Source organism: Castor canadensis, chromosome 9 (genome assembly GCF_047511655.1).
Source record: "Castor canadensis chromosome 9, mCasCan1.hap1v2, whole genome shotgun sequence".
Classification (NCBI taxonomy): domain Eukaryota; kingdom Metazoa; phylum Chordata; class Mammalia; order Rodentia; family Castoridae; genus Castor; species Castor canadensis.
This window is the reverse complement of record NC_133394.1, coordinates 78,138,141-78,282,319: the sequence shown is the minus strand read 5'-3', so window position 1 is coordinate 78,282,319 and position 144,179 is coordinate 78,138,141. Positions and strand designations below refer to the sequence as shown.

At 35.7% G+C, this 144,179-nt stretch overlaps 1 protein-coding gene across 4 annotated transcripts; it reads left to right on the top strand.

The window, feature by feature from the left end:
- The first annotated feature begins 39,472 nt into the window (after positions 1–39,472).
- Glrb (glycine receptor beta) lies at positions 39,473–124,066 on the top strand. Of its 4 annotated transcripts, none has more exons than XM_074041757.1 (11): positions 39,473–39,571; positions 40,938–41,088; positions 73,411–73,470; positions 80,975–81,081; positions 82,704–82,771; positions 100,160–100,389; positions 100,495–100,577; positions 102,092–102,232; positions 106,999–107,151; positions 115,700–115,992; positions 123,233–124,066. In XM_074041757.1, the coding sequence occupies exons 2-11, from the start codon at positions 40,967–40,969 to the stop codon at positions 123,527–123,529; spliced, it is 1,554 nt and encodes a 517-aa protein (XP_073897858.1). In that variant the 5' UTR covers positions 39,473–39,571; positions 40,938–40,966; the 3' UTR covers positions 123,530–124,066. The 4 variants fall into 4 exon arrangements, with proteins under 4 accessions (XP_073897858.1, XP_020042712.1, XP_073897859.1 ...); XM_074041758.1 differs by lacking the exon at positions 39,473–39,571 and adding an exon at positions 39,786–39,808; XM_020187123.2 differs by lacking the exon at positions 73,411–73,470.
- The last annotated feature ends 20,113 nt before the right edge of the window (positions 124,067–144,179 follow it).

Sequence of the window (144,179 nt, the reverse complement as noted above, 5' to 3'; positions counted from 1 at the left end):
ATAAGTATTTAAACCAAAAATCTTTACAGATTGCAAGTATCCAAATGGAGAGTTAGTTGTAGGGTTAGATGAATATGAACGATAAAACAGTGGAGTAGAGGTAATAACCTGCTTGTATATAGCAAGGTATTTACCCTTTCCTGAGTTTTCCATCAAGGTATGAGTGAGAGATAACCCAGCAACAAAATGCAGAGTTTGGATAAATAAATTCAGTTATAAAGAGTTTTACTGAAGGAAAAGACCTAATGAAGCATCCTAAATTTATTTAAATTTACTTTGCTTTTTACTTTTTTTAGAGTCCTGACAAAAGGTAGCTTCCTTGTCCTCCACTACCATTTTCCAGTCTTCAGTAATCTAACCTTTCTCTTGCCATTATGTGCTATTGTTTTGTTTTCTGTTTTGACTCCTTAGCAATCCCTTTATCATGTGAATCAAGATAATCCTTCTTAGACTTTTACCTTGAATATCTACCATTATACCTAGCAAACAAGAATACAAATGTATATCCCCATTATTGAATGATAACAGTTGAGGTTGGGGAGGGTCAGAAAGACAGACTGTACATTTACATTCTTTTTTGCCTCAATGTAAGATGTAAGTATATTGAACTAAAATGTCTAGCCCTTGAAGCTCTTATAAAGTAGAACAAGTTGAAGTAAGTTCCTTTCTTTTCCTACTTGGTTGAAATGACAAAATAATTTGTGTTCCTCATTTTTAATTTAATATAACACATTTCTATACATATTGTAAGTGCTCAGTAAATAAGCACTGAAATGAATTTTACACTATGAGATAAAAATAATGAGACTGGAAGCCAGCACAGTGTTGAGTATCTACAGTCCCAGATGCTCAGGAGGCTGAGGCAGATGGATCACCTGAATCCAGGAGTTTAGGCCAGCCTGTCAACATAACAAGACCTTGCTTCAAATAACAACAACAACAACAATAATAATACCAATAAGACAGGATATAAAATTTATGTTTAAGTCAAAATTTATCTGAATGAAATAGCTAAGGTATGCCAATGAGTTATACACATTTGTAAGTTCTAAAATGTAATACAATCTTCATGTATTATTATAGCTTCATGTCTTCTTTTGGTTTGCCCTGAAAACCATATCTTCTATTTTAGATATAACCATTATTGAAAATAGAATTAAGGATACAGAGAACAGTTGGGGCCACTTTCTTTTGAATTAATTTTGAGGCCAGAAGAAATATAGACTGTAAATAAGCTAAAGTGTATGAGAAACAAATAGAACACAGCACATTATTTTCTGCTGCAGTAAATAAAATATTAAGGGAATCGGGCTTTGTGTATAAAGCCAACTTAATACATTCACTGACACGTCAAGTTCTGGTCTCTGCTGTATGGGAGGGAGCCTGGTCAGTAAGTATAACTCAGAGCTCACAGGCAGAGCATCAGGGACCCCCTAATGTCTCAGTAGAGTCTACATCTCAAGAAGGTTAACCTTCTTGATGGTTTCATGATTGCTTCAACATTTCTCAGGTACATTTAACTACTAAAAAATTATAAGTGACTTCTAATTTCAGCACTATTGTATCTAGTGTTGTTTTTCTTAAGTTTACATGAACTGGATATCCTTCCAGTACTCCAATTCATCCTTCTTCCTTCCTTTCTCCATCCTTCCTCCTTTTCTTTTCTTCCCTTTTGGAGGTACTGGAGTTTGAACTCAGGGCCTCCTGCTTGCGAGGCAGGCACTCTACTACTTAAGCCATGCCCCCAGTGTTTTTTTTGCTTTAGATATTTTTCAAGTAGTACCTCTAGTTGTTGCTTGGGACTGGCTTTGGACCACCACCCTCCTACCTATGGCCTCTGTGCAGCTGAGAGGTGGCCCCACTATGCGCAGTCTTTATACCAAGATGGGGGCCTCACCAACTTTTCTGTCCATGCCTCAAACCATGATTCTCCCATCTCCACCTACTGCGCAGATGAGATTAGAGCAGTGAGCCACCACACCCAGCCCTTATCTTAATGAAATCAGCCCATTTTAATAATCACATTTATGGCACTTCTGACAGAGTAAAAATATATCATTTTGTAAGTGATTTGGGGAGCTGTCAAGTAAATTTGATATTCAGGTATGGTTTACCATGATACTTACCTCAGATCATCATTTCTCAAACATTTTCTATATTATCACTTGTCTAAAGAAAAAAATAAATGTACCCCCAGCACAACAAAAGATAAGAAATAAATAATAAAAATAAAATAAAATAAACATTCTTCACTAAAACATTAAAATAAATAGAATAAACTGTAAATTTTTCTAATGATAGAAACTGAGTAATAAGGAACAATGTGTAGTGAGTTAACTCTGAGCTTTGCTGTGCCACAAACTACTGTAAAATCTAAATATAAGTTTCCCTTCAAAACTCTTTTCAATTCTGTCAGGGCCAATGCCACCTCTTTTGAGAACGCAGGCCAAATGCTGGCAGTACTGTTTGGTGGGCTAAATCTAAACTTCCTTCTTCAAGTTTATCTCAAAACATTCATTGCTATCCCTGCTTTAGAAGTTCTGTTTATTGGAAAAATGATAATTATACAGAGGCATATGTACTTATTAAAACAGCTTCTTTCAGTTCACAGACTCTAATGTGAGGTCTAGGGACACTGTACTAATCTTGAGCAGTCTTAAGCAACAGGGTTCAATTAAAATAGTCACTGGGCATATATGACAATTTATATTCAAATTAATTAATTAGACTCAAGTAATACTAAAAACATTCAGTCTCACTAACACATGTGAAAGCTCAACAGTGTCTTGTGCTAATCATGTTGGAAAGCACAGCTGCTGGATACTGTCGATGTTGTCAAAAGCCCTGTTGGATGGCATTGTGTGCGAGTCTCATCACTCAAATGTGGTCAGGGATCACCAGTGTCAGCATCATACTGGAGTTTGTTAGAGAAATAAATGAATGGACTCCATCCTGGACCTTCTGTATTACAACATGCACCTTTCTCAAGCCATACGGGCTGTAAAATGAATATGCATCCTATGTGCTCATCCTAAGTGATGAAAAGAGGACATTTTTGAGCCCATTCTTAAATAATAACTTCTTTCTAGATGAAAAATGGGCCTAATTTTAAGTTGTAAAGTCCTAGAGATCAGTACTACTTATTCAGTGTCAAAACAACAAGTCCTTATGAGTTTATTTTAGTGATGATTATTATATATTTACAATTTTCCAAGTTGTCTTGCATAATTAAACAAGTTAATTATGTTATGTAACTGTTTGAAAAATCTTTCAAACTTTGAAGGCAGGTTTATCTTGTTGGGATTCTCAGAAGAAAAGGAATGCATCTGAAAACAATCACAAGCAAAGAGCTGCTTATCACAAGGTGTAATTTTTTTGAATCATGAAAATACTTACTTTGTGCAATGTGAAAAGATTAACACCTCACAGAGTTTTCTGGATGAGTAGAATACTTGTATCAAAATGTAATGAGGTAGAAGCAAAGATAACTGTATCCACCTTTATGCATACCTATCCAAAGGCATTTAATGCTATCATAAAATCTTAAAAAACAAATCAGTTTCCAGAGATGCAAAGCCACTCACTGTGGAAACCTTTGAAACTAAGAAAATTTGCTTCATTATATTATTTATGATATCTCATGATTTATTACAATAATAGTAAGTTGCATTTATAATAATGGAAATTATTAACATGTTAATATCAAAATATTACTGTGAGTTTTCTTTGGTAGATCATTTGACTATAATTATGTTGTTCATATTTTTTGGTTTTTAAGTGAAATGCTCATTTCTTTATAAAAATCCAAGATTTTGAGATAAGTAGTTCTCGTAAAGACACACAGGGCTTAGTTCAGGCTCTGAAGATAATTAAAAAGTTCCATAAATGGGCTGGCCCTGAATTCCAACTCTTGAGATAAGCCAGGGATCCAAATAAAATAAGATAATCTGGCTCAAGTTTTACAAAATCGTGCCAAAATTTCATCTTCAACTGTTTTAAAAACACAATATACTTTGTGGTGGCCAAAGAGAAAATGATGACATTATTTTCTGATGAAAGACAATGGTCCATGTCTTTCCCTGAAGTGAGATTAATTTTATTTTTCTTCTGATTTAGCTTCTTTAGTTCAAGAATCATAATCTGCAAACCTGCTCAATGTGAAGTAAAAATTTTCAAATTGTAAGTTCACAGAGCCTTGCTCACTCACCTTACTGAGGTCTTCCCTGCTCTCTGTATTCAATGCTCCTTTTCAAAGCTCAAAGGTAGGACATTAACAGATATAAGTGGGAGGAACCCCAACTCTTCTATCAGCTCTCAGATGGCCAAGTGCAGTAAGAGTGCACCATTAGGATTTTATGACCTTATCAGAAATCAAGTATTCTCCACACATCAGTGCTCAAGCTATAAAGTCCTGAGGTGTTTTCCACATCCATTCCACTGGAGGCTTCTGTTATAAGATTGCTTACCTCAGCTGTGGCAGGTTGGTGAGCTTTGAGAACTGTCATTGAGAATCAAAGGGAGATTATAGTACTACCTGTGGGTGACAGGTTTGGACAGGGCACTGGAGGACAGTCTGAGCTGCCTGCAGCTTGGGAAGGCCCTAGGTGGAAAGCAAGGTAACAGAGAAGGTAAGCAAGCAGACTCAAACTTTATCTGTTACCCAATTTGCCTGGAATTATTTTGTGGATGACTATTAGTTCCAATGACCTTTCTACATTTCCTCTTTTGTGTGTTGCTAAGGATCAAACTCAGGCTCTTACTCGAGCTGGGCAAGTGCTCTACCATTGAGGTATGATTTCAGCTCCTGTTCTAGAGCTTTGTAATCCCATCACGAGCCCGGTATTTAAAGTCTGAGAACTGGAGAATTTAACAGACAGTTCTTATTAAGCAGGTGACACCTTAATTCGAAAGATGTACCAAATGAGGTATACAAAGCAACAAAGACTTTCCATACACTAATAAGGATTATCAAATAACTATTTCTTTTTTAAAACTATTTTTGATATTCATGAGAAAATAATTATGATCTAAGTTATCTGCTCACAATTTTCTCAACATGCACTTCACTCTCACACAGTTCATAGCTAGGGTAATAGTTGGATTATAATTCAAGTATTTATAATTTTTATATAATCTTAATTATAGAAGGTATCTTGTATAATTAAATACATTCATCATTTGCCTTAGTGTTCATACTATTTGTTCAAGAAAACAGTGTTTTCTGAAGTCATAGAGGTTAAATGCATATAGCGTAACATAACTGAATACACATATGGAAAGCAGAAGACATAGTGATGTACATCCTAAGTAATAAATAAAATTGTTTATAAAATAAGATGTTAATAAGGGATTATTTGCTCAAGTCACAAGAATTAACCTACATAAAAGTTAATAACAAGAAGATTAACTTAAGAAAATATAGAAAAATTCTTGTCTATAAAGGCTTGCCTTTAAAAAAACTTTTTCTATATCTTTATGATACAATGCATTAATTTGATGATAATTACTTTCCATGAAAGGTTAATAGCAACAATGTTGAAAACAGGAGTAATATTTTGTACTGTTTGTATGTAAATGAATAGAAAATTATGAGCATTTATTTTGTGCTCAGATTCACTCTAGTTATTAAATCCTGCAAGACTCCTTACAAAATAGATGTGCCGTAGGAAATGCATTAAATCATTTCTAATTAGTATGGTACTTATGTGCTTATATCAGCATTTTGAAAGGTCTTATATTTCTAGACAACTAAAACTTGGCTAGCTAACAATATGTTTCTTGGATTCCAAAACTATATCCTAGAGAACATAATAACATTATAATTTCTGCTTTCTCTCACAAGTCTATAAATACCTGACTTATTTATACTACTTAGTGATATAATACATTGCATAAATTCACTTTTAAATTTAAACTATGAAACTTCAACTACAAATATTCAAAAAGGAGAGTTAATTTGAGTAGAATTATATAAATTATATTTTTCATAGATAATAATTAAAATATACTGTCAATTTTATAATATTTTGTCAATTTTTTCCTTTTTTAGCTTATACATAAAACAGAGAAACTGAACATATTTATAAGGTACAGTGTGATATTTTAATACATGTATACATTGTGTAATGTTCAAATCAGGATAAACATTTGTCTCCTCAAATAGTTATCATTTCTTTTACTTTTATGGTGAAAGCATTCAGAATCCTTTCTTCTAGGTTTTTCAACACATGTAGTATATTATTTTTAATCTATAATAACTCTACTGTGCAATAGAACATGGGATCTTCTTACTTTTATCTGTGATAGTAAATACATATTGATCAACCTTTCCCCCATTTCTCCTTCCCCTATATAAACTTTTCAAACACAGTATTTTACCGAAAAGTACACTGCTACATTGATGAAATATTTTCATGGATAATTTGGACTCTATTTCTGTTTTGTACACAGTATTTATTTATTTTTTGCAGGAAATTTTCCTCTTTCATATAACTAGATAAACTTTCTTACCATCATCTTGCTCCTCTTCTTTTTCCTCCTTCTCATATTAGCTTGGTCACACACTGACTTTAGAATCTAGTTCAAATGAAGGATATGTTATTTTTCATGACTAATTATATTTGGAGAATTTTAACCAAGAAAGGTAGTTTCTATTTCTTTTTCTTAAATCATAGAGCATTTTGAAATGAATTGTACAAAATTCTGAATAGTAAAGAGAATCTAAATGTCCAGTCTTCTTCCTGAGGTGGACAATTTTATGTGTCAGGGATCAACAGCTTTTAAATAGGGGGGATTTAATATAGGAAATTTGCTAACCCAGTGTTGGAAGGGTAAGGAAAAAAGGGAAGTACTAAAACAAACCACATGAGGTAAGAGTAGGAAGTAGGTACCACCACCGGGGCTGGGAATAAGAGGAAGAGATTAGGGTAACCAGATCCCAAGAGAAGACCTGTGAGTCAAGGCCACTGCCTGACTCTAGCTGATACATCTGAGCAGGAACACAAAGCGGAAAAGGCTGGATCCTGAAACCAGCTACAATGCAGGGGTGCTGATGACAGGCACAGGCACCACCAGTAAACAGGGGAGGAGAAACCCCTCCAGTGCTCCTCCTTCCTCCTAGTACCCCTCTAGCTCCTCCCACTGGCAGAATGGATTGTGACGAGGTTTGAGGACTGTAATATGTACAGTTCCCGTTCCAGCTCCACAGAGCGCACTAGTGAAGGACAGATTTGGAGCTCGGACACAACACACAGAACACAGCACAACCACAAAGCAGTAACTTTCAATGTTGACTTATTGTATTATGTGAACATGCCTATCTAAGTTTACTAGGTCTCATTACAAATTCTATTTGCAACAAACTGTTCAACACTAATACAATAATTTTTGCTTATAAAGCAACAACTCTTTGGCATTTATGTTCACAGATTTAAAACTTCTATTGTTTATATTCAACTCTATACTATTAAGTTCTTAAAATGGAAAATTCAGAGACTGTGCTGTATAGAAGAATCTTAGATCTTACATGAGAATAGCTTTTAACATAGTTTTGATCACAAAGTAATGGATTTTGGACAAGTCTCTTAAAAATTGCCTGAACTTCACCTTTCTCATTGTGGCATTTTCTTTAGTGATTTCTAATATAATGTAAAGATTCATGGATTCAGGAATCAGAGTCAATGAATTGTAGGAGAATGATCAAACACATTTTGGTTTTGGAACAGTGCAATATACCATAGAATCTACATACAGAGCTTAAGATATAATATGGCTATAAAATATATGAACAAATGTCTGCTCAACTTATTTGCTTCCAGATATGTAAGCTGCCTTTGTGTATAAAACTAAAAGAAAAGACTCTCCGTAGAATAGCACCTTGTTGAAAGACGTGCTTAATTGTAATAGAACCAGGTCTTTGTTTTGTACAAAATTGTTTCATTATTGTAAAGTAGTAGAAAGTGCATTTAATTTTCCCCAGAATCAGAAGGACATTGTGAATTATTGTCTAAATAATGCTTTTCTCCATAAGTGTTATGATATGGAAAGGAAAATACGGAGTGCTATTTTAAAACTTGGTAAATTGAAACTATTTATTGATCAATTAGCATATATAAAGATGTGGAATAACTTAGCATTTGTAAATCTTGCCATTATTCTGGAATGTTAAAATAGGAATCAAAGTGACACTAACAAAAATACTGGTTTCTGAAACAAAATACAAGTTAGTAGAGGAATAAAAATATTGGAAGTACCAACTCCACAAACATAGAAAAGAAAAACAGGGAGTCTGATGCTAACTCCGACACTATGACTCTGGAATTTATTAAATGGAACAATTTATGAAGCATTTGGAAGTAATCTTTCGCTATATTATGCTTTCGTGAGCTATTTATTAGGACATTGTGGCTACTTTTGGTCACTACACTTTTTTAAAGTTGTGGACAAACTGGAAAAGATCAGGGAAGAATGAGGAAAATGAATCAAAGGCTAGAAAATAGTGACCTGAGGGAAGGCCTCAAGAATGATTGTGCTTATCATAGAGAAGAAAAGCCTGCAGGGCAATCTGATTGTTGTAATTAAATACATGAGATCTTTCCACACGTTTATAGGTAGGTAATATTTTTTTTCTCTACTCAGTGGTAGCTACAACAAAGTAAGGTTAACAAAAGAGCATATTAGCATATTGCTGTGTATATCCCCCAAGTAAATGAGGCTAGAAAGTTGTCTCAATAATCTATAGGGGACAAGTCTCCCCTGAGGTCTCAATAGATCACCTCTCTTTCAGAGTAGACACAGCAGCCTCCTTGGTTTAGCAGAGGGCTGTACAGGCAGCTTCTTGAATGCTTTAAGTGGTGTTAGACCTGGGATATGGAGTCTGGAGAGCGTGGGTGAACTGGAAAGAAGAGGTACTCAGGTCCCTTTCCTTTTGAGAGATACAAAGGGAAACACTGAACCTGTGGGCACATAGACACTGGCTTAGCGGTGTGAAGATAGCTACTGAAAATATTTAAAACAGTACTCCTAGAGTGTGGGTGAGGCTGCCAATGGCTAAGTGAGACGAGCACATGTATCTGAACTATGGGAATCCCAGCCATAGATATTCTTACTCTTTTGTCATTTTCAGAGACTAGAATTCTCCTTGGGAGATTCATAACTTAGTCACCTCAGGGATGGTGGAGGTCCAGCTGTCAACAGAGACACCATGTGGTGGGGAGAAGCAATGACAGCAGAGAATCCAAGCCTGAGACCCACAAAGAATGGGCTGTCATGATCATGTGGCCATTTGGGACTGTCTAGAGATATGGCTGCATTTATGGTCCATAGTGGAAGAATAACTATGGAGAGGAGCATCTATATTAATAGAACATTTTTAAAGCAAAAGGAGTAATTTAAAGTTAAGTAGTGACAAATTGAAAACATAATTGTTTGTGAATTGTTCAAAAAGGTCATACCTAATACGCTTAGGTGAAATTAAAGTGTCCCATTTTCAACTCTCATGGCACTATGAACCTAAACCTAGAATTCATGAAAATTGAAATTTAATATTTATTGCTGTATTGTTGACGAGTCTGTTTCTCCTCCTCAACATGAACTCCACAAGATCAGGCACATGCATCTCTTTGTTCTTGAAAGTGGGGTCAGGTTATGCTCATTACAAGTCACCAGTCTCTCTCACAATGGTACCAAACACACATTTAATGCACCACTCAGTGCATAGCTCACACTCAATAACTATTCAGGGATTGGATGCTGTTCTTTAATAGCTTAAAAGTTAAAGTTGAATACCTTTTAAAAAATCTTCTCACAATGAAAGTTTTGGGTTCAGATGATCCTAGTGATATATCTTTCATACATGTAAGGAAGAATCCTAAATAAGAAATAACACTAAACATAAATTCTTCAAAGTGAGGGGGGGTAGGGAGGAGAAGGTAGGAAAAAAAACACACAAATTCTTCAGAAGATAGGAAAAAGCAGGAATAGTTCTTAGTTATTTTTATTAGGTTAACATTCAAATATTGATTACAAAGAAATCACAAGGAAAATTACAGGCCAATACAAATATTAAATGCAAACACCCTTCATAAAATGTTAGCATTTTGAAATCAGTATATGTTTATACATACATACACACCAATACCAGATGGGTTTTTTCCACATGCAAAGTTAGTTATTGAAAAAAAATCTATCAGTGTTTTTTAATCAAACTAAAGAAAAAGAATGGAAGAAAATGGCATGACTATTTTGATAAATTTAGAAAAATGATTTGACAAAATCCAACATTTATCCATGATAAAAACTCCAAGCACATTAAGAATAGAAGGGGAGTATATTAATCTATGGCCAAATAGATTAATGTATAATTAACTATAAGATGTATAGATGTTTATAATGCCATAAAAAAATCCTAGCACAAAAATTTTACACAATTGTGAAATAATGAAAAAATTTCCATTAAAATCAGCAATCAAAGAAGAATTCGGTTTCAATTCTTCATTCAACATTGTAATGGAAATCTAGACAGTAAAATAAGACAAAAATTGTAAGGAAAATAAATAAATAAAACCATTATTCAGGAACATAATATTAATGTGTTTACAAAATATAAAGTGCTTATAATCAGAATTATTTGGTGAATTTAGTAATTTTATTTACTGTATGTTTAATCTACAAAATCTTTTGCATTCTAGCAATGAAACAACAAAAGTGAAGGAAAATGATATTGTATTAGTACCAACAAACATCAGATATCTGGGGTGAAATCTATCAAAAGGTTATACACTAGAAATGAAAACTTTTTTAGCATTAAGGAGGACTAAATACATGGAAGGATACTGTTTGCTTTGGGGAATACCATTTGAAGACACAGTAATGTAAATATGTCAATTTTCTCCAGAGTATGAATAGTATCAATGAAATCAAACCTAAAATCCCACACGGTTTTATTTTTCTAATAAAAATTGATGGACCTATTCTAAAATGTACATAGGAAAGAGCAACAATAGCTAAGGTAATATTGCTGAAGAAAAACAATGCTAGACTCTACCAATACCAAGACCTATCCTAAAGGTCTAGTAAGCAAAACAATGTAATGGTGCACAAGGATAGCAAAGTAGAACAATGGAACAGAAGCCCTAAAAATGCCTCCACATACTGTTATTTGATTGTGGCAGATGCTCTGAGATATGTGTAGCCCGTTTCTCCCTTAAACATTGAAGAACTTATTTTCTCAGCTGCCCAAAATGCTGCTGGAAGATGGTTCTTAACTGGCTTGTTCAAGGTCACACCTACCTCCGAGTTACTCTGCATCCAGCATAGGGATATAGAAACTCAGGCCCCCCAACAACTCAGAACAACTCTGACAGGCTCAAGACCTCTACTTGGAATCCACAGAAGCTTTTATGAAGACAGCATTTCAGCTCAATTTCTTTCTCTGCCCAATCCTGCTTCTTTTCCATCTCTTCTACTGGCAAGCTCATCTTCATCTCAGAGTCTGCTTCACAGGAAAGCCAAATCGCAGCAGTTAGTGCCAGGAGTCTGCAAAAAGCAGATGCTAGTAGGTGATTCCAGAGCCAGGTCATCCGTGCCCTGGCTGGAGGAGGGCAGCAGAGTCCTACGAAGTCAACCAAGCAACAGTCCCAGCTGCAGTTGCTGGGCCAGCCTCACTGGAGTAAAACCACAGGTGCATGGTATGTGGCCATTGACTGATTAATGTGTTCTTTTCTAGTCTCAGGAAAAATTGAATCAAAAGCAATTTGAGTTTACTTGGAGTAGATAAGACATTCATTTATAGTCTTGACTCAGGATTATGCTAATAGCTCTTGTACTATTTCAAGACATAGTCCAAGGAGAGGTGTACCGCTGGGCATTCCACACAAAATTCCTCTGCTCCACTATATTGAAGCCATTATCCTAATTGGAATTGATCAAAAAGTGACACAGAATTGGAGGTCATGATAAGACTCATGTATTTCAAAGAGTGAGAAATAAAACCAACATTGACTCACGGATCCATCACATCACAAACATTTTTAGGAGTCAGTGGTTCTTTACTCTTTAAAGTACCTCCTACTACAAGGAAGTAAGGACAACCCAGGGAGGCCCATTTGTATTTAGCACTGTGTGCTTTGACTCTATACCAGGTAATACAAGAATATTTTACCTTCTCAACCAGCAAAAACCCTTGTTCCTTCCTGTTATTGCTTATACTCTCTCTACAACAAAATTAGAAATAAGGGCAAAATAGTTTCTGCTGGGTATTGAGGGGGGAGAGGGAGGAGGCGGAGTGGGTGGTAAGGGAGGGGGTGGGGGCAGGGGGGAGAAATGAACCAAGCCTTGTATGCACATACGAATAATAAAATAAAAATTAAAAAAAAAAAAAAAGAACATTTTACCTTTGAGTAGGACCCAGAGCAGAAAAGGGCTCTGCAGCAGATCCTGTGATCTTCAAGCAGACTTGGATTTTCATCCTTATGTAGTTAATGTACTAGTAATAAAAGATGCCATGAGGAGCTTCTAGAAAATCTCAAAGGGAGAGTAAACATAAAGAGCCTTAGGGTATAGTAGCAGGGCCGTAGAGTCTTAAGTGGACACTTACATGCCTTTTGCAAAGCAGCCACAAACCTGGTATGTGTCTGTGCTCCAGTAGAAAAGCAATGCTTGATTATAACAAATGACTCTGTGACCATAACTACTGCTTATGAAGTAGATTCCATCAACCCTACTGTGAGATGAGATCAGATGATTCTAGAACAATCCATTGTAAGATGGAAGTTGTGCCTCTTCCATCTTACAGTGGAAGATGGAGGACCAAGCAAGCAAACATGAGCTGATCTGAAGACACAAGTCAGTTACCCAGTTTCAGATCCCCGCTTCACCTGTCACCACTGCATAGTGCTTCTCTCAGCTGATACCTATGGCCAAATGGGAGACCCATTAGGACAGCCAAGGGAGTTTAAAAAAAGAAAGAAAAAGCCTGATTTTGGGATGGGTCAGCCTAGAATGTGAGAGGAAAGCATTGTAAAGAGCAGAGCTTTGGGCAAGTACCTGGTCATCAACTTTGTGTTAAAAGAAGAATGGCTTTAAATGAGAAATGGATGGATTCCCGGTCAGTGAGAAATGGCTTGAACAGTTAGATAGAAGTTGAAAGAGGTAAGACTAGAAGATTTGGAGGAAGTAATTCTTGAGAAGAATTTGGATGAACATATGGGAAGGGCAGAATATGTGAAAATCCCTGTACTACATGTTAATGACCACTGAAGAACACCCACCAAGAAAGAGTTTCTAAAGTAGCAAGTAGACAAAAGTACTCAGACAGTTGACATCAGCCAGCCTCTGTGGTTGTGACACTCCAGTGCTGCACAATGCATCTGTTATGAAGCAGTCATGGAGGGATAGAAGATATGCATGGCCCAGGAGTAAGGGATCCCACTGACGAGCCACTCTTTTTATCAAATGTCTAGTCTTCCACAAACAGCAACCAGTACTCATTCCCCCACATAGCATCTTTCTTTGAGGAAAATCTACCAGTCACTAGGGGACAAATAAGGTCCTTCTTATAAGCGGCAATGAATAATTCTGACAGGAAAAGACACATATTGTGAGAAAGAATTTGCCTTTTCTACATGCAGGATCTCAGTAAACACCACTGATTGGGATTTACAAATCATTGGTCCACCACCATGTGATCTACTGCCTCAGGTCATGTGACCCACTTTATAACAGAGGTAATACAGATGCGGGTCTGTAATCAAAGACCATCTGATCAAACACTATGGTTGAGCAGACTATTCGTAGAGTTAGAAGACTATGACTACCTGCTACAAACCTGAGGCCTGCAGCGGACTCCAGGGAGGGAGTTTGTCCTATCGATAGTCCATTTCTGTTTCCCTTCTGTTTCTCCTCAGAACCTGGGGAGCTGCCTCCAGTATGAAGTAGATCAGAGTGGTACAGACATGCTGTGGGGAACATTTCCCTTCAGAAATAAAGGACTTATTCTCCCTCACTTGGTGGAAGTACTGCTGGAGAATGGCTTTTGGTTGCCTACCCTTTTTGGGGCATTGCCTCAGCTACACAAGGCCATGCTTCTTTTTAGAAGCAGAACACATTCAATAACTAACCTGCACCAGGGTACAAAGCTGTCCCACCTCAAGACACGCTGGTAGCCATCTCAGCTCCAGAGGCCCCTGTGAGATTTGCAGATGCCTTTGTTGGCATTGCATTGCAGCTCGACTTCTCCCTCTGGCCAGTCCCACTTCTTCTTTCCCCTCTTGCACAGAAGAGTGATCCTAGAAGCATTTCACATAAACAGTTGGCATGCTATATTTCACCCAATGGTCTGCTTCCCAGGAAACCCAGCCTACACAAATGAAAAGGATAAAACTAGTTCTGTTGGAATGGGTGACATTTTCAATGAATGGTGCTGGCTTAAATGACTATGCATCTGGGAAAGTGTTTGGACCCCTAACACAACCAGAAACAATAATTAATGTCAGATGATTTCAGATCAAAAGGCCAAGGATAAATCAAAAGTGTTTTTAGAGGAAAACATGAGAGAATATTTTTTTATCCTTGAAGTAGGCACTTTTCTTAAATAGGACCTTGGAGGTACTAATGATACTGGGAGAAAAATTTAAAAGTGGGCTATTTGAATTTAAGAACTTCTGGTCCTTGAATACACCTTTAAAACAGTTAAAAGGCAAGCCACTAGTGGAAGAAGATACTGGTAAATATGTATCTTACAACAGACTCTACAATTCAATAAGAAGAATGATAATCCAAAAGAGGAATGGGAAATCCAAATGTACTCAAGTTCATTAGTCATCAGAGAAATACAAATCGAAATGCAATGCATTAGTACTGCACGTCAACTGTAATAGTTCAACTGAAAGTGGTGGAAATGTATATCAAATACTGACACCTGTAGTGAGCAAATGAAATTCTCATATACTTTGATATTCATGTAAATTTGTCAGCTCTTTGGAAAATATTTACTGTAGTAGCATGTATGCCCCAAAGAAATAACACAATTATATGTGCTGACACACAGAAGTACTATAATACTCATTTAAGTTCTATCCCTAGTATTCTGAATGTAAACTACCTAGATGCTCATCACCATTATAGAATGATTAAGTAAATTGTGATCTATGCAGACAGTAAAACACTAATAATTGCTTAGAATCAATAATTAGATTCACCAATATCAATAAATGCCCCAAACACAATGTTGATGAAAAGAAGGCACACACAAGTGTATATACTTTATGATTCCATTTAGATTAATAACAAATAGCATATAGCATATACCATGTGATTCCAATTATATAAGTGTACTTAGTAGAGTATAATTATTTTATGTATTTATTTTTAAATTTTATTTTTTGGTGGTACTGGGGTTTGAACTCAGAACCTTGCATTTGTTAGGCAGGTGCTCTATCACATGAGCCAAAATAGAGTTACTTTCCAAAATAGGGTACTGCATTTGTGCTTGGGGCCAGTCTCAGACTATATTCCTCCTACCTATAGTCTCCCTCATACCTGGGATTACAGAGAAATGCCACAACATATGGCTTGTCAGTTGAGAAGGGACTTTGTTAACTTTCTGCCAGGGCTATCCTCAAATCACAATCCTCCCAAGTTGCATGAAGCACTGGGCTCAGCTACTTTCTAGTTTTACCTGCCAGGAAAGTGATTTTTCTGGGGATGAACTGTACCTAGTAGAGGTGGAAGGAGGGCTGCTGATCAGCTGATTCTTGGTGTCATGCTTAAACCATCTGTGTGTTCCATTTGTGAGCAGTCATCCACCTGTACAGGACCTTTTTGTCTGTATGTTAAGCTTCAATTAACAATTTAGAATCTTTTCAAATCCATACTAAATACAACAGCATAGTATTGCTGCAAAATCTGAAAGTCTGACCAATGGACCAGATTAAAAATAAATCTAAGAGAGGTCTTTTGTGGCAAAGCTGCCCCCATGAACACATCCATCCTCATTCATTCCTTATATCTGTACCCAAGTAACCAAAAACTGTTTACTAATTTAAGACCAAAACAAGAAATTTGGACGCACCCATCCTGATCTGATATTCAAAACTGCCATGCATAATCTTACCACAATAGGGGCAAAGGATTTGGGTCTTTCCTTATAATTATCTGCTGTACTCCCTATATGGCTATGAAGGCCTTTTCTCCTATACAAATAGGGAAAATAATATTACCCACCAAAAATCATTGCTGTACATTAAGTATGAACATCAACAGAGTCCACGGCTCACTGTGGGATGCATCCTGAGTTTTCAATACATCAACCATTATTATTCCTCTTGTTGCCATCATCTGTGCTTGAAAACTACTACATATAAGTGTAGGTATCACTTTTGGGGGGAGTGCATCCCTTCTAGGAGTCAACGTTCTTCATAGAAAGAACCAACATGAATATGGTTGCTTAGGGATTGGCTCCCATCATTATGGAGTCCAGAAGTCTTACCATGTGCCATCTGCAAGATGGAGATCAGGAAAGCCAGGGCTGTAATTCAGCTTGAGTCTAAAGTGCCCAGACCAGGAACACTGCCATGGGAGGAAAGAAGATGAAATTCCCAACTCACATAGAGAGAGAAATTTTGCACTTTCTCCACCCCTCTATTCAGGCCCTTAAGGGACTGGATACTACCCACAGAGTTGAAACACATACCCTTTAGCCAGGTCAAGCTGACATTTAAAATTAACAACCATGCCCCTCAACTTCCAAGGCTGATTTTGATGTTACCTTATATACTCTTAGCCTCAATTCTCATCTGTCCTACAGGTCATGTTTTAAATTACAGGTATGTATGAAATATTCATATATATTACAAATAGTCTAAAGTTATAAATCCTTAGTCTATTGTAAGTTTTTGCACTAAATCTTAATTTAGCACTGATGTTGGTGTGTAGATAAATAAGTCTGTGTCCTACTCCAAAGTCACTCTATATTGTACACAACAGTGGCTTTCAGGCTGCACTTTTTCCTGAGTGACTCCATTTTATAAAATAACTGTTTGCTCCATTTTGAGTACAAATGTTGAGGCAGAATGACTCTATGTCTTGTTCGTGCAAGTAAACAACCACCATCTGTACAACAAGAACCATGGGACAGATTGATACATAAATTACTTACATATATGAAAGATTACTACCATGCATTTACCAAATTAAATCAAGAACACATAGACATGTGGGTGTATTAAATCCATGTTAGAAAAACCAGGCCCACAACCTTATCAAACATATCAAACCCAGGACTAATGCAGCCTCCTCACTTGGATCATATAAAAAGAGGGGCACCTAACACCGGTATAGCAACACGCACCAACCATCCAGAACATGTGACAGATGACAGGTGATGAGCTCCTGGATCTGTCCCTGGGGCTTCAGCTCAGCTCAATCACCCTGCTTGAGGTGACCCTCTTGGATTCCTTGTGTGTATGAATCCAGAAAGCCTGGAATCAGCTCTGCACCTGGAATCACCTCTGTGCCTGGAATCACCTCTGTGCCTTCAGTTTGAACTAGCATTGTCCCTTGAACTAGCTCTGTGTTTTTATACTACTGAGCCTCAACAGCTTTGCAAATGGGCTCCTTACTGGAATCCCTTTGTATCTAGCTCTTGCTCTTGTCTTCAGCAAGTCCCCTTTGAATCTTCTGTCTGCTTTAGCCCTTTCTTAGCTTTCTGTAGTCTGCACATTATTGTAAAATGTAATGTGTGGTCGAGAATTAATATTAGTAATTAAGATTGGAATAGAACCCATGTTGCCAATTGGCTCACAGCTCTCAAGCAAAATCAGTAGTAGTTGGCAAATTAATGCCAACAAAATTGACATGGCTTAATAAATTTACTTTTATAGTCATTCATTGAATTCTGAGAAGCATGTCTAGATTCTGTCTCCTGAAACTTTTACCACCTCCAAATAATAGCAGGATCTGGGTTTTCAGCCTTTAACATATGGGCCTTAAGAGGACACCCTCAAACCATAGCCATTTGATATCACTGTTTTATATTTACTCTGGTCAACTAGTCCATCTACAGTGATTTTATCCATTTCCCAATTTTCAAAATCCCACTTTCCTTCTTCCATTTTCCTACCTTAGCGATAACCTTGCTCATAGCACTAGAGAACTGTGCTGATGATTCCCTGACTCTGCTCACTGGATAGACTTCCTTGGTCACCGAACTTTGTGGTTCCTGATGGGACTGGCTGAAAGTTATTCTTTGTATATTATTCTCCATGATTGCTTTATTTATTTATTTAGGTGGAACCAGTAGTGAACTCATGGGACCAAGCTTGGTAGGCAAGTGATCTACCACTTTAGCCATGCCTCTAGCCCATTTTGATGTGGCTATTTTTGAGAGAGGGTTTTTGTTTTATGCCCTGGCCAACCTAGACTATAGTCTTTTTATTTACACTTCCCATGTAGCTGGGATGACAGGGTTTGCCATCATACCCAGCTTTTATTGGTTGAGATGGGTCTCACTAACTTTTTTACTTTTTAGCGTACTATAGTTGTACAGGGGGTACATTGTGACATTTACATAAGTGCCTACAATATATCTTAATTAAATTCACTGCCTCCATCTTTCTCTTCTATCCCCCCACTTCTTAGAACAATTTCAACAGGTTTTATTGTTCCATTTTCATACATGAATACAAACTACTTCCACCATATTTGCCCCCCTTTACTCTTTTCTTATATTCTCCCCACCGCTCCCACTGGTAGCAATCCCTGGACAGGACCTGTTTTACCATATGTACTTCATTTAATAGGACATTTTTGTTAGTTTATCATAGTTATTCAGGGGGTTTCATTGTGACATTTTCATATATACCCCAAATTGGTTCATCCTCTCCATTATTCTTCCTCCTACCTCATCCTCCTTCATGTGGTGATTTCAACAGGTTTCAATGTCCCATATTCAGAATTGTACAGAAATTACATCCATCATGTTCACCCTCTTTACTCTTTCACTTTATCCTCCCCTTCCAAATAATGCCCTCACCTTATCAGGACCTATTTTACGTCTTTGTCCTTCATTACTTAGGTATCTGGTCCTTGTTCAATCAGGGGAGATTCTTTCTGCTGCACCTCAGAAGAGTTTGCAATACCTAGAGATATTTTTATATTTTGTTTGTTATTAGTCAATGAGATTCTCACTTTTTAATTAGCTAAAGTGAAGAAATATATTGATATCTTGCATGAGAAGAGCTCTTCAATTAGTCTTTTGCATCTGGCCTAGCTAAAGATCTCAGATAATAATGCCCTAACTGCTAACAGAATAATATTATCCTAATAAATTGTGAAAACGAAGAAACCTACTTATTGAAGTGTATTTCCACCCGTCAGTATGGAGATAGTGAAATATATTACTTCAAAACAATGGAAGTAAGATTCAATCTGCTGTATTTTATTCATGCACTAACATTCCAGTTTCTGTTGACCTTAAATTTTGGCCTACTTCTTCTCTCTTGGCTTTTTTCATTTACCTCTACAACGATTTCCATTTGGAATTACAAGTTTGTTAATAGCAGAGCTTAAGTATGCATGATGAAATCAGTGAAACTTTCCCAAATGTCATTCATTGTAAATTTTAAAACATGCTTTTTCACTAGCTAATATAGCCAGTTTTAATTTTAGCCATTTCATGAATTACTCTGGACCTGATTTGGCATCTGCTTGAGACATCCTGTCTTGGTTTTCAAATGGAAACAATTAACCCAATCAATTGCACATATTTTCTCGAGGAATTACACTAACAAAAATGGAATGGAGACAAATGATTCTTTTTCTGGAAATTCCTGTATTTCTTTTGATAACATGCCAAAACAAACATGAAAATAAAAATCTAACTTTCTATGGAACATAGACTCAAATCTCTTTTGGAACATTTATTTTCTTATATTCTATAGTAAAAAAAAGATAGTAAATGTGTTGTCTGTGACACTTAAATATATGACTCATCTGGTGATTTCCTAGATTCCATGGATAGAGATTTATGTTAAATAGCCAGGATTTTTCACTTTATTGTGTTGCAGGTATTTTCTAAAGTTAAGTAGATGAAATCACTTTGGCTCATTAATCAAGTGGAAAAGATTCCTTATGGGTGCTCCATCTTTTTCTCCTCTGTATATATGCCCAACACAATCTTGTTTACTATATGTGAGTAAATCTTTAAACTTCTTCTTTGCAAATACCTGCCCCCTGTTTTTATAGGTTTCTGGTAGCTCAAAGATTCCAGGTTAGAGTGGTAAGTTCGGATCTGACATGTCCCCCAAAAGCCCCTGTGCTAAGGGTTTGTTTGCTAGCCTGAGGGCTCCTGGGAAGTGGTGGGATCTTTAAGATGGAGCCTACTTAGAGGCAATTAAGCCATGGAGGTTGTGCCCTTGAAAGGGACATTGGAATGCTGGCCCCTTCCTCTCTTTCTCTCTCTTTGCTTCCTGGCCATGACGAGGTGAATAGTCCTGCTCCAAAGCATGAGCCTGCCATGATGGACTGTGCTGCTGCAGCCCAAAGCAACAGGGGGAAGTGATCACATCTGAAGCCTCTAAAACCGTCAGCCAAAATAAGCCTTCCTCCTTATAAACTGTTTACCTCAGGGCTTTTGTTACAGTAATCAAAAGTGGCTACCACATGTGTTCAAACTAGTAGAAGCAGAAGTTTCCTGGGAAACACTGCTTTCTGATGGATCAGATAATCTTGTCAGTGCTATTTTTTACTTTTTATTTTTTTAGGTACAGAAATATTTAACAAATGCCATCAGTATAGAGGCAGTTATCTACTGAGGAGTTACAAATTGATTGGCACTCCAGTTTTGTACAGCTTCCATTAATGGAATTAATTTTTTTAAATTGGGAATTAAAAAAATTCCATAATAACTCCTTAAGTCAGTTTCTGTAGTTATTTTAATAGGGATAACAGAAAGGAAATATTATAGGATAAAAGTGATTGACAATGGCATATTATTTTTGAATCCCAATGTTTCTTTGAGATTTACTCTTGGTGAAAATTCATTACATTATTTGCTTAATCTAGTTTAATGAAATTCTTTAACATTTGGAAACAATTCAAAGTCAACATGTTCCTTTGTTAATCATACCTCTTAAAGGTAAATTTGGCTGTGTTTTATCTTCTACTTAAAATTCATCAGTGGTCTCATAGTCTTCAGAATAAAGTCAACATAAACTCTTTACTGTGGAGTCCAGTGCTCCTCAGTGCTTAATCTTACTCACCACACTGGCCTTATCTTTTCTGATGTTCTCTGATGCTCAGACATACTGATGTTGTGAATAACCATTTGGCTCGTGCCAAAGATCTCTGAACCAAAAGAACTTTGATCTAGCTCACTTCTGCTTATGTTATGAGGTTCATCCACACCATCTCCTTGAAAAATCTTTCAGAGTCCCCAGATTGGTCCTTGTGCTCCTAGAGTATGTGGACTCACTTATGTGACAGTGACAATTCTTATCACACTATTGTGTAAAAATCAGGTTTTTTTCCCTCCTATTTGTATTACTCTACTATAGGTTCCACTTTTGTTTGCTTTATGTTATAGCTGCCTACATAGGGTTTGATCCATAGTAGGTATCAAAAATGCTTTTATTAAAATAAAATTAAATGTAAATGAGCTACTTGGTATTCTTTCTCTCTCTCTCTCTCCCTCTCCCTTTGGTAGTACTGAATTTTGAGCTCAAGCCTTCATGCTTGTTAAGCAAGTGCTTTGCCACTCGAACCATGGCTCAGCCCATTTGCTCCAGTTAATTTTCAGATAGAGTCTCACAATTACGCCTTGTGTGATCGTGAACTGAAATCCTTCTTCCTCTGCTTCCACACAACTTGAATTACAGGCATGTGCCTCTGCACCTGACCCTAATATCCCTTCAATGTTAATGTGTAATTTTCTTACATAAAAAAAATATTGCTACTCCAGCATCACAAAAAAATACTGCTATCTGATATATTATTCTATCTCTCTTTCATTTCTATTCTTATCAATGTTCTACAGCTAGCTCCTAGGTTTCATAAATTTATGAAGGAAAGTAGCAGAAACTACTTGAGTTTAATTAATTAGAACTAACAAAAAAGATACATGGAATACAATAATAAAAGTTGGATATTTATCAAAAGTGCAATTAAGAATATTGTCTGGAGATAAAAAGTTTAAATAATGAACTCTATGAATACTTATGGAAATTTCCTCTTTTTGGTACTGAGATGACCTACATATGATGTTGAAAAATGTCAGCCTTTGCTTTTTATTAGTGTTTTTCCAGTAGGTAGATCTATCTATCTATCTAATCATTTTTCCAATTCTATCTTCTCTTCAGTGCTGAATTTTGTCTTCCATATAATTCTCTTAAAATTCTAGAAAGATAATTTATTATGTGCAACTTACTTTGATTGGATGTGAAAATGAAAAGGCCTAGAATTCAATTCTGACCCTAATACATATAAAATACGAGATATGACATCTACCTTCAATGCCATTGGTACAAGGTACAGATCTATCCTTGCTTTTAGTCCTTTAACCCATCCTCACCCATTTTCTTTATTTTCTCCCATAATGCTTATCACAGACTATAGTCTTCTGCTCTTGCAAATACCCTTTCAATAAATTTATTAAAATACTTTATAAAGTTCTCATTATGTGTCAGGAACAGTGGTGAGTGCCAAGGCTATAATGATGAATAGGACAGAAATAATCTCTCAGCGACCTTACATTTTAGCAGAAGTAAGCAAATAAACAAGAAAATGGCAGACTATGAAAAGGGTTACACAAAGGATGTGAATGACCTCTACAAGGAGAACTACAAACCCCTGAAGAAAGAGACTGAGGAAGACTACAGAAAGTGGAGAGATCTCCCATGCTCTAGATTGGTAGAATCAACATAGTAAAAAATGGCTATACTACCAAAAGCAGTCTACATGGTTTTTTTTTTATTGTTTTATTATTCATATGTGCATACAATCTTTGGGTCATTTCTCCCCCTTGCCCCCCCACTCTTACCACCCACTCTGCCCCCTTCCTCTCCCCCCAACCCCCTCCATACCCAGAAGAAACTATTTTGCCCTTATTTCTAATTTTGTTGAAGAGAGAGTATAAGCAATATAGGAAGGAACAAGGGTTTTTGCTAGTTGAGATAAGGATAGCTATACAGAGAGTTGACTTGCATTGCTTTCCTGTACATGTGTGTTACCTTCTAAGTTAATTCTTCTTGATCTAACCTTTTCTCTAGTTCCTGGTCCCCTTTTCCTATTGGCCTCAGTTGCTTTTAAGGTATCTGCTTTAGTTTCTCTGTGTTAAGGGCAACAAATGCTAGCTAATTTTTTAGGTGTCTTACCTATCTTCACCCCTCCCCTCCCTTGTGTGCTCTTGCTTTTATCATGTGCTCAAAGTCCAATCCCCTTGTTGTGTTTGCCCTTAATCTAATGTCCACATATGAGGGAGAACATACGATTTTTGGTCTTTTGGGCCAGGCTAACCTCACTCAGAACGTTCTCCAATTCCATCCATTTACCAGCAAATGATAACATTTTGCTCTTCTTCATGGCTGCATAAAGTTCCATTGTGTATAGATATCACATTTTCTTAATTCACTCATCAGTAGTGGGGCATCTTGGCTGTTTCTATAACTTGGCTATTGCAAATAGTGCTGCAATAAACATGGGTGTGCAGGTGCCACTGGAGTAACCTGTATCACAGTCTTTTGGGTATATCCCCAAGAGTGGTATTGCTGGATCAAATGGTAGACAAATGTTTAGCTTTTTAAGTAGCCTCCAAATTTTTTTCCAGAGTGGTTGTACTAGTTTACATTCCCACCAACAGTGTAAGAGGGTTCCTTTTTCCCTGAATCCTCATCAACACCTGTTGGTGGTGGTGTTGCCAATGATGACTATTCTAACAGGGGTGAAGTAGAATCTTAGTGTGGTTTTAATTAGCATTTCCTTTATTGCTAGAGATGGTGAGCATTTTTTCATGTGTTTTTTGGCCATTTGAATTTCTTCTTTTGAGAATGTTCTGCTTAGTTCACTTGCCCATTTCTTTATTGATTCATTAGTTTTAGGAGAATTTAGTTTTTTAAGTTCCCTATATATTCTGGTTATCAGTCCTTTGTCTGATGTGTAGCTGGCAAATATTTTCTCCCTCTCTGTGGGTGTTCTCTTCGGTTTAGAGACCATTTCTTTTGATTAACAGAAGCTTTTTAGTTTTATGAAGTCCCATTTATCTATGCTATCTCTTAGTTGCTGTGCTGCTGGGGTTCCATTGAGAAAGTTCTTGCCTATACCTACTAACTCCAGAGTATTTCCTACTCTTTCCTGTATCAACTTTAGAGTTTGTGGTCTGATATTAAGATCCTTGATCCATTTTGAGTTAATATTGGTATAGGCTGACATACATGGATCTAATTTCAGTTTTTTGCAGACTGCTAGCCAGTTTTCGCAGCAGTTTTTGTTGAAGAGGCTGCTTTTTCTCCATCGTTTATTTTTAGCTCCTTTGTCAAAGACAAGTTGGTTATAGTTGTGTGGCTTCATATCTGGGTCCTCTATTCTGTTCCACTGGTCTTCATGTCTGCTTTTGTGCTAGTACCATGCTGTTTTTATTGTTATTGCTTTGTAATATAGTTGGAAGTCAGGTATCGTGATGCCTCCAGCATTGTTCATTTCACTGAGAATTGCCTTGGCTATTCGTGTCCTCTTGTGTTTCCATATAAATTTAACGGTAGATTTTTCAATCTCTTTAATGAATGTCATTGGAATTTTGATGGGAATTGCATTAAACATGTAGATTACTTCTGGGAGTATAGACATTTTTACTATGTTGATTCTACCAATCCATGAGCATGGGAGATCTCTCCACTTTCTATAGTCTTCCTCAATCTCATTCTTCAGAAGTGTATAGTTTTCCTTGTAGAAGTCGTTGATTTTTTTTGAGGCTATTGTAAATGGAATTGTTTTCATATATTCTTTATTAGTCTTTTCAGTTTGTTGCTAATGATTTTTCTATGTTGATTTTATATCCTGCTACCTTACTGTAGCTATTGATGATGTCTAGAAGCTTCTGAGTAGAGTTTTTTGGGTCTTTAAGGTATAGGATCATGTCATCTGCAAATAGGGATATTTTGACAGTTTCTTTACCTATTCCTTCTTCTTGCCTAATTGTTCTGGCTAGGAATTCCAGGACTATGTTGACTAGGAGTGGAGGTGGTGGGCATCCTTGTCTAGTTCCTGATTTTAGAGGGAATGGTTTTAGTTTTTCTCTGTTAAGTATAATGTTGGCTGTAGGTTTGTCATATATAGCTTTTATAATGTTGAGGTACTTTCCTTCTATTCCTAGTTTTCTTAGAGCTTTTATCATGAAATGGTGTTGGATCTTATCAAAGGTTTTTCTGTATCTATTGAGATGATCAAGTGATTTTTGTTTTTGCCTCTGTTAATGTGGTTTATTATGTTTATTGATTTTCCAATGTTGAACCACCCCTGTATTCCTAGGATAAAGTCTACTTGGTTGTGGTGAATAATCTTTTTGATGTGTTGTTGATTTTGGTTTGCCATTATTTTATCGAGGATTTTTGCATCAATGTTTATTAAGGAGATTGGCCTACAGTTCTCCTTTTTGGAGGTGTCTTTGCCTGGTTTTGGGATAAGTGTAATACTGGCTTCATAAAATGTGTTAGGCAGTTTTCTTTCCCTTTCTATTTCATGGAACAGTTTAAGGAGGGTTGGTATCAGTTCTTCTTTAAAGGACTGATAGAATTCAGCACAGAACCCATCAGGTCCTGGAATTTTCTTTTTGGGGAGACTGTTGATTCATGCTTCAATTTCATTTTGTGTTATGGATCTATACAGGTGATTAATTTCCTCTTGGTTCAGTTTTGGATGATCATATGTATCTAGAAATCTGTCCATTTCTTTAAGATTTTCAAATTTATTTGAATATAGGTTCTTGAAGTAGTCTCTGATGATTTCTTGGACTTCCATGGTGTTTGTTGCTATCTCCCCTTTAGCATTCCTGATTCTACTAATTTGGGTTTTTTCTCTCCTTATTTTAGTCGGTTTGCCAGGGGTCTGTCAATGTTGTTTATTTTTTCAAAGAACCAACTTTTTGTTTCATTAACTCTTTGTATGGCTTTTTTGGTTTCTATTTCGTTGATTTCAGCTCTTATTTTTGTTATTTCTCTCTTTCTATTTGTTTTGGGATTTGCTTGTTCTTGTTTTTCTAGGAGTTTGAGATGTATGGTTAGGTCATTGATTTGGGATTTTTCAGTCTTTTTAATATATGCACTCATGGCTATAAACTTTCCTGTCACGACTGTCTTTGCTCTGTCCCATAGGTTCCAGTAGGTTGTGTTTTCATTTTCATTGACTTCCAGGAACTTTATAATTTCCTCTTTTATTTCATCAATGACCCATTGTTCATTAAGTAATGAGTTATTTAGTTTCCAGCTGTTTGCATGTCTTTTGTCTTTACTTTTGTTGTTGAGTTCCAGTTTTATTGCATTGTGATCAGATAGTATGCACGGTATAATTTCTATTTTCTTATATTTGCTGAGGCTTGCTTTGTGCACTAGGATATGATCTATTTTGGAGAAGGTTCCTTGGGCTGCTGTGAAGAATGTGTATTGTGTAGAAGTTGGATGAAATGTTCTGTAGACATCAAGTAGGTCCATTTGATCTACTGTATATTTTAGATCTTGGATTTCTTTATTGATTTTTTGTTTGGATGACCTATCTATTAATGATAATGGGGTGATAAAGTCTCCCACAATCACTACGTTGGAGTTAATATATGCTTTTAGGTCTTTCAGGGTATGTTTGATGAAATTGGGTGCGTTGACATTGGGTGCATATAGGTTGATAATTATTATTTCCTTTTGGTCTATTTCCCCTTTTATTAGTATGGAATATCCTTCTTTATCTTGTTTGATCAATGTAGGTTTGAAGTCTACTTTGTCAGAGATAAGTGTTGCTACTCTTGCCTGTTTTCGGGGGCCATTGGTTTGGTAAATCTTCTTCCAGCCTTTCATCCTAAGCCTATGCTTATTTCTGTCGGTGAGATGGGTCTCCTGTAAGCAAGAAATTGTTGGATCTTCCTTTTTAATCCATTTCATCAAGTGGTGCCTTTTGATGGGTGAATTAAGTCCGTTAACATTAATTGTTAGTACTGATAGGTATGTGGTGATTCCTGTTATTTAGTTGTCTTAGTTGTTTGAAGGTTTGATTGTGTGTACCTAAGTTGAGGTTACTCTCTACTTTCTTAATTGTGTTCTCTGTTTCACTTTGGTGTCTATACAGTGCTTGTATGGTTTCCTTTATTCGTTCTTTCTCTTTTTCAAATTCTCTATTTTTGTTGTCTTGGAATTTCTTGAGTGTCTCCTGTACATTTTGCTTGACCATATCCATTATCATCTCTATAAAATTCTCAATGAGTACCTGCAGTATGTCTTCTTTTAAATTATTCTTGTGGGCTTCATTGGGTTCTTTGGCATAGTTAATCTTCATTTTGTTGGAGTCTGGACCTGAGTATGTGTTTTCTTCATTTCCCTCTCATTCCTGTACTAAATTTTTGCTGTGGAGAAACTGGTTTCACTGTTTTTTCTGTCTTCCCATCATTGCCCTTAGTGTTGTTATTGTCCCTGTACTGTGTGCAATTAAGTATTTTCTGGCTTGTAATAATAGCACTGGTGATATTTAGAATGTAAGGGTGAGAAGGGATGGAAAGCAAAGAAGTTAAAGGAAAAGGGAAAAACAAATAATCAAGTAGAAAAAAAAACAAAACAAAGAAACAAACAAAAAAATTTCTAAGATATAAACAGTGAGAGACAGTGTACTAATCAATCATAAGCTGAAAAGGCATTAGAGAGACAGAGAGAGGATTGAAAATAAAAAATAAAAAGAGTGAAGATAAGAATGAAAATAAAAAATAAGTAAATGAAAGAAAAAATGTATATAAAATAAAATAAAATAAAACAAAATAAAAAATAAAAACCTCCAAGTTGAAATGCAATAAAGTTTCAGTCTTAATAATTTTGGTGTTTGTCCCTCAGCCTCCAATCCTGGAGATGGTGCCTCAGATGTTGTTCTGTAGTTGTCTCATCATAGCGGAGACATAAAGTAGAACAAAACTGCACACACACAAAAAAACCCACTAAGTGTTCCAAGTTCAAATGCAATACCGTTTCAGTAAGTTTTTCAGCATGCAGGTGTAGTTCAGTTGTTTTCTCATCAAAGGCAGGGAGAGAGAAAAAAAAAAAAAGTCTGGAGACAGGTCTGTGAATGGCTATCTGTGGCTGTGGCTTGCCTGCCTGCTGCTGTCAGCCTGCTGTTGCCAGCTGCATTATTTATGCCGATCTCTGGGGTGAGCTTAGCACTCACCTGGCCCCGCAGGCTTTGTTTACACAGAGTTCTCTTGTGCACAAGCCGCTGCTACAAGCTTTCCCCATTCCAAGCACACTGGGGGAGGTGACACTGCACCTGCTTTCTCAGGCCTGTGTGTTTATTTACAGTTCATGTGGGAAGTGGGTCTTCCCCCCTTTCCTGTGGAGTTTTCCTCCCTCCTCCACTCTCACAAGCTTTCCTGCTCCTGGTTGCTGGGCATGCGCCCCTGCTCCTGCCAGAGCCTCCCTGGCCAGGCATGGCTTGTTTATTTACAGTTCCAGGAAGGATTCCCCTCTCCCCCTCTTCAGAGCTTAGGGTGCCCCACCCTCTTTGCCACGTGTCTTTATTGTTCTTATTGCTTATTACTCAGTTTCTCTTTTTTCCCCAAGTGGGGGGGGGTCAGTCTGTCCAGGGGGCTATGCTGATCTGGCCCAGGGTTGTCTATGGGAGTACCACATACTGCTTAGTTCACCTTTGCCACGTCTTCCCAAGCTGTCTGGGCACGGGCATCTGGTGGCCCGGGGGCCCTCCTGGTTTCTCCATTTAATGTGAAGTGGAGATGCTCTGCGCCAGCTGGAGATGTGGAGGGGCCAAAGTTTTGCCTTTTCTCAGTGGCCTTGCCTGCCAGGTGTATCTCCAGCATTTCTCCAAGATTTCACTGTAGGAGGCACGCTTTCTGCTTCCTCCCTCTAGCCATCCCTTGGAATCCCTCAGTCTACATGTTTAATGCAATTCCCATCAAAGTCCCAATGATATTCATCACACAGAGTGAAAAATCTACCCTAAAATTCATTTGGAAACACAAGAGACCGCAAATAGTCAAGGCAATATTGAGCAGTAAGAGCAATTGATGGAGGTATCAGAATACCCGACTTCAAACTATATTATAAAGCAATAGCAATAAAAACTGCATGGTACTGGCACAAACACAGACATGAAGACCAGTGGAACAGAATAGAGAACCCAGATATGAATCCACACAGCTATGCCCACCTCATTTTTGACAACGGCTCCAAAAACACACGATGGAGAAAAGGCAGCCTCTTCAAAAAATGTTGATGGGAAAAGTGGCTATCAGTCTGCAAAAAACTGAAACTAGATCCATGTTTATCACCTACACTAGTATCAGCTCAAAGTGGATCAAGGACCTTAATATCAGACCCAAAACTCTGAAGCTAGTAAAGAAAGGAGCTAGTAAAGAAAATAATAGGTATAGGCAACGACTTTCTCAATAGAACCCTAGCAGCTCAGCAACTAAGAGAAAGGCTGGACAAATGGGACTTATAAAATTAAAAAGCTTTTGCACAACAAAAGAAATGGTCTCTAAACTGAAGAGACCACCCACAGAGAGGGAGAAAATATTTTCCAGCTATACAAAAGACAAAGGACTGATAACCAGAATATACAGGGAACTTAAAAAACTAACCTCTCCCAAAATCAATGAACTAATAAATAAATGGGCAACTGAACTATACAGAACTTTCTGAAAAGAAGAAATTCACATGGACAAAAAACACATGAAAAAATGCTCACCATCTCTAGCCATAAAGGAAATGCAAATCAAAACCATACTAAGTTTCCACCTCACCCCTGTTAGAATAGCTGTCATCAAAAACACCACCAACAACGGGTGTTGGCAAGGACGTGTGGAAAAAGGAACCCTGTACACTGCTGGCGGAAATGAAAGCTAGTGCAACCACTCTGGAGAAAAATATGGAGGCTTCTTAAAAATCTAAACATAGATCTGTTATATGATCCAGCAATCCCACTCCTGGGGATATACCCAAAGAAATGCAACTCAGTTTACTCCAGAGGCACCTGCACACCCATGTTTATTACAGCGCTATTCACAATAGCCAAGTTATGGAAACAGCCAAGATGCCCTACTACTGATGAATGGATTAAGAAAATGTGGTATTTATACACAATGGAATTTTACTCAGCCATGAAGAAGAATGAAATCTTATCATTCAGAAGTAAATGGATGGAACTGGAGAACATCATTTTGACTGAGGTTAGCCAGAAGACCAAAAATCATATGTTCTCCCTCATATACAGACTTTAGATCTAGGGCAAATGCAGCAATGTGGTTGGACTTGGGTCACATGCCAAGGGGGAGCACATACTAAAGGTATGGGGATAGGTAGGAAACCCAAAACATGAAAGTGTTTGATGTCACCACTGCAGAGGAGCTAATAAAGAAACTTTAAAGTGACAGAGGTCAATATGGGAAGGAGATCAGGAACTAGTGAAAAGGTCAGAGATGAATCAATTTGGGTTGTAACACATTTGTACATGGAAGCAATGCTAGGAATCTCTCTGTACAGCTATCCTTATCTCAACTATCAAAAACACTTTGTCTTTCTTATTATTGCTTATGTCTTCTCTTCAACAAAATTGGAGACAAGGGCAGAACAGGTTCTGCCTGGAAGTGAGGGGGTTGTAGGGGAGAGAGAGAGGGGGCATGGGGCAGGGGGGAGAAATGGCCCAAACAACGTGTGCACATATGAATAAATGAATAAAAAAGAAAAAAAGAAAAATTCCCACCAGAAAAAAATAAAAGGGTTACAAAGACACCAGACTGCATAATGAAATGGAAAATGACGTGTGATTCTAATGTAGATAGGGAAGCAGAAAATGTTCCAGGTAAAGATAACATTCTACTGTGGGAAGAACTGGTAAAGTGGCATTCTTCCTGAGATTCACAGTTACAAAGAACAATAGGTGAAGATAGGTTTAGTTTGTTGCAGAAGGATAAAGAGGCCAGGGGACTGAAATATAATGTGTGAAGTAGTAAATGGTACATAATGATTTGGGAAATGGGGTAGATAATGGTGCTTTCATTGAAATACTAAAACTTGGAGCATTAGAATTTTCAAAAAATCTGGGCAGTATTACATACTCCTGCTTTGGGTTCATTCCTTGCAAGATCTACAACCAGAGATGGGTAAGATGTGGTTGGTATACAGTTCTGGATCTCTCAAAGAATTTTGTGCTAGAAGAGATATTGAGACCATGGACTACTGTCTTTAATGCTAACATGAGACGCAAAGCAATGATCATTTGAAGGGATAATCATTTGAAGAGGTCATATCCCCCCAAACTCATATGCTGGAATTCTAACCACCAATGTAGACAGTGGGGCTTTTGGGAGGTAATTAGGTCATGACAGTAAAACCCTCACAAATAGAATTATGTCCTTATAAGAAGAGGTATCAGAAATGTTTCTATTTTAGTCATGGTAAGATATAATCATAAGAGAGTGTCTACACACTAGAAAGTGAGCCCTCACCAAATACCACATCAGCTGGCACCTTGAAGCCTTACAACTGTGAAAAAGAAATGTTTGCTATTTAAGCCACCCAGTGCATGGTGTTCTATCAGCCTGAACCAAGACATCCACTTACAGAGGTGGTGACTGAAGTAATGGAAGTAGATGAAATGAAAATAAAGATTATGCAGAGTGAGAAGAAGCAGATGGTCAAAGAAAGGAATTGGCAGTGCTTAAGTGGTGGGCTGAGTTGAAGTGAGTTGAAGAAATAGCCAAAGAAGGCTGAGTAGATAAAGTCAAAGAAGAAAAATTTAGAGTGATAAAAAAACCAACTTACCACATCAAGAAATGAAGAGAAGTCAAACAAGGTAGAATGAGCAAGTACTTGGTGGTGCTATATGAGCAGTTTGAAGTGGAAGGTACCAGACCACAAAAAACTCAAGGGATGAGTAAGAGAATGAGGTCAGATAAATAAACACTTGAAGGTTTAGCTGCTGAACATCAGGGAAGGAACTTGAAAGTTCAGACTAGGGCAGAACAAAGTTTTGAAAAAGAGTTTTGGAATGCCATGGTATGTGAATTATGGAGTCAGTAGAATGGATGAAGATGAAAGCAAAGGCAGGGGAGAGAAGAAGTAAGTGATGTTTCACAGTGTTCAATATAGGAGAGGTGATGAGAGTCAATGAGGAATTGATCTTGGACAGTTATATTTTAGTTGAACAGAAAGTAAACAAGAAAAGCTCATACCATAGGAGGGTTATTGAATGGATTCAAAGGATTTATGTTCTTTTGGGTTTGTTTTCTCATCTGTTGAGACTGATAGGAAGGGGGATGTCTGGAGATTTGAGGAGAGTGAAGAATGTATGAACTGTCCATGGAAAATAAAAGCAAACATATTAAGATCTTTGGGCACATAAAGAAAGGGCTCATTGGTTATAATATCATTTGAACTATTTTGTTTATCTCAGCTTTGGAAAAAAGAGGTAGCTTGCTTCATTCGGGATTGGGGGTTTGTCAAGTAAATATAGCAGAAGGACAATAAGGCAATGCAGTTCAGAAAGTTATTGCTTGAATTGCCTAGCCACAATTTATATTCGCTTCAGCGCCACTGAATTGAAACAAACAAAACAAAAGAAAGTAAAATAAGCAAGCCAAAACCACCTACCTTGCTCTTCCTCTGTCTTTGATTATCCATACATTGGTTCTGCCATTCTTATCCTGCCACTTTCTGCATTCTTGGACATCTACTTATCACCTGCCCTGGGAAACCATTTTTATTTATATAAAATATTATATATATATATATATATATATATATATATATATATATATGTTATTTGCCTTTACTTCCCAACAGTCTACCTACTCTAAGGCCTGCATTATTTTGTGACGACTTCAACTTTTTCAATGTTCTTGTTCTTTGTTTTGTTTCTTCTGCTAGCATCCCCAAATGGCTGTATAAGTGATTATTCTATAAAATGAATCTAATTATCTCTTCTGAAGATCCATCACTGCTTTATTACAAGCTAGAAAACACCATTGTAAATTAGGACCTTTGTGATATGATCCTTGCCAACTCCTCTGTCTTCATTTTGTGTCAATCTCTCACTTCCTCCTGAAAATAATTCTTTATTTTCTAGCAAAATAAAACTCTTTAGAGAAATATGAACAAACCATGTATTCTATATCTACATCTTCACACATGATTTTCTACCTGTTAGGATTTCTTTTTTTTCCTTTCAGTCAATCTGGAAAATTAATTTTACAACACTTGACTCAAGTTTCATCCCAGTGAACAATGGTAATCCTTCCTTTTCTGTCCCAAGCCAGTTAATAATTCACTCAAGCCACAAATGCCTCATACATAAGTCTTTTCTTGCAACTACCATTATAGTTAGTAGTATCTAACAGTTTTACCTTGCTAGAGAATGAGGTACTCAAGAAAGAGGAGAGTATTTTTTGCTAATTCATTTTAGCATTAACTGATGGTTATGCAATTAATTGGAGATGGCCCCTAGCATCCATTCTTGCTTATTGCTAATGTTGTTTTCTGATTTTAAGGCTCAAGTCTTGGAATCTTTGTGAAAATACTCCTCCTTGCCATCCTGTACTAAGTCCTCATTCTAGTCATTGTTATGAATGCTGAAGGGGGGTAAGGGAGATAAAGGGAAGAACTACAAAGAGTGAATTTGACTGGGTTATCTTGTATGTATATATGGAAGTATTACAATGAAACTCCTTTGTACAATTACTATATGGTAATAAAAATATTTTTTAAAAAATCCAGAATTTTCCATCCGGCTGAGAGTATTACTCAGTGGTAGAGCAGTTCACAAAGCTTGCACAAAGCTCTGTGTGTTTTACATGTGTGCACATGCACACACACACACACACACACACACACACAAACACCAAACCCAAACAATAACAAGAAGCCTCCTTTTATTCTGTTTTTTTCTTTGGCCAACCCTTTAGACATAACAGCTACCACCCATGTGAAGCTTTTCTTACTAATTCCTCTTGAGTTGATCATCCACTCATTTTACCATTCAGAGTTGAAGATTTAATGCTAAATGTAGAACCTTCTCTGTTGTTTGCAGTTCTTTTATGTCTGTGGTTTGCTATTGGAACTTCAAAGTCATTAAATAAGTTACCCCATTTATACTTTCCAGCACATGGTAGTAGTTGCTATTAAATAGTTAATTTCTCTAGATTATCTAGCAGATTTGATTATGTCTATTTATTTCCATATCCCTTATTTGACCTAGTTCTTCCCCTCCTGCCATAGGTGTTATAAAAATGAGGCCAGGCCCTGTAGCACAAGTCTCTTACTTGACCTGATGTTCTACTCCCGAATAAAGCATGAAAAGTGCTGTTTTAGTGTTCTCATCATTCCTTTGACCTATCTGCAACCCATTATTACACTTCTTTTTAGATAGAGCATCCTTTTCTTCAATTATATTTCTTGGAACCCTAGTTTTATGGAATATTTCTATATGAAACTTTAAAAGCAATTTGTTGGCTCAACACGTTTTCAAGACCCTGGGTGTCTTAGTCTGCCTGGGCTGTTGTAACAAAAATACCATAGACTGAGTGGCTTAAACAATAAACATTTATCTCTTACAGTTCTGGAGGCAGAGAAATATTAATAAAATATGTGCATTACTGTATAAAATTTAAGAAATAGGAGACTGGAGAATATTTTAAGGATAATATTCTGTGTCAGGTGTTGGCAATAATGGCGCCAATAGGTTTCAGTTCTTACTGTACCCTTAAACTTCTGTTTTCCAGGGTCACAGTCCTGCCTCAAGTCTAGCTTGAATCCTCCTTCTGCCCCAACCTCCAATCAGCATGAACCACAAGATCCTAACCAATCAGATCATGCTGAGTCTCACTGAGGGGTATTTAAGCCCCTGCCCCTCTCTCCCTCCCTCCCTCCCCCCCCTCTCTCTCTCTCTCTCTCTCTCTCTCTCTCTCTCTCTCTCTCTCTCTCTCTCTCTCTCGGCTCTCTCTGCTCTCTCCCTCTCCCACCCGGCAATAAAGAATCTCTTGGCCAGATCACTCCTCTCCACGTGGTCATTTTGGGGCCTATATTTCCTTACATCAGGAAATACAGAAGTTAACTTGCATCATTCAATGTTGTTTTCATTATTTTATTGAGATTGGCTACTCACCATTTCCTAATGCAAGTTTTGTTACCTTTTAAAATTCATGAATAGTGCAGAACAGAGACTGAATGGCAGACCCATTATCTTCTGTGGCAAGCTTCTTTTTATATTTATACTCCTATTAGCTATTTTGAGAAAAACTTAAAGATTTGGGGAAAATATAAAAACAGCTGCTACTGTGTTTCTTGCAAATATCTGATAGTTATAATGCCAAATGGAATGAAGTTTGTTGAAAAATCTTATGATTACTACAATTCAGGTCATCAATGAAGAATAACTATAATCCATATAGATAGAAAGTAAAAAGAAATTTATATTAAGACCTGTTTTAAGGCTATTTAAAGCAACGATGAGTGATAAGTACTTATGTCATATAAACATATGATTTTATATGAGCAATCTCTTTTCTTCCATATTTTATTTCTTAATCTAATATAAGATATTGATGGCTATATTTAGATTTCATGATGAAGTAAAATAAAACTAATCTATTTTAGGGCAAGTTGGTATACCTAGCAAGTAGGGTTCCTATTAAGTATTTTGAGATAGGCTGACAAAATATTTCCATCATAGATGTAAAGAAAAAAATCTGAAAAAAAGCAGAAAGAAATATATAACTGTGTCCTGTAAATAATTTAAAAAAAAGTCTATCATTACACAAAGCGAACAGAAAAAACAGAAATGGGGAAGGAGCAATTACTTGGTGCCTGTCTCTTCTGTATCAGATATTTAGCTTTCCTTAACCTGTTCAGTCTCTAGAATAATTCTGCCAAATATGTATTCTGATTTTAATTTTTTTATAATGAAATATGAAATATAAAGAGATGAAGTAACTAGGCTAAGATTTACTTATTCATTCAACACTAGTCTAGTGCTTGAAGAATATCAGTAAATGAAGAGACAAAAATGTCTGCCTTCACTGAGCTTACATTTAAACAAAGGAAAGACTTACAACAAACATAAAATAAATACTTCCTATGATATAGTAAAAAAAAATAAACACCAAGAAAAAGAAAAGCAGGTAAAAAGGGACCAGAAATCCTTGCATGGAGGAGACTTTGTACTTCTAAGTAACATTCAAGAAATCTCTGTGAAAGGGTGACTGAGAAAGAATACTGACTGAGAAAGAATACTGAAGATATTAGGGAGTTAGAAGAGTGTCTGGGGAAAGAGCATTTTAGACAGAAGGAACATCTGGAGCCAGTAACCTAAGATGAGACCACACCTGGTAAGATCAGAGTAGCTGGAGCCAAGAGAGCAAGAATAAGAGGTAAGTCAGCCTTACAGGGGCAGGGGGTAGATAAATAACAATGGAGGGTGGTTTTTTTTTTTTGCAGTACAGGGGCTTGAAATCAGGTCACACACCTTTGAGCAACTCCAACAGCCCTTTTGTTGTGATGGGTTTCTTTTGAGAAAATAGTCTTGCAAACTATTTGCCCAGGCTAGCTTCAAACTGTGACCCTCCTGATCTCTGCCTCCTGAGTAGCTAGGATCATAGGCATGAGCCACAGGTGCCTGGCACAGTGGAATTTTGAAGACCATTGTACACATTTTGGTTTATAAACTCGTGGGGAAATTCATTGCTGGGTTTTTAGCTGAGGAATGAGCTAATATGACATGTGACATAGTTATGCTCTGGCAGCTGGGTTGAGAAAGTACAGCAAGAAGGAGTGCTGTAAAGAGTCAGGAACAGTAACTAGGATGCTACTGCAATAATATAATTCACAAATGATGGTGGCTCGGTCCAGGGTGGTTGCAGTAAAAACAGAACTAGCTAGCTTCTGGATATACTTTGAGAGTGATCAGGGTTTCCTCACCCTTTAAATGTGGATATGAAAAAAGAGACAAATCAACAGATTCATAATTTTCGTACTGAAAGACGAGATTGCCATTAATGGAGAAGAAGGCTGCATATGGAGCAATTGTAGGGAGATCCATAGTTTAGTTTTGGATGTGTTGAGATTGACATATTTATTAAATATGAAAGTTGAAATGTTGAGAAGGCCATTTAGACATAGAGTGCCAGAGGTCTGGTGGGGGGTCTCTTCTGGAGAAGTAAATTAAGGAGTCATCAATATGGTATTTAAAATATGTTAGTGGATGAAATTACCAAGAGAATGAATGGAGATAGAAAAAAAATTAACAAAAGCAGGTCAACAGTTGACAGAATTGGGGAAAATAGATCACTTCATGCCATTATTTTAGAAGCTTCCCCTTTCATTTTAAAAGATAAAACAACTATAGAAATATAAGTAAGCACATCACTTTGTAAAATATGAAAACCATGAATGTGACTGCTTCACAGGCCTAGAAGAGTTCCTTTCAGGTCATCAACAGTATATCCTAAACCCATCCAAACACCTGGATATACTTCTTGTTTGAATAAGCTTACTCTTCAATATAATACACTTACGTTGCATAATTAGAGACAATACTAGAGGAACAAGTCAATTATAGTGATTTCCAGCATAGAAAGTCTTCAACGATTTTGTAAATAAAAGATAGGTGTGTTCCATTACAAGAATCTCCTGTCATTTTAACGCTTAATAATTTCTTGATTACTTGAAAATTAGATTTAAACTGTTTTTTCACTTGCTAAACTTGTTTGGTTACATAAAAATGAATTATCCTTTCTTATATGACATGTTCTCCAGAAGATACATCATATAAAATTTGTTACCACTGTTCTCCTTTATGAACCTGTGAAACCCAAAGTCATGTTCTGATCCAATTTGGGAGATTACAAGTAGTACAGCTCTTTAAATAAAGTAATATAGCTTAGTAATGTAAATAATGATCACTTATTAATGATCACTACTCATAGCAGAATGTATTGTGAAGCTTATGGGACATGGCAATTTGTAGGGACTATTCCTCTCCCACATATGTTATGGGTCATAACATGATGTGATGTGATGCTCATTTGAGATGATATTCCTTTAATAAAGACATCAGTTAGGCATACATTCAGAGTTAATAGAAGCTTGATGTGCTGGTGCACCCAGTACTTGCAATCCCAGCACTCAGCAGGCTAAGTGATGAAGATTACAAGTTAGAGGCCAGGCTGGGGTACATGGTCTGTCCCAACATAGACTGGGCTAAACATCAAGACCCTATCACAAGAAACAAACCAGTAAACCAAAACAAGAGTTAGAGAAAGAGGAAAGGGACCGGGGCGAGAAAGAGTAATGGGGTGTATGTGAATGTGATCAAAGTAATATGCATGTATAAACGAAATCAGTTATTTTGCACAATTACCAAATGCTAATAAAAATGGCATACTGAAAAGAGTTAATAGGAAAAGCAGGTCATCCAAGAGTTGTATATTCAAATAAAAGGTTACTTCTTAAACAACCATGAAGATAACAATGACAATAATATTTTGCTATCAGAAGGCAGATTCAGATGGGTAAAAATCACTTACTGCTAGTCTCTGATAAATTCCTGTCAAGATCTGTAACCCTAAATAAATCTCCTGGGATCTCTGAGCTTCAGTTTCGTCATCTGTAAAACGCAAAGAGTGACATGAAAGTTGTTCAGGCAGTGTGAGTGAAGGGCATTCTTTACTCGGGACAAGTTCTGTACACATGTTAATTATGGAACAAATGTTACAAATTAGTATCACCTGTGCGCTACACCGTTTTAGTAATTTTGACCAATTTAAGCTTGCTTACAAGGACCAGGCTTTTAGAAATTGGAACTATTACTGAGATTTAGATAGATGCCAGGATTTCAAGCAAAGGATGAAATCACAAAAACTATTCTGTCTGCTTTGGCCCAGGAAGGTCATTTGTTCTACTAACTTTTGTTGCTAGCGGTCAAAAGGTGACCCCCAAGGAATCCCAGCCCTGTGAAAGATGATTTTGTGTTTTTCCTTTTGTACCAACGCTGTCCTCTAAAACCACCCTATGGTCCCCCAAAGCAGGGGACAACTCTCAGGCTGTGCTGAACACCCCACCGCTGCGCGGAGAGACAGTGTCGTGACGTCCTTCCTCACCCTCTTCATTCCCGGGCCGCCGTCGGGCCCCGCGTCCGCGGGTCCCCGCAGAGCCGGACCGCGGCGCGCACGGCGCACGCTCCGCGGCCCGAGCAGGCGCGTCAGGCGCGCTCGGCGGTCGCGCGGGCGGCGGGGACGCAGCTGCCCCCGCTGCACCCGAGCGCCGCCGCCACCTGGGCCGGAGCCGCCGCGGTATCGCGTGGCGGCTGCGGGCGCAGGCGCGGGCGCGTCCGGGTAAGCGCGGGGGGCTGCGCTTGGGAGACCGGGCGGGAGAGACGGGCGCGACGGCGCGGGGTCTGGGGACTGAGCCCGGCGTGGCGGGGCGCGGGAGCACTGCGGCGTGCCGGCGAGGCCGGGCTGCCCTCCGGGGAGCAGGCGCGGGCCCTGCGGCGCAACGCGTCACCGCTGCGGGCCGTGGGGTCTGCGGGGTGCGGGGGAGCCCGGGCTCGGGTGCGGCTGAGCGTGGACGGTGTGAGTGCGTACAAGTACCTGCTGCTGCTGCGGGCCGGGGTCGGGAGCAGGTGTGAGAGGGTGGGGGAAGGGGCGTCCAAGGCTGTAAGTTCAGAGGAGAACCTGCAGTTGTGGCCTTGGGTCTCTTCGTGAAGGACCTAGCGAGGTGCTCTTCTGGGGATGCACAGCCTTGCAATGTAGAGGATAAAGCTGGGGACGTTCCTTGGGAGAAAGCGAGAGGAATATATGACACAAATGTGAGAAGGGAATGAAGTAGTGTGAGGAATACGACAGCTCATACTCTGCAGAAAGCAATGCCAGAGAAGCAATTTCTGGTGTGCAAATGAACAAGGCAGATGAGGTTGAACTAGTCCAGTGTTATTAGATGCTTAAAGTTTCTTTTTCTTTCTTTCTTTCTTTTTTGGATGCATCAGACCCTGGCAAGAATATAATTCTTACTTGAGTTTGAACAATGTTAGTAAAATGTAGCTAAGAAGATTATATGAAAGAATGTGACATTTGCGGCTTTGTTTCATGTAATATTGTCTGGAATTTCTAGAGTAATCTTTTGATAAAAAGCTAACAAATGAATTTGTGCCTTTGAAGGTAAAAAGTAGTCTGCAAATTCAATGTGTATAAATAAAAACAATGGATTTAGAGTGTTAAACTCTGATACTGTTTTTTTAGTCTGTCAGTTAATACTGAGAAGTAAATACTTTTTTTGGAAAAACATAGAATTCAAGCAATATAGATAGTGAAAAAGAAAACAATTACTTCAAATGTATTAGTCAGAGATAACCATATTAACCCTGTGTTAAACATCTTTTCAGGGATCTTTCTAACTGATTCACTGTCCAATTCAATATCAATTTACAATTTTATGTTACCCGAGAGTCAGAAATGTTATATAGTAACATATTATACCTCAGTTCAAGTCTTGTTTTCTGTGTACCATAATTTAAAGTGACTTTTACTACTATAGTAAAAGCCTTTACTACTATATAAAAGACACTTTAATTATTTAGGGCTGAGCAGAGAGGATTGCATCTATGAATGTGTTTGCCCCTTGTGTAGTAATGACAGTGCTCCTTAACATGACAGGCATGTATTTATCATTTGCTTCATAAACATTCTTTGTTCTCTCTTGTAGATTGATCTGCTGAAATTTAACTTTTCAAGATGAAGTTTTTCTTGACAATCATCTTTTTTATTTTAATTTCCTCTTGGGTTGAAGAAGCCTGTTCTAAAGAAAAGTCTTCGAAGAAAGGGAAGGGGAAAAAGAAGCAGTATCTGTGCCCATCGTATGTTCTCCATGTCTCATATCCTTATATAGAGAAATGTTACTGCATTTTGTTATAAAAGCAAGGTGGTTTATTAAAATACATGTCCACAAAACTTTTCATATCAAATGATGTACCTTTTATGTTTCATGTGTAGAAAATTACAGAGTGGGAAGAGGTTTGGAATGTGATAGTTATTTTCTTTTGCTAAAGATAAAATTCTGTCAAGTTTTGTTCATGCCCTGGGTTTATGTAATTTTTACACATCATTTGCAAAGGTAGGGAAAAGTTATTATTACTTTCTTATGCTAAATGTGAAATGTGAGATTCTATGTATTGAGCAAATACCAGTTCAAAAATGTTGATTTAAAAATAATTGAAAAATGAATATTAAATATCAGATAAACTATTATCTCAAAGTTTATTTAGTTCATATTGATACATGGAAGAAAGAAATTCATATGTTTTCTAACATTTCTGCTTGTATATTTATAAAGGACTGATATTAGGAAATTAGAGTTTCTCATAAAGCATGTCATTAAATGTGAAATTACTTATAAAAACTTATATACAAATATATTCCCCCCAAAAGGTAAAATTTAGCAGCTTGAACACTTTTTTAATAGGAAGGGCTAATATTACTAATAAAAACAGGTAATACCCAATCATAAAGGATAATGTGCTTTAGATAATAATACAACATACTCAGTCATCTGTAATAAAAATTAATTTTCAGTTACAGGTCATTTTTCAGTTAAGAGTTCTGAAATGTCATATTGATCATGGATAGCATTTTACTCTGGCGTCACCATAACTTAGACATAGACTATTAAAATTTTACAGCTGTTATGTAAGAAACATAAAGATGTATTTTGGGAAGTATATTGTTGCGATTGGTATTTGAAAGGGTATGTGAGACTAAAAGCCTGGAGACAGTACCATTGAGACATAAAGTCTAGTATTAAATTATACTCCAAATGGGTATCTCCCAGTTTTCACCTTTCACAGTCCTGCTTATTTAAGTGATGTCAAGGCTATATTCCTGGATGTCTTACACAATGGCCTTGAATTTCATTGTGTCCTTCTTTGGCCATAGGTCCAGTTAGGTACCAACTGGGGGCCAGGGCAGGTTCAGGAGAATGCACAATGTGTAGCCATACCTACTCTTCATTGTCACAGTTTTTGTGTCATAATCAGGACATTAGCACTGAAAGATCCTGGACATTGTTGAGCCTTACTCTTTGCAAGTGACAGGACACATTTTAAAGTTTTATTTGATAAATATATATGCACACTTTTATTTGATAAGTGTGCATATGTTGACACACATATGTTTTATTGTTAAGATGGGTCTGTGAGGTCAGACTTTCAGTCAGATTTCCACATATGAGGAATCAGATAGAGCTTTTATTTTCTCTCTCACCTCTGCCACACCCCCATCAAAAGTTATAAGCAAAGCATTATGAAGATCACAACAGCAAATCTGATATGTACCACATATCCTACAAGGCTCACAGCTGCACTATTAAGTTGCCTTACATATGTAAATGGGCTATATGTATGTATGGTGTCTATAGTTATTTAAGACAGATTCTAAAAGTTAAATTTACTAGATAAAGAATGAAATGATACAGTGTCTCATGGTGAATATGAAAATCATCAAATGGAAGGTGCACATATCATAATACTTTATATGTATTAATTGAAAATTTGTTTTTGGAAATTTTATAGTTTAAAAATTATTTTGCTTTATTTTTATAATTATGAGACTTGATAAAGTTTAATTATAGTTGCAGTGGTGATGCTGCCAAAAATTTGACTTTTTAAAAAGTAGATAAGTCTTGGAGGATTAGAGTTGTTTATATATTTTTTTTGTATGAGCGTCTCATTAAGAAATCTCATTGGGTGGTGTGGTGCATGCCTGTAATTCCAAGACTTGAGATTGAGACTGATGAGTTCAAAGCTAGTTTGGACTGTTTAGTGAGGTCTGTCTCAAAAGGAAGAAAAAAGAAGAAGAAAAATCTGTCTGAATTATCACTGATTTATAAACTTCAGAAGATAAGAGTTTTCTTTGCCTATTGGATCCATTATTTCAAATTTTTGGGAACTCAGATTTAGAATCTCAGCTACAATAATGGTCTGTGAAAGAATATATAAATGTATACTCTAGAAAATGCTTCTATCTGACCATTTTGTGTATATTGATTAGGTATTAAACACCTTGATTAAGAGGAATATTTGAGATTACAAACCAGATTATGAAGGTATTTCCCACTATGGTGATAGTCTTGCCTTATGATATTTTGATGTACTTCAACTTTTTTTTGAGTAGCTGTGGTGAAGCAACTATTACAGACATTTGTAGTTAATGTGCAGCAAACAAGAGTAAAATCTTCCTGTCTCCTAACAGTCATTTTCCCCAAAGGTGGTAAATAGAAGATACATGTTTTATTGCTGTTGTTTTGTAGAAAAAGTGTTTTCTTTACTTGTAAAGAATTAGGGATATCGAGCTACAAGAATTCTGTTTCAGTGAGGAAAGGCTGATCTGCTTTTCCTACTGCACAATTCTCAAAATAACATAAACAAAGATCATTTTTAAAAATGGCAAACAGCCATGTTCACAAGCATACTTTGTTTCCTCCTGTTTCCACTTTGGTAACTTGCTTATTGGTCCTCAGGTTCAACATATTAAAACCAAATTGACTGAGGAAATTTAGAATAAATTTCACAAATTCTGAAAGTCTTCCTGTGTAATGTTTCAAGACTTTTCAAATATATCACTCAGAAAGTTAGCCTAGAGGGGTTACAACTGGTGGTACATGTCTGTAATCCCAGCCATTCAGGAGGCAGAGATGTAGAGGGTCAAAGGCCAACTTGGGAAAAAACTGTGAGACCCCAGCTGAAAACTGACTGAAACAAAAAGAGCTGGAGGTGTGGCTGCCTAAAGTACATGAGACCCTGAGTTCAAAACCCAGTGCTGCCTAAAAAGAAAAAGATAAAAAGAAAGTTAATGTGAGAGGAGATTCTGGTAGTTTGAAGAAGGCTTTCACTTTTGGAAGATACATGTTTTAAAACAGGGATAAATAAAGGACTTGGGCTCCTTAATATTGTAGTGTCTAATTTTGATGTTGAGTTTGACTCAGCTAAGAAAATTACCTAGCCTCTTCCTTTTTCTTAACTCATATTGTTTTGAAATGCTAGGAAATCATAGATTGATGCATAAGTGAAGCTGTAATTCAAGTTTGACAAAGTAGCTGACAAATTTGCTTTCCAAAATTTTAGAAAATTAATATGGATTAAGTAGAAATACATTTTAAATTAGTAAAAATATTTTAGATAAATCCTTTGACACTTTTCTTTTTTGTTCAAAACTTGAATTTGGCATTGATTTTAATACATTAGTCTTTCCTCCAATTTTCTTTTCTGGCTGAGTGATTTCATCCAAGTCCATGACTGTAACTGCCATCTTTCACTGTTAACTCCCAAGTCTCTATGTCCAGCTTGGACATCTCGAGAGTGCCACACTCCGTATCTGCCAGTCCCATTGTGACCTTACACTCACCTCAAAACCATACAACTGGAACTCAGGACCTCTCCCATAACTCCTGCTAGTGTTCCCTTTCCCAGAAAAAGACCACTCCTTTGCCACCAAACTAAAATACTGGGGATCACCTTGTACCTTATTTTTCTACATTAGCTTCTCAAAGTCAACAGTCATCTAGACTTGTCAGTTCAGATCTTTACATCTCTTAACTCTCGTCTTTCATTTTCATTCCCATGTGGACACTGCTTAGTTACTCCTCTCTGCCCTCTTTGATGGACGCTATTTTAGTCTCCCTGCTTCTTTTCTTCCACCAGTTTATATTTCATACTGACCCGAGAGTGTATTTTCCAAATCTTCAGTCTAGTCAGGTCATTCCAATATTGAGAGCCCTTTACAGGACTCCTTACCTTTCTGAATAAGACTCTAATTTCTTGACTCCACTCACAAGGCTCTTCATAAACTGGCCTCTGCCATCTCCAGAAGTACCTTGTCCATGTTGGCTCCTTCACAACCTCAACATACACATGAAACATGGTTCATCCATACTTGCTTTTTTTTAATCTCTGTGTTCTTCCTTTTACCTGAAATACCAGTTCTTTCCCCCATTTTTAGTTAACACCTGACCACATGGTTTTGCCCAAATTCATGGCTATTAATATAATTTATTCATTACTGATTCCTCAGGCTGTGTGTCTAACCTAGAGCTCCCTGAATACCACCAGAGCTATCCAGCCTATCTCATAATGACCTCAAACTCAACTCAAATGTAAGCCCTATTACCCATTTTGGAAAACCTTTCCTGATGTTTTATGAGGTGCTGGTGATTGAGCTCAGGGTGCCACACAGCTAGGCAAGTGCTCTAGTCTGGAGTTATACCTCCAGCTCCCTTTCCTAGTCTTTGGCTGGCTGATTTGGATAATCACATTCTGTACCTCCATGGTTTTCTACTTGCTTCTCATGTTCATGATACCTTATGGTATCTATCAGTTGTAACTGAGTGCTTTCCCACTAAAAAGTAAACTCCTTAAGAGAAGTGTCTTATTTGACCCAATCACCAGAGAACAACAGTTCCTGGCACAAAATATACATCTTATAAAAACTTAAAAGAGTGAACAAAACCCTAAATATCTTCGTTTAACTCTTTTTGGGCCATTATATCAGATTTTTCTAAGTTACTTGAAAATGACACATATTCCTATAGATAGTATTTAGAAATATGGCTTCAATATCAGGAAAACTAGATATGTTAACAATTAGGTAATTGGTGGGACATTTTCCTCCTGGATTCTGTTTCCTCATGGAATTTTGGCCTCATTGTATTCAGTATGTCATCAAGGGCTAAAATCAAACCATAAAGAGGAAATACCCAAACTGAGGATGTATGATGTTGAGACCTGTAGTGAATGTGTGAGACAGAATAGGCTCCAATATGACCCTAAAGGGATCAAGTGAGGGACTTGGTGTGACACGACTGAGGAGTAAATTATACTTTACTATGATATCACTTGTGCAAGTATAGAGTAGATGAAAACATAGCTAGCTTGGCAGGGAATATTTGGAAAGAATATTACATAATATAACCACACAAATTAGTATGCATATATATGTAGTGTTTAAAAACAAACTTTACTAATTCAGTGTTAAATTCATTGCTTTGCTTAGTAAAATTATTTAGAGCAAAGTTTATAGGGAATTTTTGTACTGTTCTAGTTAATATTTTCAGGACAGGAATAATAGAAACAATTAAGTCATTTATTAGGAAGAGTTTAAGGAACTGAGATAATTGAAAGTTGTTTTCAAATTTTTGAAAAACTAGGATGTTACTGAGAAAGGAGACTTTCTGGTGTGGCACCAATAGTTAAAAATCAGGACAAACGAGTAGAAAGTTTAGGAAGTGATATTTTGGCTCCAAATTAAGAAGACATTTCTAATAGAGGTCTGCTGAGATATAATTGGCTGGAAAGGGAGGTAGCAATGCCTATTTGTACAGGCACTCAGGCTTGTGGGATAATTACTTGGCAGACACATTTTAGAAAAAAGTTTCAGTATTAGATGGGTGGTTAGACCAGGTGCTGGTATTTACAATCATTTCAATTTGTGGGATTTTTAAGATTCTGTGATTCTAACATGCTTTGTTTGAATAGCATATGATTATCCATTAGATAAATGGTATGGAGAGAATCCTGGTTGTTACAAATCTTACCTTGATCCATTTATTTTTATAGATGTGCCTTTACTTGTGGTGCATCGGCTTGGAAAGCTCTAGTATATAAATTAAATATGTCTTGCTCTGTGTTACTAATAAGGATTTAAAAATCTCAACAGAATTTCTCCTTGAAATTTCATGAATAATCACATTTTAAAATTATTCCTTTCATAACCTAAAATTTCTTTCTCTTTTCTTACATAAGCCAGTTGGAAAAAATATGCCAAGCTGCTATACCTCTTATGAAGTAATGATTGCTTGATGACAAATATAAATTGTCAGATCAGTGCCTACCATAATTTGTAAGAAGGCATAGGAATATGGATTTGTATTTGTGTGTGTATTATACTAGAGCAACTAGACCAAATTAAAATAATACCTTCAGAATCTTTTTAAAAAATTTTTTATTCATTTATTCATATGTGCATACATTATTTGAGCCATTCCTCCTGAATCTTGATTTAATAAAAGTCATAAAAACACAAGACAATCTCAACCACAACAACATTAAAAAAAACCCAAAAATAACATTGTTTGTCATTTCTGTTTTCACTCATAGCAGATGTAACACTTCAGTACTGAACTTGGCTAGGCTGTGTGTTGTCTGGGCAAATACACTGCCAATTTTGCCATCACTGAGCTTCAGAAGCATCTTTTCTTGAGGACTGTGAGGACTGTCTGAATTTTAGGCATCTGGTAGCTTATAATAAATGCAACTAATATGTTTACAAATTGAGTTTGAAATCTTTTTTTCTATTTTTGGCTGACACTTTATCTTAGGTTGGAGAAACTTACAAACAAGCCTTGTTAAGTGAGGAAAGCTGCTGTTATTTATGTTAGTATGTGGTCACGTTAGCATATATTTATTCTGTCTTCTAAAGTAGTTTTCCTCCAAACTGTTGGCATTCTGATTTTAAAATTTTGACGTAAATAGTTGAGTTTTTATTCTGGTTCTGTATACATATTTGGAAAGTATGTGATTTATTTCTCCTTGCTTGTTCATAAACTAAAAATATTGTGGGTAAATATAAATGTTTTTGGTATCTGTTGTGAGAAGATTTTTGTCTCCATCATGGATGTATGTCAGCATTTATTTCCTGGTAGCCTGTATGCAGTATGTGTTAAGAGGGTAAAGGTCACTATGAATAATGAAAGTCAATATGTGTTATTACAGTATCATAGTGGTCATCTTCCGAGTCTGAATCTTTTATCTAGTATTCACTAACAGACTAGATTGATTTTAGTTTAATTCTAGTTTCTTGCTTTCTTGTGAAAATCTTCAAGGTAAATACAATGCCCAAAAGCCAAAAAATGATGACTGGAAATGGATATGGATAATCTATAAAATGGATATACTGGAAATTGCCCATATTGTTACCAGTTCATATCTAGATCAAAAGTTTTAGCTGATGTTTGACTATGTATTTTCTTACTATCTGTTTGTTCAATTCCACTTGAATGGTATATTATTATTTGCAATCACTTGAATTAATGATCTTCCCATTCAAAATAATTTCCCAGTTTTTAAAATTGGCATCCTCATTATTCCAGTTACTCAGGCATGAAACTTAAATAGAACTTGCCCTTCTTTGTCTTAAAATGCTGTCCTTTGTCATCAGGCTCAAGGTTTTCTTCAGTGCATCTCCTCTTACCATCATTTTCAACATATCCATTACAGTATTTCCCAGTTGCTCACCCTGTATTTTCCTTAGTTTTATCCTTCTTAACATACTGTTTTCATTTTCTTCTTCTTAGTCTTGTGTTCAGTAACCCACAATATCTTTTTATTGCCCAATAATCCAGTAAGTACCTTTTCCCCTGATTTTTCAGGGCCTCCTTAATTTATATTCCAAACTTTACTTTAGAAAGGCTGATCTGCACTTTTGCCTAACTTTCTCTTGCTATTATTTATGCTTGGAATGACAACTTTATGTTTACTTTATCCAAATTTTAGTAGTTCTTTTGGGCTTATTGTAAATTTTCCTTGTTTTGCCAGACTTCTTAAATAGTTAGGAATTTTAATTGCGAATATGAGCAATGTGAATTGATAGTGTGCTGTGCCAGTTAAATCCTTTGATGTCTGGGATGTTGGTAGAAATATGATGTTTACAGAGACAAAAGTATAAATCTCATATATATATATATATATATATCTTTATCAACTTTCTTACATGTACAGTTTGATGTCAGTAGTCTCCTAATGCCTCTCATTCATACACCATTCATTCCTTTGTAACAAGCATATCTTCATGATTGTTCTGGAATCTTTTTATTCAGGGCTAAGGCAATTTTTTGTTTCTCAAATTTTAACCAGTCAAGCCCGAAAAAGAACACACAAAGTTCTGTTTCTTAACCAAAGAGATCTAATTTTAGAGTTGATTTATCAAAATGTAGGGATTTAAAATACTGTAAAGTAGAATAATGTATGGGAGATTTGAAATGTCTACATCCTCAGCCTTTCTTATTCTCACAAAGTAAGGTCTTTGGCTTACAGACACGTGCTCTTTTATCTTTCCTTTGGAGGTGAATAATTTCTGCATTAGAATAGAGTATATTTACAAAAGTCTCCTGTGTTCTCCTGGTGCTACTACCTGACAGGAGTATGTCACTGCTCTGCTGTGGAGAGCTGAAAAGCCTTCATAAATGAATTCCTTTATGATAAACATTTTATGGAAATTTGCACTTAGGCTTCATGAAGCAAATTATTCAAATTGATGTACATACAAATAGCTCTTCTGAGAAAAGATGTAAATGTGAAGTAGTAATTGTAGAGCTCTGATTAGAATAACAGTAAGAAACATATTAAATTGCTAATAGAATGTGTTGGATAACTTGAAACATCTGACCTTTATTACTCTTCATGTAAAGAAAGAACAGTAGGAATCCATGACTATTCAGAAAGTTTGATTCTTTCTTAGCAGAAAGGGCTGAACTGTTTGGGAGTAGATGGATGGGGTTCTTTGTGTCAGTGTTTAACCCTTAGGGACACCATGGGCTTGGCTTATGGTCTGAAGGTTTTACTGCAGCACTCTTTGATTTCATCTATAATTTCTATTTTCATTTGCTTGGAACAGCTATAATATTTTTGGCTTATTTCTAAAAATATAAATGTTCTCAGTTATGAAGTTTCTTTGTTGATTCATCATATGTGTTGAACTGGTCTTGGTTCTATGGTCTTCTTCCTTGCCCTCTTAGCAGCTCTATTTTTCTCAGTCCACGATGTTTTAGTCCTTTTTCCTACCCATTTCAGTCTTAGCATAAAATTATTTTACTTTAGAGAAAATTAATGAAGACTGTTGGGAAGAAACTCACCCATTGTCTCTTTTCATTCTAAGGCTGCCTGTAGCTTCTTTTCCTCTGCTTTTGCCTTAGAAGTAAAGAAACCACTGTTCCTCGAATCCTTGAATCCTATCTCTCTACTGGTTGAAGACATCTCTCTTAGCAGACTACCTCTGCTTGCCCATGTGTTTACTTTTCATTGGTTCATTTTTTCTGATGGCTTACAATACTACTGAAGGGTCTCTTGCCTGTAAAGGAAAACAGTTTTTGTATTCCTGTTTCATTATCTTTTTTTCCTCTGTATTGTTATATTTGTTTAACTAAAATGGTCTAGCTTTCTGAGTTCCACTTCACTATTTATTTCCTTCAGTTGCCTTCAATTATGAAAGTGATACATGTTGTTGTAACAAATGAAACAGTATGTACTGTTTAATCACTTTTCTATTAATATTGACACCTGTCACTACTTCACTTTTTGATAAAGATTTTTATTCTTTTAAAATAAATCTAGTGACTTTCTTTTAAATCTTTCTTATACCTCATAAGGATTATTCAGTAGCTTCTACATACTGAAACAATCCCCTATTTCATCTACCCTACCTTTGCTTCCAGAATGTCACTAATTTCTGAGCCTTGGTTTTTTTTCTACATGTCTTACTACAACTGATAAGCCACCTTCTAGGCTATTCCTTTTGTTCTGTTATTGTCCTTGCATATTGAATTTTACCTGATATTCATCCTCCTTGGTTCTTTTAGTTTCTTACTTATTGATTTTTGCTTCTAGTAACTTGTTTATGTTTGTGCTTATGTATTATCTTTATCTCTGGATGTATCTACTTTTGTGATTTCCAGGCCACTATTTTCAACTTCCTACTGGACTTTAAGATTACTGATTAAGGGATGCGGCTCAGTGGTAGAGCCCTTACCCAGCATGCATGAGGCCCTGAGTTCCATTCCCAAAACTGCAAAAAAATAAGCAAAATTTAAAATAACTATTGCCATTAAGTAGTAACATGAATCATTTATTTTATGAAATTAGCTGTATTTTCAAAAAACAAAGGGGTCATTTTACATTGTTAACTTTCAGTTTAATAGTTTGCTCCATGGAGGACAGCAAGATTGTCATATCTGCTTCTGCATTAAGTTCATTATGAAATATTGTTTTGGCTAAAGTATGTGAAGAAAGCATGACCTCATGCAGACATATAATTGGAAAAGGGAAGAATGTTTTAGTAGCCTTTTCATAATTGTGAATGTTCTTCTTTAATGTCATGCCAAAAGTTAATAAGTGATAGTCCCTTAAAAGATAAATTCAATGTGAAATCTGAAGTCAGATCAGTGAACATTTTGTTCTCTGTTTCATTAAAATTCACTGCTCTGTCTTACACATTGAATAGACTCTTTTATCCAAAGTGATTTTATAACATCAAGAATTGGACATTTGGAAAACAGTGGTTTGTTGGGTTTTGCAAATCTTCCAAATGTTGACAACATCAAAACTACCTCATTGGAGACAGTAATAATGAGACGCTCTTAAACTCATGGTGGCTAATATTTTTTCTGTGACTCTGATGTTTGTTTGAAAGTTCACATTGTCATTGGCAATGAACACTGGACTCATTTTTCTCAATGTTATGGGGCTCTTTTTTTCAAGTATTCCCTTCTACTTACTATAGCTTTTCTCTGGTTCCATGCAAGAGGTCTTCCATGAAGAGTATCTTATCTAGTCCAGCAAATAAGTCAAGCAATCACCCAAGTGCTTTTATTTCTGAACAAGAATGATCATAGCTGGTGTGCAGCAGACATATAGTGTGGATACTTCCTATTGTGTCACTCAGAGTAATGAAAAGATGTTGATTTAAGTTTTAAATTCAATAAAGTTAGTATTTCCTGCAAAACATCACTTATGCACACTATCTTTTAACTTTTTAGTTTTGTTATATTGTTGCTATGGTGGGAAGGAATACATTGACACTTAGTATATGTATTTCTTTTTTGCTTTGTGCTGATACACACATAGTATACTTTGTGCTTTTGTACCATCAGTGCAAATGCCAACATATAAAAATGCAAACAGTATTTTGTGATCATGAAGAAGGTTTTGACCATGTGAACTCCCTGAAAAAGTCATGAGTACTTCAGTGATTGGTTGTCCACACTTTACTATTACCTTCAACGTCAACTCATGATGCTTTACATATCCTAATCATTGACTTCTCTGCTTCTGACCAGCCTTTTCTCTTTTCAATTCTGCTCTGTTTTTACCGTGTCTTCTCTTGCCACGAGTACTTCAGTGCTCCAGGACAGCCAGGTCTTTGTTCTGCTGTCTGTTCTGCGACTTCTTCCTAGCATTAGCCCTTTGCCTTCCCCTTAACTTGTTGCATCCATTCATATCCTTTTAATATTGGCTAAAAGGCACTCAGGAAATCCCTGACACTTAATCTATACAAAATTAGGTGCTAGAAAAGTAAAATTAATAATGATATATTTCACATAAAATTAGCTAAATTAATACTGAGGGGAAAGGATTGACCTCAAATTCAGGAAAAATGAATTCTAGATTACTCTGTTGCTGACTCATTGTGTGGCCCTAACTGTCCAGATCTGTTAAACAAAGGCAGTAATAGTATGATTAAATGAATTTCTCAGCATAAGTGGGGGAACAGTTTGTTCTGGAATTTTAATATGTGGAAACAGTGTTTTTGTCAGTCAGAAAATCTTGTTTCTGTTTTAGAATAGATCATTTAATATACTTGTGACCCTGAATAAGCAATCACTTTGCCTCTCCAGACTTATATATCCTTATCTCTAAAGTGGAAATAATAATCTTTGTCTATTTCTTAGAGTTTTTTTGATAACATAATTTATAACTATATGTGAAAGTGTTTTCTAGACTACAAATTCTACATAGTGGATTACCTATGTTGTTGATAGTAGAGCTTCTTTTAGAGAATTCACAACAGTTTTTTCATTTGCAGTGTTATTCTTGGTTTCATTCTTTTCCTATTAACTTAATTTTTTAAAGGTGAGCCATGTAGTCATGGGGAAGACACCAAGTCACCTTACTACACATAGCTTTCTTCATAAGCTCAGTGTTAGGACTGAGTGCATGCTCAATTTGTGGCAAGTCTTTTTATGCAAGGTGGGTACCCAGTGAGACAACATTGGGTCTGCACAATGAATCCATGAAGATATAGCTTCCTTACCCTTTCCATGAGAAAATTAGGGTACAGGGTGTTTATGCAGTTTTCTGAAGGTTACTGTCTGAGCAAGGTCTGGTGTGTATCTTTGGCTAATTCTTTGGTGACAGTGTACTTATCAGAGTCCATCCTACTTATTTGGAAGGCAAAGAAAGTAAGATCACAAGTGATAAGGCACACCTCTTTCCTATGGCACTCCCCCAGCTAGTTACAGATCTGGCAGGTCTTCTGGTCCCCAGTCCAAGTTTTTCCATTATTATTATTGGTGGTGGTACTGGGGATTGAACTCAGGGCATTGTGCTTCTACCGCTTGAGTCATGCTCCCTGTGCTTTTGCTTTTAGTTTTTCAGGGTCTTGTGCTAATTTTTTCTGGCCAGTCTTGGACTGTAGTCCTCCTAGTTCTGCCTCCTACATAGCTGGAATTGCAAGCACGCACCACCATGCCTGGCTTCATTAATGTGCTTGCTGCTATGTTTATGTTTTTTTAGTATTAACTTCACCAAAGGCAACACACTCATCTTCATTGTTACTTAGCCTTTGTTTATTTTTATCTTTTTCAAGCAACAAATTACGCTTACTTGCAGTGTTAGTGAAATTTAGTTTGTCCATGTTCTTTCTAAATAGCAGGATGTTACTTTCTGAGCACACAGTCTTACAAGCTTCCTCTTTATGAATTATGTTCCACCACATAAAAACAGATCATTAGTTTGATTAATAATTTTTAATTTGGAAGTTAGCTGCTGATGGGAGTTTTGTAAATACAAACTCATTTTGAACTGCTATAGTTAGGAAGCTGTATCAAATTCATTTCCTCTTCATACTGTGTGGATGCAGGTAAAAAGGCCTACAAAGGCAAACCTAAAAAAAGGAAGTGAAGTATGATGTCTCTTGCAGTAAGAATGGGTAGGTGATGAGGGGAGTCTAGAAGTTTAGTTTGGGGTATGTTACATTTGAAGCATCCGTTTCATATCCAAGGAGAAATGTCAATGAGCTGTTGAATGCACAGCCAGAAATTCTGAGAAACGATACAGATGTAAACTTGAAAGTTAAGCATTATGAGACGGCATGAGTTTATGTATAATGTAACATAGCTAGCCGGGCATTGTAATCTCTGCTTTTTGGGAGGTAGAGACAGGAGCATTTTGAGTTCAAGGCCAGCCTGGACAAAGTGAACAAGACCTTATCTCAAAAACAAAACCAAAAAAGGCTGGGCATAGCTTCAATGGTAGAGCACTTGTGTAGAGGCCTTGGGTTCAATTCTTAGTAAAACACCACACACACACACACACACACACACACACACACACACACACACAGAATAGCTTATTTAGAAATGATTGCTTGGAAATTAGGTTGAAGAAATGAAGGGCAGGCAAAAGAGAATGAGGAGGAGCAGCCAGTGAAGTAAGATCAGAATTAAGTGTAATGTCTTTTCCTTGGTACTCAAGTGAAGTTGAAAAGCCTTTTGTGAAGGGTGTAGTTTAGGGATCAACAGTATCAAGTGCTATTGTTAGGAAAGAGAAATGAAGGTTGGGAATTGGCCACTGAGTTTGACAACATTATTCATCTTGTCCAGACTTGTTTGTAAAGATGGTGATTACAAGCCTTAACAGATTAGAATCAAGACACATTGCAAAGAGAGGAAATAGTTTGTGAGTATTAAAATTGGCTTGAGGAATTTTGATGTAAAAGAACGCATTGCTGTGGTTGGAAGGGGAAAGTTTTTATAGTTGGTAGGTAATGAAGGATATTTGTAAGCTGATGGAGGTGTTCTAGAGAGAGCGTGTTTATTATGAAGAGGACAGCTGCTGGAGTGAATCCACAATGGCAAAGACTCTTAGACAAGTGCTAAGTGTGACCTTGAGTAGAATTTTCCTTTCTTTTTCTAACTAACCTATTAGGTTCAAAATGATAGATAAAGGAAATTAGATTAGTTTTTTTCTATTGCAAGCCATGTTGAGAGATACAGTGAGAGTTTGTAATGATTTCGTAGGACTCAGAGTCAAAGCAGAATACCTTACTCTTAAGAGTTGTCAGAGTCAAAATCTACTGATAAATAACAGAGTATCAGCTGTATTCCTTTGAAGTCTGAATTATCTAGGAATTGAGGGTCTGCAAAGCCAGTGTAGGTTTTAATTTACTGACTATGTAACATGGGCTCCAGAAGATTAGCGTAGAGACTTTCAGGATTTTTTTCTTTTTTCTTTTTTTTTGTCTGTCATATTACCTTTTAGTAATTGTGTGAAATTTTAAGAAAAAAAATTCTCACCTGAATAGGAATATTGTCTTAACACCTCCCTACAAAAAGCCAGGTGTAGTTGTATACAGTTGTAATCTCAGTGCTTGGGAGACTGAGGCAAGAGAATTGTAAATTGCCTGGGCTACACAGCAAGACCCTCTCTACCAAAAAAAAAAAAAAAAAACCAGACACAATTCTTACAGTGACCTTGCAGGGATAGAAACAGAATTTCTAAGAAACGATCTCCTATATTTTACATGTTATTCTGAACTCCTCATGTCAGAAAGGAAAGCAATTTCTTTAAAAATTAATTTTACAAATATATTGGGTATCATGTGTATAGTATGTAATGATCAAATCTCCTAAAATATTTTTGAACTTTTTGATTGACAGATAATAATTGTACATATTTGGTGATGATTAAACATATTCACAGGGTGCAGTGTGATGCTGTGATAAATGTGTAAGATCTGTTTAAGTAAATCAGAGTTACAGGTTTCCATGTTTTGTCAAGACTTTGTGTTTGGCGCCTTTAAACACTCTCTTCTAATAGTTGATTGTGAATTGTAGATCCCCCAGGAGATCACCAGCAATCAGTTCTGTTATCTAACCTCCACAATGTCCCCTTCTTCCCAGCCTCTTAGAATCACCAGTGTACATTTCAGTGACATCTTTTTAAACATTCAGATATAAGATAGAACATGTGAAATTTGTCTTTTTGTGTCAGACTTATTTCACTTAGTAAATAATGTTTGCCAGTCATGTCTATTTTTGGCAAATGTTAGGATATCAATCTTTTCTTGGCTGAATAATATTCAGTTGTGTGTAATACACACCACATTTTCTTTCTTAGTTTGCCCACTGATGGGCATCTGTGTTGATTCCATATCATAGCTGTTGTGAAAAGGATTTGCCATACAGGGTTTTTTGGAGCTCCCTATAGAAATGACCAATCTGTGGTTGAACTATTAGGACAAAGAACTTTAATTTAAAAACAAGTTATTGTAATTAGTAAGTTCATAACTCTTAAATATTAGCTCATGTGAAAATTCTTAAATTCCTACTTTAAGAGCTCTGCCTGAGTATGTTCATTATGACCTATTGCATTTGGAAATCTTTTGCCCTTTGTTATGCCCTGCAAGAGTCTAAAATATAGGCATGATAACTTATTATTTGATTTTAAGGAGGATCTTCATTCCTTCTGTCATTAAGATATTTTTGAAGGCACCCCAAGAGTGTAGGTGCTGGAAGCTTGGTCCCTGGTGTGGTGCTGCTGAGATGTGCTAAGTTTAGAGCTGTGACTTAGTGGAAGGGATTCGGCCTGATGTCAGCCTCCTTGGCAGGAAGAGTACTGGTCTCGCAAATTAGTTCTTGTGAGAATAAGTTACAAAGAGAGACCACCACACCTATGTCTGAGCCTCTTTCATTTGTGGTTGGCTCCTTTTCTGCTTCTCAGCTATGTTTTAATGTAGCCAGGAGGCTCCTTTACAAGACATTGGCACCATACTCTTGAACACATAAAGATTTAATACAATTACTTGTAATTCATTTAAAATTAAATATTGATACTTATATAACACAATATAATTACGTAACTGATTTTGATATTGATACTTATGTTAATATAAATTATGTAATCAATATTTGTGTTTAATTTATAATCTCTGTATATTTAATATAGAAATAACATTTGTATTTTAAGTCAGGCATTACCTCTAAGGACAGTTAAAAGTTACCTTAGTATCAAAAAAATGAAGTGGGACTCTTTCTGTCTCAGTTATGCCGGAAACCCGAAGAGCCAAGTACAAAACAGTAGATAGCCTGAACCCCTGCATATGAAAGTCAGGAATCAGATCTATCTGCAAATCTTGCAAATATGCCTGAAAATTGACTTCATGACCTTTACTCAGCATCTACCTCAGTGGCCTAAGAAGGGTAATATTGAGACCACAAGGTCCAACCCAAACCCAGTGAGAGGGACATGAAAGCAAGATGCTCTCTGTGCCCTATATTTTGGGGGACTCATGTGGATTGGTATCTGACTCATATTAGAGAAGTCAGGCAGACTGTAACTAGAAGCTAGAGACAATGGAACTGAGAGATGAGAGCTGCCATGGGAAGGGAGTGCGTTCTGTCCAGGAAAGAATACTGAGCTTGTACCATGACTCAGACATGGATCACGTGAGGGAGAGAGTAAGAGATTAGGAGAAAGCAAGTACCAGGAGCTGAGGGATTCCTCAGTGCCAACCTGTGACGGTCGACTGCAGAATGTCTGGGCTAAGGGTAGAGCCAGGAGTTGCAGCTGGGGAAAAGCCATGATTTTGTTGGGTCATTGGAATCCAGAATCTAAGGTTGTCAAAGAGGGGATTAAAGGAAGCCACAGAGTCAGTGCAAACGATCAGGGCAGGGAAAGAGTGAACCCCAGCCAAACCCCAGTGCAGCTTCCTTGTCTCAGGGTAGTGTGGTGCTAACTAAAAGTTTCAGTTTTGAATCATCTCAGAGTTTTATTATGAGGTGTGGGTATAGTACTGATGAAGTGACAATTTTGAGTGGTACTGAATGTTCCATGAGGGATATTTTATTATCCAAGAGTGATTGAAAATGTTGTGACATGGGCTGGAGATTTCACCCAGTTATACTGGGAAATACTTGGATAGGTCTGAGGAGAAATAGAAGTCTTTATAATGGAGTCCTGTAGATTCTCGTGATTAAATCAACAGTGACATTGGTTTCTAAGCAATGGTTGATAGGGACAAAAAGGGGTTGACCTTTCATGATCTCTAATCCGAGGATGCAGCTCATCACTCAGTAACACGATGTTTATTGTCTCTGTATCTTGTGATGGGGTTTTTGCCCAAGACTCATATCACTGTTCATATACGTGAGTCCATGTTTAGGATAATAAAGGTAATAATTCAAAGGAGATAGTCTTTTGCATTTTTACAAATAATTTATGCTTAAGTGGTTTTATAAAAAGAAGCTTCAGAGAGAACTGGAGGCAGAACAGGTTGAGTTAGCGTTGGCCTTGGAGGCCTTTTCCCCTGCTTCCCTTCAGTTCTCTGTCAGGAACAAAAGCCTCTTTGTTTAGAGGCTCTGCAGAGTCCTTTGGAGTGGTTTTTACTCAAAGGGCTCTAAATTTAAATTATTCATTTTAGTTCTCAATTTCTGCTCTTGACCTCTCTCTGCCTAGTTTCTTAATTTTGAGTTGTAATAACAAGGAAAATACTTCTTTTTTAAATTTGGTCCCATCAGTTTCTAGAAAAGAACAGAATTGAGTGAGGAGTTGGGAAATGAGGCACATGAATGTATAATATGTATTTATGTAGGAAATCAGAATATTATGTGTATTTGCCTAACCAAAACACATATTGGTAATTTTAAACTACTTGGAACTCAATTGTATTTTTAGTTGTTTTCATTCCTGAGCTGTTATCTTACTTTTGGAACAAAATATTCTCTTCCTCTTCACATGACACTAACTTGTTTATCACACGAATGTTATTTATATTGCTGAACTTAATTCTGGAAACAGGTCTTTTGTAAAGAAGTCATCTTCTAAGATTTTTCTCCCTACTTACAAAGGGGCTAACTGAGGCACAGCTTTAAGTGTCAAAGCCACACTGCTGGTCAGTGGTGGCCAGGATCAAATTCTTCCAATCTATCTCCAGAATTGGCATGCTGAACCCTCAAGTCAAGGGAAGGATGTTTTTGTTGTCATTGTTGATGTTTTGCTTTTTGAGACAGGGTCTCACTGTGAAGTCCAGGCTGTGTTGTTTAGTTGTTACAAATGTATAGTGTAAACTTGGGGAAGGAGACTGTTTGAAAAGACAGTTGCAATAGGGACAATGCTCTGACTGTAAGGTCTGTAACCTCCTAAGTCAGGCAGGCAGAAGAGCTTCTCCTTTGTAGGAATGCATGAGGCTGGAAGGAACTGGGGTATGGGGAAGTGTGAGGAGCAGTTGAGTTTTTTCTTTGCTGTAAGTAGATTCCTGGGAGGGTCTGTTAAGGAGAATTTGCTCTACTACCTCAGTGGCAAGAGAAAATTGAGAGGCATGTGGGGAGAAAGCCTAACTAAAGTTCAGCACAAGAAGATAGTTCAGATTAGTTAGTGGGGGCAAAGAGTTCAGCTACTCAATTCTGGCACAAAGAAGGGCAGTTTGGAAGACCTGGGTCACAAGAGACACAGGGCCATCAGCACATCTTGTCTAGGTCATGTGAAGAAGGATGGTTTTGTGTAGTAAGGTATGGGTATTTCTTACCTTACAGGTATACCTGGAGCTCAGGTAAAGTTCAGCTATCACTATTAATACTACTGGTGAATATTCACTTGTTTTCAATTTGGGGTCCATTATGATTAAAGGTATTATGAATATTATTATACTTGTACTTTGCTGCACATAAGCATTTGTTTCTGTTAGGGATATACCCCAGGGTAAAATTTTTGTATCCTAGGGTATATAACTTCAGAGGATATGGGCAATTATCCAAATGTATTCCCATCATCCATGGAGGGAGTCCCCTTTGCTCTACATACTCATCAAAACTCAATGTTACTGGCAGACATTTTAATGTTAGCCATTTGGTATGAGTGTAATACTAGCTCACTTGGTTTTAATTTGTATTTTCTCAATGATTAATGTCGATCACCAGTGTTTGCCCACTTAAAATATTAATTTTCTTTTTGTTATGTAGGAGTTTTCTCATGCATGCCAGAGAAGATATTTTGTCAAATATATGTCCAGTTATGTGTTGCTTGATGACAGGGATATGTCCTGAGAAATGCATTGTTAACAGATTCCTTCTTGTGAGAACACACAGTGTACTTACACAAACCCAGATGGCACAGCCTACTGCACCTTAGGCATAGCCTGTTGCTCTTAGGGTACAAATCTGTAACCTCCCACACCTGTGCCCTTCCCAGTCTCTTAGTAACCAAAATTCCACTCTGTTCTATAAGATAGGCTTTGTACTTTCCACAAATGAGATACTTTGATGCTTGTCTTTCTGTGCCTATCTTTTTTCACTTAACATAGTAACCTCCATCCACTTCTATCCAAGTTGCCGCATACAGCAGGATTTCATTCTTTTTATGGGTAAATAATACTCCATTGTGTATGCACATGTGATTTTCTTTATCCATTCATCCATTGATGGATACCTTGGTTGATACCATATATTGTATACTGTGAGTAGTGCTGCAGTAAATACAGGAGTGCATGTGTGTCTTTCACACAATGATTTTACTTCTTTTGGATATATCCTGGGGTTTTGGATCATAGGGTAGATCTGTTTTTATGTTTAAGGAATCTCCATACTGTCTGTGTTAAATTACATTCCCACAGTATATGAGCTTACCTTTTGCAACATCCCCTTGAATATTTGTTATTTTTTGCCTTTTGATAATATCCATTGAAGAACTTACTTAATGAAATCTGATTTGATTTCGTTTATTGTTAATGCTTTTGTATCTTGCTTAAGAATTGTCTTCCTCTACTGAAAGGTTGTGAAGATAAATCTGCTTGTTTTATTTCCTAGAAGCTTTGTTACTGTTTCACATTGGAATCCATTTCAGTTTATTTTTTTTACATATCATGTGGTATAGTATCATAACTTGTTTTTATAATATCCAATTAATATGGCACATTTATTTAAGAGTCCATCCCTATACTATATACTATACTATAGTATATAGTAGTATACCTATATACTACTATATCCCTATACTGAGTTACAGTTGTGCTTTTATTGAAATCAGGTACTTGGCTTTTCTTTTCTGGTTCACCTTGTGCATGTAAGGCAATCGGTCATTACTGTGGATGAATGCCTGGTAAGGTGTGTTGTAGTTTCATTTTGCTCTTCTTTAACATTATCTTGGCCATTCTAGGTCCTTTGTGTTTTAGAATTAGCTTTTCCATTTTCACACACACAGACACAGAATGTTGGGATTTTTACTCACATAATATGGACTCAATTTGTTTTCAATTTGTATTCCAACATTAAATTAAAAGGTAAATAAAAACCACACATGTAAAAAAAGGCAAAGCAAACATAAACATACGACATTTTTCTTAACATAAGAGTAACCAAACTTTCCATAAACATGGTAAAACCTAGGATAATGGTTATTTGAACCATGTCAAATAGAAAACAGAGCACTTCCACTGTAGAATAGGAACGTGGAACCTTTGATTCCCACCCGTGTCCAAATATGAGTCAGTGCGTGAGTTTAAGAGGACAGATGGTTTTGTATTTTGTTTTTTTGCTGGTAGTTTTCTAGGGCCTCCACAAAAGACTGGCCATAGCAGGCACTCCCCAAACCTTTGTCCAATATCTGGTTGAATCCACTTGGCAGTATTCAGAATGTGTAGTTTTACTTAACCATGAGTTTTGGGAGTAACAAATAGTTTCCTCTGTGGAAATTTTACATTCAAGGAACATTTCTTCCATTGTGTTAACAATCCTTGCTATATGTGATAAATGGTGTTAATCATGTTTGCAGTCATAGAAAGCAGTACTGAATATAGTCAGTCCTCTGTGTTCTTGGGTTCTGCAGTGATAGGTTCTTCAACTATGGAAGGAAACTATTCAGAAAAAAAAGTGTTTGTATGGAAGATGTGTAGCCTTTTCTCCTGTCATTATTCTCTAAACAGCAGAGGACTGTTTCCTGCATGGCATTTGTGTTGTATTGGGTATTATAAGTAATCTACAGATGATATGGGGCATTGTGAAGGCTCATGGTTTTACAGAAGGCGCTTGAGCATCTGAGGATGTTGGTATCCACAGGGTCCTGGAGCCTTTCCCCACACACACCAAGGGATACCCTTACTGTTTGCTAATACCTGTAAAACATATATTTCAAAGACTGTACGTTGACTTAGTTATCTTTGGAGTTCTGAATTGTTTAAAAATAAAATCAGCATATTTCAGTTTTTTACGTTTTAGGTGCTTATTTAAGAGCTCTTGACTTGGAACAGATGCACACGAAATGTGTTCTCAAATTATTGGCTTTTTAGGAGGAAACTAAGTCTATGTAACTCAGACTCCCAGTAGCAGGCAGCCTTCCAGCTTCTATGGCCATTGTATTCTGCTCCTTATCTTGGAGAAATCTCCATCCTCCTAGGGAAGGCTCACACTAACGAGATTTACATATCCTTGCCTCCTGATTTTGGAAGGACATGAAATTGGGGTTAACTTTTGCAAGTTTTGCCCCCAACTTGATCTCTATAAATATCTTCCGGTTTTTCCATTATAGACCAAGGAAAAGAAAGATGTCAGCACATTTCTTAACTCAACATCCATTGATAGTTGTTACTCTATATTTTTGAGTATAAAATGTCAAACTTTACATGGGGGGTGTATTAGAAAGTAGATTTATTTTAATTTTCATAGGTGATGTAGTTAAGAACTATATTCAGTGATATTTCATCCTGGTAGGGTTTACTATTTATCTTTTTGTGTGCCAGATTCTCCTCAGAAGAAAGCCAGGCATTTAAATTTTGTTTCAGAGTATTAACTATGTAAATAGTTCAAACAATAATAAGCCAATTGTTTTAGTGAAATGAAAGCAAGCTCATTTTTGACTGATTTTTTTCCTGCACTAATTTGAGCAATAACTCAATTAAAAGGTCACAGTGTACATTGTTTTGAGGGAGAATTGTCCACTAGGAATTTTTAAAATTTTTATTAGTGTAAGAATACTTAGCAGGGAACCTACTCTCAGCAAATTTTAAATGTACAACACAGTATTGTTAAATATAAGGTTGAGCAGCAGACCTGAAGAACTTACTTATCTTACATAAATTTCATGCCTCATATAAGTGAAATTTTATACCTCTTCAACAGCAATTCCCCATTTACCCTCCTCCCAGCTTGTACAATTACCTTTTTACTCTCTGCTTGCATGAGTTTGACTATTTAATTACTTCATATAATTGGAATCATATAGTATTTGTCCTTCTGTGATTAACTTATTTCTCTTAAGATAATGTCCTCAAGGTTAACTCACCTTGCCACATATGGTGGGAATTTCTTTTTTAAGGTTAAATAATATTCCACTATGTGTATGCCACATTTTATTTTTTGAGGAAGCTCCCTGCTGTTTTCTGTAGTGTTTTCTGCAACATTTTCCACTCATATCAACAGTGTACTAGGGTCCTAATTCCTCCACATTCTTGGAAACAGTTGTCTTTTGAAAAACTGTTTTTAATAACAGCCACTGTAATAGCTAGAAGGTGATACCCATATCCCTGCCTGGTGACATTGACCATCTTTTAATAGATGTGTTTTCCTCCATATGTCTTCTTTTGAGAAATGACTGTTCAAATCTTTAACTCATTTATTAAACAGGTTATTAACTAGTTGCGATTGAGTTGTAGGAGTTCCTTATATTTTTTGGACATTAATCTCTCAGCAGGCATAAGATTTGCAGTTATTTTCTTCCATCCATACATTGTCTTTCACTGCAGTGTTTCCTTTACCGTGCAGAAACTGTTTCGTTTGATCTAGTCCCACTTGATTACTTTGCCTTTTGTTGCCTATACTTTTGATTTTAGATCTCTGAAGTCATCACCAAGATCATTAAGATCACCAAGATCAATGCCATGAAAACTTTCAGCTGTTTCCTTGCAAGAGATTTATAGTCCTAGTGCGTAATTTAAGCCTTCAGTGCATTTTGAGTTGACTTCTATATATGGTGTATGATAAATATGCAGTTTTTCCCAGTACCACTTATTAAAGAGTATTCTTTCCCCATTGTATACTCTTGGCCCACTCTGTGAATATCAGATGCCATACATGCTGGATTGATTCCTGGATGCAGTATTCTGTTCCTTTGGTCTACATGTATGTCTTTATGCCAGTGCCATATTGTTTTAACTACTGTATCTTTGTAATATGTTTTAAAATCAAGAAATGTAATGCCACCAGCTTCTTTCCTTCTTAAAATTGTGTTGGCTGTTTGGGTCTGTGATTTTGTTTGTTTGTTCACATGATTGGATTGAGGAGCACCTAGGATATTAGTAAAGTGGGGTGTATCTGTCAGTGTTTTCAGAGTGGATGAACTCAGAGGGGTACACTTACTCTGAATGTATGTGGCACCATCCCATAGGATTGGGGCCCAGATGGAATAAAAGTGGAAAATGGAGGAATCCTATGAGCACACTCTCTGCTTCCTAGCTGCCATGCTGTGAACTGCTGTGCCTATGCTTTGCCACACCCTCCCCATCATGATGGACTGAAACCTCTCACATTATGAACCAAAATAAATCTTTCCTTCCTTATACTGTTTCTCTCATGTGTTTCTCACAGCAGAACAAAAAAGTGGCTAACATAGGGTCTTTTGTGATTCCATGTGAGTTCTAGAATTTTTTGTCCTATTGCTGTATTAATTGCCGTTGAGATGTTGTTAGGGATTTCATTGAAACTGGATTTGGGTAGTATGAGTAGTAAAGATACTTTGACAATATTAAGTCTTCCTGTCTACAAATGTGCAATGACTTTTATTTCCATTCATATCTTTGATTTCTTTTATCGTTCTTTGCAGTACTGAGGATTGAACTCAGGGTGTCATGCTTGCTAGGCAAGTGCTGTGTTACTTGAGCCACACCTGTGGCCCGTTTTTGCTTTCAGTTTAGTTTTTGTTTTCTGTATACAGTCTCAAATTTTTGCCTGAGGCTGGCCTCAAACTGCTATCTTCCCACTTATGGCTTCCCATGTAGCTTGGACCAGGGGCATGCTGGCTTGTTAGTTGAGATAGGGTCTCATTAACTCTTTATCTGGGTTAGCCTCAATCTGTGATGGTCCTGATCTCTGCCTTCCAAGTACCTGGTTGATAGCTTTCATCAGTATCTTATAGTTTTTAGTGCATAAGACTTTCATCACATTACGTAATGTTACTCCTAAATATTTTATTCTTTTTGATGCTATTGTAAATGGGATTACTTTCCAAATTTTCATTTTTGACAGATCATAATTGGTATGTGGTAAAGTGACTGGTTTTGTGTGTTGATATTGTACCTTGAAATTTTACTGAATTTATCATTCTAACTGTGTGTGTGTGTATGTGTGTGTGTATGTGTGTGTGTGTGAGAGAGAGAGAGAGAGAGAGAGAGAGAGAGATATTGAGGGAGAGAGAGAGGGATCTTCATAGAAGCTGTTAGATAAGATCTTGTGATCTGAGGACATTTACTTTCCAATTTGGATTCTTTTTTTCTTGTCTAATTACTCTTGCTAGGCCTTTAGTTCTATGTATGTAGTGACAGTGTCTTGTTCTTAATTTTAGGGTAATAGCTTTCAGTCTTTTAGCTGTTGTGTGTGATATTAGCTATGGACTTTTCAAAAATGGCCTTTATTCCTAGTTTGTTGAGCTTTTTTTTCTAATCACAAAAGAATGATACCTCTTATGCACCCATATGATTTATTTCCATCTTTCTGTTGTTGTGGGTAGTGTGTAACATTAATTCATTTGTTGAACTGTCATTGCATCCTGGGTAAATCCAATTTGGTCATGGTGTATGATCCTTGTATTACTAGTATTTTGTTAGTTTTTTGCTTCTGTGTTCCTGAGGGATATTGGTCTGTAGGTTTTTTTGTTTTTTTGTTTGTTTGTTTTGTGCTGTCTTTGACATCTTTAGCCCCATGGTGATGTCCTCATGAAGATTTTGGAAGTATTCTTTCCCTCACTTTTCAATATCTTGGAAGACAGTGAGAAGGATTGGCTTTAATATGTCTTTAAATGTTTGGTACAATTTGCCAGTGAAACCGTCTCTTAGCCTGGATTTTCTTTGTTGGGAAGTTTGATTCCTGAATCAGTCTCCTTAGTAGATAGAGGTCAGTGCAGATTTTCTATTTCTTCATGATTCAGTCTTAGTATGTTGTGCATATGTAGAATTTTACCATTTCTTCTGTGATAATCCAGTTTGCTGGCATATAGACATTTATGGTAGTCTCTTAAAATACTTTGCACTACTTTGACATCAGTTGTAATATCTCTTATTTCACTTCTGGTTTTATTTTTGAGTCTTCTTTTTTCCTTTGTTATTTTACCTAAAGGAAACTGTTTAATTTTTTTTCTGTTTTTCTATTTTTTATTTCATGTTTTCTGCTCAAGTCTTGATTTCCTATTTGTGCTAACTTCATGCTTATTTTCTTCTTCGAGGTAAATTTTTACTATATACTTGAGAGCTCTTTCATGTGGCAATTTGCATCTATAAACTTCATTTTAGTAGGGCTTTTTTTGCATCTAATGTATATCTGTGAATATTGTGTTTCTGTGTCAAGATTTTCTAATTTTAATTTTGATTTTTTTTCTTTGACACATCAGTTGTTCAAAACTGTGTTGTTTAATCTTCATATATTTGTGAATTTTCCATTTTTCCTTTAGCTATTACTAATTTCTACTTTCGTTCCATGGAACGAAAAGATGGAAAAGATGCTTGGTCAGACATCAGTGTTCAGTTATTAAAACTCTTTTGGACCTGAAGTGATCTGCTTGTAGAATGCTGTGTGTACTTGAAAAGAACGTGTATTCTGCCGCTCTTGGAAAAGCTGTTGTATAACCATTACGTACATTTGGTCTGTAGAGTACCTCAAGTCCCCTGTTTCTTTGTTGACTTTCATTCTGGTTGTTTTATCAATTATTAAATGTAGATTTTGAACTTCCTACTGTTTTTTGTATTGCTACCTATGACTCTCTTCATTTCTACCAAAGTTTATATATATGTAGTATATATTATGTATCATCTATGTATTTTTCTTCTATGTTGGGCATGTATGTACTTAATACGGTTATATTTTTCTTGTGGATTGGCCCTTTTATCATTATATAATGTCCTTCTTTGTCTCTTGTGACAGTTTTTGACTTAAATTCTATTTTGTCTGCTATACATATGGCTACCTCTGCTGTAGTTTGGTTACCATTTACATAGAATAACTTTTTCTGTCTCACCACTTTCAACCTATATGTATCCTTAGATCTAAAATAGTCCTCTTATAAAGTCAGTATGGTTCAGTCTTATTTTTTGTTAAATCCATTCAGCCTCTATCTTTTGATTTTGGAATTTAACATATGTTTATAAATTTAAAGTAATTATCCATGGGTAAGATTTACCACTGTCTCTTTGTTAATTATATTGTCTTAGATTTTTTGTCTCTCTTTTCCTCTAGTTGTCTTCGTGGGTGTGTGTGTGTGTGTGTTCATATTTGATTGTTTTCCCTTCTGTGTAACTTCTAAAGGTACTTTCTTTGTGGTTTTCATAGGACTTACAAAAATATTTTCTTATTATAACAATCTTTCTTAAGCCAATAGAAGCTTTATTTTAATAAAAGCATAGCATAGTTTACTTTTTTACACCTTACTTTATTGTTATCTAGTAACATGTTCTATATTTAAAGTAAATAGTTGTTTTAACTTTTAAGTTTTATGTTAAAATCTAAACAACTTGCCTACCACTATTATAGTAAAAGAGTATTATGTGTTAACCTACACATTTGCTTTTACCAAGACATTTTACACTGCATTATACTATTGTGTGGATGTTTGGTGACCTTTCATTTCAATTTGAAAAACTCTCTAGTATTTCATATCTAATGGTGATGAATTCCCTCAATTTCTGTTTGTCTGCAAAAGTCTGTATCTCCTGCTTTTGATGGACAGTTTTACCAGCTATAATATTCCTTGTTGTCAGTTTTTTTTTCTTTTCAATAATTTAATCTATTTTCCCACCACTGTTCTCCTTGCAGGGTTTCTGCTGAAAATCTAACTGGTCTTACAGATGTTCACTTCTCTGTGACAGGCTGTTTTTATTTTACTGCTTTCACAATTCTCCCTTTGTCTTGACTTTTGACAGTTTGATTATGATGTGTGTGGTGTTAATTTTAGGTTTCAGTGTGACTGGATTAAGGAATACCTAGAGGGCTGATAAAGCTTGATGTTTGGGTGTCTGAGGAAGTTGGGATGTGAGACAGTGGACTTGAAAGGGAAAGTTCTGCTCTCAGTGTGGGCAGGCACCATTCAGTCTGCTGTGGCCCTCATGGAACGAAAAGCAGGGAAAATATTTGCATTCTCTCTCTCTCCCTCTCCTGGAGCTATGACATCCTACCTCTCCTGTCCTTGGAAAGCAGAACTTCAGGCTCTCAGGACTTTAGGTTCTGGGACAAGCCCCAGCAGCCCTTGGTTCTCAGGCCGTCAACCTTGGAGTTACACCATCAGCTTTCCTGGTTCTGAGACATGGCTTGAACTGAGCCATGCTCCTGGCATTCCAGGTTCTCCTGCTTTCAGACGCCTGTCTTTGAAATTTTAAATCTCCAAAATCACGTGAGATAATCCCTGTAGTAAGTCCTCACATGTCTGTATCTCTCATATGTCCATATCTGTCGCTACATATGTATATTCTATTCATTCTGTCTCTCTGGAGAATCCTGACTATTGTAACATGTCTCTGTGTGTCTTTCTTTGAGATTCTTTTTCTTTTTTTGGTAACTGTTTGGGCTTCCTGGAGCTAGATGTCCAATTCTCTGTCAAATTGTTGAAGAATTTTAGCTATTACTTCTCAGAATAAGGCTTTTGTTCTTTATTCTCTGCTTTCAATTCCCATAATGCATAATTTGGTAGAAAAAAAGTGTTTTACTTACTTTGTATTTTCCATTTTATAGGCCACTTGTGACATCAGATGTTTGTATGTGGGGAGGAATATGTGGAGGGCTGTTCTTCAGACATCAACCAACTAATTCTCCAGCAGACATCAGTTGCCTATCATGATTTAATTTTGACACTATCTTTCTCAAATCCCAGTTTCAGGCTCTGTCTAAAAGACTATCCCTAACTTTAGATGCTAATCTCAAGTCCAAGGTTGTGACCTGTATTTCTGATCTACCAATTGTAACTTGGGGTTGCCATGGTGCCCTTTTTGGATTTGATTAATTTCGTTGAGCAGCTCAGAATGCTCAAGGAAACTTTAATTACATTTACCTGTTTCTTACGAAGAAATATTGCAGAAAATATAAAGAAGAGCTAAATGTAAGAGATACATAGTGCAAGGTATGTGGGATGGACCCAAGATGCACCACACTCCAGAATCTCCATGTTCAGCTAAATGGCAGCTGTCCAAACTTACTCATACTCATTTTGGGTTTTACAGTCTTCAGTACACAGTCATGATTGATTAAGTCGTTTGCCATTGAAGATCTTCAATTGAACTTTCAGCTTTTCTTCCCTCTCCGTAGATTGGAGAATGGTGCTGAAATCTCAACCCTGTAGCAACCAGCTCACTTTATGAGGGTATCTAGGGGACACCATCATCTAGTCCTCCCATTGGCACACAAAAGGCATTCATCAGTTCAGAGATTCCAAGGATTTTAGGAACTCTGTGATAGGAAATGAGAGAGAAAAACAAGTAGATACATTTTTTTATTTAGTATAAATCACAATATCACAATGTCTCATAACTTCCTTAAACTTTATTTACTATTTTTCATTTTATTCTCTCAACTGGATAAATGTAAATGAATGTCCCTTGAGTTCGTTGATTCGTCTGTTTGTTCTAATGTGTTATTAAATCTTTACTGAATTTTCAGTTCAGTTAATGGGATTATTCAGTTCCAGGGTTTCTGTTTGTTTCATTTGAAAGGTTTTTTTTATGTGTATTGAAATTCACACTTTGTGCATTTTTCTCCTGAGCTTGCTGAGCATTTTTATGATGTTTATTTTCAATTCTCTGCTAGATAGTTCATGTTTCCATTTTACTAGAGTTGGTTTCTGGAGTTTTATCTGTTCCCTTTCATGGATCAAGTTGCCTGTTTTTTAATTTTATTATTTGAGTTTGTGTTGCTATTTATGTAACAGAAAATAACCTCCTGTGTGCATGGTTCAACCCCCTGCAGGAGAAGACCTTTACGAATCAACCTGGCCAGAATTTTGAGGATTTTTCAAACCACTAGTGAAAATCACTCTTTTTTTCTTAGTGTCCCCAAGTGTCTAAAGCATATCATGTCCTGTCTGCCCTCTAAGGCAAGTGGGTCAGAAGCCAATCCCTCAGATAGCTCCTAGAAAAGTAAGAATGCTGCATCTGTGATATAACTTTTTCCTTCTTCCAGGAGAATTTGGGGGCTAATATTGTTTTACTTGTAGGAGTGGAGTGTCCTGGACACTTACTAAACCCTACTTTGTTCTCTGTGACCTTTGGGGTTTTAGGCAGTTCTGGGCCCTGTCAGTGCTGTGCTACAGATGAGATAAAATCCAGTCCCTTGGGTAACAACTGAAAAGAAAAATTTGGAATGTTAAAATGTGTGGTCCTACTGTTTCCCTCCTGTGGGCAAAGCTGGCAGTTGGGGTGTATCGCTTGCTTGCTCTGCACTGCTATTGCAGGTGCTTGCATGACAGTTCAAACTGATGCTGGTTGCCTCCAGGACACTAGCATATGCTGAACCTCCTCAGTTTTCTAAGACAAAAGAGATAAAAGCCAGTCCCTCAAGTAGCACCTGGAAAAGCTGGGACACTAGATATGTGGTACCAAAATTTAGCATTTTGGTGGTTGCTTAATTAATAAAGTGTTTTTGTTGTTCTTTAAGGAAGAACAAAATTAGTCCAATTTCTGCTGCCATAGCAGTATACCTAAGGCTGGATACTTTATAATAAAAAAGATTATTTAGCTCATAGTTAGAGGCTGAAAGTCCAGGATTTATTGGGTGGTCTTACCCATTCAACCTGTGATAAGGGCCCCTGTGGCTGCATAACACTGGTATCATGGTGGGAGCATGGGCATGGGGGAAAGATCACATGGTGAAGTGGGAAGCTAGAGACTGAGAAGGGACCAGCCTCATTCTTTTTAATAAGGCCATTGGTAATCCCTTCACAGAGCTGTGACCCCCTGCCCTAATTATCTTCCATTAGACCCTGTCTCTTAAAGTTCCTTCACCTCTCACATTGCCACACTGGGGACCAAGCTTCCAGCACAGAAACCCTTGGAGAACATATTTAAGACTTATCCCAAACATAGCACTTGGTATTTAATTTATGTTGTAGATTGAGTTTTCTTAGACACTAACAATAAGATGAAGATTTGCTTGAAGAAAGGGATTGTTTTGGGGAACAACAACTCAAGGGTAATGAAAGCAGGCTTGAGTACAAGGACAGTGCAGTTGTAACTATTCATTGGTCCATGACACTAGAAGCTCTGAAGCTAAGATGGCCTTTCACAGTTGTCTCAGTTAGCAGAAAAGGACCCTGCCACCTTGACATCTTCACTTTGAAGTCATTGAATGTGGATTGCCTTGAAGACAAAACACCTTACTTCCGCTGAAAGTATTCCAGAAACTCTGAACCTTGAGCAACTAACATTTCTAGGAGCGCCTCACTTCTGAAGGACTATGTTCATGGTAGAATAACTCAGTGGCCACTTCAGGTAGAATCAGATGGTCGAGTGAATGGGTCATAAAGATCACCTAATTTAAACCTTTGATTAAAAGGTGTTATACCTTTTTGATCTAACCTTTTCTCTAGTACCTGTTCCCCTTTTCCTATTGGCCTCAGTTGCTTTAAGGTATCTGCTTTAGTTTCTCTGCGTTAAGGGCAACAAATGCTAGCTAGTTTTTTAGGTGTCTTACCTATCTTCACCCCTTACTTGTGTGCTCTCGCTTTTATCATGTGCTCAAAGTCCAATCCCCTTGTTGTGTTTGCCCTTGATCTAATGTCCACATATGAGGGAGAACACGCACAGGAAATCAATATGAGTCAATGCCCTGTATAGCTATCCTTATCTCAACCAGCAAAAACCCTTGTTCCTTCCTATTATTGCTTATACTCTCTCTACAACAAAATTAGAAATAAGGGCAAAATAGTTTCTGCTGGATATTGGGGGGGGAGAGGGAGGGGGCGGAGTGGGTGGTAAGGGAGGGGGTGGGGGTAGGGGGGAGAAATGAACCAAGCCTTGTATGCACATATGAATAATAAAAGAAAAATGAAAAAAAAATAAATAAATAAAATAAAAAAAAATAAAATAAAATAAAAGGTGTTATACCAAAGCTCCTAGAGGGTAAGTGGTTTTCTCAGTATCCTACTGGAAGTTACAGTGTTTCTGGACTCAATCGCAAGTCTCTTGATTGTTTGGGAGGTATTTTTCACTATACCCACGCTTTATTCAACTTGAATGTGTGAAGTGTGTGTGTTCTCTCTCCATGCGTGATTTATCTTATAAGATAAAGATGATATATTTATGCCATATGTGGAGAATTGAGAAAAGTAAATACTATCGTAATTTGTGGCAGAGTTAGAACTATATTACTATCAATTCTTATTTACTGGACCAGGATAATAGGGAAACTACTTGTATAATAAATATTCTATTTGAAGTTTAAATGCAGTTCCTTATGAGGTTTGTATTTCATTTCTTAACTAGTTAAGAGTTTAATAATATAAAACATTTTATATTATTTGAGAAACATACCATATTTCTAACATGGTATTCAGAAAATGGACAGTCTTATATTTGATATGAAATTAAAGTGACCAAGGGTAACCTTCAATAAAATTTGGAAAATTACTGGGGGGATTCGAAATCATCCAACATCTTTCCACATTTCTAGTTTATGAGAAATACTTTTCTTTGAGCCATGGATGATGCAATGGCATAATTGAAGATTGAAATGATTTGGAAGTGTTTCCACAGGCTACAATAGTTCCTTCAGCTCAGGTGGAGTATAAATAAGATGGATATTGTGGAACAGTGTTCTTACTTATGATTCTTGGCTGATAAGAACCTGATCGACTTTGCAACCCACATACATCCACCTATAATCACATTCTTTTCCAATAAATTTAGACTAAACTAATCATATAAAAGATACCATTCACCATTTGCATTCATAAACCTTCTGTTCACAGTTTAATCTGTGAAAACAGAATTGAAGAAGTTGTCAGAAGAAGTGTGACATCATGGAACAGGTAAGAAAATACAAAACAAATAAAAATATTCTAAAGCAACCGTACAATTATCTGTATTCATAAATAACTACTGATTTAGTCAGTCATCGAGTATATTTGTCTTTGAGTGTTTGTCTCTCTGATTATCTCTTCCTAACTGCCTATCTCCGGTTGTTCTCCATAGGTGGAAGTGTCAATGCTGAACTTTTAATATGCTAATTTTTACAGACCCATGACTTCTTTTTCCTTAAGCCTGGAAAAGTCATCTTTGAGAAATCATTTGCTTACAGTTAAGGTGCTGGAATTTGGAATAGCTTACTTTGATTAGCTCTCCTGAGCCTTTCAGCTCTCTTTTATTCCCCTTTTTAAAATGAACATTTTATTTTAAGTGAAGTTAGCCAGGCTCAGAAGGCTAAAACCCACTTGTTTTTTCTTATATGTAGAATATAGACCGAACACAAATATGGCAACATTAGGAAAAACTGGTCACACTAGGGGGAGGTCACATATGAGAGGGGTAGGGTAGAAGAAGAAAACTAAGAAGATGAATATGGTTGATGCACTCTCTATACAAGAATGAATATAGAAATCTTAAACCTGCCGAAACCATCGTAAGAAAGGGACTAACATAGAATGAAGAAAAATATAGGAGATGAACCAACTGGGGTTATAATACATATATACAAGGAAGTATCACAAGGAAATTCCCTGTGTAGCTACCTTTATTACAAATAAGAATGTCACTTTTTTCTTTTACAAAATTAGAGAATAGAAAGGTGGAACAGGTCCTGCCCTGGGGGGAGAGGGGATTGGTAGCAGTAGGAGGAGGGAGGTGGTGGGGAAAGGGGCTAAGAGGGTAAATATGGGCAAAAAAATGTGTACACATGTATGTAAATACAAAAATGATATGTGTTGAAAGTATTCCAGGAATGGGAGGAGGGAGGATAAAGGAGAGTGGTGGAGGGGTAAATTCAAGTATGATAATTTTATACATTGTAAGAACTTTTGTTAAAGACTCAATGTACCCCCACCCAGCACAACAATAAATAAATAAATAAATAAAACAGTTTTAGATTTATAAAAAAAAACTATCAAGGTAGTCCACAATGTTCACCCATGCCCTGTACCTAATTTCCAAATTGTTATTTTTCATAATATGACATTGTTTACACCTGAAGAAACATTGACTGTTGTTGCTAACTAAAGTCCATACTTTATATTTAGCTATCCTTAGTTTTTAAACTTATGTCCTTTTATTCTGTCTCAGGATCCTGTTAAGATTCTGTCACATTTAATCATCATTGTCTCCGTAGACTCCTCTTGGCTCTGACAGTTTCTCAAACCTTCCTTGTTGTTGATGACCTTGACAGTGTTGAGTACTGATTGGGTATTCCTTTGACATGTTCCATCATTATGTGTTGTGGCTTTTTTACTTCATCAATTTCTGTCACTGTAAGGTACCTACCCCCATCTTAAAAATCTTCTTCCCTCTCTCTGTAGGAAGATAGCAGCTTCTTAAAAATAATGACCAATAAAACCACTGTTGCCAGTATTTACAATTGAATTGTTTTCTTTGAGAATTCCTTTCTGAGTCCTTTCAGTGTAACATTTAGAAAGAAAAACATACATCGTCTAACATATTACCCAAGAAGGATCCTTTGTGTTTCTTTTATTTTCTTTTGTCTGTGGAGGAAAATTAGCATTAATCAAAGCTTCCCACGGAGTCAGAATTCCTCTCTGTAGAAGGATGAATGATTGCATTTGTTTTATGAAGGAAGTTTCTTATGTTGTGCCCCACAGGTCTAGAACACTTAGAACTGCAAACTTTTTGTAAAGGTTTCTGGAAAGTGCATAGTTTTCTACAGATTCTTTGGCAGAAGGGAGGGTGGGGGTGTGCGTGTGTCTGCAATTTAACAGAGTTATAAAACATTATAAAAAAGATAACTACAACCTACACATTTTGTATACCTCGTTGTTTATGTCTTGGCCTTATATTTGCTTTAGGCCATGTCCAGAGCAGCCTCAGTACCTGGTTATTCAACATTGCTTTCAGGTCTGAGAAACCCTTTCTTTGACCATTGTTGTTAAATTAACTCTGGAAAAATAAGACAGTTCCAATGAACTCAGAATTTTGGTTTGAAGGAGCTTAAGACAGTGTGCTCATACAAACCTGTTTTGAACAGCTCACTCTGGGCTGTGTAAAAATAAGAATATTCTACAATTAATGGAAAATTAAACTTAGGCACTTCTTCATTTTTCTTTCAGTGCTGGAAAACATTACATCATGTAGCTATATAGCATGACACATTCCTTACATAAATCTACATATTAGTAATGATATTGGTTCAAGTTAAGGCAAGTGAACAAAAGAGAACTGGTTGTAAACAGGCTTTTGATATAAAACATTTTCTCTAGTCATTTGATCACTTTGCCTAATTTGAGTAAGTTATTTTCTTAAATTAATATATTTCCAAGAAATAAATCCTGCATTGTAATATTTTGGAATTGATAGATTTGTTAAAATAAATAGTGTAGTCACATGGATGTAAGAAACATTGGACTGAGAGTTCAGAACCTGATGACTTTAACACTAAAGTATTGAACCACGCCTTAAGTGTGTATTCTCCTTAAAATCAGTTAACTCTTCACATTCTTGCTTATTTTACATAAATGTTACTAAATTTCCAAGTTGTTATATATATATATGTATATGTATATTATGGACATAGGCAAATACGCTACATGCAACTTGTTTTAGCTCTTTGGGAGAAATTGGATGTATCCATCTAATCCCTATAAATAAATGTATTTTCATCAGAAAAGATTATTTTCATATGTTTTTAGTATTGATAAGCTAAAATACATGATTTCTATTTTTTTAGTTGGGGAAAAATCCTGAATTCATGGATGTGAATATAAACTACATGAGATTTCATTAAAATTCTAAATGTCTCTGAATTTCTCATATAAAGAAAAGTGAACTGTTAAATGAATATTCATGTCAGGTCATGAAATGTGTTTTAACACAAATAGGAATAGAATAAAAAGAGCTACTTGATGTTTCATATATTTCCTGTTTTTTTGTTTGCTTGCTGTTTAATTTTCAAAGGATTTTTTAATTTGACATTAAGTTTTTTGTTAAGAAACAAGAATTTGTTTTTAACTGAGAAGAAATAAAACATTTGGAGATGGCTTGAAGAGTGACACTGATAAGTTGTGGAATAGGCCAGTTCTTTTTTATTTTATTTATTTTTATTGTGCTGGGTGGGGTACATGGTGACATTTACAAAAGTTCTTACAGTGTATCAAATACATCATACTTGAATTCACCCCCTCCATCATTCTCCTTCATCCCCCTCCCCCCATTCCTGAATAGTATCAACAAGTATCGTTTTTGTATTTACATACATGTGTGCATAGTTTTTGCACCATATTCACCCTCCTATCTCCTTTCCCTGCCATTTTCCCTTCCACTGGTACCAATCCACCCTGGGCAGGACCTGTTCTGTCCTCCTGTTCTCTGATTTTGTAGAAGTAAAAAGAAAAGAAGACACTTTTGCTTCTTTGAGATAAAGGTAGCTACCAGGAGTTTCCTTATGATATTTCCATGTATATATGTATTATAAGCCAATTGGTTCATCTCCTCTATTTTTCTTCATTCTACCTTAGTCTCTTTAAGAATTCTATATTCATCCATGTATAGGTAGAATATCAACCACATTCATCTTCTTAGTTTCCTTCTTCTACCCTACCCTCCTCGTATATGACCTCCACTTTGTGTGACCAGTTTTTCCTAATATTGCTGTATTTGTGTTAGGTCTGCATTCCACATATGAGAAAAAAACGTGGCTTTTGGTAGAATTGGCCAATTCTTATTTTCAGCACTGATTTTTGAAAATGACTATTAAGAGTAATAGAACCTAAGGTGCCATATATGAACCCTAAAGCAATCATGTATGGATGGTGTTAAATTAAAACTTATGAGACCATTGCTGTGAACCAGGCTCCCTTATTGAGCAGGCTCAAAGTGGAGCCCTTCACACTTAATGTCATACTACCAGATTGAACCTAAGGTATATTTTTCCTTCCAAGATGTCAGAATTAGAGAAGTAGTTACTTTGTAAATAGACTAGGTTCAATTGGCATAATAATAAAGTTCCATTTATACAAAAAAAGTAACCTGAAGTAACCTCATGTTAGCCAGCTATTTTTCTATTGCTCTGTCTCCCCATCCTTGCCTTATAAGGAAAGGAACTTTGAAATGACACATTTTGGGTTTTTTTTATTATTATTATTGTTTTTCCATCTATAAACCAACCTCTTCTGCTGGATTCATTGGCACATTTATTCTGTTTTATGGAATAAAGCTTTGCTTCATTTTTATAATTGAAAATAAAGACATTAAAACTTTTAATTTTATCCTTTGATGATGGTAATAAGAAGATAGACAATGTTTCATTCTATTAAGGCAGGGCTTACTGTAGAATGCATATTTAGCTGGGAGTTGGAATATTCCTTCCTCCCTTCCTTCCTTCCTTCCTTCCTTCCTTCCTTCCTTCCTTCCTTCTTTCCTTCCTTCCTTCCTTCCTTTTTCCTTCTTCCTTCTTCCCTCCCTCCCTCCCTCCCTCCCTCCTGCTCTCTCTCTTTTCCTCCCACCTTTTTTTGTAGTGTTGGAGAATTCAGGGTCTCATGCATGGTAAGGAAGAGCTCTTATGAGTGAGTAGAGCAAGGCCTCTGCCCAGGTGTTCTTGTGGATTCTACCATACTAGATAAACCCCTTGATGTTTCTGTGTCTTAGTTTCCTCATATATCATGTACTCTGTTGCCTCATTTGTTTATCTCTTGCTCACTCTTCTACCAACCTGTTTTGTTTCCTTTTCTCCACTGAAAACCAGTTTCATGTGTGGTTAATATCTCTTCAATTTAGTATATGTTTATCAAATGAAAGGCTGCAGTAGATATGTGGTTGACTCAACACTGTCAATTCTGTACCTGAATATTGATCTGAGCCAATTATAATTGTTTCTTCCTCCATGCCAGTGATTGATTGGCAGTCATCAATGCTCAGAATCTCTTGAGGGGATAAATGTCCTCTCTCCTAAGAGGGACTAATGAAGGCCCGTTCTCCTTTGTCTAGAAAAGATTACGGAAACTGCTACCCCTACTGCAGCACAGACAACATGATTCTGAAATCTACATACAAAAGTTGCATATGGAAGGTGCTTGAACCAATGTGCATTTGGGACTAAATAAATAGTACAGACAGCTACAAAAATATAGAAGCCCTCAATAACCATACCATACGCATTTTGTCTAGTTGGTATGCTTCACATAGATATGGAAACAAGTTACAAACTAATTTTCAAATGATAAATCTATTAATTGTGTCTATTGGAATATATATGGTGGCATGATTGATATAAAATTTTAGAAAAGATATGTTTTAAGGAAATCTTAGGGACAGACTGTGTTTAGATTAGTACAGTGAGAAAGGGAGGGCTTACAATATTCAAAGAAGGGGCACTAATTCTGTACCAGAGAATGGAGGAATAGCAAAATTTGCTACTGGAATCTAAGCTTACAGGTGGAAGAAAAAAATTTAGGCCTGAAAATTCTCAACAACAAAAATTAATGTTGATTACCTTTATGTTGTCTTTTCATTGCTAAGAAGAAATGTAAGGGAATTTACACCAAGGGACACAATAATAACATTCCTTAATTGATCCAATACAAGTATATTTCATAATCAATTCTGTTTTCCACCCTTGAATGAGAAAACTTGTAGATAGGTGTGAACACTAATTTGCATCCTAATATCCAATTTTACCACATACCCTCATCTCTATAGAGTGTCCCAGCTTTTGATAAGGAATAACAGTTGGCTCTAAGGAAGTTATAATTTCACCTGTAATGAAACAGAAAATCTCATTCCTAGTGTTAAGTCCCTAAAGCTGTAATATTGGAACTGAGATGACCACAAGAAGCAATTTTAAAAAACCTGTATCCCTTGCACTTTGGCTGGTTTAACTAATTGTTTTTCACCTTTTGCTTTAACATTTTATCTGAATAATTTCTTTGTCTGCATCAATTCAGTCTTTCTATATCTTCATAAACTTTCTCTGTCATATTTTACCTATAGTGGTTGCCTTTTATTTTTCATTTCTTGGTGGTGCTGGTGTTTGAACTCAGGGCCTGGTACATGTCAGGCAGGCACTATCCCACTGGAGCCATGCCCCAGCCTTCTTTCAGTATTGTTATTTTTTGGATGGGGACTTGTGCTTTCCCCAGGGCCAGCTTTGGACCTCAGTCCTCCTCCCTATGTCTCTCATGTGACTGGAATTACGGACTTGTACCACAATACCTAGCTTGGATTGAGATGGGGGAATCTTCAACTTTTTGCCTAGACTGGGTTACACCTCAGTCCTCCTAATCTCTTCTTGAGTCGCTGGGATTATGGGATATAGTGGTTCCTTTTGTGAGAAGACTGCATGATAGGTAATTAACTCAGAACATGATTGGCTAGTAGGGAGGAGTTTTGATTTCAATACAAATCAAAGTTTGTTTCACATAAATTAATATAATTTATGATATGAGGACTTACTACTAAGGTAGTAAGTCCAATTCATGATAGGCAATGCTACATGTTTTAGTCTTCCTTGTGATTGTCATGAAGTTTTTTGTTGTGTTTTGTTATTAGGGAAAATGATTATGTAAAAAATGTTGTGGGTAGCAAAACAAAATAAATCCCCCAAAATAAAGCTTTTTCCCTTGGCTTCCAAGGAAGTGCCTTAAAAAAATTACTCACAATTTAGTCCTGACTCATTATTATTCAAAGTTAATTAAAATAAAATGTGACAGGTTTCCCTCTTCCTAATAAAGAGATGATGACAAATGTAGAAAAATAGTGAGGTAGTTATTTCTGATAACTCCATAGAGTATTTTACTTGCTTCATTGATCTGAGGATACAGAAGCTACTTTTACCCAATTTCTCCTGGGTACCAAAATTTAACTCAGTAGGGAAGTATTCACTGTGTTTCTTGGGGAGTATCATTACAAATATCAGTATGATTATTTTATGAATGCTTAAGACTATCTGGCCAGGTTATCTTATAGTACATGCATACTTCTTTGCTTAGGTTGAAAAATAATGATATACTTTGTTTAAAAAGTGTTCTTTTGCTGTTTTGTTTCACTAGGTATACCCCTTTGTGCCTACCTAGACTTTGCTCACAAGTTTTTTTTAAGACAAGTAAGATAATGTGCAAATAGAAGGTAATTTACATAGAGTAGTGTTTTATGCATTTAGTCAAATTAAAGTACTAAAATACTTTTGTTTATATTTTTATACAAATATCTCTTGGGCTTCTGACTTCATTTGCTACTCTTCAGTTACTTCTACTTGAAAAACTATTTAATAGTTGTGGATTTGTCTAAAAAAAAAATAGTCTTTTCTCCAGATAAAATTATCCATTTCTATTGCCTGCTATTTCTTAATAAAGTTTTTTTAAATTCTTTCTCTTATAGTCAACAGTCAGCAGAGGACCTTGCAAGAGTACCTGCCAACTCCACTAGCAATATCTTGAACAGGCTGTTAGTCAGTTATGATCCCAGGATAAGACCAAATTTTAAAGGTTTGTTGCCCTACCCCCCAAAAAACCTCTTCATTCTTATAGTTTAAAAGTTAATTTTATCTGTTTAAAATATTATTTGTGATACTCAAAATTATACAATTTCAAATTGACATGTTAACTCTCCTGCAATGTATCTAGGTTCAGAGCAATTTAATGTCAAAATATTCATTAATGAGCAAAATATTAACTCTAATAATTTTATACAGCTACCAGTACAGAAAGAAAATACAAAATAGTATATGCTGTGAATTTGTAGCCTAAGCTCTGTAATAGGTTTTCTAAGTCTTCTGTATTTTTAATCTTAGTGATTTAAAGTTTAGACTCTGGATACAAACGTGGCTTTCATTCATAGACACAAAAGTTATAATTTGTAGAATAACCATTTACTCATTTAGGAAAAAAGAGCAGTTCTGGTATGTATTTAAATTCTCTTACTTATTAGCATTTCACATCAATAAAACATTCCTTCTATGCCTTTGCTGAAAGAAGACGGCCATATGGTTTTTAAAAGCATGTTAACTTTATGAATAAAAGTGACTGCATGTTCTACAATAGAGATTGTTTTTATTTCAACAAAATATTACCATGTTTTCCATCTTTCAAGAGCAAGAACTATACTTAAAATAAGTAATCCATAGACTGTATCTTTATAGAGATGATTTAAAAAAAATCCTCTTGATAGTTAGGAAAGGCTATGTGAAGAAAAATTCCCTTGGAAAAGTGTAATTCTTATCACTGGTTAAGGATATGTATTAGTAAATAATCAGATTAATAGTGTGTTTTGATTTTTTTTTTCTCCTTTGCAGAGAAAAGGTCTGCAGCTGTGTCTAGTCAACTGCAGTTATACAAGGACATTATAAAAAAAAAAAAAAGGGGTTTCTGGTCATTACCACAGCTACTCAGTTACTTTCCATAGCAGCCGTGGTCTGGGTTGTCACATGTCTACCTTGCATTGATGTGCCACCTGTTTCTCATCAGTCAGTGGTTATGGGGCTAAAAGGCTAAATTCACATTTTCCTTTTGATAACCCAACCAGCAGCTAGAATGAGTTGGAAAAAAAAACCCAACACATTTGTAACTTTATATCTTAGTTCTCACTCCATGAACTTTCAAATTATTTTCAAACAGGTCAGGCAGAAATCTTTATAATGACTCCATTACATGTCTGATTAAGTTTGTATTTTCATGAATTAAAAATAGTAACTACAAGTCATATTTATTGAATACTATTATACCAATAAATTTAAGAATTTTAAATGGTTAGAAAAATGCAAAATAAAGTCTATTTTAAATGATTGTTTAAAGAATAGTTTACACCATCTAGTGTATATTTACTAGGCCAATTAAACATTTTTGAAAGTAAATGTATTTTCCAGAGTTCCTACAATTTAAAAGGGAAAAATTTCTGAATAATGAATATTATAAAATACAACTCAACTCACTTTTGATTTGTGTTGTGATCCCTACTTAGAAAAATACATTAATAGCAATTATGAACATGTTATACTAAGGCCAAAGATTTTAGGTCTTATTGTGGATTGAAAAAATATATAACAAAGGTTAAGAAGATTCTGATCATGTTTTTTACATATACTAAATATATCCTTATTTTTTATTGATAGGCATTCCTGTTGATGTAGTAGTCAACATTTTTATTAACAGTTTTGGATCTATTCAAGAGACAACAATGGTAAGTTGACCATTAATTTATGGTTTTTTGGTGGTCCTGGGGTTTGAAACTCAGGGCCTTATGCTTGCTGGGCAGGTAATTTACCACTTGAGACACTGCCGGCCCTATTTTTTTGTGTTGGGTATTTTGGAGAGAGGGTCTCACAAACTATTTGCTCAGGTTGGCTTCGAACTCCTGATCTCTGCTTCCTAGGTGGAATTTAGTATTTTTAATTGTGAAAATTTCAGCTGGAGGATGGTATAAGTAACATCGAAACTGAAAAATAAGGAGTGATCTTAAGGAAAATGCATGCTCTCTCCTGGTATAAAATATCCAAATTCCTAGGTTTGAACCAACAATTTTGGTATACCTATATTTTTGCAGTTTCATTTGGCATTGAAATTTACAGTCTGAAAAATTCACATATTCCCTTTGAAAAATTGGTTAGACACCACCTGGGAAAAGGATTTATGAATCAAAACTCTTGAGCAGCAGTTTTTTTCCTAATATGCTTATATGGATGTGTCCTCAAAAATGTTGTAACTACACAGGAGATGGCATTAGAAGCATTGAGTTTCAAGGCAAACCCAAGCAAAAGTTAGCTAGACCCTATTTCAAAATAGAATTTAGTAGTTCAGACCTATAATCCAGCTAGGCAGGAGGTAAAGGTAGGGAAAGGTCTGAGGCTGGCCCAGCCAAAAAGTGTGAGATCTGATCTGAAAAATAAACTAAAGCAAAAAGGGCTGGGATTTGTGTCTCAAGTGATAGAGTGCTTGCCTAGCAAGCATAAGGCCTGGAGTTCAAACCCCAGTGGGGAAAAAAAAAATGTTGGCAGCCCTGTTTGGGACCCCCTCTTGCCCAGCAAGAGCTCTGGCTCTCTTTCTCTTAAATAAAGTTCTTATCTTTGCACTCAAAAAAATGTGTTAAGTACTTGCAGTTTCTTTTCTAGTTTCCAGAGGAGAATCTTTGTTTTTTCTATTATACTAATTTTGTAATGTGTGGACAGGGAATTGGAAAAAGCCAAAAGGAAAATCAATTTTCCTAATTGAAAAGATTGTATAACAAGGAGAAGAAACAGATGAAGAGTGGGAAGGAGTAACAGACAGCCTGGGCCTTGAAGAAAATAGGGACCTCTATAAAGTACCATCAGTAGATTTCCTGAATATGTGATAAAGTTACCCCCCGCCATAAACACACACTTAATTAAAAGACATTCAGTAAAGTCAACATGCCATTCGTGGTTTTAGAATATTAGATTTGTTCCCTTTTTGACAAAGCACATTCTTCAGGTGGGAGAAGGAAGACCTATGGGCAGTTAATGCAATGTTGAATTTTGTTTTTTGTAATTTTTGAGAATCTTTTTTTTTATTGAGTAATAATACAAGGTTTGGATTATAAGCCTAATAAGAATGGTTAGAATACTGTGTAATCTTCCCAAGAATATCTCAGACTAGAGAAAGAATGATTGAAAATAATTATCCCTAGTTGCTGCAGTGTGTTGCAAAAGCAGTTGTATGCTGCATTTAATTTATGATAACCTATCTTTCTATGTAATCATAGAAAAATAGAAATGTTGTTTTTGAATTTTTTTTTGTAAAACAACATATTGAAACTCCTGAGTAATTGATATTTTTAAGTAGTATGTAGATACATTTAGAGAATTATTTGAAGGAAGAATATGGGGTCAAGTACAAATTTCACATCCAGTGACTTTTTAGTTTGTTTAACTGGCATAGAAATTTGTAATAAGTCACTAGAATTCTTCTTTGAAATAAGACAGCTGCCATGTATCCATTCATAAGTCATGTGCTTAGTCTGTCTAAGCACTTGCCTTTGCAAAAGGAAGTGATACAATTTTCTGGAGTAAAATTGTAGGGGGAAATCACTCTGTATGCTTGGTCTCCACACTCCTTCCTATATTTTGGACATCTTGCATGACACCACTAAGACTCCCTGTAAAACACCACTATCAGGGTGCTGTATGCCCTTGGAGACATCCCCACTCTTTGCATTGTTTGCCTCTTAAGCAGAGCCAAGAGAGTTTTGGGCAGCTAATACAAGGTTTTTGATTTTCTCATTCAAATTTATTCGCATGCATCATTGCTCAATAGGTAGCATGAATGTATATGTTCGTTAATAAATACTGAATGTGTTCCAAATATCAAATACCTGAACTTCTTTTGATTTCATCATTGGTTACTTAACTATATTGATCCGAAAATACATGGTGGGATGCTATACTAGAGAAGAATGTTTTAGGATTATAAAAAAACATTCATTGTTTCTAACATTATCTCTTCTCCTGCAGACACAAAGCAGTAGCTGTTGCCCCTATTATTTATTCCCATCGCCATCAATTGTGTATCTTCTGTCAGAGATATTTATGGCTCTTACTCAGTTTGACCTCTTTTAAATTCAGGTCTTTCAACTTTATAAATTGTTTCTTAAATCTGATTATTTTGACACTGTACTTAAACTGTTTTTGCATATATTCTTTTTATTCTCTAATGGATTACAAGCCTCTTAAAGTTGGGAATAATATATCCATTTTCATTTTCCTCAGTTTTTTTGGCATTACTAGGATTTGAACTTAGGGCCTTATGCTTTATCACTTGAGCCATGCCTCCATCATTTTTATCATTTTCCTAAGATGCAAAATACAATAGACTCTCAATAGTGAATAATGAACACATAAATAACTAATTCTTATATTAGCTAATGTTGAATGAGTAAATTCTTTGCTTAGTTGCAGGAAAGTATTAACAGAACAAACCAACTCTGGATTAATGTTGAACATTTATTTGATTAAATTACAGATTAAATAATGCCGTTATTGTAGAGTACTAATTTTGGAAATTTTGGAGGCATTTATCCAGTAGTGCAAAATATTTATATGCTCTGCCTTCCTTCCTTCCTTTCTTTTCTTTTTTTGGCAGTACTGGGGTTTGAACTCAGGGCCTAAGCACTTGCTAGACAGGTGCTCTACCATTTGAGTCACTCCACAAACACACATGCTGTTTCTTTTGATCAGATGATCTGTACACAAACCAGTCTATTTTTCATATTGGGTTGGGCTGACAGAGCCTAAATGTTCAAAATCAGAACCACTCTCATCACATAGACTTAAATGTTCTTTCTCATAATTAGTTTTTTTTCTTTCAGCAATATTTGTGTCATATATCTCTATAAAGTTATATAGACGTGTTTTGCGGATGTCATATTTTATAGATTTGATTTGCTCAATTTTGTTACTGAATAGGAAAGGCACAAGTTACAGAAATGTAGATAACATTAAAATGTGTTCTAAGAAAAAATAGATTTAGACAAAATTTGTTCTTCATTACTTATTACAGCATTGGTCAGAAGTGATAGTGTTGCCTCTGGGAAGCTTATTCATATGTGGTAGGCATAGGCAGGTGTTGTGAAGTTATTGTCAGAGGAAACTCATCACAAGCAAACAAACAAATAAAACAAATACAAAGAAGCTCCCCTAAGAAGAATTTAGGAAAGCACAGAGGTTGGTTTCCCTAAGCACAGCAATGTAATGGTGGAGTGTGTTAGCTGTCATCATACAGATTTGTGCTTGATCCCGTTATGTGCAACATCCCCAAGACAGGGAAGTGTCAGCCACATTTTGCTGGACATGCTAGCTATTCAGTGATGGTGAGTCTTTGCTTGTCATGCATTTGAAAATTAATGCCATATTTCACATAGAATCTCATCCTAGACAGTGATAAGAAAATGAACCACTTATAAATTTAACATTACTCTCTGTGCATTTGTGACTTTGATTATTAATAGCCTTCTAGACATCCTCTCCAATGAGGATCTTCTCAAATAAAAAAAGTCCTAAAATGTTGGAAGATTCAGTATTGTCCAACATTTTCCGCTCCAGTTTGACTTTTCTACTTTAACAAGCAATTGTTTATTCAAGAAAACACAATGCTGAACAGAGTGTGGGGGTGGATGTAACCTTAATGTACTAGTCAGGTGCAGACATAGGAGGCAACTCCTAAAGGTAGACAAGTAACTGTTTCTCCAGTGTATGAAATTGATTGTCAAACAATGACACAAATCAAGTCAATTAGTATTAGCACTAGTCCTTTGTCAAGAAATCTTAGCCAATTATACTTGGGGAAAATTCCTTCTTGTTTATTTATTTTTATTATTTATTTCGATGCTAAATATTGCTGGCTAAACTAATTGTAATCTCAAATTTTTTACAAATGATAGGTTTGTGGTGGATGAAGTATTGCAGCCTTATTAATATTCCTCAAGCTTTTTCACATCTCTGTGGTTATATGCTGCTCATTGTCAATATTTTCAAAGTAATATCTTCTGATATTAATAATTATGGCACCAAAATTGTTAAATACATGTTACCACTCTACTTTGAAGTTACTAAAACAGTGACTTCTAATTTTTCAGTTCTTGTGATACTATTTGTGACAACTGAAACAGACACATTCAAAGCAGTGAGAAGGATTTGTTAGAATCTCGTGGAATCTGTTCTACAGTTATGCTTATAATATTTGTTGTTTTTTCCATTTGTTTCCTACTTTGGTTTAAGTCTGTGGGATTTTCATAAATGAAAATGTGAAATATTGCAGTAATGGCAGAGAGATTGGGCATATGGTTTATCGTAGTAATCTATACACAGACACTTTGTCTCATCAGAAATACAAGAAGAGCTCTTTTGTGGAAATAAAAACCTATCCATTTTCTTCCTTTAGTCTAGGCATGCTTTGTAATTATATTGAGTTATTATTGCACTATAATTCATGATCCCGTTATACTCACTGTACCTTTCTGCTGCTTGACTTCTTGTTTGTTTTAATAATAGACTTCAACTCATTTTGGGCAACACAGCTGTGCTGTCAAGAAAAAGCAAATCATATTTGGGATCAGCTTAAAGAGCTTATTTCTAGTTCTTTGCAATTGCTTATTTTTGTTAGTTTTAAATGATTTTCTTTTCTGTGCTTCCTATATATTTAGATTTAGAATCTTTTCCTTAAAACTTGTCTTAGTTTACTATTCTTTATATTTTGTTGCTTTCATTTTAAGTTTTCTATTGTTGTTTCCTTTATTATAGAATAACATTATACATAACTTCCATTTTTCTGTTTTTTACCTTCAAAATTTTGTTTTACATCTTAGATATAAAAGAACAAGCCTTAAGATGATTTCATATTCATTTTATTTTATATTATTCATCTTCATGGTTTGTGTCTGTGGTAAGGCTGAATAATGGTTCCTGCAAAGGTGTTCCATTTCTAATTATCAGAACAAGGGTATGGTGGTTTTTATGGTAAAAAATAACTTTGCAGATGTGATTAAAGACCTTAGGATGGAGAAAATTATTCTGGTTTATCCAAGTGGGGCTATTACACAAGGGTCAAAAAAGGACAGAGACAGGAAGATCAGAGGCAAAGTGAATAGCTCTGATGAAGGAAGTACGATGCTGGCTTGATGTGAGGAAGGGACCACAAGTTAAAGAATGCAGGCAGCTGCTAGAAGCTACAAAAAGCAAGAAAATGGTGTTTCTCTCAAAGCCTGTGAAGGAATGATCCCTGAGGACACATATCTTGAATTTAGCCTAGTGAAACTAAGTTTGGTCTTCATAACTACAGAACTGAAATGTAATAAATTTATGGTGCTTTAAGCCACTAAATTTTAGTAATTTTGTTGCAGCAGTAGTGGAATACTACTATATTCACTAGTGAACATAATTTTCCCCCAAATCCTGAGGAAGGATATCTGTCTTATCCTGTTAGAGGAGTCTCTCATTGTATTTGATCTGTTACCATATCTGGAAATGTCAAACTAATGAATTGGTTTTATTTGTAATTACTAAAACTATTATTAAATCTTCTAAGAAATTGAAAGGGCATCTATGTTTTTTCAAGGTTTCACAATTTTATTGGTATACATTATATTGTACATAGTAAGGGGTTTCATCATGTCATTTCCATATAGGTGTATAATGTACTGTGATCATAATCACCCCTTCTATTATTCTGTTTTGTTTTTCTGTATTTTTAGCATATCCTAGTTGTACAAAGGGGTTTCACTGTGATAGTTTCACACACATATAGTACACCACCATCAAATTCTTCCCCTTTATCCTTCCCCTTCATACCCTCCCCTTCTTAAAATAATTTCATCAGGTTGCATAGTTCTATTTTCATGCACTGGTATAAATACTTTGAACATATTCACCCCCCTTTGCCTTTTCTTTTCATCCTTTCCCCTCCTCATCCCTAAATAGGACCTCTTACTCAATTTTAAAAACTAGATTCTGTATGAGAGAGATATTTGTCTTTCTCAATCTGGATTATTTTGCTTAATATGATCTTAATTCTATCCATGTTCCTGTACATGACATAATTTTATTCTTCATTATGTCTGAGTAATACTCCATTGTGTATGTGTACCATGTTTTCTTTATCCATTCATCAATTGATGGGAATGTAGGCAGGTTCCATATTTTGAATACTGTCAACAGTGATACTATTAACGTAAGTGTACAGGTACCTTGAATGTGTGGTGATTTACCTTCCTTCTAATATATGCTCAGGGTATAGTAGGATCAAATGGTTGTTATATCTTTAATATTCTTCTTAGAGTAACCTCCATATTGATTCCAATAGTAGCTGTATTGTGAAATTTACATTCCTACCAATAGTGACTTTCCCTCTGCATCCTCACCAACATGTGTTGTTTCTTTTCTTGATGATTGCCATTCTGATTGGGGTAAGATGGCATTTTAGGGCAGTTTTCTTTTCTTTATATTATTATTATTATTATTTTGCAGTTCTAGGACTTGAACTCTGGCCCTATACCTTGAGCCACTCCACCAGCCCAATTTTCTGATGGGTTTTTGAGATAGGGTCTCAAGAACTATTTACCTGGGCTGGCTTTGAACTGTGATTCTCCTTATCTCTGCCTCTGGAGTAGCTGGGATTACAGATGTGAGCCACCAGTGCCTGTATCTTAGGGCAGTTTTGGTTTGCATTTCCTTTATGATGAAAGGATGAAAGATGTTGAACATTTCTTCATGTATATATTAGTTATTTGTACTTCTTTAGAAAACTGTTAATTTGCCTATTTATTAGTTGGGTTATTCTTTTGTTGTTTAATTTTGGAACCCTTTATATATTCTGGATATTAATCTTTTATCTGATGAAAAAACTGGCAAGGATTTCCTCCCATTCTGTAAGTTTTCTTTTGATTCTGGTAAGTTGTTTCTTTTTCTGTGTGGGAGCTTTTTAATTTGATGCAATCCCATTTTTCAATTCTCGTTCCTATTTTTCTGAGCAATTGGGGTTTTATTTAGAAGAGCATTACCTATGCGTATATCTTTAAGGATTTTCCTTATGCTTTCTTGTAGCCGTTTCAAAGTTTCTGGCCCTACATCAAGATCTTTGATCCATTTGGAATTGACTTTTGAAAGATAGGGGTCTAGTTTTAGTCTTTTACATGTGGCTGTCCAATTTTCCCAACACTGTTTGTTGAAGATAGTATCTTTTAAGAAAAGAGAGAAATATTCTGTGTTTTTAGTACTTAAAAACACTGTATTCTTATCACTTTGTCAAAGCTAATTTTTTGATATATCTGAAATTGAAGGATAATGTAATAATCTTCATAGATATTTTTATCTTTGCCTTTTTTCTGCTAGCTGTGTTATTGAGCATTGTTGATTGAATTTTATAAGTTAGAGTGTTGCATTACCTAATGAGGAAGGAGATGTTCATTTTATGTTCTCTTTATAGCAACTTGGCCATCATTATCAATATAGAAAAATTAAATAAAGCATGAAGAATGGTAAACTTCTTAATGTGTCAGAATGCCACAACAGTCATTTCTTCATTCCTGTGTTTATTAGATATATTGTGGGCACTTCCTACGTGCCCACCGGCAGCAGGTTACTACTTGCTATGTTTAGACACTTTGTGTTCCCCAAACTGATATGCAAATCGAATTCCAAGTGTAGTAGTATTAAGAGGTGATTAAGACTGAAGGCAAACTCTCTTGAATGGGATTAGTCCCTTGAAAAGGATAATAGAGTGAGCTTGTTTGCATCTTCTGCCCTGCGAGGAGCGTGCACAGGAGAGATGCATCCGTGAGGAATGCCTTTACCAGACTCCGAACTTGGAATTCCAAGTACCTTGAACTCTCAGCAATCAATTTTGATTGTTTATAAATTACCAAATCTAAAGACTCTTCTAAATCTAAAGGAAGGGATTAAGATCCTGCTCCTGTGAGGGTTATAGTCTAGTGTCTAGCATGGCACTGCCTGGTAGGTACTCATATTAAAATGGGATATTGACTGAATAAAATTCCATTGTATATCTGTATCACATTTTCTTAATCCATTCATCAGTCATGGAACATCCAGGTTGTTTCCAAAGCTTGGCTGTTATAAATAGTGCTGCAGTGGACATGGGTGTGCAAATGGCTCTGTCATATCCGAGAACACATTCCTTCAAATGTATGTCCAGGAGTGGTGTTGCTGGATCTTATGATAGTTCTTTTTTAGATTTTTGAGGAACCGCCATACTACTTTCCATAGCAGTTGCCCCAATTTACATTCACATCAATAGAGTAGAAGTTTTCCTTTTCCCTCACATCCTTGCCAGCATTTGTATTATTATTGTTTGTATCATTAAGAAGAAAAAATTATATTGCTTACAGGTAAATGGATGGAACTAGAGAACATATTGTTAAGTGAAGTGAGCCAGGCTCAAAAAGTCAAGACCACATGTTTTCTCTCACATATGGAAGTTAGACCTACAATTTAAATGTATAAATAAATACATATATGATCTCTCTCTCTCTCTCTCTCACACACACACACACACACACATACTGAGAGAAAACAAAATTATATTAGTCTGTCTGAGGGGACCGTGAGAGGTAGGAGAGGGAAAGAAAATGAGAATGAAAAATATTTAAGCAACTCATCTGTTTATGAATATAATATAATGAAATGCATCATAAGCTGTTGAATATTATGAAAGCGTGGTGATAGAGAAAGAGTAGGTAATGGGGGAATTGATTGGATTAAGGCACGATATATGCAGACCTGAAACACCAAGGTGAAACCCCCTTACACTATCAATGTACATTTCAGAAAAATGAAGAGCAGGAAGATAAAATAGATCTTTTCTGGGGGCAGGTCCCAGTGGGGGAGGAGTATAAGGAATGGGTCAGAGTGTGAATATGGTGGATGTATTTTGTGTTCATATATGAAAATAGAAGAATAAAGCCTGTTGAAGTTGTTCTAAGAATGGGGGGAAGAGGAAGGAGGGAGAACAATGGAAAGGGTAAATCTAACTAAGATATGTTGTGAGCACATATGTAAATATCACACTGTATCCCTCTGTACTACTTTTAAGTGTAATAATAAAAATGGGCTATTGACATAGGCCTAGAAAGAAATTTAAATATCCTTAAGGTGATATTAAGTAGTATTTAGCTAAAAATTTTTAAGAATGTTATTTTGAGAAAATTAAGTAAAATATAAACTAAAACCTTTTGCTGGCATTTTGCTAATTTACAAATTCTTATGTGAAACTTTATTTTATAATTTTTTGATAGGATGTGTTTATTATGTGGGGGATTCTTAGTGACGATTCCAATTAGACTTATATTGTACATTAGTTACATTGCCTCCATCGTCTCTCCCCTCAGCCCTCTTCCCACCCCACTTAATTGCAAGAGGTTTCTTAGTTCTGTTTCGTATAGGTATATGCAGTCCATGTACTGTCACCTTAATCTCCTTCTCCCCCCCCACCAAACTAGTACCCCCCCCACACACTGTACCTATTTTACAGTTCTAGCTTCACTAAAACTTAATTTTAAATGATTTCAGACAAGGCTGATAGCAGCTCTTTTGGTAGAACTTTAAATATAATGCTTCCAGATGCTATAAGAGCTGATTGCTTTTATTTTGTTGAATGCTAATTTTTTTAATCATGATATAATGTAAACAGATGAGCTAAAGATTGCATATGTGAGAGGTAAAAGTAACTCCCAGAAGAGTGAGCTAACAGTGTTATAAAATGTAGATAAATAGTTCTTAATAGTAAAATATCATTATTAAACCTAACCATTATAATGTCTTGTTGTGAAATGTTTTATTGCCTTGGAGAAACAGTTTAATTCGGGTGTTAATTGGTACTGAAAATTTTGGAGAACATCCATTTTCCAGATAATGACTAATAGTGCAGTATGTGGAATTAACAATGAATAGTATTTGTCACCAAGTACTTTTAAAACAATTAAGTAATTTCCCACTGATAAAAAGCAGTTTGTTTCTGATGGGAATTTGTTCATTATAAAGTAAATGATAGCAGAATAATTATTGTGATTGAAAATGAAAATAAATAGGTTTCAATGAGATTTATCTTAATATGGAGCATTTGAAATGCCAATAACTAGCAATTATTTGAAAGTTCCCATTAAGCATTAAGCAAGCATACTAACTAATGAGCCTCTATCTTTTAATGAATGTTGAGCCCAAATGATTAACTTAGAACATAAAAATTTAAATCATTCTCAAAAGATATGCAAGCTTGCTGCCACTTGTGTTACAACATAACAGTTTGTAGCTACATGATTAATAGAGAAGCATGTTTAAATGTCTTTAAAAATGAAGTATGACAACCAAGAATTATTCATTGAGTAAGGCAATGAAATCAGGAATTAATAATTTTTGGTTATGCTCATTGGGAAGAGTCTGATGGAAATCTATTGAAAATAAATTTTAGAAGGATTGGAGAAGAGCTCTGACGTTTATGTGTTATTAAGCTTATAATGGTTCATCTGAAAGCAAGAAGACTACAGGAGATGCTAAAAATGTGCAGATTGTGCTGATATTTGTCATTGTTAAGAATAATTGTAGGTCAGTTCCTATGTCCAGCACAAACTGAATTAGTTACACTATATGCAGAAATGTTTGAAGCAAAAAGAGCATATTAATCACAACTATCAATATTGTAAAAGAATAAGGACAACACAAAACATAGATTTTGACAGGACAAGACGCTTGCATAGTGCTTCATGTGTCTGGGCACATTTCATGTATTTTTCATGGATCACCTTATTTAATCTTTATTAAAGCCCTGATATGAGTTCATACAGTTTAATGCTTACTGCTTAGTGGTGCATTTGGTACATGGTCACCCAGTGAGACTAGAATGACATATATCCACCATTGTAGCATCATACAGGAGAGTTTCACAGCCCTAGATTTCTATATTCTTCACCATTTCATTCCTCCCTTCCCTCTGTATCCTGACAACCACAGATCCCTGGTCCTACTTTTTCTGGAGGTCATGTAGTTCGGATCCTATAGTCTGTAGCTCTTCCCAACTGGCCTCTTTGACTTAGTTATATGCATTTTCCACTAAAAATTTTTTTACTAAAATTTAAGAAGATCATTTAAATTTTCTCCATATCTTTTCATGGTTTGTTTAATGCTTATTTTCTTTTTAGCATGGTACAGTATTCTGTTGTCTCAATGTTACCACTGCTTTGTTCACTCACCTACTGAAGGATATCTTAGTTGCTTATAAGTTTTGGTAATTTTGAATGTGGCTGCTATAAACATTAATGAAAGATTTCTGTGTTGATAAAAATTTTCACCTCCTTCAGACAAATACTGAGAAGCTTGACTGCTGAATCATATGGTAAGAGTATGTTCAGCTTTGTGAGAAACCAGTAATATGTCTTCCAAAGTGGCTGCAACATTTCACATCCTATCAGCAGGGAAGGATAGCTCCTGTTGCTCCACGTGTTTGCCAGACATTGCAGTGTTGGTGTTGTGGGGTTTTGGCTGTTCTGATAGGTGTGTCTGATAGGTGTGTCACATTGTACTTTTAATTTCCACTTCCCTGAGGACATTTGTTGAGCATCTTTTCATATGCTCATGTCCATCTATATGACTTCTTTGATGGTGTATATTCAGATCTTTTGCCCTGTTTTACATCAGGTTGTTTTTGTATTGTTGAATTTTAAAAGTTCTTTATATATTTCTTCATCTTGCTTTTAAATTCTGTCTTTTCACTGATCCAAAACCTCTGTCTCTGATTCAGCTTCTTTTTTAGTGATTATCTTGATAGTTTCTGTGGCTTTTCTGTATCTTGATATTCAGTGATTCCTTTTTGTTGTGGATAAAACTGCTTAAGAAGTGTTGACTTTTTTACCTATCTAATTCTGCCCTTCCCTTAAATCACCACGTGCTTCTTCTTCAGTGACCTCCTCAAACTTCCCTTCAGCGTTTCCTGACTCCTGATTGCTGAAGTGACTATTTCTTCTTTCAATAAGTTTCTTTCTGTTCTTACCACCTCTAGGGGTTTTAACAATGATTTCCTTACTTCCCAAGAGAGTGAAACTCCAGTGATTATCACTATCAGACTGCTGACTAAGACCTCTGAACTTGGGAAGCCCTTAAAGAATCACCCACACTTGATTGAATGACAAAGGAAAGGCTTGTTTAATATAAAACAGCAAAACCAATTACTCTTTGAACTTGTTTCATCATTACATTTAGTTAGAATCATAACACATTTTATTCTATTAGCCATAAAAGTTTACATTTTTCAATAACAGATCCTTCCAGATGTCTCATATATTTTCTGGTCCTGTACTGTGTTTATCTCTGTATGGTTAGCATCTGACATCAAGTATACACAAAAATTTATTTTAAAAAGTTTTTGGACTTGAATCAGAACTCCTCAAGATAAAGAGAATGCCTATAAGGCACAGAGTTATTTCCTAGAGTGAAATAGAGCCAATACAGACTTCTAGATAATAATAGAAATGGAAAGCTTTCAAAAGTCATTATCAGAATTTTTTAAATGAAATACATGTAATTCCACTATTATAATATTAATAGTACATGTAATATTAATTGTACATATAATAATGTTAATTGTACATGTAATAAAATGAACTCTTCTAAGTGCTTGCCTTGTGTAAGTTTTCATATATATATGGGACTGGGGTTTGAACTCATGGCAAAGCAGGCAGCAGGCACTCTACACCACTTGAGTCATATCTCCAGTCCATTTTCCTTGGTTGTTTTGGAGATGGGTGTCTCACAAATGATTTGCCTAGGCTGGTCTTGCATCCCTCCTTATCTCATCATCTCAAGTAGCTAGAATAATAAGTGTGAGCCACTGGCGGCTGGCTGAATACTTGCATGTTTTCTATTGAGAAGCTGAGCTTAGAGGTGTTGAGGAGCTGGCTGAGGGCCAAAGCTTCTAAATGCAGAGTGGAGAGGAATCAGGACATTCACCAATGCTGACTCTGTGTGACTTGGATTTCTAAATTAGGTTAATGTCATCTTTAAAAATTCATTTAGGGTGTGTATAGAATGAGAAGGAGTATTTACTATACATTAAAGCAACATTATTTTGAATTTTCTTACAGATGAACTTTCTTTCGTCATAGACCCTGATGCTATGCACAGTCTATTTCTTTTTTATCTGCACTATGTAGCCTTCTGGTGATTAACATACTTTGAACTTAGGATGCTCATAAATGACATAATTGTATTCTTGAAGTGTGTGAATATGTTGATTAGACTTCAAGAAAGATTTAAGGTAATAAATCACATGGAAGAAAACTATTAAAATTCCTGTGATGAGCTGAGTAGAAGTATCTATAATCCCAGATACTTGGAAGGTGGAGATAGGAGGACCATAGTTTAAGGCCATCCAGGGCAAAAATTTATTGAGACTCCTTTCACAACAAACAAGCTGGGCAGGGTGGCTCACTTCTGTAAGCTACACAGGAGGCAGAGGTAGGAGGATCTTGGTGCAACAGTGCCCCAGGCAAAAGCATAATCCTATCTGAAAAATAACTAAAAAAGGTGAGGGTATGGCTCAAGTGATAGAATGCTTGTCTAGTGAGTACTAGACTAATTTGCTATAATGATTCTTTTTAAAAATAATTTGCTGTATAATTTATATTAGTTAGCCATACCATCTTTGAAGTAGGTTGAACATAGAATTGTGTTCCCCAAATTATGTATACATGTGTAAAAATTTGAAGAATTCTGTATAATGCAGAATTAATTTCTGAACTTCAACCCAAAATGTTATAGATGACTTATTTTTAATTATGCATAATATGCTAAAATTAATTAAAGGTTAGCATTGCTTTAATCCTTGCCAGATAATGTCTTGAATATTATTATAAAATATTGATATGATTGATGTCTTTAAGATTAATTACCGATAAGCAAATCAGCATATATTCCACAAGGTAATTGTGTTAGTCTAAAGAATACTAATGAAGTGAGGTCTTAACATTTCTCTCTCTGTACATGTAACATTCTATTAAAATAAGGAAACCTGGCAGTTTCCTTAGTAGTAGGCTAAAATAATGCATCTTTGTTTTGGAAGCCATATTGGAAGAGTTGTCTAATATCTGTTCTGAAATAATGCTGACAGACTCCTCAAGTATAAGATGACCTCTAGAATGTTGTTTTATTTGTTTTTCATCTATGCTTATTTCTGGAAAGGATTTGAGGTATATAATAACAATAGTACAAATATAGGGAACTAATTGAAATAGTAAATGTGCAAGTGCCATACAATGATAATTGCAAGAGTTTGTCAGAGGTGAATTGTTAACACAGTTGGCCCTAGGATTAACTTTTACTTTGGTAGCTGCCAGACAAAAAAAAAAGCCTAACAGGATACATAAGCCCTATTTTCCAGTAAAAGGATGCATTCTCATCAGCAGGAGCATGTGTTCACAGTATAAACTCTGATGATCAGAGGAGTTTCTGTAAAGAGCTTACACTAATTATGCTTAGCACATAGTAAATGACTGCATAATAATATGATTGTAATGTATGAAAAATAAGTTGGACAATAAATAAATAATGAAAACTTTGTAGCATAATGAAACCCACTAAATGCTGTTTGAAAAAGGGATGAGAAAGTGGGGAAAAGGGAGTATAATGGAAGAAGTGAATTTGATCAAAGTTCATAATATGCATCTATGGAGATAGCACAGTGAAACCCTTTGTACACTTAATGTGCACTAATAAAAAAAGAAAACTCCATCTTAGGTATTTTTGTGTGAGTGTCATTGACTGAAACATGGGACTAATAAGTTCATAAAGATATGTAGACAACCCTATCTGGCTATTTTTATACTGAACATGGTGTTTGACATAATACTATGAATGCATATTTTAAATACATAAATTTAAAAGTGTATTTATCTTATGATGTACTTTGATAAAACATAGCACCTAGAGAAGGTAAATAATTTTGCATATATAATTTTAGAATACCAATTATTTTGGCAGATCATTTCAGGGAAAGTTTTTGAGAAATAATTTGAAATTTAATATTATTCAGTACTGAAAATATTAAGTGCTTCACCACAAGGTAGTAAGTCTAAGTAATATTTTGTTAGAAAATGATTTAACCTGACTTGTATTGCTTCTTAAGTGAAAGCCAGGCATACCTGCATGGAGGACATGTTTTATCAGAAAGCAACATTGCATCTGTTGGAAGCATTTTTACCTGAGGCAGAAGCTTTTATCTTGGACATTGTTGAGTTAATTTTTGTAGTTATCACAGTCACATTTGGGTATGATCATTTAATCAACTCTAGTAGGAACTTCACAATAGGTGTGCATTTTTTTCTTTTTTTTTTTAAATTTATTCATATGTACATACATTGTTTGGGCCATTTCTCCCCCCACCCCCTATTTTGACAGCAAGTTTATGTAGGTACATAATGCAGGTCTTCCTTTTCTGGGCTATAGGCCTCCTTTATTTCCTTCACAAGTCCATGTTCATTTTTTCTTATTAAGTCTTACAGTTCAATTAATTGTCTTCTTATTTAATTAAATAATTTACCATTTTTTCCTACTAAGTATTTGGATTTCAATTGTAAGTTTATGATCTAATCTTTTTTTATCATCTTAAAAGACTTTGAAGGGAGCATATTATGTAATATTGTATTACTGAAAATAAGGAAGGCAACGAAACCCAGTATAATTTATGCCTTGAACACTTTCAGGAATATTTGAGTATGCAGGTGGATCTAGAGTTGGAGGCCAGCATGGGCTACATAGCAAGACTCCATCTCAAAACAAAAAAGAAGAGATTTGAAAAACATTGCATCTGTACTGAACATGTGCAAATTATTTGCACTCTTCACTAAGTGATACAATTATTTACAGTTAAACTGTAAACAATTATTTGACAACTATTTACCTGATAGTTACATTGTATTAGATATTATGAGTAACTTAGAGGTGATTTAAAGTATATGGGAGAATTACAAAGGTTATGAGCAAATACTGTGCCAGTTTAGACAGGGGTCTTGAGTATTTGAATTTTGGTATTGAGAGGGAGTCCTGGGACCAATTTCCAGTAGATGTCATGAGACTACTATGCTTGCCCACGCAAGCCCACACACAAAAATTCATTTTTGCTTTTTTCCTGTTTGCTACTTAACAAAGGACAAATAGAAATATGTTCCTTCTGCTTCCTAACTTATTGGTACTGGGTTTTAGCTCAGGGCTTTGCGCTTACTCTTGCTAGGCAGGTACTCAACCACTTGAGCCACAGTCCCAGACCCAGTGTACCTAACCAAAGTGGCCCATGACACCAGGTATGCCAGCCTCCCTCCCCCTTGCTGGGTCAGTGAGCATCCTCTCTGCAGGGTTGGAGGGGGTCCAGGCAGGCACTTCCGACAGCCGACTTACAGTGGGGACTGCGGTGGGGAGAGCAGGTCCACACAGGCCAACCTTGCACCCAGGGACTGCTCTGTGACTTCTGAGGAGGACTTTTGTTTAAAAAGTCCCTGGCCATGGAGCCACACTGGCCAGCAGCCATGCCCTCGCAGCCACCCTGCTGGCCCAGTCCTTCTGCTGTTAATTGTACCCTATTTGGGGGAAGAATCAGGGCAGTGTGCAGCTGTTCTCCTGCTTTTATGGTGCTACAACCTAATCAATCAGAATTATTGGTGCATATATAAAGGTAAAGCTGTTAATGGTAGTTATATTCTGACATTTCAGCTAGCAAGTGCTGTGGAATATCTGTGGAGAGAAATTAGAGATCTTTTTTTATCAAGGAAATGGAGCTCTCATTTAGTGATGGGTATTGTGATCGATCCTGGTTGATGTTTGAATAACAAAACTATTTTTTACTGCTAATCATTAAAATCCTTTATCTATATATTTGATTTATTGTAAGAACATTTGTAAATACCACAATGTACTCCCCACCCAGCACAACAATAAAAAAATCCTTTATGTACTGGTACTGACATGGTTTTAGAAATAGCAACAAACATACACATACACACATTTTTTTAAGTAATTAAAAGCAGCAGTAAATATACACATGTGCACATTTCTTTATTTTCCAGGACTATAGGGTTAACATCTTCCTGAGACAAAAATGGAATGATCCCAGGTTGAAGCTCCCTAGTGATTTCAGGGGCTCAGATGCACTGACTGTGGACCCCACAATGTACAAGTGCTTGTGGAAACCCGATCTGTTCTTTGCAAATGAAAAAAGTGCCAATTTTCATGATGTAACCCAGGAAAATATCCTTCTCTTTATTTTTCGGGATGGAGATGTCCTTGTCAGCATGAGGTGCTATTTTATATTAAAGTTTACACATTTATATTTTCTTTTTCAAGTCAATGAATTAGAGAGATGTATATTAAATACTTCCAATTTCACTGTTTCTGCTTTCAGGTTATCTATTACTCTGTCATGCCCTTTGGACTTGACCTTGTTTCCTATGGACACACAACGTTGCAAAATGCAACTGGAGAGCTGTATGTAAATGAGATCATAAGGCATTATGGGAATAAATGCTGTCTAGACAATACATTCAACTAGTATCTCATATAACTATAGTAAATCTAATGCTTTTTATCTTACGTAGTCAGAATAACTTTAGAGAAATTATAGTTACTCATTTACTGTATCAAGTTGTACTGAGACGGACAAATCCTTTTCTAGTCTGCTTTTAGTTTAGTTGGTGTGGGTCACCACTTCTTTTTCCAAATACCTACTTCATTTGAATGAGTAATACAGCAAAGATAAAGAAAAATATGACATTCTAATTCAAATAACTTTTCTGAGGTTAAAAACATATTTTTATGGCAGAAAATTTGGAAAACGGTTGAAAAAATACTCTGCAAATCCAACCAGGTATTCCCTTTTATGAGTTTATAGAAAAATATTTTCATTTTTCATAGAAAAAATATTTTCATTTTTTCACAAAATTGGATTTTTCATGTTCCTATGAGGATTTTTTTTCATTTTTTGATAGCTGCACTAGATGTAGTAACTAAAATTTTCCATAAAACATATTAAGTTCATATGATGCTTTCTGAGATAAAAGTAGGACATAAAATTTGAAAAATTAATACTAATGTCATAGGACTTTTTAGACTACATACTTAAAATACCATGACCTATTTCTGCAAAGAGTAAAGAATAATAACCTTGTAGAATATATTTTATGTGCTTGCTAGAGCATATGTTCAGTGTTACATTGGGGTTATTTGTTATTTTTTAAATGTGCTGAAATGTATCCTAAATTTGACCAATATTCATTGCGTTCTAGCTTTAAAATGAGATTTTGTAGATGCATGTACATTTTGTGTTCTTACATATTTTGTGTGTGTCAATATGTATTTTTATAAAATTCAAACTATGTATTTACTAGATTAAATATTGCTAGATGTACTTAAAATATAAATTTTAAAAATAGATGCACTTTATGGTTCAATGGTAGACCCTATGTGCTGTACCTCTTGAATTGTAGCCATAGTGCCTGAGGCCAGTGTGTGTACTTTAGAACACTGAAATGATGCTGTTATGATGTCCCCTTGAGAAACAGTTTTATTGCTCTTTTATCATGATGCAATTCCTGTAGGGAATTTATTTATTTACTTCAAATAAGTGGTTCCTTTAAATGCTTACATACCTTGAAATTATTTCAGGTAGCATTGAATGATTATGAATGTTTATAATCAGAAAGCTCTCATTGCTTACTTATTATTATAATTAGAGATAAGAATTTGGATGCAGAGAAATGGATTAGTATATGTGATGCCCCAGAAGTTTAACTATTAGCAATATGCTGATATTTAAACTTTTCCACCTTTGAGATGACTATTCACAACTCTTATGCTAATATTTAGGAGTGGCCAAAAATTTAACCTCTGAACGTTTGTAACTTTAGTTTCATAGTTTTCTTACCTTAAGATTATTAAAATAATACAAAAGGATTAAAAACCATTTCAATCTAACATTTTTATTTACTTATTTTTGTTTGTAGTTGGTTATACAACTGATGATTTACGATTTATCTGGCAGTCAGGGGATCCTGTTCAATTAGAAAAAATTGCCTTGCCTCAATTTGATATTAAAAAGGAAGATATTGAATATGGCAACTGTACAAAATACTATAAAGGAACTGGTAAGTGATATTTTAAATTAAACAAAGCTAGGAGATATTTGAATATTCATTTTAATCTTAATATCTATTGAGGGAAGAATGGGAGAGAAGTAGTCAAAATTTGTTTTGTATATTTTATCTTATTCATATGTTAAATCTTTCACAGAATTACATTCACTCAGGTACTTTGCTGTTTTGATTAGAAGATAGAGTTGCTTCTCTTTATGTAATTTTGGTGGTAAGATCTTTTTAATTTTTTATTTTAACAATACAAACTCTCCAAGGCAGTGATTTTCTTATATGTTGCAAAGACATTCTGCTTTTAGGAAGATTCAATTTGGGGCTAAACATTTTGTATATGAACCACATAATCCATATATATTTAGTCTGTTTTCTTTGGGGCAGTTTTAAGATAGTGGTTATCCCATTTTGTCAATTTTAAAAACTATTGATCTTGATGCTATGAAGGAAGTAATAAGAGTGTGAGATAATTGGACATCAGTGAACAGTCCCTGTACAGTCTTTTTGGCCAGGGTCATGAAACAGCCAATCATGAAAACCATAGCACATTAACCTTGTTCATTAAATGACATTGAGCTTTTGCAGAAAAATGCAGTATTCACTATTCAGTGCTATCATAATATGATTAGTGTTTAACCTTGGAGTCTGCACTGGTAGCTGTAGGTCATTGAGGGTTTATTATGTTGATAGTGTTGTTCCATTTAGCAGTATAAATTTAAAAGTGTAGAATTTTTATCATTACTAGTAATAATAATCAGTTCAACTTGTAAGTTGTCATACAATTCTAATTCTGTATCAGGAAGTAAATCATGACAAAAGATATTCAGAAATAGGTAAAAATAAAGTTTAATTTTATGGCAACATTTATGTTGACTTGCAGTAATAAAATTTTTTTATTATGTGGTATAATTGTGTAAAATTTAGAGAGATCTGATGTTTGAGGCAGTAGGCTACTATCATGGTATCACCAAGTACAAAATACAATTTAAAACGTTCTTGTTGATATTAAAATAACAGAGTGGGCATTTGCATATTTGCAGTGTTTTGATAAAGGTAGCACAAGACCTTGAGGATGAATTAAACATTTGTTCTTAATTTTCCAATACATTGACAGATTATGTGGCACTACAGATGAATAATCCTCTTTCTTATAGAGCTTTTAGTACATTAGGACAAAAGAAACAACAATTAGATATATTGCTAAAAAATTACTGTTTTAAAAAGTAAAACCAGAAAGCTCTTAAAAATTTGGCTATAAGCTTATATTCAATACAGAAGCTGTGGATGTGTAGATGGTTAGTTAAGGAGTGATCTGACAGATAGTTCTGAACTAGCTGCTCCTTCATGGAATACATAAATTAACTGAAGTGTAGGCTGACCGCATGGTTTACTGAACATCACTGGGCAGGTTATTGTCCGTGATGGGTCTAGGCTTAGTAGTTCTTTATCCGCCAGACACCATTCAGATTAAGAGGACTACAGTGTTGAGAGATTTTTATGACTTATCTAGTACAACAAACCAGAAAATTCTTTTGGGAATTTTTCGTGGTAGCACATATTTATTACATAGCTTTTTTGAGCTCTTGCTATACAAGACATTAAATGCTTTAACTGGGAATTATATAATTTTATCATATAACAATCCTTTGAGCTAAATATTTTATTATTTTCACTTGACACATTAGGATAATTGAGCAAAGATGGTTGGTTAAAGTGATATTGTCACAACGTGAAGGGCCAGAATATGGAAGTTGATGTTGTTACATTGTCTGTAGAGTCCTATTATAATTTAAAAATAGTTAGCAGCATCCAGATCATAAGCTTAACATGTCAAAATGGACTATCTAAATTGTTTTGAGAAAACTGAAAAAAGATTATTTGGAAATTTTAACTTTATTTAGAGATGAAAATAAAACTAGCAGTTTTATTCACAATTGAGTGTCATATCACAAAATTATTCAATAGTATTAGAAATCCTGGAAGCATTCATTTTTTTACTTTCATATCTGCTTTTAAATCTCCATATAGCAACTCAGTAGTGAATAAAAGATAGGTTCCTACTCTTTATATAGCCATATTCTATCTTGTTAAATAAGTAAATGAAGTAAGTATTCATTTTAGTTCTTGGAACTACTAAGAGGGCATGCTGTAGTAGAAAGAATTTGGAGGATTACTCAAGAAATATAAGCAAAATATTTGTGGTGTTTTTAATTCATCATAAATAAGACACAAGTCTCATTAGCTATATAAAATAGCAAAAAATCTTATGATTAACATTTTTGGTACTTTCTAGTTCAGGTACTTTATATTTACATAAATTTACATCAATTACATATAATTTATGTATTATATGTATTGAGTACATGTATTTTAAATTGGATAATATTTCGAGACCTATTTATAAAAATGGTCACCAAAATGTATGGAATGCTGAATGATGTACAATGAAAGAAAGGTATAATAGAATAATATATATATATATAAAATGTGGTTAATATTTGTTAAAATTTGTACAGAAATAATGACTCAGCTTTAACATTATTAAAATTATGCTTTTCTATTAGTGAAATAACAAAGTTGGAGAAATATATGGGGAAATGAGTACATAAAAATACTTAAACTGGAAGCTTGCATGAATAATGAAATAAAACCTCACAGGAAATAGAATGTGAATTGAACTTGTCCAATGAACATTTATATCAATTAGCTGCCCACCTGCCTCTCATAAATGCAACAGTACTAGGGAAAGATGAAAAAAATTAAGAAACATTCCTCATAAAAGTTTATGGAGCAAATCACCATAATGTCAAATGTATATTTTACTACCGAATGCATCAACATCTGGGAAATCTGCCCTAGTGGGCACCTTCATAAAGGGTATATGAGAGGAAATTGCTTCAAAACACAGGACTTGCATTACTTAGGTTGTCCTTTAAACACTGTTGTTAAAATATTTGTCACAACTGAATCTGTCTAAAATAGTACATTTAAAGGCACAAACGTATTGGTCTCCATTTCATATGCAGTGGGTGGGTGTAAAATTTACCTGAATAAATGATACTGTTATAAAACAAGTTACTTTGGAATCACTCTTTTAGGAAATATTGTGTGCTTCTTAATTGCAGCAGTTGTATGTACAAAAGATTATATTTTCAAATTATTCCACATGAGTGTTAGTTAGAAGCTTGTGTTCCTTTTTGGGGATAGGAGGTTAAAATGAGCAGAGGGGAACAGAGAAGGAAGGGAAATTTTTCATTGGTTTGTTTTTCTATCTTACAAAGCCTATGACCTGTGAGGGACTTAATATATTGCCTAGTTTCAGTGAAGTTAAAAAATTGAAACAGAAACTTTGCATTTTTGTTTTTGATATAACATGGAAGCACTTGACATAATTAGGAATTAATTCTGTTCCAATCAAATATTAATTTTGGTTACATATTAGCTTTATTATTTTCTAATTTCTCAGAGGCAGCAATGATTATGTTCACATTGGGAAAAGGATATTTTTTCTTATCTAAGTTGTTATGAGGATAACAACTTTCCTTTAGTTGACATTTATTAAGATGCTATTGTGTGCGAATATTGCTCTAGCTACTGTACTAAATAAATTTGAACATGATTCCTGTGTCAGAAGTATATGTATTTATCCCAATTAGGAAGACTAGGCAAATATTATTTTTAACTATAAGGTGGTAAAATTTCATATCATCTTTTCCTCCATAATTGGTTCCCTTATTCATTGTTCATTCATTTCTTTGTTTCAATATTTTAAAATAATTATGAGCAACTTAAGCTGAAATCAGTTGGAGATATTTTAACCTTTTGGATTTGTGTATTATCTTATGTTTGTTAAATTGTAAATGGCATGCTCATCTAAATTAAGCATTTTAAGGATGAAATATTATATCTAAATTATAACCAAAAGGACCAAAACATTTTTAAAAAAATCTCCAACATCTGGAAATTTCTCTTCTGATTAAGTGGAGTGGTATGAGGATATATGATCACTTGTTTTTTCCCTCAAGGTGCAAGACTATCATAAAGCTGTGTATAATTCATGATTAATTTGGGGAGTACTTGTTGTCATGACAGTTCGATAATTATGTTTCAAAGCAGTTTTGCATTTGTCTCAGCATGTGGAAATGTTCCCCTACTAGAGAACATTTGAGGGCCTGGTGTGCAGGAATGGAGAGGAATACAAGGTGTTTTCCCACTGCAAATTTTTGTGTACACACACTGAAAACTCTGAAGACTTGCCTTTGCTAATGTTCATTTCCAGTCCTTGCTTGAATTTTTAAGATTTAACTATACACTGGATCTATTGTAGACTGCCGTTCTGTATCCATAAAAAGTTGTACATGTTGCTAAAAAATTATTCTGACAATGTATAGGTCCAAGTGGGTTTCCTTTTAGACTTGTTCTGTTTTGATTTACCTCTCCCCGGGTTACTCCCATAGTGCATTTGTCCTGAGAGTGGCCTCTGGTAAGGGAAAATTAACTCAGTTTCAAATTCTCTGCACAGACTGACCAGCCTCAATCCTGACAGGGGAGCAGCATGTGGGATCTATTCTCAAAGTCATAATGTAGTGCAAAGGTCAGCTGCAGCAGGCTCCATAATGTCATGCTTTTGGGATCACATAAATTATGTGTGTTTAAAGAAGAAAACTCTTTGTGGTGTTGACTTTGTGAAATTGCCTCAAATGAAAGTATCTGACCGATTATGGGGGAACAGGAGCTCACACCTGTGCTGTGTCTGTTTCTGAAAGGTTACTACACATGTGTGGAGGTCATCTTCACCCTGAGAAGACAGGTTGGGTTCTACATGATGGGTGTTTATGCCCCAACCTTGCTGATTGTGGTTCTTTCCTGGCTTTCCTTCTGGATCAACCCAGATGCCAGCGCTGCCAGAGTGCCCCTGGGTAAGGTGCTCTGTGCTTTCCCTCATCTTAGGGCGGTGCTATGCAGGTTGTGCATCCCTAATCTGAAAGTCTGAAATCCAAAATTGACCAAAGCCCAAAACTCTTTGAGCTATGACATGATACCGTAAATGGAATATTCCATACCTGGCTTCATGTGACAGGTCACAGTCAAAATGAAGGTGCATTAAAAATATTGTATAAAATATTCTTAAGGCCATGTGCACAAGGGATATATGAAATATAAATGAATTTTTTGCTTAAGCTTGAGTCATACCCTCCAAATAGGATATAATATACACATAAATATCCCAAAACTAAAAAATTAGGAAATCTGAAATATATTTGGTCATAAGCATTTCAGATAAGGGTTACTCAACCTGAATCTTTAGATAACTAATAATATAATTAACTATTTTGAAATAATGAATTTTGGAATTGATGGCAACCTAACTTTTGGAGGGGGCTTCCTTCAATATTTGCTATGAACTAGATTTTCTCAATGTTTATGAACTTGGTAAGTTTTTCTTTTCCTGTCCTCAAGGCGTTTTCAGCACTGAATCTATTCTACTTTTCTATCATTAAAAATTTCCAGTAGTGTAAAAGTTAAAGATAAGTAACTATTTCGATGGAAATATTTCCAAATAATATTATATCCATCCCATTCTCTAAGAGAATACTGTAACACACCATATAATGTTTCCACTCAATGACTGACTACATATACATGGTATATACCATATAGCCCAGGTGTAAAGTAGGCTATTCCATACAAATTTGCATAAATATATTATGTTATAATCACACAATGACAAAGTCACCTAATAATGAATGTCTAAGAAAAAAACCATCATTAAGTGACATATGATGATAGTAATGTAATTTATCTTTTAAAGTGTTACTTAGCATCATTTTAGGACTGATTATTTCTCCTTTTAATGCCTGTGTTCTCCAATTTATTTTTTTAATTCTCAGTGACACAAAAGCACCATTTGTGAGTCTTTTGAAAGTTGTGTCCATCTAGGAATTCAAAAGTCTTTGCTCAAGTCAGGGATGTAGCTCAGTGGCAAAGCACTTACCTAGCATGTGTGAGATCTTTGGTTTGATCCCAGCACTGGGGGGAAATGTATTTATTTGAGGAAATGAGCAAGAGCTCTTCCTAAGGATAATGAATGAATGTTAAAATATGGACATTGTGTCATCAAATTTTTATTGCGTTGGTGTGTTTTGAACTTTTTGCTTCACTATATGTGGTTCCTGAATATCACCTGGATGATTACATAGGTAAGGCTGATACAGCAGCTTCTCAGTGAGTGTTTGGTTGCTATATTTGAATTCTTTCTCCATCAGAAAAGGCCTTGTACACATCTTACTTTGGACTTACTGGAGGAATTAAATTAAATACAGACTTAAAGAGCAGAAACAAAGAAAGAAGCAATGAAAATGTCAGTTTTATCTGAATGGTGGTACATATCTGTGATCCCAGCATTTCAAATGCTCATGATTGTGAGTTCTAGGCCAGCCCAGGCTACATAGTGATCAAATAGAAAAATAAATTAAATAGTTTGTTGACTTACATTTAATTGGAACCACAAAGATGTTATGTATCTATAATGAGGACAATGACAGCTGATAAATTTGAAGCAAAAGCTAAAAAGTCCCCTATATTTGAATTTTTAGATTGGTCAAAATATCAAATAATCCAAGTAATCATTTTTTCTATTTGAAATGTCTTGTAATCGTGCAGTGATTTAAATTTAAGTGATACACTTAATAAGTTCTCCACGTGGTACTCTTATTCAGAGTGAAGTATGGAGTCTTGGGTGCTGTAAAGTATGACCATGCTCCAATTTTAGCCAATTTTTAATTTTAATCATTTCCTACTTTGTTGAGGACAGAATGACCAGGGCAAGGGCAGAAGCAAAGGGGCTTCTGCAATAACCTGGTTAAATAATCCTGTTGTGGGCTAGAGGGAAGTAGTACAGATGCAAGCACGTATTACATGGTGGGTCGCAGTTAAGGTGGAGATGAAGAACATGTACAGGTGTGTTGGATGTGTGATTTAGGAAAGTAGAGTTAACTTTAAGGGTTTTCTTTTGACTGTAATACTGGAGAAATAATATTAACATTCACTGAGGTGGGAACTGGTTTAGGTAAATTGGGTTTGAGATAGTGAACAGGCCAGGCATCTCCTTTAGACTTTGAGGTATCTGTGGTATAGAAGTATCCAAAAGGCAGTCAAATATCCAGGTTTAGGTTTTTTGGAGAACTTAGAGCTAGAGCAAGAAGTTAAGATCTGTCAGAATACAGATGTCTTTAGTATAATGAAAGAGAAAGAAATCACTGGGGGATGAGTATAGGAAGAGATGTCACCTTCTGAGAAGGTTAAAGGAAATGAGAAATAACCTGTATGGATAGGTGTTTCTAGGTGAGGAAGTGCTCAGTGCACCACCAACAGATCAAGCTTTAACACTAAGAACTGTCATTGGATTAAAGAAGCCAGAGACATCCTTCCTGCCCATGGTTTCCATGGTGTGAGGAGAAGAAAACCAGGAGGGGAAAGCCTGATTGGAATGGCTTCTAGAAAGCAGGAGGAGAACTAGAGGCATTCTGTGTAGGCAGAATAATAATCACATTAGTGATTGTTAGTTGTGGGAAGATTAAAAAAAAGTCAAAAAACTAGAGTGGGAACAGGGCCTACATAAGGGGTTTTATATTGATTTTCAGTTTTTTCAATTGACACGCAATATTTATACATGTCTATAACATACAATATGACATTTTTTTATGTATGCTTTAAAATAACAAAATAATAGTGTTTTGGGTTTTTTTTGGTGGCTCTTGGGTTTGAACTCAGGGCTTTATACTTGCTAGGCAGAAGCTCTTACTACTTGAGCCACTTCACCAGCCCTAGAATGTCTATTTTTGATGGAACAGTAGTGAAAGAAAATCTGAGAGATGAAAAAAGATAGGAACAACATCCTTGAGAAAGTACAAGGGATGAGATCCTGGAAGGAGCTTGAGGCCAGGATCAGCAATGTCCTGTCAGTGGCCAGATAGTAAATACTTTAGATCTGTGGAACACGTGTTATCTGCCTATTACTGAGCTCTACTGGCGTAATGCCAAGGCAGCCATAGGTAGTGCATAACTGAAAGAATGTAGATGTGTTCCAGTAAAACTTTATCTGTAAGAATGGGTGCTGGACCAGGTTTGGCCAACAAGTCAGGGTCTACTGATCCTAGGTCTGTAAGATTAGGGAAAAAGGTAGAAAACATGGGTGCAGACAGAGGTAGGTAGGTAGATGTGGTGATGGGGGCTTAAATTGCTTTTGTTTTCTCAGTAGAATAAGAAGTAAGGTCATGAGTTGCAAGTGAGATGGAGTGGCATGTTATAGGTGTGAAAACAAAGAGAAAGGAGCAAATCGTTAGGCAGTGGTGTAGCTCAGTGGTAGAGCACTGACATAGCATATACAAGGCCGTGGGTTCCATCCCCAGAACTGAAAAACAAAACAAAAGGGAAACAGAGTATGATTGTGTGGTAGCGGGCAGGATTGTAGACTTCTTGAGGACAATGATTACAATTTGGGGGTGGTAATAGCAGGGAGACAGTTCTCCAGTGAGACCAGTGAGCTCTTGCCATATTTAGCTCTAGCCACACTCCTTAGTGGAAAACGAGAGGATGTGCTTAGTTTTGAGTTTGTTGATGCACACATTGCTGTTTGTTTCCATCTTTTTACTAAGTGGTTTTCCATAATATGGATAACATCACAGTTTGTTTTTCAATGAAGAATTGATGGATATTTGGGTTGATTCTAGTTTCAAGCTATTGTGAACAGGATCACTATGCATAATTGTGTACAGGTCTCTGTTTTCATTCCTCCTGGACAAACCTCTCATAATAATATTTTGGGATTTCATGGTAAAACTGTGTTTACTTTAGTGTAGTATTGCCACACTCCTCATCAAAGTGGTATTCTCAGTTTTCACCCTTTTGAGTGGTTTTTCATATCCTCATCATCACTTGGTTTTCTTGCCTTATTGTAGTGCCTAAGCTCTAGTGTAATGATGTGTTGCTCCTGAATCTAGAAAGAAATACATGAGTTACTCATTGGTTTTTTGTTTATTATTGTTTTTATTTTTTATTAATGTTACACTGGGGGTACAATGTAACATTTACCAAAGTTCTTACAATACATCATCGTTGAATTTACCCCCTCCATCATTCTTTATCCCCTCTCCCCCTGTTCCTGGAACAGTTTAGAAAGGTCTCATTTTTCCATTTTCACAGATGAGTATGTAATATTTCTACCGTATTCACCCTTCTACACTCTGTACCTGCATCCTCCCCCCTCCCAATGGTGCCAATCACCAGACAGGACCTGTTTTACATCCCTGTTCTCTGTTTTTGATAAAAGACATTTGTGTTTGCATATAATAGCTATAAAGGGAGCTTTCTTGTGACATTTCCATGTATGTATGTATATACATTATAACCCAAATTGGTTCAACCTCTCCTTTTTTCTCCTTTCTACTTTAGTCCCCTTCCTATGGTGATTTCAGTAGGCTTAAAAATTCTATATTCATTCTTGTATGGGAAGTACATCACCCATATTCACCTCTAAACATCCTTCTTTTACCCTCCCACTCCTGTTAGTGACCTCCCCTTAGCATGACCTTTTTTCATATTTGAGCCACTCATTGTTGATTTTAATACATTAGGTTATGTGATGATGTCAAGTTTCCATAGATGTCTTTGTAAGAATGAGAAAGTTTCCTGTGTGTACTCTGCTGAAGGCTTTTATAATGGATGTTTTTTGGGGCTTTTATACTGCTTAGCTGAATATTGTCAGGAGCTTTTTTGCATATATTTACATTTTTATGAGTTACCTTTCTTATTTAGTGATATATACCAATTGATTTCTAGATATTAGATGATTTTCACATAATTAGCACAGAAGCATTCACAAACTCCTTTTTCTTTTTAATGTCTGACTGTTGTGAGGTACATCTTTCATTCCTGATACTGCAAAATTTCCAATTTTCTCCTTTTTCTTGATCACTCCAGCCAAAAACTGTTAATTTTAACAAAATTTCCAAAATATCAGTTTTGATTTCATTTCTTTTCTATTTTCTTTTTCATTGACTTCAGCTCTTATATTTATGATTTCTTTTCTATTTACTTTAGTTTTTTTATCTCTCCATTAACATGACATTTCTCAATAGTCCCAATCAAATGTAGTATAAAATCCAGTAAAGGGCTTTTAGGACCTTCTGTTATCTACTCTTTGTTTCATCATAAAGTTTCTAATATATTAGAATAAATACTCAGGTATACAAATAGGCTTACTAAGATTTGATCCATTTTGAGTGATCAATAAATGTACAGTACCATGTAGTCTGTCTTAGTAAGCAAGGCCTGGCTTTTTTTGTTGTGGTGGTTTTTTTTTTTTTTTGAAGGAGGGCTCTGAATTTTTGTTGTTGTTGTTGAGCTTGTACTTTGTGCAGAAATTCTTACAATATATGAAATGTATCATACTTGCATTCACCCCCTCCACCATTCTCCTTCATCCCCCTCATTCCAAGAATAGTTTGAACAGATATCATTATTCATTTGCATACACTTATATACAGTATTTGCACCATATTCACCTTCCTTCACCATTTCTCCTCCTCCTCCCCTCTCCCACCAATACCAATTCCCCTGGCAGGACCTGTTCCACCCTCCTGTTTTCAATTTTGTATAAGAAAAAAAAATGACATTTTTTGTTTTTTAAGATACCTACACAGGGAGTTTCCTTGTATCACTTCTATGTTTATACGTATTATAGCTTGATTTGGTTCATCTCCTCTATCTTTCTTCTTTCTACCTTAGCCTCTTTCTTATAGTGCTTTCAACCAATTAAAAAATTCTGTATTCATTCTTGTATAGAAAGTACATCAAACATATTCACCTTCTTAACTTCCTTCTTTTATCCTCCCCTTCTTGTAGATAACCTCCCTTTAGTGTGACCTATTTTTCATAGTATTGCTGAATTTGTATTGTCTATTTTCCACCTTCTGAACATGGATAACTTCACTTAAAATGATATTCTCCAGTTCTATCCATTTTCCTCCAAATGACAAAATTTCATTCTTTGTAAATGAATAAAAATCTGTTGTATATAAAAATCACATTTTCTTAATCCATTCTTCAGTAATGGGGCATCTTGGCTAATTAATAGCTTAGCTATTGTGAATAATGCTGCAGTAAACATGGATGTTCAGGTGCCTTTATTGTAACCTGATGCTTGTTTCTTTGGGTATATCCCTAGGGGTGGTATTGCAGGATCATATGGCAGTTCTATATTTAGTTTTTTGAGGAGCCTCCATACTGTTTTCCATAGTGCTTGTACTAATTTACATTCCTACCAGCAGTGTATGGGGTTGCTTTTTCCTCACATCCTCACCAACATTTGTTGTTGTTTGTGCTCTTGGTGGTAGCCATTCTAACTCGAGTGAGGTGGAATCTTAATGTGGTTTTGATTTGCATTTCCTTTATGCTCAGAGATGGTGAGCATTTTTTCATGTGTTTTATAGCCATTTGGACTTCTTTCTTTGAAAAAGCTCTGATCAGTTCATTTGCCCATTTCTTCATTGGGTCATTGATTTTTTGGGGAGTTTAGTTTTTTGACCTCCCTGTATATTCTGGTTATCCATCCGTTGTCAGATACATAGCCGATAAAGACTTTCTCTCATTGTGAGGATAGCTTCTTTAGTTGAAACCATTTCTTTTGTTGTGCAGAGGCTTTTTAACTTCATGTAGTCCCATTTGTCATTTCTTTCTCTTAGTTGTGAGCTATTTGAGTTCTATTGAGGAAGTCATTGCCTATGCTTATTAATTCCAGTGTATTCCCTGCTCTTTCCTGCACTACCTTCAAAGTTTTAGTTCTTATATTAAGGTCCTGAATCCACTTGGAGTTGATACTTGTACATGGTGACAGACATGGATCTAGTTTCAGTTTTCTGTATGCAGATATCCAGTTTTCCCAGCAACATTTGTTGAAGAGGCTTTGTGAAAAATCAGGTGAGGGTAGCTGTTGGGTTCAGATCTGGATCTTCTATTCTGTTCCACTGGTCTTCATGTCTGTTTTTGCTATGGATCTGTAGTTGGGTATTGTGACATCTCCAGCACTGATATTTTTGCTCAGTGTTGCCTTGACTATTCGTGGTCTTTTGTGCTTCCAAATGAACTTTAGGATTGATTGTTCAATCTCTGAGATGAATAATTCTATTACTTCATTATTAGTTTTTCCTCAGGACAGGGGTAATTCCCACAATAGTAAATTAGATGTTTAGCAAGTCATTATAAACCTACTATTGTTTCTATCTCCAGAAATCATTAATATTTTGCCAAAAGCAGAGACTATTTTACTCTCTTCAACAACTTTTTAAAAAATACTTGAGACTGTTCAGAAGCTTTAGAAATTAGATAATTGATAGAATAAAATTTTTAGTGTTTCAACTGATTAATACTGATAACATAGTACCTATGCCATCAAAGGAAATAAAAAGAGACACCCAAATGAGCCTTTAATTGTTAGGATGATGTATTCAGTAATTCTTGAGAGGTGGTCAAATCCAAGCCAAAAAAAAAAAAAAATTCATGCCAGTAAGCGTGCACAGAGCCAGTTCAAACCTGTTACCTTCTTTATGTAATGCGAGTCTACCCCAGATGCTATGTAATATTCCTTTTGAAAGACTATGCCATCAAGTCATCTCTCACCATCACCTCTCCTGAAAATGTGAAGGAAGGGAGAAAGAGAGAAGGGAAAGTAGGAAGGAGGGTGGCAAGTGGGAAGAGAAAAAAATCCCATTGCAGTTTTTCCTTGGAATTTTATAATTGCTTTACTTAAATTGGTGTCTTACTACCTTACTCTTAATTACCTTACTTCAATTGACACATACTATGTTAGCTTTCCATATACAGTTACTATTATATACAGCATAATTTTACTCCTTTCTTTGAAAAACTGGGGTCATGTGTTTTTTGGGAAATAATCAAGAGTGTTCTCTACTTTATTGCCACTATCAAATTTTTTATTATGAAAATAATTTGTATCAAAATTGCTTTATATGCTCTATTCTTATTCAGGTTTAGTTGTTCATAGGTGTGAATTCCTTCTACAACTAAAATCTCTGTAGAACAAAACTGAAAAGTGAAATAATCACCTCTTATCAGAGAGCACTATGGCCTCCTTGGAGAAGCTATGGAATAGTTTTAGATATCTTTACCGTTTAACTGTACCCACATTGTATTGTCAAACCTTGGTTTACATTTTTATTTATTTTTTAGTGATAAGTATTTAAAAACATCCCACAGCCATAATCAATGATTTTCACATTAAAAAATCATGTCTCTATTACTTCTTCTAGTCTTTGAGCTTTAAAGAGACCTAATACATTGTTTATGGTCCATTGAAAGTTACTGGAGAGGAATATAGTGAAAGAGCAATGACTAGAGAGCATTTCATAGGGATAGAAGAACAAATTTGATTTCTCTCTGTCTTTCTAGGGATCTTCTCAGTGCTCAGCTTGGCCTCTGAGTGCACCACCCTAGCTGCTGAGCTTCCCAAAGTGTCCTATGTGAAGGCACTCGACGTGTGGCTCATTGCTTGTCTTCTCTTCGGGTTTGCTTCCCTCGTGGAGTATGCTGTTGTCCAGGTGATGTTGAACAACCCCAAAAGAGTTGAAGCAGAAAAGGCCAGGATTGCTAAAGCTGAGCAAGCAGATGGAAAGGGTGGAAATGCAGCTAAAAAGAATACGGTGAATGGTACAGGGACTCCTGTTCACATTAGCACTTTGCAGGTAAGATACATGGGGAGAGAGAGAGAGAGAGAAGAGTGAAATCATCCATGGAAATGTCTTTGCCCATCTTCTCTTCCATGTCAGGAGAAAGATATTGTTCTGTGTATATAAAAATTGGATACAATTGGCATTTACTTGTTTTTCTCCCACAGGTGAAAAGGAATGGAGTGTAACATACTTTTCAGGAAATATGCCTTTTAGAAGACATTCAAAATAGTTACGTTAAATTCTAATCTAGAAAAAATGAATGTCTTATTAAAATTTTTGAGGCCTTTCTACTGGGATTAATGACACAGTTTTGCTGTGCTAGTCATCATTGAACTAGGAGATCTTGTCTGAACACAGGCCTCCCTGCTGCTTTTCATATGGTAGGCCAGAAGACCTCTAGGACTTCTGTTAGCACTGAGATAAGCATGGTATTAATTAAATTACTCACCTGTTCCATTGAGTCAGAAAGATTCCTATCGGATATGTCTTACTTATGGAATGGCTGGTCTACAAGGAATCTGTACCCACAGTTAGTAACTAACTGTTATGTTTTTACTCTGTCACTCTTTTGTTTCGATTGGTATATTTAGCTCATGTACATTTATTATAATTATTGATACATTGAGGCTTCATTCTGCTTTTTATTTTTCTGTTTGTTATGATTTTTGTTTTTCTGCTTTTGTGTAGGTTACTTAAAAGTTATTAGAATTCCATTTTGAGCTCTGCTACCCTCTCATCATTTGCTGGCATATGATGGATTGGGGCCAGAATTTTTTCTGTGGTATTTGACTGCATTAGAGAGATTGTTGTCTTAAAGTTTTCTCTATCGATGCTCATGTCTTTGCCCTCTAGCTAGAACAGAGCAGGCTATCTTGAGGGTTTTTATATGTGAGGCCAAAAGGAAATGGAGAAAATCACCTCTCTGTGACTCTTTGGGTTCTAAGTTCCCCAGGGGTCTGCCTCATTTTCTCCACCTTTCATAGTCATAGTCTTCCTCTTCCTCCTCTTCCTTCTCCTCCTCCTCCTCCCCTACTCCTCCTCTTCTCATTCTTCTCTCCCCACTCTTCCTCTCTCTCTTGCTAACTCTAGCTACCTACCACTCTATTGACATCTTTCTGTATTTTACTGTTTTCTCACATTTCTAACCCACTAATCGCCCCCTTCCTCCTCCTCCTTCTCTTCTACTTCTTTTAAATTTGATGCCCAAGTTTTCCACTGAACTGAGCAGAAGGAAAGGAAAGTTACGTCTTTTCCCACTTCTTGGAAGCGGGTGCCTTATGCTTTACAAGACCGTCAGGATCCTCATTGTGCCTTTACCCAGCCTACCACATTCTGATAATTAAATAGATGGATTAGTGTGCTTCTTTACACTTTTTTGTTTTGATTTTTGAGACACAGTATCACTATGTAGCCCAGACTTGTCTCAAACTTGTTATCCTCCTTTCTCAGTCTCCTGAGTGCTGTGGTTACAGGCATATACCACCATGTCCTTCTCTAACACTGTTACTAATGTTAGGATTACACTGTCTACAGAGCCATTTCAGCCTTATTTTAATTCTACAGCAGAAAAACACTCTTTCAGAGAAATTATAATTCCCTCTCCCAGGATTTTACTTTAGTTCCTGTCACCACCAAAGCCTAAGAAGCCAAAAGTACTGAGAAGAGTTAAGTTCCTTCTGCCAGAAATGCAAGGAGGTATAGCTGAGACACTTACATAGAAGTGTTCACTCCCTAGTTTTGTGTCTCAGGTAACCAAAAGCTCCACTGACATCTTCTTGTCTTTTACAGTAGTTTCCAGCCCACTAATCCCTCTAACTTGAACCTTGGTTCAGAGATCCCAAGAAGAAAGGAAACAAGCCTGATAAACAGGTTATAGATTTCCAGTAATGCCACAGTCTGCTCCATTCTCTGCTATGTTATTTGGCTTCAGTAACTTCAGATATTCTCTAGAAGGAGACCATCATTGTGCAAAATGACCTTGGCTTCTTGATACATTCCATCAAGTGGGTATTGATGGAAAGAAACTAATTAGAACTAGCTTTGAGAGCATTTCTGAGGTTATTTGAACATAGATACATAACATGGGTGTAGAAGACAGGAGGATTCTTGAAATACTATTCTCAATTTTGTTTTTTAATTTATCTTTTAAGTATTAAAATAATTGCCCACTGAATAAAGATTCAACATCCTGAAGAACTTTTATATTTTAATTTTCCATGTTTTATCTGCTAATAGAAACACACTTGTCTGTATTTTGAAACTGCTAAGACCTTTTGCCACAAAAGTCACAGAGAAATGCTTTGGAGAGTTTAAGAACCAATCAGAAATTTTAATGTCTAGAAATATATCTAAAGTAGTCTTATTCTTTACTAGAGAAAATTCACCTTCTAAAATAAACATTGTACCCATGTAATATTTATATCTTGAGATAGGACTCAAAATGATAATATGAGACCCAAAGTAAGTTAACATTAATGTACATTAAATCTATCACTTGATAAATTCATGCAATTGTTACATATTAATAAATGAAAGAGCATAAAAATGGACAACTTAAAATTGTTGCCTTTTTAAATCCACAATTTTGCTATGAAAAATACAGTTATGGTTTTGGATTTAAAATGCACTTATTCAAATGTGTTTTGACTTTCAAAACACAAACTTTGCCAAGTAATTTCAATCATGTGATATGTTTCTTATTTTTAGACAAAATAACAATAGCAATTAATGGAAGCACAATGAAATTTGAATTGTAGAAAACCTTAAAGGCTAATTTAAAAAATAATACTGTACGTGTTAAGGAAAGGAATGTTAATAAACATGAGAAGATTTTTAAAAATCTAGTCTCTAGTATGTGGTTTTGATTAACTGATGGCTTTCATACCAAAACAAGTCAACACATAAATGTGTGTTTTCCCCAAAAGATGGTACTTTCTCAGCCATGCCAATAGTTTGGTCACTGATGTATTTGGTCACCAGGTATTTCTCTTGTCATTCAACAAAAACAATTGAGGCCTCTGTTGTTAGCACTAACCCGTTCCCAATACCTCGTACATGCCTGCCATACACAAAGGTTTGCTGAATAAAGACAATGGAAACTGTTATCAATGCACTCAATTTTGATAGGTTAAAAGGTAAAAGGTGCTGCTCATCCACGAATGTTAGCCTCTTCTTTATTGTAATGCTTTTAAAACATAAAGATTGATCTAAATTTGGTAAAATAAGTGCAGATTATTTCATCCGAACATTTTTTTATCATCTATGTAAGATACCTTATCACCATGAAATCATGCCTCGGTCTTCAGGTCAAGATGTATTACAGAAAATCATTTGATTTTAAGCGTGTGAGGATTCAAATTTGGGAGGACTACAAAGAAATCTTGGAGGCAAATGTTTGAAGCATTAGGCAGGTTTTATTTCTGTCATTTCTCCATTCTTGACAGCTTCATTATCATGCTACCTCATTTTTATTACCATTAATTTTCAGAAGTGACATAAGTTTATATGCTCAAAGTAAATAAGAAATATATATTCACATTAAGGAACAATCAAAAAATTATAAATTGTAGATTAATATAGTCAAACTTATTTTTAGAGATGCATGTTAGTAGGATTATCTAATTTTATGCAGTTTATTTCATTCCTTATTATGTGATATTATCACTGTTGAAAATGATACTCATAAACTTTTGCACTTTCATGTATATATTTGGTATGATAATAAGGTCTAAAGAGTGTTAACTAAAACAAAGTTTTGTATGTGTAATATACAATGGAGCAAAAAATGCCCAGCCAATTTACTTAATAAATCATGATTTATTTAAGAACACTTGAGGACTCTTTACAACAGGAAACCTGATCTTATTCTCATATTGTATCATTAAGAAGTACTTCTCTTCACCAACATGTGCACATACACATGTGTGCCACTTTACTCATTTTGACTATAAGAACCCTCCAAAATATCTCATAAGGGTTCTAATGAATTAAATGTCTAAAAACCAACTGGAATATTTTTTGGAATGCTTTTGTATATTATGGTTTTAACATGAGAGAAGTTATTCTCATACTGACATTTCTTTTATTGAAATAATTTCTCTGAATAACAATTCTGTATCTACAATTTAATAAGTTAGATAGATAACAGCCTAAAATTTATAAAATTGCTGCAGAATCTAAGAGTCTGGCCATATAAATAAAATAGATTAGAAAAGTTGAAATATTCCGGTATGACTTATGTTACAATACCATATAAATTTGGTCACATTTCACTTATTTAGAGACGCAAAAATCCTATGTAAAAATGTGACTTATGGTAAGTGTATTTCTATAGTACATACCCTAGATCTATAGTAAATACCCAAAATAAAAATAAGTGATAAGAAGTCATACTTCCTATGTATCACAGAAGCCTGAGGTCTTCTTTGTTTTGAATAACTTAAATGAGACAGGGAATGGGTGTCTGGGAAAAAATACCTGATTGTGTATTTCCCAAAGTCACATTTAAAGAATTTAGGTATTAGTTGCTACATTTGCTCCCTTTCTCACTCCCTTAACCCGTCTGTTTTCTGCCAGATATTTTTCTAGACTATAAAAGGTTCTGAATGGTGAACTTTTAGCAACTCAATTCCCATTCTTCCTTATCTGCATGTTTTGGGTATGTTTCTACAATTATATTTACATAAACATCTTTTTAAAAATTATTACCCAATAAGATTATACAAATATAGATATATAAGTATATAATAATAAAGGTAGTACTTGTTTACTAACCTAAAATATAACAACAAATGTTCCACCTCACCCCTGTTAGAATAGCCATCATTAGCAACACCACCAACAACAGGTGTTGGCAAGGATGCGGGGAAAAAGGAACCCTCTTACACTGTTGGTGGGAATGTAAACTAGTACAACCACTCTGGAAAAAAATTTGGAGGCTACTTAAAAAGCTAGACATTGATCTACCATTTGATCCAGCAATACCACTCTTGGGGATATACCCAAAAGACTGTGACACAGGTTACTCCAGAGGCACCAGCACACCCGTGTTTATTGCAGCACTATTCACAATAGCCAAGTTATGGAAACAGCCAAGATGCCCCACTACTGATGAATGGATCAAGAAAATGTATCTATACATAATGGAATTTTATGCAGCCATGAAGAAGAACGAAATGTTATCATTCGCTGGTAAATGGATGGAATTGGAGAACATCATTCTGAGTGAGGTTAGCCTGGCCCAAAAGACCAAAAATCGTATGTTCTCCTCCCTCATATGCGGACATTAGATCAAGGGCAAACACAACAAGGGGATTGAACTTTGAACACAAGATAAAAGCGAGTACACACAAGGGAGATATGAGGATAGGTAAGACGCCCTCAACACAGAGAAACTAAAGCAGATACCTTAAAAGCAACTGAGGCCAATAGGAAAAGGGGACCAGGAGCTAGAGAAAAGGTTAGATCAAAAAGAATTAACCTAGAAGGTAACACACATGCACAGGAAATTAATGTGAGTCAACTCCCTGTATAGCTATCCTTATCTCAACTAGCAAAAACCCTTGTTCCTTCCTATTACTGCTTATACTCTCTCTTCAACAAAATTAGAGATAAGGGCAAAATAGTTTCTGCCGGGTATCGAGGGGGTGGAGGGGAGAGGGAGGGGCGGAGTGGGTGGTAAGTGGGGTGAGGGGGTGGGGGCAGGGGGGAGAAATGACCCAAGCATTGTATGCACATATGAATAATAAAAAAGTAAAAATTAAAAAAAATGGAAATAACCTAAATGTAAAATGATAGAACATTTTAATGCATTTTATGTGCTTTTTATTGATCACAATTAATTTGAAATTTCATTAACTGTTTAATTTTCTTGAGTGACACGTAATATCTATCCATATTTATGAATCACAATGTGAAGATATTTTGATTCATGTGTGCATTGCATAATAATCACATCATGATAAGCAGCACATCCAAGGTCAAACAGTGGGTGCAATGTCATTGTTTGATAGAGGAACACATTCTGATGAACTTGCTTTATCACTCAGCATGTCTTGGGTGATTTTGCTGTCCACCTCTGAACATTCCATCTGACTCTTGCCCAGTAAATATATCAGCATTTGTTCAAATAAAGGACATTCTCCCAGTACCTAAAGTACTGATGGGAAATAAAATTTGTTCTCTTTATTACATTAGGTATATTATTTACCTAGTCATAATCTAGCAAATATAAATAGAATATACAGAATTAGTTGATTATACATTGAAAGCAAAAACCAGAGTATAATATACAAAACAGTATACAATGAGATGGTTTCCTTTTTTTCAGTAAAAACCTAATAAATGTTAACAGTGAAGATTTCAAAGGCAAATCACAAATCCCAATAGCAAGGACAGTGAGAAACATTCGTCAGAAGAGTCAATAGACCTTGTCTCCAACCTTTTGTAATAGTGCCGTTCATTGGTATGGGGGCTAGCCGTACCTCTGCTTCTTGCAAAGAGCATTTCCGATTGCTGGAGAGAGTTCAGTGGGAAATAATTATTTTATAGGTTATAGGAAATGGATTCAATTTCAGTAACTTAGAAATTAGGAACAGACTGATCTCTGTGCTACATGGTCTAACTGAAGTAGACATACTTTATTTGTGTTTTCTGAGTATAGTTGTTTAATACAACTTCACTCAACAAGTTGGGAAGGCCTTACACTACTAAGCCTTTGGTTCATGACCATTGTGGTCACCTTTTACTTCCTTTTGGTGGATATGGTATAGAGACAGAACCCATCTTATTAGAGGGATTAATGTCTCAGTTGTTTATGAGCAACCCAATTGGGAAATAGGATCATTAGGGAAATCAGTGATCTGTAATCCATACGTTGTAGTAATATTGTCTGTGTTATGGTTACATATATGACCAAGGATGGATTTTTATTTCTTGGTTTTTAAACTGAGGAAACTCACAATCCTGGAAGTATCAAAAATAAATGTTGATTATATTTTGCTTCCTTAGCATAAAATTAATGATCAAAAGTTTATTCCATGACATAAGCCTGTTATTTAGGCAACATCTCAGAGCCCTAAATTTTCACGCAGTCTGATAGTTTAAATCAGTTGAATGTTGCCTCTTTTGGTTCTTTGTGGAGTAAACAAATACTCTTGTAGAAACTGGTCATTTAAAAAATATTCCTTTAAAGAGATGTGTTTTATAAATACAAAAATTCTAATTACATTCTGTTTTTAATTTTAATCTTCAGGTTGGTGAGACCAGATGCAAAAAGGTTTGTACTTCTAAGTCTGATCTGAGATCTAATGACTTCAGCATTGTTGGAAGCTTACCAAGAGATTTTGAATTATCTAATTATGACTGCTATGGAAAACCCATAGCAGTCAACAATGGACTTGGGAAATCTCAGGCAAAGAACAATAAGAAGCCTCCCCCAGCCAAACCTGTGATTCCAACAGCAGCAAAGCGAATTGATCTATATGCAAGAGCATTATTTCCTTTCTGCTTCTTGTTCTTCAATGTTATATATTGGTCTATATATTTATGATAAATCTTTCCCATTTGTATAAATGAAATTCCATTTCATTGTGACCAGCCTAGTTCATAAATGCCAATCTGTGAAAACTTTTGCATTTTACTTGCAACACATTGTATTTTGGATGGCATTTGATTGCAGTATAATGCAACACCTTCCTTGTGAATGGCAGCATGCTCCTGTGACGTCTGTGCTCTAGCGATGATGCACATATGTATAGCAAATGCATTGCTCAAACAGTGCTCTTCAGTTAGTGTCAACTACAAACAATTCATATCATCCCAATACTACAAAGACCTGCACGCTGACCCCTGTGAGGTCACCATTCTAATGTATGTGGTATTCCAAATTTCCTTCCTTGTAACTTCAAAGAAAGCCATCTTATTCTTGTATAATTTTAGGTGGTATTATCAAAGACTAAGCAAAGTTGTATTACATATTGTTTTAACTTTATATGTAGAACTATATCACTGATAGTTATGCAGGCTTTGTTGAGAAATAAAGTTCAAAAAATTATTAATGTGTAAAATAAACTCATTTTAAAGTGTACCTGCCTGTGTTGTCAAAATGCCAGATAATAAAACACAGTAAGCATTTCTGAAACGAAGGTAAATCTAGATTTAAATAAAAGCATACTGAATTATGACTTCTGATAAAATAAAAACAAAGAATAAATGCATCACATATTTAGGATAAAAATTTATTTAATACATCTTAATCATAAATATATTTCCATGCATTTTTGTTGATACAGAATATTAAAAAGCATTGTGCCTTAAGGAATTATGCATATTTTAAATGGAATGCCGTAATAAATATATGATTTCACATCCTTTTTTAGAGATCCAAGAATAAATAAATACCTTACTACTAGAAGTAACTTGAATTCTTGAATTGCAAAACAAAAGTCCATAATCACTAAAGGATTTTAACTTCTTTACTTTATTAAAATGCTTACATAATTCAGATAAATTTTAAAATGTTTTGTTAACTTGTTTTTTGAATATTTTGTGGTATTATAAACACTTGAAGATTAAGTAAATAATATCTTTGCTTATGTTAGAATTCACCTCCACTTGTGTTTTCTTTCTTGCTAAAAATCTAGACAACTGAGATTTACTTACATTGATCTTATTCCAACCTGAAAAATAAGCACTAAATTGCATTTTCCAAGATCCCCATTTTCTAACTTGTCCTGTCTGATGCACCTACTTATTTCTGCCACAGCTGAAATTGGCATTATTAGTAATTCACATGACATGAACATAGACCAAAGAAGTATTTCATTATTTGGAGAGTTTTGTTCTAGCTGAACAAAACTAGAAACAGCCAATTGGCCAAATAGGCAATTCAATAATATGTATTAAAATAATTGCTTATGCTAATTACCATATGTAATTCAATGCTATTCAGACCATTGAAGATTTTAATTAAAAAAACCTCACTGGTCATGATATTTTTAATGGGATAAAATCTAATCCTTTATAGCCCATCAGCACCCCCTAGTTGCAAACACATACCTATCTGAATAATTTTTAAATGCCACAATGTAACCCTACCAAGACCCTGGGCAATAGTACTTTAATGGAACTATGGTTTAAAAAGTCTCAGAATTGACTTAAATCATGTATAATGTTATTTGTAGTAATGATATTTGCTGTTAATAAATTTTCTTTATCTTTGCAGTTGCATTCTTACTAGGAAATTTAACTAGAGCTTTAGGTGGAAGATGTACCATATTGAAGACAGGTCTCACTATACAGAAATGTATTTGTTGAAATGATGTGAGTGAGTTTCTTTCCTGTAAAACAATATTGTAGCTTCTAAAGATAATTTTTCATACACAAGTAAATATGGACCACTATTGCAGGACCAAGTGGAACATTACAATTCCTGACTGATGACAACCAGTCTATTACACTTCTCTCAAGGGTCAGTCGCTTCACTCCCAGGCAACTCCAGTTTCTGTACCTTCATATTTCTAGGGTATTTTTCAGATATGTACGAGCAGGAGTCTCCTGATACGTCAAACTCAGTGTCTTCAAAATAAAAATTACCATGTACTCACAGATCAGTAGGTTCATTTTCTTTTCATTGTTTTGTTGTTGCAGTGCTGGGGATTGAACCCACAGCCTTGAGCGTCCTAGGCAATGCTGGGCAAGTACTCTACCACTGAGCTACACCTGATCTCTCATTTTCTATTTCTATAAAATCCATGGGTATTGTAGAGCTGTACTGAATTTTTCTCCTTTTTCCCATTGTATATTTTCTTTCAAGTACTAAGTCCTATATATCTCCATCTTACTCCTTTTACTTCCACCTTACTCTTGCTAACCCCCATCTTTTTAATTTTACTTTTAATTTTTTGGAGTGGTACTGGGGTTGGAACTCAGGGCCTCTTGAGCAGGCACTCTATCAGTTGAACCACGTCCCAGCTGTTTTTTACTTTGATTATTTATAAGGTTTTGCATATTTGTCCAGGATTAGCTTTGGACTGAGATCTTCCTATCTATGCCTCCTATGTAGCTGGGTTTACACGTGCATGCCACCATGCTATCTTATTTGTAAGATGGGGTCTTGCTAACTTTTTGCCTGGACAGGTCTCAAAGACAGTTCTCTCAATTTCTGTCTCCTGAGTAGCTGGGATTACAGATGTGAGCCACCATGTCTAGCTGCTGACCCCCATCTTAATTCAGTTTCCCACTCTACTCAGACTTTGTCAGCAGTCTACAATCTCATTCCACTACAACTCAATTTACATTGGAAGTAACTTTGCGTATCTTCCTTATGAATCACACAAACAATCCTTGAGTATGTTAATGTGTTATAAAGCAATCATACGTATGTAGAGTATACTTGAGTACAGCCAGTCTTCTTAGACGAGACCCAGGGGCACCATGGTGTTATACCCATCCAGGCATTTCCAGCCTCTAATTTTTAAATATAAAAGATGATTTTACATTCTAGAACAAAACAAATGGGATTTAACCTCATGTATAACTTTGTAATTTCTTACTTTTCCCCTTTTAATATGTTCTTCCTATCTGAGAAGAGCAAACTTCTGCCTCATATTGTTCCATAGGATGAACTCCCTTTCATGTGGAAAATGTAGGTTGCCAGTTATTTTCCTTCTACAAGACAGTATTGCAAGAGCTGGGGAGGTAGCTCAATGGTAGTGTTTGCCTAGCATCCCCAAGACCATGGCTTCCATCTTTAGTACTACCAAAGAAACAAACATAAGACAGGGAAGAAAAAACAGTACTACAATGACTATCTTTGGCATGAATGCATATTTGTATGAGACACATGCTAAGAGTGGAGGTGCTGAATTGAAAGATGTATATATTTAAACTTCTGGTAGGTTCTCTCAGATCTCCCTCTAGAATGACGGTGAGGTTAACTGTCACTACCATCTGCCCAAGCTGTCACTGTAGTCATCTCTTGCACCATTTTAAGTCATGGACAGATTGATAGTCTATTTATTTACATTGTTGCAGATTGCCACAAAATTTAAAAAAATAAAGAATTCCTATGTACCCTTCACCCAAATACTGAATATATTAGTATTTTCTCACACTTGGTTAATTTTTCCCCACCACTATGTGTGCATGAAATTTTTCTCTGAAACTTTAAAAATAAAATATTAGCTCTGCTGTTCCTTTACCTCTTGAACATCAGTGTGTTTCTTAAAACATAGGATACTTTCCTTCATAACCACAGTAATACAATGTATCAACATCAGGAAGTGAACTCTGGAAAAATTCTGATAATCTGGAGACCTAAATCAAGTTTGCCAATTGTATCTATTTCCTGTTGTACTCATCAGGATCTAATCCAGGGCCATATTTAATTGTTATGCGCTAATTTCTTTAAAATAGAGCTGTGATTATGATAACACATAAAGTTATCTCCTGCCCAGATAACTTTACTGCTCTGTGTTTCTGTCATGTAAGATTTCTATATGACTCCTGAATGTTTAGCTTATCTTTCCAGTCCTTTCTCATATTACTTCTGTGCGCATCCCAAACTCCAACCAAGTTGATTTTGACTCTTTCCTACTATGCTCAGCAATGATTAAATAACAAGTCCACCCAGTTCCTTTTTTCTCAGATAAGTGGTTGTTTAATGTTTGCTGTTTCTTTTAAGTGGTCCAGTCTTGAATATCAAATCTCTTCAAACACTTCCTTTGGCTAATACATATTTTATTCTGTAATAATGTATTTTAGCCATGGGTTCATCTCTAGTGAATAATGAAATTAAAGTATTTTCCATTAGATGTACAGTGCTCAAATTAAGCTGCTCTTAAAACCATTTAATTTATCCTCTCTATTATTATTGAATATTTGGGTTTGCATGAATAGTTGAATATAGAATATTAAAGTACCAGGCCTAAAAAGACAAATAGTTTTAAATTTTTTTATTGCCCTTATTCAGTAACTTAATAATATTATCTTGCTTTAGAAGAAACTATTGAAATTATATTTTCAAACTAATTGCATATATTTTTGGAACATACCAATATTTTAGCATTCATTTACTTCCTCTCCTAAAAAAATGAAGCTAGTCTTAACTTACTAGGTAAACATTCTACCATTTGAGCCACACCCCAACCTGTCTTAACCTTCTAAAAGGCTAGAGTTAAGTGCTTTCAAAACATCAGCCATGTCATTTGATTAAAAATGTTTTATAGATTTTCATGTGATTAATACTAATAGAAAATAAGGAAGTCAATTCAAGGTTGGTTATGCTTTTAGTGTGTATATGTATATATATGAATGTATACACATGCATATATATATATACTTGATGTTTTGTACTTTAACACATTTAACTTTTTCTCTACAGATATTTACACACACACTTATATATATGTGTGTGTGTGTATGTGTGTAATGAAAATGTTTATGTCAATAAGTCTTTAACCAGCAAGAATAAGAAAGCTCATGAATTCTGCTCTAATTAGAATTTCTACATTCCAAATAATAAAGGCAATTTACTCTCATAAATATTTTTAAATTTCTCAAATCTTACAGATTATACCTCAAAGTAATTATTTCCAAAGTCTCCCAGAGTAGAATACTAAACAAAAATATTGTAAAGCAGTAAATCTTATGGGATAGTTAATATGTTAAGGACTTGTGTTAATTGAGAACTATAAGTATGAATAAAATCTAATTTCTACTATTAAATGATGTACATACAGTAAATAGGGTGAAACAAATATTTGCTAAATATATAAATTACTACAATGCAAATAATAATGTAGAGGATATTATTTAAAAACATAAGGAGAAACAAAGTCATTTGTCTAAAAGAAAAAATCTGCCTTAACAATAAAGAATACTTTAATAAGTCAACTGAGACTATTTCATAATAGATCATAGAATTTTGAAGCTAGAACTTTACTGAAAATATGAAGAATTGTGAATTCCATGTGGAAACATTATAATAAAAAAATCTTCAAGTACTGTTGAATTATTTCCTAGTTAACATTGTTGAAATAATGAGTAGCACAGTGAGTTTTCCTGAGCTGGGAATGGAATGCACATTAACTAATGCATGTTTCTCAACTAAAACCCACATCTGATTGTAATCCTATAACTTGAAACAATTTTCAGTAAATCCCAATTTTCAGCCTGAGGCAATTGCAGTTCAATTAATATCATTGACAGTAAGGTGGCCCAAAGGAGAGCAAAGCTTCCTCCCACCCCCAGCTTAGCAAAAACTGTGGTAGAACCACAGGACCTTTGCCAGTTACCTTGCAGAATGTAGATTTTATTGGCCAATTAACAATGCCTTGCTCTGTGCCATTGATGGACAGGAACAGAAACACCTTTTTGTGAAATGGTAAACAAGACAAGACTGTAAATCATTTTAGCTTCAGAAAAGCCCAGCTCAGTTTATTGCATATTCTCACGGGACATTCCTTTATGTCTTAGAGTTGTGAATGGAGCAGGAAGAAAATGCCCTTTGATAATGGTAAATATCTGTTTGATCTTCTTGAAAACTACAACCCCACACCATACAGGACATTTTGAGGGAATTTCCTCCTCAGAAGGGGAGTCTGGCATGTGACAGCAGTGTCATGTCTGCTTGTTTCAATAAGGAACTTCGGCATTTTTCTGAGTCAGAACCCACCTTCTTGTCAGCTAAAAAGGTGATCTTTATCTTACTGACGGACAGCATATTGTATGGAACGCGTTAAGAAGGAATAGCCTATTAAATTCTGACTTTGACTATTATAAAGCCCTTTGACTATTATAAAGCCTCTTTCTAAACACAGCAACATGTTTCCTGTTCCCTCATTCACAGGCTCAAAAGCTCTTTCATTTGAAAATCTCTAGTTTCCAGTCAGTCCACTGGCACCTCGGAAGTTTTTGAAACTTTAGGTGAGTTGAATTTTAATGTCCAGTATCACATAGAAACACGTCAGTGTGGGGGTGGGGAGATCAGTAGAAGGTGGCAGAAAGATCTTTGGACTGGAAATGCAGATACCGAAGTCATGGTTCTGACTGCCTATTTGCAACCCCTCTGACTGACCTTGTCAAAGAATCATTTCTCCAGTTACCCTGTTTAAAAAGAGGGAATAAACAATAAAATAAGAATTATCTATTACAATGTCTAGGTTTGTCTTTTACAGGGGCTAAAAACAAAGGCTTGGAAACAGTCTAGGCTAGAGTCCCATCTCAACAAGCTGCTAAGTTATTTAGCATCTGTGAGCATCAGTTCATTTATAAGATACACGTGGTAATGATGACTCGTGATGTCATCCAAGAACTGAATATATTATTATATGTAAACTATACAGCAGAGTTCACAGCACATAAATGTGCAACAAATTCCGGTTAGATATAAAGGTTTATTCCTCTCCAATTCTACTGTGCTACTTCGAGGAACTCTAAATTTCTAATGGTTTGCTTTTTCAAAATTGCTTTCCTAAAACAATGGGTGATAGACTAAAAAAATACATGGACATTTTGACCAAAGATACAGATAGCTTCTGCTCTTTAGCTACCTTAGCATTAAAAAATCTTTGGTATCAATGTAGGATATAAAATAATTAAGGATTGTACAGTAAGGAACTACAAAATTACATAGGAATGATTAAAGGAGACATGGAATCTATAACTAGGGAATGCAATATAACATAATAGTGCCAGGATTTCAGAGTCTATATATTTAAGGGTCATATTTTATGTATTTTCCACCTTATAAAAGGAAAAATGTGAATAAATGAGGATATTTCTGGACCTTTGAAAGAAGAATTTCCTGTACATGTTAAATATGCCATACAGATTGAGCTCAGTTTCTCATAATTAATACATATATAACAATAAAAGATAATTAGTGCTCATGGTTAGCCTGGAAAACTATGATTCTGAATTTCTCAAACAGAGAAGAAATATTAAATCATGTTCAATAGAATTATAATGTTAATATATTTTATTATATTCTAATTCTTTGAAGTTCAATAATCCAACTACTAAATATAATGTTAATTCTCAATTAATCAGAATATCCAATTAACCCAATTTGGTACAAATGATAATACATTACTTGCTGAACTCATTCTTAAAGTGTATTAAGCCCACTTCTAACTAATAAAGTCATATCTAGCTATCCTTGAAACAATATATTTTATATTATAACCATAATGTCTGCATATTTACTAAAGACAAATTTGACAGATGACAACTGTAATGTTGGACCAACACTAAGGTAAATTAATTTACTGAATTAGTGAATTTTAACTATGGATTCATTTTGAAGGAGGAAGACATGAGAAAAAGATATCATAACTTCAAGTGTAGGAAGAGGCTGAGTAGTTTGAAAATACAGCTCTGCTTTGTTTCATTATTTTAAAGGCCTTTTGAAGCCATCAAATTTTTTTTGCCATAGGAAAACTTAGGGGAACAGAGTTTGAGATGCACTGTATGAGGTAATTAATAAAAAATGGGACCAGCTCCAAAAATATAGAATTATTAATAGAAGTTTTCATTAAACATGTATATGGTAAGTGGAATTTTATTGCCTCAAGTAAAGATATTAAAATGTAACAAAGATAGACCATTTTACCTGTACTATGAAAAATGTCCTTGAAATTAGTTCTAAATGTATTAACCTCTTAAGAACTTTAAGGAATAAGTCACTGTGTATGTTTTAAAGAAATAGATATGAGACTTTATTTCTCTGATTTATTTTGTACTTTACCTCAAAATGAGTTGAGATTAATCTGGTGTAAATTAACATGCACACACAAATGCTTTTACATAGGAATATATATATATATATATATATATATATATATATATATACATACAATACATTGCATATACAGATATAGATATATAGATATACTGCATATATGTGTTTAGGTATATAATGTATGTATATATAAGCACACAGCACATTAATTGGTATTTTATTTGCAACTAGGATATACTATTTCCCTTTTGAAGTTCTGCAGCACATATATTTTATGTATATATGGAACAGTTTCACATTAAGATTACTTTAGGAGCATTTTGCCAGAATGCCTATTTAAAGATCAAATAAAATAAGTGTGTGCTAATTGATATGAACCAGATGGCCCTCAAAGAGAAGCTTAGTCTCAACAGATTGTTCCATTTATTTATTTGTATGTTTATTCATTTAAAAATACTCCATTCTTGAATGCAGCCCAGGCTCATTCCTCTCCACCTCATAAAATGCACTATACCCTCCCCAAAGGCCCTCATTCCTACATCAAGAGCAGCTCCTGTTCCTATGGGCCAAATGGTCTGGGAGAAACATCCAGCTGCCTCTCTGTTAATCTAGTCTAGTGCTTTTAGACTTACACAAAATTCAGGCTAAATTTAACTGCTTCCACAAAGACCCAGTCACTCCTGTCCTCCAGGGATTTGGGGACCAGCAGGAATTTTGTTAGGTTGTCCTGTCTTGGTTTGTATTAGTCTGCTGTCATCCTTGATTGCATCCCCAAATCCCAATGATTTCTAACTCCATATCTTCTAGCTCCACCTTTCTTATCACGTTATTCCCCATCTCCTCTTGAACGCCTCTGTTTGTGTGAAGTTCCACAGTCCCTGCCCTGCCTTCACTGCACTTAGCACTCTTTCAAAATTGTTTCAGTTGGATATCAAATGTTGGGACAGATATCAAAATGTGTCTAATTCAAACAGACCCTGTTTATTGGACATGAACATTTTTCTTGCTTTTTAATACCTTTGTCAAACCTCTTTCTTTTGAAGATGGATCTGTCTGTATTATGCTTTTAAACATTGTGTATGAATCCTGGAGAAAAAGATTGAGTAGGTGAAAGAAGAAAAAGCTTCATTTGTGAAGTGCTATTTTTGGCATACTCCTTTTATGTTTAATATAGTTATTTACAAATTATGTAAAATTGCTGTATCTGTATTTAGAAATAAGATTGATCACATTATTATGTCGTCTATGCTGTCACACAAATCTCATAAAATGATGGGTAACTTCCAATGTCTTACCAATCACTTGAAGAAATTTAATAGCCTAGAATTAATAGTCCTTTGAGTATTCTGCAATTCTTATAAAATAAGTTCCACCTCATGCCGTTGAAGGTAAATTGCAGAAAATTTATGATTCAGAGCTCATTAAAAAATTACTAACCAATTCATGCATTTGCCTTCTTGGGCATATTTTGATCATTTATACTTTCTCTAGAAAATTGTCTATTTCATTTAGGTTATTAATTTATTGATTTAACATCATGTATAAAATAATATCTTATAGAATTTAGTGTTTGTTATAATCAAGTCACTTTATCTTCATTATATTTACTCATTTTTTCTTGTTATTTGTCATATAAAAGAATCAGTTTACAAACTAGGCATGGTGACACATTTCTATAATTCCAGCAGAGGGAAAACTGAGATAGGAAGAATACTAGAGTTTGAGTCCAAACCTGGTTTATGTAGCAAAACTACTGTGTCTCAAACAACAACAACAAAACAAACCAACAAAAGCTCATCTTTTTTTCTATTAACTCCCATATTGAATATGTGTGTTCTACTTCATTCATTCTCCTCTCATCTTCATTATTTCTTTTCTCCTATTTTCCTGGGTTTATTTTGTTTTCTTTTCCTGGCTCACAGTTTCAGAGATTTCATTCCATTGTTCAAGATCTATTGATTCTTGGCCATTTTATTTCATCTCTCTCTCTCTCTGAAATTCCTAAAATCCTCTCAGTCACTTCACTTAGTAAATTATCTGACTTCAATACTTAGCAATAATTTCAGTGACGGAAAGTAATCATAAAACACAGACGAGCAGGACTTCCAAAAGTAATCCTTTCTTGATGCCTTAAGGAATCATTGCATCAGCCTTTACAAATCAGGTCTCTAATGACGTATTTAGTACCATAACTTATACAGATAGAAGTTTATTTGTTCATAAAGCATTTCCCTTTTTATATTACTATGGTTGCAAATCTTATATTTTGGAAATCAGAGAACCCCGGATTCTTTTGTTTGTTTTTTTATAACCATAATTATTCCTGGGTTGACCAGGTATATCCATACCCTCCTAAGAACATTCCAAAGGCAAGAGCACTTGCTACTAATGTGTTTCCAGATCCTTTCCTACTATCATGTTCACAAAGCTATTTGACCACCTTTATTTTCTGCACATTTACTATAAAATGAGAGACTATTGTGTGCCCACTGCTAACTAATCTACCATCCACCTTCTAACCTCAGTCTAGGTCTTCTAATGCGTACTTCTCACAGACTTTTCATTTTTATTTTATGAACAATTTTATACTAAACAAAAAAAAAGCCCCTTGACCACCAAGATTTGAGCTATGAAATGTGTAGGAGGAATTCCTTCCATAGGATGTGTTAACTTATATCATATCTTTTTATAATTCTTTGATATTTTTTTAACTAGACATTTTACTATGGTATCTGAAGATATTTGACTGCTTTAAAAAAACATGTGTTGATGGAGGTATTTATATAGTTTAAGGGAAATTTTCTTTCTTTTTTGCTGGGAAATCTCTTATGAAAGTGGCTTGAAATCATTTGTGTTTTCAAATTTGTCTCTCAAAAATATTTTCTCATCCTGAAGGTTATTATCTATAATAAGTGCAATTTTTATTTTATTCTACTTATTGACCTACAAATCCTTTGTTACCCATAGAGCTGTAGCAGATAAAAGGAATACTTGGTACATCATATACACATTAGTAAAATTATAGTATCATTTTACATTCCTTCTTGATAGAAACCATGTTTTATTATGTGCACACAGTCAGAACAACTCGGGTGGTGACTAGAATCCTTTGTACAGAAAATTGCAGATTTTCTTTACCCTGTGATGTAAGTATGTCCTGTTTATTATAGTAAAGGTTTCTATAGAGCCTGATGTCAAGAAGACACAGTATAAAATTCCTGATCTGTCCCTGTTGTGGGCAATATTGTATTGTTTCTTTGTTTCCTCAACTTTAATTACATCCTGGCAATGACAGCATCTTTTTTTATTCATGGTATTGAACTGTTAGAAATTGATATCAAAGCCCAATGCCCCTGTAACATCTCAGCATAACTTAGATCTACCTTTGCATTTCCATAAGCATATCCCATTACCTTAGCCCTCTAGCATTTTAGAGCTAAACATTAAATTCTAATGATTAGAAACAAAATCTTTCCTGAATGAGGATGCAGCCCCCTATCATCATTATTGACTGGAATAGAGTTCATTAGAGTAATTATTCCATTACTCATGCAGCTATGGTCTAAAAAACAATAAACTGAATAATAGTTGGATTCGACTACTGGCAATTTGAGTTGTCAAGGCACTCCATGTCACTTCTTTTCTCATCTTTTAGAGGCAGAGTTCTTATGGGAAAGCTCATATATCAACAGAAATCAAATTCCATACTGTCAGAGGAAATAAGTTCAAGGTCCCTCTCCTAACACCATCCACTAACTTGTACTACAAATGAGAGAATTTGGTGCAAATAGTATTCCCTCTTTCTTTGGCAGTCTTACTGAAATATCCTATGCAGATAACATGATTACATTCCTTCTTCAGATTGTAGTCACTTATGGGATTCTGTTCCAGTTGCTCTTATTTCCCCTTGTTTCTATTTATTACTGTAATGGCTCAAATGTCCTATTGAGCTATGAAGTGGCAAGAGTAGCAAGCTTGGTAATTTCCTCTTGACCCTAGTTGTAAGCAAATGTAGTAGGAGAAGACAGATAAAGAATCACAGGATTGCTCCTACTGTTTGCAATGGTAATGTATTCAAGCCTAATTTGGCTTGTGAGGTGAAATATGAGCCATATTAGTGAATCCTCTCATATACATGCTACCAGATTTGCTAGCATATATAGTGTGTCCTTTATATCATAATTACATTCCTTAATAAGTTTTAGCTTAAATCCAGATATGGTGCTATTTCATAGGGCAAAAAATATTTCATAGGGCAAAAAAAATCTGTGTGATAATAAAGCTGTGTAATTGCATTCTTCCATGTCCTGCATAGTTTCTCCTCTTCATGTTAGAAGTCTCTCTGTTCTCTGGTGGATCCCTGCCTTTCTTCCTTTCATAGTTAATGTAAGGACAAAATCAAGTAAACATCTAAGCCAACTGTTAATAGTATTCCCATTATGTGTTTTGAATAATTAATATTTCAGTTGCCTAGTCTAAGTAAAATTTAAATGTTGTAGATACCATTATGCTTCTCCGTTTTGTGACATTTACCACCTCCATCAGTATACTTTATACCATCTTCGCCCATCCTAAAACAGTTTCAGCAGGTCTCATTTTTCCATTTTCATTCATGACTACATAATATTTTCACTGCATTCACTCTCCTATACTCTTTACCTATATCCTCCCCCTCCTACTGGTGCCAACTCCCAGACAGGACTGGTTTTACCTTCCTGTTCTCCATTTTTGAAAAAAAGACATTTTTTGTTTGGATACAGGAAGTTTCTCTGTGACATCTTCATGTGTATAAGTATTATAACCCAAATTGGCTCATCCCCTCTATTTTTCTCCCATATACCTTAGTCCCCTTCTTATGGTGATTTCAGCAGGTTTAAAAATTCTATATTCATCCTTGTATAGAAAGTACATTACCTATATTCAGCTTCTTAACTTCCTTCTTTTACTCTTCCTCTTTTACTAGACACCTCTCTTTAGCATGACCTGCTTTGCATAATATTGCTTATATTTGTATTGGCTATATTCCACATATAAGATAAAACATGTGGTTTTTGGCTTTCTGAATCTGGCTAACTTCACTTAAGATGATGTTCTTCAGTTCCATTTAATTACCTGCAAACACAAAAAAATCTTAGTATACTTTACCCAGCAAAACTATCATTCAAAATTGAAGGAAGAGTATAAAAACATTCTATGATAAACAGAAACTAAAATGATACATGACCACTAAGCCAGCATGGCAGAAGATTCTCAAAGGAATCCTATGGAAGAATTCCAAGATGGCGGCTAGAGGTAGGAAGCAGAAAGCGAGCCTCCTATAGTGAAATCTTGGAGAGACGCTGGAGACACACTTTGCAGGCATAATCACCGAGAAAAGGCATAACTTTGACTCCTCCACATCTCCACTTCACGTTAAACGGAGAACCGAGGAGGCCCCCGGGCCGCCAGTGGCCGGCGCCCATACGGCTTGGGAAGACGCGGACCAGGTGAGCTTCGCGGTACCGCGGTTCCCCCACAGACAAGCCTGGGCCAGAGCAGCATAGACCCCTGGACAGACTGACCTCCACCCGGGAAAAAAAGAGAAACTGAGTACTAAGCAATAAGAACAGTTAAGACACGCTGGAAAGAGGGTGGGGCGCCCTGAGCGCTGAAGATTGGGGGAAGGGACTCCTTCCCGGGACTGTAAATAAACGAGCCGGGCGGGCCGGAGAGGCTCTGGCGGGAGCGGGGCGCGCCAGCAACCAGGAGCGGGGACGCTTGTGAGAGGAGGGAAGACCCACTTCCCATGTGAACTGTAAATAAACACGCAGGCCTGACAACGCGGGGCAGTGTCGCCTTTCCCAGTGCTTGGAAAGGGAAAAGCCTGTAGCAGAGGCCCCCCTCCCCCGCACAGGAGAACTCTGAGCAACCAAAGCCTGTGGGAACAGGTGAGTGCTAAGCTCACCCCAGAGATCTGCATAAATAACGCCGCCAGCTACAGGCTGAGAGCAGCAGGCAGGCAAGCCACAGTTGCAGATACCACTCTCAGAACTTCCTCCAGACGCTTTTTTTTTCTTTTTCTCCCTACCTTTGATGAGAGAACAACCGAATTACACCTGCAAGCCGAAAAACTTACTGAAACTGTATTGCATTTGAACTGGGGACACTTGGTGGGGCTTTTTTTTTTTCTTCTGTGTGTGTGTGAGTGTAGTTTTGTTCTACTTTATGCATCCCCTTTGATGAGACAACTACAGAACAACATCTGAGGCACCAACTCAAGGACTGGAGATTGAGACGGACATCCAAATTATTAAGACTGAAATTGCATTGCATATAAACTTGGAAGTTTTTTGGTTTTTTGGTTTTTTTTGGTTTTTTTAATTTTCTAGTTTCCATTTTATTTTAATTCATTTTTATAAATAGATATTACTTTCATATACTTATTTTTTATTTTTTTATCTTTGATTTTCAATCCTCTCTCTGTCACTCTATTGTCTGTTCAGCTTACTGTCGATTAGTACACTAACACTCCCTGTTTATACCTTTGAAACTCTCTTGTCTGATACCTTGTTCTGCTTTCTCCCTCTTGTCTGTATATTTGTTTTCCCCTTTTCTTTAACTTCTTGCTTTCCATCTCAGCTCACTCTTCCATTCTCAATATTACCATTGTTATTATTACAAGCTAGAAAATACTTAATTACACACAGTACAGGGACAGTAACAACACCAAGGACAATGACAGGAAGACAGAAAAAACAAGGAAACCAGTTTCCCCACAGCAAAAAATTAGTATAGGAACCAGAGGGGAATGAAGAGAACAGAAACTCAGATCCAGACTCCAACAAAATGAAGATAAACTATGCCAAAGGACCCAATGAAGCCTACAAGAATAATTTAAAAGAAGACATACTACAAGTACTCAATGAGAATTTTATAGAGATGATACTGGATAGGGTCAACCAAAATGTACAGGAGACACTCAAGAAATTCCAAGACAATAAAAATAGAGAATTTGAAAAAGCAAAAGAAGAAATAAAGGAAACCATAGAAGCACTGTATAAACACCAAAATGAAAGAGAGAACACAATGAATAAATGGATAAATGAACTCAGGACAAAAATAGACAACAATAAAGAAGAAAACAGCCAGGATATGGAAAACCTCAGAAAAAAGAACGAAACAGAACTGCAAAACAAAACAGAAGGCCAATCCAGCAGAATAGAACAAACAGAAGACAGAATCTCAGAACTTGAAGATGAAATGGTAATTAAAGGAAAAACTGAAGAACTACTAATTAAACAACTCAAGACCTGTGAAAAGAAAATGCAAGAACTCAAAGACTCCATCAAAAGAACAAACTTGAGAATCATGGGCATCGAAGAAGGAGAAGAGGTGCAAGCGAAGGGAATGCGTAATATATTCAACAAAATAATAACGGAAAATTTCCCAAATCTAGAGAAAGATATTCCCATACAAATGCAAGAGGCCTCCAGGACACCAAACAGACCAGATCAAAATAGAACTACTCCACGACATATCATCATTAAAACAACAAGTTCAGAAACTAAGGAAAGAATATTGAAGGCTGCAAGAGAGAAAAAACAAGTAACATACAAAGGTAAACCCATCAAAATCACAGCAGACTTCTCAACAGAAACATTAAAAGCAAGAAGAGCGTGGGGTGAGATCTTCCGGGCACTGAATGAAAATAACTTCAACCCCAGGATACTCTACCCAGCAAAGCTATCATTCAAAATAGATGGAGCAATAAAAGTCTTCCATGATAAGCAGAAACTAAAACAATATGTGACCACAAAGCCACCATTACAAAAGATTCTGCAAGGGATCCTGCACACAGAAAGTGACACCCAACTTAACCATGAAAAGGCAGGCAGCACCAAACCACAGGATAAGAAAAAGCAAGACAGTAGAGAGTAACATCAAGTTAGGTACACACAATCAAACCTTCAAACAACTAAGATAACTAAATGGCAGGAATCACCACATACCTATCAGTACTAATGCTTAATGTTAATGGACTTAATTCACCCATCAAAAGACACCGTTTGACAAAATGGATTAAAAAAGAAGATCCAACAATTTGTTGCTTACAGGAGACTCATCTCACCGACAGAAATAAGCATATGCTTAGGATGAAAGGCTGGAAGAAGATTTACCAAGCCAATGGCCCCCGAAAACAAGCAGGAGTAGCAATACTTATCTCTGACAAAGTAGACTTCAAACCTACATTGATCAAACGAGATAAAGAAGGACATTCCATACTAATAAAAGGGGAAATAGACCAAAAGGAAATAATAATCATCAATCTGTACGCACCCAATGTCAACGCACCCAATTTCATCAAACATACCCTGAAAGACCTAAAAGCATATATAAACGCCAACACAGTGGTTGTGGGAGACTTTAACACGCCATTATCATCAATAGATAGGTCATCCAAACAAAAACTCAATAAAGAAATCCAAGATCTAAAATATGCAATAGATCAAGTGGACCTAGTAGATGTCTACAGAACATTTCATCCAACCTCTACACAATATACATTCTTCTCAGCAGCCCATGGAACCTTCTCCAAAATAGATCATATCCTAGGGCACAAAGCAAGCCTCAGCAAATATAAGAAAATAGAAATAATACCATGCATACTATCTGACCACAATGCAGTAAAAGTAGAACTCAACAACAAAAGTAAAGACAAAAAACATGCAAACAGCTGGAAACTAAATAACTCATTACTTAATGAAGAATGGATCATCGATGCAATAAAAGAGGAAATTAAAAAGCTCCTAGAAGTCAATGAAAATGAAAACACAACCTACCAGAACCTATGGGACACAGCTAAGGCAGTCTTGAGAGGAAAGTTTATAGCCATGAGTGCATATATTAAAAAGATTGAAAGATCCCAAATCAATGACCTAATGATACATCTCAAACTCCTAGAAAAACAAGAACAAGCAAATCCCAAAACAAATAGAAGGAGAGAAATAATAAAAATAAGAGCTGAAATCAACGAAATAGAAACCAAAAAAACCATACAAAGAATTAATGAAACAAAAAGTTGGTTCTTTGAAAAAATAAACAAGATTGATAGACCCCTGGCAAACCTGACTAAAATGAGGAGAGAAAAAACCCAAATTAGTAGAATCAGGAATGCAAAAGGGGAGATAACAACAAACACCATGGAAGTCCAGGAAATCATCAGAGACTACTTTGAGAACCTATATTCAAATAAATTTGAAAATCTAAAAGAAATGGACAGATTTCTAGATACATATGATCATCCAAAACTGAACCAAGAGGAAATTAATCACCTGAATAGACCTATAACACAAAATGAAATTGAAGCAGCAATCAAGAGTCTCCCCAAAAAGAAAAGTCCAGGACCTGATGGATTCTCTGCTGAATTCTATCAGACCTTTAAAGAAGAACTGATACCAACCCTCCTTAAACTGTTCCATGAAATAGAAAGGGAAGGAAAACTGCCAAACACATTTTATGAAGCCACTATTACACTTATCCCAAAACCAGGCAAAGACACCTCCAAAAAGGAGAACTATAGGCCAATCTCCTTAATGAACATTGATGCAAAAATCCTCAACAAAATAATGGCAAATCGAATTCAGCAACACATCAAAAAGATTATTCACCACGACCAGGTAGGCTTCATCCCAGGGATGCAGGGGTGGTTCAACATACGAAAATCAATAAACGTAATAAACCACATTAACAGAAGCAAAGACAAAAACCACTTGATCATCTCAATAGATGCAGAAAAAGCCTTTGATAAGATCCAACATCATTTCATGATAAAAGCTCTAAGAAAACTAGGAATAGAAGGAAAGTTCCTCAACATTATAAAAGCTATATATGACAAACCTACAGCCAGCATTATACTTAACGGAGAAAAATTAAAACCGTTCCCTCTAAAATCAGGAACCAGACAAGGATGCCCACTATCTCCACTCCTATTCAACATAGTACTGGAATTCCTAGCCAGAGCAATTAGGCAAGAAGAAGGAATAAAAGGAATACAAATAGGTAAAGAAACTGTCAAAATATCCCTATTTGCAGACGACATGATCCTATACCTTAAAGACCCAAAAAACTCTACTCAGAAGCTTCTAGACATCATCAATAGCTATAGCAAGGTAGCAGGATATAAAACCAACATAGAAAAATCATTAGCATTTCTATACACTAACAATGAGCAAACAGAAAAAGAATGTATGAAAACAATTCCATTTACAATAGCCTCAAAAAAAATCAAATACCTAGGTGTAAACCTAACAAAAGATGTGAAAGACCTCTACAAGGAAAACTATACACTTCTGAAGAAAGAGATTGAGGAAGACTATAGAAAGTGGAGAGATCTCCCATGCTCATGGATTGGTAGAATCAACATAGTAAAAATGTCTATACTCCCAAAAGTAATCTACATGTTTAATGCAATTCCCATCAAAATTCCAATGACATTCATCAAAGAGATTGAAAAATCTACTGTGAAATTTATATGGAAACACAAGAGGCCACGAATAGCCAAGGCAATACTCAGTCAAAAGAACAATGCAGGAGGTATCACAATACCTGACTTCAAACTATATTACAAAGCAATAATAATAAAAACAGCATGGTACTGGCACAAAAACAGACATGAAGACCAGTGGAACAGAATAGAGGATCCAGATATGAAGCCACACAACTATAAGCAACTTATCTTTGACAAAGGAGCTAAAAATATACGATGGAGAAATAGCAGCCTCTTCAACAAAAACTGCTGGGAAAACTGGTTAGCAGTCTGCAAAAAACTGAAACTAGATCCATGTATATCACCCTATACCAAGATTAACTCAAAATGGATCAAGGATCTTAATATCAGACCACAAACTCTTAAGTTGATACAAGAAAGAGTAGGAAATACTCTGGAGTTAGTAGGTATAGGTAAGAACTTTCTCAATGAAACCCCAGCAGCACAGCAACTAAGAGATAGCATAGATAAATGGGACCTCATAAAACTAAAAAGCTTCTGTTCATCAAAAGAAATGGTCTCTAAACTGAAGAGAACACCCACAGAGTGGGAGAAAATATTTGCCAACTATACATCAGACAAAGGACTGATAACCAGAATATACAGGGAACTTAAAAAACTAAATTCTCCCAAAACTAATGAACCAATAAAGAAATGGGCATGTGAACTAAACAGAACTTTCTCAAAAGAAGAAATTCAAATGGCCAGAAAACACATGAAAAAATGCTCACCATCTCTAGCAATAAAGGAAATGCAAATTAAAACCACACACCCCTGTTAGAATAGCCATCATCAGCAACACCACCAACAACAGGTGTTGGCGAGGATGCGGGGAAAAAGGAACCCTCTTACACTGTTGGTGGGAATGTAGACTAGTACAACCACTCTGGAAAAAAATTTGGAGGCTACTTAAAAAGCTGGACATCGATCTACCATTTGATCCAGCAATACCACTCTTGGGGATATACCCAAAAGACTGTTACTCCAGAGGCACCTGCACAACCATGTTTATTGCGGCACTATTCACAATAGCCAAGTTATGGAAACAGCCAAGATGCCCCAGCACTGACGAATGGATTAAGAAAATGTGGTATCTATACACAATGGAATTTTATGCAGCCATGAAGAAGAACGAAATGTTATCATTCGCTGGTAAATGGATGGAATTGGAGAACATCATTCTGAGTGAGGTTAGCCTGGCTCAAAAGACCAAAAATCGTATGTTCTCCCTCATATGTGGACATTAGATCAAGGGCAAACACAACAAGGGGATTGGACTATGAGCACATGATAAAAGCGAGAGCACACAAGGGAGGGGTGAGGATAGGCAAGACACCTAAAAAACTAGCTAGCATTTGTTGCCCTTAATGCAGAGAAACTAAAGCAGATACCTTAAAGCAACTGAGGCCAATAGGAAAAGGGGACCAGGAACTAGAGAAAAGGTGAGATCAAAAAGAATTAACCTAGAAGGTAACACCCACGCACAGGAAATCAATGTGAGTCAATGCCCTGTATAGCTATCCTTATCTCAACCAGCAAAACCCCTTGTTCCTTCCTATTATTGCTTATACTCTCTCTACAACAAAATTAGAGATAAGGGCAAAATAGTTTCTGCTGGGTATTGAGGAGGGGAGCGGGAGGGGGTGGAGTGGGTGGTAAGGGAGGGGGTGGGGGCAGGGGGGAGAAATAAACCAAGCCTTGTATGCACATATGAATAATAAAAGAAAAATGAAAAAAAAAAAAGGAATCCTATGCACAGAAAATGAAAATAAACATAGCCATGAAAGGATGAGAATGATTAAATCCCAAGAGAAGAGTAAACAAGTAATTAGAGAGTAGTGTAGAATTAGTTGTGCACATACAAACCCTTAAACAACAAAAACAACTAAATGACAGGAATCATCACATGCTTCTCCATATTAACACAGAATG

Excerpts from the sequence above, each read along its gene's own strand:
- Glrb (XM_074041757.1), top strand. The coding sequence starts at position 40,967 with ATGAAGTTTTTCTTGACAATCATCTTTTTTATTTTAATTTCCTCTTGG. Across the intron at positions 73,471-80,974 it reads AGTGTGACATCATGGAACAG|TCAACAGTCAGCAGAGGACC; the intron begins GTAAGAAAATAC and ends TTTCTCTTATAG. Across the intron at positions 107,152-115,699 it reads CGCTGCCAGAGTGCCCCTGG|GGATCTTCTCAGTGCTCAGC; the intron begins GTAAGGTGCTCT and ends CTGTCTTTCTAG.